Raw genomic sequence first — 123,498 nt, forward strand, 5'->3', positions numbered from 1 at the left:
GAGAAAGAGAGAGATGGAAAGCTAAAGAGTTATATAGAGATAGGGATACAGAGGAAAAAAGAAAAATACAGAGACGGAGAGAGAGATGTGAAATAAAAGGATAATAAGGTGAATTTGATTTGGCCCATTCAACTCTTCAATTAAAATATGTTTTTGCGAATTATTCTCAATTGCTGTAAAACACTAATTTCCCGTTCCTCCCCTCTCATCCGAACTTTCTTTTCTTTGTTGCACCATTCAATATACCTTATCTTTCATTAAGTAAACAATATACAAGTTAGACACGACAATTGGATTATGAAAATTACAAATATCATTATTGTTATTCCATACAACCCATACATTCAATTCAGCTTTGTGTTGAAGATACAGATATATTACAGCATGGATGAATACAAATCAGCAAAACTTATCTTTTAAAAATAAATAAATGAACTTCATTAACTGATATCAATATCTGTGATCTTAGCATGAGACAATGACACAAAATGTCATTGAAACTTTTCACATTACATACACCAATGAAATGTTTGAAACGTTTGAACCCGTGTCAAAAAATTCTTAGACATGTACTGCTTTCGGAAAGAAATTGCTAATCAGTGCTTCGTAATTATTGGACACATTTATAAATAAACAATTGGCTACTGAGAAGCTAATTGGTTAAGCTGTTTCAAGCAGTTGAGCCAGAGGCGGCCCTTCCGCGGGGGGGGGGGGGGGGGGGGGGGGCGTGCAAGGGGGCCGATATGATACCCAATGTGCTATGAGCGGTTCAATTAAAAAAAATCATAGCCTCTTGAATTGTTCGCTAAATCAAAAAGTAAATGGGCAAGAGACGATCCCCTGGCTAAATTTTGCCCTGCATGAAGCCAATTAAAAGGCACGATGATCTAATTCCCTTCGAGGTTCTGCGTGTGGTTAACTGTGCCCTATATAAAAGGAGAAAACCACTAATTTAAAAACTCGGTGCTTGAGTTGCGTAAGTTCTTATTCAATTGATATTTGCATTGGGGCTGTTATACTGTAAATATATACCCGGGTGGAGGATCTTATCATGGATAAACACTGATCCGAGACCGGCAGTTGGAGTTCCACAATTCTCATGCAGGGGGAGGGGGGGGGGGGGGGCACAAGTCCTAAATCTCTGTACCAAGCAAGCAAGAACAGAAAAGAAAGAACGAAACGGAAAGCAAGAAAAACAGGATACCAGCCTTGCTCTTTCCTCCTCTTTTTTTTTGGGGGGGGGGGGTCGTGTCCCCTGTGCACCATGAACCCGCCACTGGCATGGTAACACTCAATCAGAGACCAGTGTTCCTACCAACAGACACAATACACCTCGAATTTAATTTTAAACAATACTTATCACTGGATTGAATAATTATGATACATAATCCTACAAATGAGGAATAATGAAGGAGTTCAACCGTAACACAAAATGAAATATGATACAGCTTAAGATGAGAAGACTTTATACTCACTATAGCATCGGTTTCAATAACATTTGGCAGCATTGTTTGGTTGTCGGCCACGCCCATCAACGGCATCGAGCTCATTTTGTAATTGGAGTCAACAAAAAGCACTTAAAAAGTTCAACCCCTTGTATACGCGTCTTTTAACAAAGGTCTAACTTGTCCGAAAATGTTATCATTCATCCCCCTCAAGCATGTCCAGTCCAGAATGCAGGGGACAGGATCGGAAGAGATCATAATGTTTACATATTTTATTCTTTAAGTTTCTAATTCATCTTCAATTTACGACCCAAGAAACAATATGTTGAATGGTGTATTAGAATTTAGTGGAGGAAACCTTTTTATTGACAAAGGAAATGCTTTGTTTTCTTCAATTCAACATGGATGTAAATAGATAATGAAATGCATAATAAATTGCGTGTTTTCCACATCTTTCAGCCAGCAACGCAGCATGGACATTAGATTGGAGAGATGTGACCCCCCCCCCCCCCCCAAAAAGGAATTAGATTACTCATAGTGTTCAAAAGTTAGTTTTTCTTTCTCTTTCATGTAGAATGTATATTGCTCAGTTCCGTCGACCCCCCCCCCCTTTCTCTCTCTCTCTCTCTCTCTCTATCTTTCCTTTACTCTCTCTCTCTCTCTATCTTTCCTTTACTCTCTCTCTCCCACTTTCTCTCTCTCTCTCTTTGCCTCTCTGTCTTCTCGCCTATATCTCTCTCTTAATTTGCCTATCTAAATTTTCGACTTTTCTCTTTCTCCGTCACTCCCCTCGCCCTCACTATCCCCTCTCACTCACGCCCCTCCCCCATATGTATCTCTCCCTCTTTCTCAATTTCATTCTACCTAACCGCCGTTTTGAGGCATCCCTTTTGGGGCCATGCATCCAACTTGATATTGTTTCGATCGATATTCAAAAATATGTAAAACAAGGGATTAATGCACATTATTAAGCGACTTAAACTTGCTTGATCTTGAATTAGAGGTATACGTGTATTTCAATCTCAGTGTATATAAAACGTCAAGTAGTTAAATCATGCTTTTCAACTGGTTATAATTATGATACTGGATGGCAGTGTATGGGATATGGCTTGGGGGTTTAGTAGTGCTATGTAGGAATTAGGGTTCTACGACAATTCCCCCTGTGGACAATCACCCCCCGGAAAATTCCCCCCCCCCGAAAAAAATCTGCTTTTATCAAAACCAATTTATTATCAGGGTGGGGGGTGGGGAGTAATTTTCCGAGGGGTGGGGGTACTTGTCCTCGGGGGGGGGGGGGGGTAATTGTCCACGGCCTTCCGCAAATTATTATTATTTTTTTTTTTGTAAAATAACCATTTCAGGTCTTCTTTATTTTTTTCTTCATAATGATATAAACATATTCACATTTTTAGCATTTGCCTCCATTTCTGGAGGGATATACATGGTTTTCTAATATTTTCTTCTATTTGTAAACGATAAATTAATAGGTAAATAAAAATGTGAAGAAGTCTCTTTTTAGTTGTTTTCTTTTTAGATTCTTTTCCAACAAAACTTTTGTAAATAGTAAAAAGTGCATAATTCAAAATAATATCAACATCTTTTTCCTTCTTAGAATTAAAATCAATACCAAACAATAGATGACATGGTTAGAAATTAAAATTAGACATGAAATATTTCTTTATAGTCCTTTCAACTTCATTCCAAAACATACTGACTTCGTTACAAAAAAAGAACATGTGCATACAATCACCTGTCTGATTACAATAATAACATTTATCATTGGCATTAACTTTCCATTTAAACAAATTATTTGGTATTGCTAAAATATTATACATGAATTTGAAATTGAAATTAATTAGTAAGCTGTCTTTTATACTTTTTAACTTAAATAACCAAACATCCGACCATACAGGTATATATTCAACTTCCAAAGTATTACGCCAAAATTCTTCCGCTCTAGATTTTTCAATTTTTGTTTTAATTAACTCTTGATATATTCTTTTAACTGTCAACTGTCTAACTGAAATCATGTCTTCAATCAATTTTATATCGTTAAATTCAAACGCTGTGGGTCTAAATTTCATATATTCCATATGTTCTACATATCTGTAAGTACTAACATATTCCCGAGTGATTGAATCGCTCTTCTTATACGTGCATATTGACTATACCACCTATCCATCCTTAAATAATATTTTCGCACTTAACTCAACTGGTAGAAAACCTTTACCATCCATTAAATCCCCAACAAACAAAATGTCAGAATTTATCCAATTCCTATAAAAAAGCATTTTCTTTTTACATTTGTATTCAGCCAAATCATTTCCCTACGATAGCTGCCAAAAGTACATGATCGATACAAGAAAAATGTCATAATTAAATTATAGTAGAAATGAGGCAACTTGTTCTCCAGAAAATTTGCGTTTTTTGTACTATATTTACAATTCATTATAACCTTTATACCACCAATTAGCTCAAACCAATAGTCAAACATACATTTGCAACCTGCATTTAATTCATCGCTTAGATATTTACAAAACCAATTTATATTTAACGATGCAACCTAGTGTTTGCAAATTAATAATATCGTAAAAGAATCTAGATTAAGTCTGTAAAAGAAATTGAAGAAACATTTGAGAGAAAAAACATGCTTCTTTGTTTCAAGAATATAAAATCATACTAGTAGATGCGATTCCCCTTCATTACAATAGGTCTATACACAACACGAGATGTGAAGGCTGTCTACTGTGTACCCCGCGCGAACGTTATATATCTTGCTGAGCTGAATGTAGTATTGTGAAGAAAAAAGAAGAAAACGCGCAGCCGGGGATTCCCCCTTCATTCGCTCAGTTTCTATTTTTGTCCCTATTGATCCCCGCGACCCACCCAATCGCCATCTTTCTGCTGCCAGAGCAGCCCATCCACAAACTCTCCCTGGATAATCAAGGGAGATTTTACCTCAGTCTCCCTGGTTTTTCCTTCTCCAGTGCGTCTATTGGTCATTAGTTGCTGGAATTTCCCAGGATAATCAAGGGAGGCTGGCAATCGTATTCTTCGAATACACAAGGCTGCTCCCACGATATACCATTGAAGAGATGGTTCTGCGAACTGCTTTCAATTAAAGGACGCAAGAAGATGCGAGCGAAATGTGGATTATTTTGATCTTTTTAAAATAGTATTTTACATCTGGCAGGGAGCCTGATTGAAAATCAATCTGTTTGTAGTAATTTTGTTTAAACCTGCTCGAGTGCATTTTCCCCAATTTTGTATAGGCCTATTTTGATTTAATGCAGATATACTGTAGCTTAATTCAATAAATGTATTAAAACTGATGGATGCATATCATCTGCAATACCGTCGATGCTATATGGATCAGGGGCGGCTCCAGCCGGCGGCGAGGGGCCCAATTTGTGAGAAAATATTTGGCGGCGAATAAGAAGGGGGGGGGGGTAATGAGCTATAACTTTTTTTTTTACAGAACACCCCCCTTCTTTTTTTGCCAGGGGTGGGGGCCTGTGCCCCCAAGCCCCCACCATGAATCCGCCACTGCTATGGTTACAGATCTGTGTAGGGAATGGCTCGCTAGGGTTGCTGTTTCATAAAAGTTACCCATTGATAGTTGGTACTATAAGTTAATTCTTTCTTTCAGCATATCTATACGATATCGGTTATGATGATAGATGAATGCCATTTTATATTGCAACATATAACAGGTTGTATGTGAACCCCCCCCCCCCCCTCCCATGGCTCGTATTTAATGAATGTCGATAATGACCATAATGAAAGGAGTGGTAATTTAAGAATTGTTGGTGAATAAGAGGGGTGGGGGGTAATGAGCTATAACTTTTTTTTTTTACTGAACACCCCCCCCTTCTTTTTTTTTGCCAGGGGTGGGGGCCTGTGCCCCCAAGCCCCCACCACGAATCCGCCACTGCTATGGTTACAGATCGGTGTAGGGAATGGCTCGTTAGGGTTGCTGTTTCATAAAAGTTACCCATTGATAGTTGGTACTATAAGTTAATTCTTTCTTTCAGCATATCTATACGATATCGGTTATGATGATAGATGAATGCCATTTTATATTGCAACATATAACAGGTTGTATGTACACAAAATAAAGAAATAATTTGTGCTTTACCCGTGAATCCTAAATATAAAAAGAATGATTTACACCATAACTTTAACCAGCACGTACAGTCGTAAAGTAAAGATGACTATGGTTTATTTATTCTTAGTGAGTCATATTGTGTGTTTATGAATAAATTTATTACATTCAAGCATTTAAACTTTTGACATTTTCAAAAATGATTAATACAAAACCAGCGTGTATGGGAGCGTCCTTTAAATTTCTTCATGAATAGTCTGCTATAACAGACTCTAAAAAAAAAATATATAAAAAAACCTGTTTTAGAATAACAGCCCTGGGGTGCACTGTCTAAGGTAGTTGTCATCAAAATGTATTACGTGCATACATTCTAAATCTTCCAAGAGCCCGCCATCCCCCCCCCCCCCCTCCTACAAAAAAAAATCACATGGAAACATGGACATGATAGAACGTCCCTGATTGCAGCATGGTTCTAAAAAAGAAGACTAATAGTAGATAGTCTGTGATATATGCCTCACTATTAATCGTATTGGTACATAGATTCAGTTTTCTACAACAGAACTTTAGGCATGTAGCCGTTGCAACTCCAGAAGAAGATATGAAAAGATAAAACAACAACAGCGCCATAATATTTATATACCAAAGCATCAATGACAGTAAAAAAGGAAAAAAAGGGTTTGGGTTCCCCCCCCCCCTTTCCTCCTTTTGCTCTGCTCATAGGGGTTGTCAATATATAAGGAATGTGTAACGAATAGCTGTTTAATTTCCAGTACTTCTATACAAACAGACCCACCACCCCCCCACCCCCTCCCCATGCGACACGATCACGAGGAAAGCGTATAGATGATAGAACGGCCCTTGTGAACAAAGTGTACTCAAAGAAAAGACTAGCTGAAAATAGTCTTGTAACTTAGGCATCTTAAGCCTTCCGAAACGCTTTGTTAAGTTTCTGGCAGGAATTCACTTTCTTGCCCTGGCACTACCTGTCCAGGATATGTATAAACTGAATCAACCCAAGAACATGTGTATGTACTAAACGTAGCATTTGAAATATAAAGAAAATAGGGATATGGTCCCCCCCCCCCCCCCCCCCGCCTCTCTTTAGAACCGCTATGCCCACAGGTCTGATCACTCTATAAGGAAGGCGAAACAAATAACGATTTCATTTCTAGCTTGGTCGCTCCGCTCCCTCGCCGTTAAAGCCTCGTTCTGTTGCTTCATCGTTTTACATATATTTCACCCCATGCCATTTTGTGCCCCCCCCCCCCCCCGGTAAGAAATTCCTGGATCCGCCACTGATGCCCATACCCCATGAGCTTCGGGGGGCTTCGCCCCTTGAACCCCACCGGGGCTTTTCCCCTAAACCCCACTTTGAGAAACGTAATTCAGCGGCCTGCATGTTAGAGTGGGGTGATTCAGATTTTTTTTTTGTCAGCCCCCCCAAACGTTTTTGCTCATTACGCCACTGCCCCCACCCCCCACCATAGAAACGATCTGCCCACATGTTTCATCACTCCATAAGAAAGGTGGAAATAAACAACGATTTCATTTCTAGTAATTCAACTTTAACAGCCCCCACCACTCACAATCGGACGCCAAAACGGGGAAAATGTAGATTATCAAAAGTCCTTTATTGAGATTCTGTTCTCAAATCAAAGACTAACTGAAAATAGTCTATTAATTTAGGCATTTTAAGCCTTCTGAAACATGTTGTTTAGTTTTCTGGCAGGAATTTACTTTCTAGCACTTTCACTACCTGTCAAATATATGTTATAAATATATATGTATAATCTAATCAACACTGGAATATGCGTATAAAAGCGGCAGCTGAAATATATAGAAACAAATCATCTAGGGTCGCTCCCCCCCCCCCTTTCCCACCATAGAAACGATCTGTCCACATGTTTCATCACTCCATAAGAAGGGTGGACAAAATAACGATTTCATGTCTAGTAATTCAACTCTAACAGCCCCCACCTCCTCCCAATCCGACTCCAAAATGGGGAAAATGTAGATTATCAAAAGTCCTTTATTGAGATTCTGTTCTCAAATCAAAGACTAACTGAAATTAGTCTATTGATTTAGGCATCTTAAGCCTTCTGAAACATTTTGTTTAGTTTTCTGGCAGGAATCTACTTTCTTGCACTGTCACTATACCTGTCAAATTTATATTATATTATATATATAAATATATATATAACATAATCAACACCAGAGTATATGTATACTAAAAGCAGCAGCTGAAATATATAGAAACAAATCATCCATACTGCAGGGTTTGCCCCCCCCCCCCACCACCATATATAGAAACGATCTGCCCACATGTTTCATCACTCCATAAGAAGGGTGGAACAAAATACGATTTCATTTCTAGTAATTCAACTTTAACATCCCCTACCCCCTCCCGACCCCAAAACAGGGGAAATGTGAATATTAAAATGCCCCTATTGAAATTTTGTTCTCAAATCAAAGACTAACTGAAATTAGTCTTTTGATTTAGGCATCTTAAGCCTTCTGAAACATTTTGTTTAGTTTTCTGGCAGGAATTTACTTTCTTGCACTGTCACTATACCTGTCAAATAAATAAATAAATATATATATATATATATATATATAACCTAATCAACACCATCTACTAAAAGCAGCAGCTGAAATATATAGAAACAAATCATCCAGGGTTTGCCCCCCCCCCCCCCCACCACCATATATAGAAACGATCTGCCCACATGTTTCATCACTCCATAAGAAGGGTGGAACGAAATACGATTTCATTTCTATAATTCAACTCTAACATCCCCTACCCCCTCCCGACCCCAAAACAGGGGAAATGTGAATATTAAAATGCCCCTATTGAAATTTTGTTCTCAAATCAAAGACTAACTGAAATTAGTCTTTTGATTTAGGCATCTTAAGCCTTCTGAAACATTTTGTTTAGTTTTCTGGCAGGAATTTACTTTCTTGCACTGTCACTATACCTGTCAAATAAATAAATAAATATATATATATATATATATAACCTAATCAACACCATCTACTAAAAGCAGCAGCTGAAATATATAGAAACAAATCATCCAGGGTTTGCCCCCCCCCCCACCACCATATATAGAAACGATCTGCCCACATGTTTCATCACTCCATAAGAAGGGTGGAACAAAATACGATTTCATTTCTAGTAATTCAACTCTAACATCCCCTACCCCCTCCCGACCCCAAAACAGGGGAAATGTGAATATTAAAATGCCCCTATTGAAATTTTGTTCTCAAATCAAAGACTAACTGAAATTAGTCTTTTGATTTAGGCATCTTAAGCCTTCTGAAACATTTTGTTTAGTTTTCTGGCAGGAATTTACTTTCTTGCACTGTCACTATACCTGTCAAATAAATAAATAAATATATATATATATATATATATATAACCTAATCAACACCATCTACTAAAAGCAGCAGCTGAAATATATAGAAACAAATCATCCAGGGTTTGCCCCCCCCCCCCACCACCATATATAGAAACGATCTGCCCACATGTTTCATCACTCCATAAGAAGGGTGGAACGAAATACGATTTCATTTCTATAATTCAACTCTAACATCCCCTACCCCCTCCCGACCCCAAAACAGGGGAAATGTGAATATTAAAATGCCCCTATTGAAATTTTGTTCTCAAATCAAAGACTAACTGAAATTAGTCTTTTGATTTAGGCATCTTAAGCCTTCTGAAACATTTTGTTTAGTTTTCTGGCAGGAATTTACTTTCTTGCACTGTCACTATACCTGTCAAATAAATAAATAAATATATATATATATATATAAACCTAATCAACACCATCTACTAAAAGCAGCAGCTGAAATATATAGAAACAAATCATCCAGGGTTTGCCCCCCCCCCCCACCACCATATATAGAAACGATCTGCCCACATGTTTCATCACTCCATAAGAAGGGTGGAACAAAATACGATTTCATTTCTAGTAATTCAACTCTAACATCCCCTACCCCCTCCCGACCCCAAAACAGGGGAAATGTGAATATTAAAATGCCCCTATTGAAATTTTGTTCTCAAATCAAAGACTAACTGAAATTAGTCTTTTGATTTAGGCATCTTAAGCCTTCTGAAACATTTTGTTTAGTTTTCTGGCAGGAATTTACTTTCTTGCACTGTCACTATACCTGTCAAATAAATAAATAAATATATATATATATATATATATATAACCTAATCAACACCATCTACTAAAAGCAGCAGCTGAAATATATAGAAACAAATCATCCAGGGTTTGCCCCCCCCCCCCCACCACCATATATAGAAACGATCTGCCCACATGTTTCATCACTCCATAAGAAGGGTGGAACGAAATACGATTTCATTTCTATAATTCAACTCTAACATCCCCTACCCCCTCCCGACCCCAAAACAGGGGAAATGTGAATATTAAAATGCCCCTATTGAAATTTTGTTCTCAAATCAAAGACTAACTGAAATTAGTCTTTTGATTTAGGCATCTTAAGCCTTCTGAAACATTTTGTTTAGTTTTCTGGCAGGAATTTACTTTCTTGCACTGTCACTATACCTGTCAAATAAATAAATAAATATATATATATATATATATAACCTAATCAACACCATCTACTAAAAGCAGCAGCTTAAATATATAGAAACAAATCATCCAGGGTTTGCCCCCCCCCCCACCATAGAAACGATCTGCCCACATGTTTCATCACTCCATAAGAAGGGTGGAACAAATAACGATTTCATTTCTAGTAATTCAACTCTAACATCCCGTACCCCCTCCCGACCCCAGAACAGGGGATATGTGAATATTAAAATGCCCCTATTGAAATTTTGTTCTCAAATCAAAGACTAACTGAAATTAGTCTTTTGATTTAGGCATCTTAAGCCTTCTGAAACATTTTGTTTAGTTTTCTGGCAGGAATTTACTTTCTTGCACTGTCACTATACCTGTCAAATAAATAAATAAATATATATATATATATATATATATATAACCTAATCAACACCATCTACTAAAAGCAGCAGCTGAAATATATATTTAAAAAAAATTATCTAGGATTTACTCCCCCCCCCCCCCCCCCCCACCATAGAAACGATCTGCCCACATGTTTCATCACTTCATTAGAAGGGTGGAAGAAATAACGATTTCATTTCTAGTAATTCAACTCTAACAGCCCCCACCCTCTCCCAATCCGACTCCAAAACGGGGAAAATGTAGATTATTTAAAAGTCCTTTATTGAGATTCTGTTCTCAAATCAAAGACTAACTGAAATTAGTCTTTTGATTTAGGTTTTGATTTAGGCATATTATGCCTTCTGAAAAATTTTGTTTAGTTTTCTGGCAGGAATTTACTTTCTTGCACTGGCATTATACATGTCAAATATATTATATATATATATATATATATATATAACATAATCAGCACCAGAGTATATGTATAATATACTAAAAGCAGCAGCTTAAATATATAGAAACAAATCATCCAGGGTTTGCCCCCCCCCCCCCACCATAGAAACGATCTGCCCACATGTTTCATCACTCCATAAGAATGGTGGAACAAATAACGATTTCATTTCTAGTAATTCAACTCTAACATCCCGTACCCCCTCCCGACCCCAGAACAGGGGATATGTGAATATTAAAATGCCCCTATTGAGATTCTGTTCTCAAATCAAAGACTAACTAAAATTAGTCTTTTGATTTAGGCATCTTAAGCCTTCTGAAACATTTTGTTTAGTTTTCTGGCAGGAATCTACTTTCTTGCACTGTCACTATACCTATCAAATATATATTATATAACATAATCAACACCAGAGTAATATACTAAAAGCAGCAGCTGAAATATATAGAAACAAATCATCCAGGGTTTGCCCCCCCCCCCCCCCACCACCATAGAAACGATCTGCCCACATGTTTCATCACTCCATGAGAAGGGCGGAACAAATAACGATATCATTTCTAGTAATTCAACTCTAACATCCCCTACCCCCTCCCGATCCCAAAACAGGGGAAATGTGAATATTAAAATGCCCCTATTGAGATTCTGTTCTCAAATCAAAGACTAACTGAAAATAGTCTTTTGATCTATAGGTATGCTTTCTGAAAAGGTGTGTTAGTTTTCGGACAGAAATTCACTTTCTAGCACCGGCAATACCTATTATAATATATATTGTTTGAATATAAATACATGATTTTATCATCACTAAAATCTTTGTAGGCCTATATACTAAAAACAGCAGCTGAAGTATATAGAAAAATTGGGCTAGGGTTTGCTCCGCCCCCCCCCCCCACACCATAGAAACGATCTGCCAACCTTTTTCATCACTACATAAGAAAGGTGGAACAAATAACGATTTCATTTCTAATAATTTAACTCTTATAGCCTCAAATCAGCTTTCAATTAACATAAGAAAAAGGGGGTCATAGGGGACCAACGGGCTATAGAGGATGTGGATAGGGGTCCCTCCACCCTCCCTCTTTTGAATCGCTTAGGGGTGGTCACTCTATTAGGAAGGTATACGAAATACTGTTTAATATCCTGTCCTTAAATTCTTACAGCCCCCCCCCCCCCCCCCCCCATGCAAGACGACACGTAAACGAGAAATGTGTAGATGACAAAACGTCCCTTATCGAGAACAGAACTATAACAAATTATTAATTTTTGTTTTGTTTTCTAGCAGGAATTCACTTTCCAGCCCTGGCATATTACCTGACAAATATGAATAGATATATATATATATTTATGTATATATATAGTACTGAATACTGAAGATGGAGTTACTCTTTACTTTTTACACTTTTGGTACACCTGATCAGCTAAATGTCACAAATAGCGTCTGCGTATGTTTAGACTAGAGAATGTTGTTATCACCTGACTTGGTTACTCAGTACCGACCCGTGACGCACAACTTCATAAGCCGTGAAAAATCTCTAGTCTACGCTGTTTTAAGGTAAGATTTGTTTCTGTTTTTCCTTTGATTTACCAACAAGAAGCATAATTTTCGTTTTAATCATTAATTGGCCCTCGGAACTATGTGATTCTGCCCGCGGCCCGCAGTATGTAACTACATATATATACAGCCTCTACTCTAGCACTGGCTCTAGTACTAGTACTAGTAGTAGTAGTGAATACTAGCAGAGGCCAGATAGCCTGGTGCTCCGGCCGTGCCAGGGCGGCTAGGCCAGGCGTGGCGTAGCTTAGCTCACTAATCATGCTAATCTGCAAATACCAATCGAGTCGTTGTTTAGTTCGTACAGGATTCCCATCTTGACAACCTCTTTGTCTTGTAAAATAATGTTGTAGTACTAGTTTATGAATGGGAGTGCACCTAGCACTGCATGTAGCTCGAGCTCGACTGATTAATAGACCAAAAGCTTCACTAAGTCTAAGTCTAAGTTCAGAGTGTCCGAAGAGTGTGATATCGTTGTTGGTTGTTCTGCTATAAACAATATGGACTTTTGCATGTTGAAATAGTGGACTGCTACGTGTGACGTCCTTTTAAAAGTACCTTAAAAGGATGTTACACGGAGCAGTCCACTATGTCGACGTGCAAATCTAAAAGTCCCTAATAGTAATACTAATATGTCCACTGCACTGACTGCCTCTAATACTAGTAATAGTAGAGTCTATGAAGAGACTGACTGTAGTGACAGTGTGTTGTACGGGTAAGTGGATGTACTGTAGGCCTACATGTAGGTGCAATGCAGTTTGTGTATGATTGCCATTCACAAAGAAGACGAAAAATACATCGTCAACGAAACATAGTTAAATCTTTTGTCTACTCTGTTTGTTGCTACGGCAGGTCGCCATTGAAAACTAATTTGTTTTCAAAGTTTTTTAACAATATCATCAATATTTTTTTCCAAATTGTTTGTTTACAAAAGACCGATATAAAAATCAATATCTACTTTATAGACATGCTTTATCATTTCCATTAATTTTTCAAAGAAGGGCATGTTCATTTCACAGTTCAAAAAAGCATGGAATAAATCTTCTCTACAGTTACATGTTTCACATTAGATCTACATCAGAATTACTAAATTCCCATAAAATAACATTCTTTTTACAGGAATCAATTATAAATTGTCTTAAAATCAAATTGTTTCAATTTAGTTTCCTTTACATTCATCAAATTTCTTTGGAAGATCTTTTTCCACTTTAAATGATCAATTAAGTTTGTCCCTTGCTAGAATATGATAAAATACCCTACTTGACACAAATTCCATTCGTTTTTCCTTTTTACCAATTTGTATAGTGGGATTTTCTAACAAAATAGATTCTTTTAAGTTATCAGAATATCAGTGCAAACTTTTGGTATTGCATTTCTCAAATAAAAAAAAAACAAAAACAGTGCTGTCACTTTTGCTTTTTATTTTTAATTTTCAATGGTTGTTATCAATTTTGTCATCGATATAAATATCTTTTACAAAGATTATGTTACTCACATGTAGGTACCACTCTCTATAGAAGATTGGCTGTTTTTCATGCGTAATAGGCCTATATTTATTATACCATAAATCTGATTATCCAAATGAATATAATCCTGTTTCACAATATCATTTATATATGACCAGGCTTTCATAATTTCTAAATAAAACCTTGGCAGTTTGCCGACAAAATATTTTTTCTATCATGTTTCGACAGTACAATTCAAAAGTAAATCGTTGAGACCTCCTAATGGTTGGAAATATAACATTGCAAAGTCTTTCCAATAACTTTCTGTGTCATCAACTATTCTTCCAAGCCTATTTCAACCTGAAACTATGTATTAACTTGTTAAAATCAATCATTCTTATTCCATCATCAGTATAATCTCTAACTATCATTTTTCTTTTCACTTTGTCAACTTTTGAATTCCTTCCAAAATTGTATTTAATCTTTTCTATTTTTTTTTACAATATAAATTTGGTACTGAGCAAAACATAATCAGATGAACTATTTGACTAATAAGCAATGTCTTAATTATGAGAACTCTTTCTATAATTGTAAGTTTTCTCTTCCGCCAATTGTCTACTATTCTCTGTATCTTTTCTAATTTCATTTCCCAACTTAATTTCACCACTAAATCTAGGTCTGTGTCTATATAAACTCCTAAGTATTTGATACAGCCATCTTTCCAAAGAAGGCCAAACGCTTGAAAGTTTCATTTATGCTGAGTAGGGCCCACCCATTTCAAAATTGTTTTATCTTTATTGAGCACTGGGCCAGCAATGCTTCCAAATCTGCCTAATTCTTCCAAAATATATTTCACAGATGATTCTTCTCTGAAAAATATAGAAGTGACTGTCATCTGCATATTGCACCTCTTTTAGTTATTATACTTTTTTTTTTAAATAAATACTAATATGAACAAGGATAACATAAATTCTAGTACCTGCACATGCATTTCTCCAGTATTTTCATAATGTTTCTCAAATGTATTTCCCACTAAAAATATTATGTGACATTGGGCTTATCAAGGTAATGATCAATTTAATATTTCAAGAACATTAATCTTGTAATGAAGCTTGTAAATAGTAAGTCACAAATGTGAATATTATTCAGATGATTTACATGTAAATTCCAAATTAGGACATATGAAGTTTTATACACTAACTCAAGGAACCTCAGTAGACCATCTACCGGTAATGTGAATGATGGATATATTGATACTCTTGAATTTTCATTCTCTAGCTTCCTCTGAAACATGGAGTCACAAATTATTCAATAAACAAGGTTATACTTTTATCCAATCCAAATGTATGTTTTGAAGGGGTGGTGGTGTTGCTACATGTATGTTAAATTCAGATTCACCTAACATTACTGTATAGAGATGGCATTAAACTCATTCAGATGATTTTGAATATCTTTTTATTGAAATCATCAATTATTGACCGGCGCGATTTTCCAATTTTCGGGAGCCAAAAAGAAGAAAAACAATTATTGCTCCTCTTCCCCCCCCCCCCCCCCTCCACCGCTTATTCACTGGCTGGCTTTTTCGCCGCTAAATATTCTCTCATGAATTGGGCCCCCTCTTTGGCCCCCTCCCCTGCTGCTGGCTGGATCCGCCCCTGGATACATTTATATGTTGATTTGATTAGATTGTATCTTTATGAAAAATTAAATAAATAAATGCATGAACAAACTAACGAATGATACATGTATACCTGTTATCAGTCATGAATTTCAATTTTGCTTTATCGCTTTTTTGAATTTGAAAAAGTTTGTTACCAAGATCATAGAGCAACATAATTCAGGGTTATTATCACTGATGCATATATATACACACTGTTGCTCGTACAATGTATCGCATCTTTGAGATGCTTTTAGCAAAAGTTTATTGGAAGATGTTAATATCATAATTTGCATACGTGACATGAATTTCTTTAGCTTTGTCAAAGTAATTTTCGATAGTTGGTGTAGCATGTAGACATATTGATCAATAAATTACACATCTGTACTGAAATATTATACGAATATGTACTTCTTGTGATCCTGTATTGTGTATGATATGTTAAATATTTGATATATTTTGATTATTCTCAAAACACATATTCATTTCCAGAGGAGCAGGCAGATACTTGGTCACTATTAAGGCAGAGGCGGCACAAGGTGACTGTCAAGATGAAGAAAGAACTGCATACATGTGTACTCCACTGACTGGGACAAGAGGCTTTGATTATCCTTTGACAACGTGGTAGATCAAGATGATCCAGTATACCACTAGCAGCCAATCTATGAGGTATGTAGTATGTACATGTATATGTAGATAGATTTTAATTACTAGGAAACGTTGGACTTTAGAAAAGATGAGGGTATTTCAGACTCCTGCCCCATCATCTTAACCATTTTATTTTTTATTGATGGTCTATTACCTGCTGCATGTACTCTAGCTCTTCAATGAATACCTACTTAAAAATGTATGCCTCCGGAACATAATGTACTAGTATGCTCATGACCATTTTTAATTTGTTTTAAACTTATACATGTTTACTTTGCAATGAGCTATTACATTTACCTGTTTTGTATTATTGTTTCTCAATAGTCTGAATACAGTTAGTCATAACAGGGGAATGAAATGATTTTTTAAGGAGGCAGTTAACAAAGACATATGATTTTATATAATTAGAGTGATGGGAGATGGCCATTATTTTACCATGCATCCTCTTTTTTAAAAAGCCTTTTTGATAGCTACATTATATTTTCTCAATTGGCATGTAATTTTTGAAAGCAAAGCAGATTCCATAAAGAGATAGCTATGTGTACTATCTTTGTTACTAAATTTTGTTTTTTTGTTAGATGAATAATCAATACTTTAATTAAATCAGTGCCCAAGTCTATTTATTCAAAAAAAAACTACAATCAACGTATTACTGTATGTTCAAAATCTAAAGATTTCTGTGACCCAGTTCATTTGCAAACTTTTAAAAAATTGGTTACTTGTTGGTAGTAAAATAGTATGCTATCAGTATTGTAAGAGATCCATTGTACACCTACTGTAATATGATATCCAAGATAAGTTTGGAATAAATTGTGCACATACTTAGCATAAGTCTTGCGCATAATTGCGAATTTGCAATTGATCGCAACTGAACTTTCTAGCAATGCCCTAATAGTAAGAGAGAGAGAGAGATAGAGGGAAGAATAAAAGCTAGATCTAGTTAATTTTATTTATTTCTTAAAACTTTAATCCTAACAAAATCCTAGGAAATTTAGGAGACTAGTGGGCGTGGCAACAAAGTTGAGTTGCAATCAATTGCAAATATCAGTTGCAAATTTCGCAACTGTCTTGAATCGCCCTATTATTCTATTACATTTTGTAGTAATATGTATTTTTTTTAAATATGGTAATGTAACATACTGAATATAAAACATCGTTTAGTGTTGCGAATTATTTTGTTCCTTGTTCATATTGTTGTCTTTTGATGTTATGCATTAACAGGTAAAGGGTTACTTAAGAAATAACCATAAAATGTCACTCATGTAGTAACCAATTCTTGTGCTTTTTCAGTTTATTCAAACTGCAGTGTAAATTTTGGACAGCCTTACAAAAATGTTTAATATACCTTTCCAAACATCTCTTTGTAAAAACAATTACAAGGAATATATAACATTTAAAAGTGAATTGCATAACCATAGCATGGTTTAGATGTATTCTGCTAGTTTGAAACATGTGTTGGAAACACCCTTCCTAGATAAAGATAATTGAAACAAAGAATGATTTTCACATTTTATCTGTTAGATATTTTATAGACATTTTAATGAATCCTACACAAAGAAACATAACTGTTGTCATTGTTCATACTGATCTTGAGACCAGAAATCAAATGAAAACTCTGTTCTTTTTTCTCAAACCAACAGATTCCATATGGGATCCCATCAAGTACAAGGTGATGCTGCTTGACACATGCACTGAGAGGGACCTGGCAGAGGCTAACGGCATGGCTCTTGGTTTTTCTGAAATGATGATGACCAAGTACACCTGTAGGAGGGTCTAGAGAAAGACAACCATGTGTAAACAAACATGAAATGAGAAGGTCTGCAGAAATTTAATTCAGAAGTTACAAGGGGAATTGAACCAAACGATGGAGTATCTAGCAGAACAGACACTTTCCTTGTGAAGAAGCCCACATTACAACAAAGATGCCGATTTACAGAAAAACGTCAAGTACCCTGCAAAAGAAATATGAACTCTAATAAATATTTTTTTCTTTCCTATCATAATGACATAGTTATATCAGGAGTGACAATTACCAGCGGGACAATCACCCCCTCAGAAAATTACCCCCAAGGACAATACCCCCCCCCCCCCTGAGGACAATGACCCCCAAGGATACCCCAAAATAAAAGTTTTAAAATCTGTCTTTATAAAAACCAACTTCTTATCAGGGTGGATCCGGGTGGTTATTTTCCTGGGGGGTGGTTGTCTTGATACGGCTTGGCCAAAGCCAGTGGGTAATAATGAGGCACTTTGCTATATATTTAAGTGGATGTACTTAATATTGCATATCTTCTACTTCTCATTTTTTACTACAGTTTTGGGGGCAATTTTTGTAACTGCTACTGCAAACCAATTTCCCTCTTGTTGGAATCATGTGCTTGTTCTAATAAAGGGATCGTTTAACAATGTTAAATCTGAGATACACGGCCCTACGTGCTATCAGTGTCTGTGATATGGTGTTAAATTGAAGTCCTAAAAAAATTGCGCTTCAAAATGATCAAGAAGTGCCTCAAAGAATTAAAAATCTTTGAGTGATCGGTTTTACCATACTCTTTTCCCCCAATAGATTGTAGTGTTATGAAAACAGTTTAGCAAACGGTTTTCAAAATTTGTAATTCCAATCATAAATATCTTGATAATCAGACAGGCGATCGGCTTGTAAAAGTCCTGGGGTTCCTGACTGACCTAAAGGTCTATAATTATCATTGCAGCATGAGCTAAATCCAGAATTTTGTTTCAGAATCTGAGACAAAGTTACCGGATCCCTTTAAATATTGTATGGTATTGTAGCTACACAAAGTTTTAAGTATAACTTTAATGTTGTGTGTAAAACTAGTAAAAACTACAGATTTTACAAAAGCCAGTGCTATATAGAGTGCAGATGGATGCATAATATTCAGCTCATTTGAGTTAAAGCAATTATGTAGCTACATGTATGCATCCTTAAAATTAGCAATTGGCAATGAAAGTTGCTAGTTGGAGATGTTGGCTCATGCTCATATTCAATTAACATTGTCCTAACAGGTGTGTCTTTTAAGGGTAGTATATTCATGTACATGCATGTGTGTGCATAACCTGATACACTTTAACCAAGTTTTTTTCTTCAACCATAAATATCCTAAAATCATATAGAGTGATTTTGAGGTATTTTCCCATTACATGCAAATCCAAATTCTGGGGAATGTGTTCAACTTTTTTAGTATTATCAACAACTTGGTAACTAAGGGAATCCTATCATTGACTCCTTCTAATCAATACTCTATGTGTAATATCTTTTGGCAATGCTAGCAAACCTATATTTCATTGTTCATTGCTGTTTACTTTCTTTTCGTTGTTTTGTGTAGATTTTCCCATTACCGGTAATTGAATGAACAAAATAAGCCTTAATAAAGCAATACAATTTCCAAATTTAACATTTTTTAGAGGACAATCACCCTCTTTGATTTTGGAAGCAACCTTATTTAATTCTTGATTTAATATATTTTTCTGCCACCTCTTTGTGATGCTTGTGTGTATATCATTGAGGATAGTATAGCAGTATAATGCAGTATAGTTTCAACCATATACCTTAACTAGCTGTGGTTTGAACATGATAGAAGTATACATGGTGTCATCCTTATGTTCTTATGTAGTGTTTTACAGGTTATGGTGTGCTTAAAAGGTTCTCTTTCATCAGTCTGAATACAATATCACTAATCATAGATATACAAAGTGTTAACAAATAACCTTGGGCATTGCAACATGAAACCATCTCATCGTATGTACATATACATGTAAATACATATGATTATATGGTTAACTTTCATATAATTATGCTATATCCAGTACATGTATTTGCTCATTTAGTTTCTCTCAGTTGAAGGATTGAGCATTCAACCATACTATTTCTGTTACATTTGCATGTACACAATAACCAAATAAGATCCCTTATACAAACATGAAGTATCTTATAGCTCATGCACAATTTGGTAAACCCTTGCCCAACCAGTTTTTTCGCTTTCTCTAATATTGCGTTGAGAGATAGCAAGATGATCACCATTGTACAAGTTCCTCGAAGTTATCCCCTCCAAAAGTTTAGTACTGTACTAAACATATGAGAGGTGACAATTATAAGTCCTTGGTCATCATCTAAATTCCTTGATGGTTTCCTTTTTTTCGGTAACCCACTAGTTAAAATCTAGGTAAGTTGTTTGTATTCAAATGTGATCAAGCGCCCACTTCCTACTTATTATTTACTTTGCCTGGCCTTATTACCTGATGTGCTATGTTTCAGGTGATGCCCCATCCATACTTTGGGATAATACCTGACTGCAGTTATGCCTTTTAAAGTTTAAATGTGTAACAATGATTGCATGTAAAGTTTTAAAGATGTTTACAGTATAGCTTCTGTATTAGGCTATATATATATATATATATATATATATATATATATATATACATATATATATATATATATATATATATATGACCTGTGTATTATATTGTTAAATGTATTATTTTGATGAGAAATTCTATTTTTATTTTAGGATAATACTGCAATATATATATCATTCAAAGTATGCAATCAGTTTATTATATGTAGGTTATGCTGAAATATAATAGCCTAATGAAGAAAGATTGCCATGTAGTTAATATGATTTCAGGAGCACGATGGTCAGTTTGCAGTGATTTGACATTTGCTCTAGGCTTTTTTTTAATGAAAAATTTTGGGTTAGGGTTCAGGTTTGATTTTTATTTAGTTAAAATTTAGGGTTAGAAATGGTATGGGTCCAGGGTTGAAGTTAGGATTTCAGTTAGTGTAGAAAACTATTGTTGAGCAATTTTGGTATGAGCATGTGTCATACAACCCAATTTGTTCTCAGATTTTGTAGGATATAATCATGGATTGCCCAAACAAAGTCTGTTTAATTTGTGCTTTATTTTATTGTTTAGACGTGTTTAGTTTGCACGTTTGTTTCCCTTACTGTGTGTATAAGTGAGTTTGAGGCACTGTATGTTGTAATGAGGGCTTTCAGTGATGTAGCATAGCAAGAGCGTGAGTTTGAGTGCACTGGAGCGAATTGGAGCGGGCGGTAGGGTGTCGTAGCATCTTCTTTTCACATTCCCTTCCCCTTTTTCCTCTGTTTATTCTTGTCCTTTTCTTTTTCTTTTCAATATTTGATCAAGTCTCTCTTCTACGCCGGAGAGGGGAGGTGGGGGGGGGGGGATGATGATGTGTGTTGGATATGTGTTAAGGGGGCAATACATATATCTTTGTCCAGGAGCGGATGCAGCCGCCGGAGAGGATGGGGGTCCAATTCGTGAGAAATTAGTGTGGGGGGGGGGGGCGTTAAATTATGGTTAAGGTAAAATTGTGGTTACACATTGTGTTTTTTCCTTTTTTTTCAGGGGTGAGGGACGGTGCCGCCCCCCCCCCCCCCCCCTGGCTTCCACCCTGGATCCGCCACTGCATGTGTCAAATGTAAACTGAAAGCATATTTCATAAAAAGTTGCATTTAGTGTGAAATAGATTGGATAAAGAGGTCAATCTTCATCTATTATTGTTCGCCTATTGTTCCACTTTTGGAAAGCTGGATTTATTGGTCATCCAAAAAGAGCTGATTGGTTGAAAGTAAGCCTAGTTGTAACCCCGATTGTAACCACAACCCTTGTCCTTACCCTAACCCAAATCCTGGTCCTAACTCTAACTCTCACCCAACCCTAGTCCTAAATCTAACCCTAGTCCAAACCCTAACCCTAGCCCTAACCCTAGTCCTATAACCCCCTCCCTGGTCATAACCCTAATCATATTCCTAACCGTATTCCTACCCCTAACCCTATTCCTGACAACGACCCAATTCATAATTATGGATGGTTGATTATTCTGCAGTGATGTCCCAATAGTGGGTTTACGTGGTTTTCTAAATAAAACGCCCCTCCTCCTATACGTCCACTTCAAGCATATTAGTGGGTATGTCTGTTGTTCAAAGATTGGGGTTTGTTTGTTTGTTTATTTCATTTTAGTACGGTGACATACTTCATCCAATGGCTGTTCTTCGGCATGACCGTGCATATAAAAAGCAATCACAATTTTACAAAGAAACATACATTATATATTAACATGATTTACATACTGAGTTAAATAAAACATACACATAAATATACAAATAGGTTGGAAGGCGAGAAATCCAAACAAGCCCTAATTTAGAAAAAGAATACGAACAGATTATATTTTAAAAAATAGAAGAAAAACAAATCACTTGTTTTTGTTTGCTATTAAAAGTCATATAAAAATCATATTAATAAATATATATAAACTGTTATAGTGGTATGGTTACTTGTATAGGTGTTACTGTATAGTGGTTAGTTAAAGTTTGAACAGGGTTATGATTATTTTATTCATAATTTGGTTTATACCGTCTGGTTTAGGGTCGGGGCCTATGAATAAGCTATGGAATTGGTGGGGGTTAGAGCAAAATTGGCGATTCGTGGCTAAGTTTAGGGTGTTAGCGTATAAAAGTTATGTTATAAGAGTTATGGATAGGTTTGGGGTCAAAATTATAGATATAGGTTTATCTTTAGTTTCAATGAGATAGTTTTGGTAAAAGATTCATGAAAACATTTTGATATTGGCTAAAGAAAAGGTAACAAAGAAGACGACGACCAAATTCTAAAACAAGAATGAACAATGATGATTGAACAAATGGAAAATAATTACGTTGAATTATTTGCAGATTTGACACCATGCACCACATATAGGCATGAAACAATCTTTCAAATGAATTAATTTTCAAATGAATTAAATAGACAAGTTTTAATCCTCTCCTGTTCATGGCGACAAAAAGAAAAAATGGAAAAGTACAAATTACGGCAGCCATGCAGGTGTATGAATGAAATCATAAATACGCATGCAGTTTTAGATAAAGATAGATTGCTATTACTCATTATTAATAATGATGTGCGACAATTTCCTAAATATCTATCTGCAAAACTAAATTATCTCACCTACTGTCAATTAAAAAGGCAAATTTTAAGAAAAGTAAGGGGTCTTGCTCAGTTTCTTCGGATATTTTATTTTAAACTGTACAGCGACAGAATTACGAGACTCTGCACCGCTGCCCAAAGTGGAAAAAGCCCTCTACGACTCTTTTGCAACTAAAGCAAATAAAGAAATTAAACTATGATCAGTAGCTTATAGTCTTCTTTTTCAGGATTGTTTACCATGTAAGCATTATCTGAACTTTTCATTACGAAGCGTTACGAAAAGTCAGACTTTAGCAATATCGGCAGCAATGTACCATATCAAACGTTGACTACCAAGTCATCATAGATACATTGTACAATTTTATTGTGCATGTTTATTGTCTTAGCTTAATGAAGAAGAAGAAGACGACGAAGAAGGGGAAAAAAGAAAGAACCACAAGAAGAAAGAAAGACAGAAAGCAAGAAAAAAAATGCTATGTATATATATTTTAAATAGCTGCATTTCACAAATTTCTGGAACATTTCTTGGACGACTACGGTGATTATAATTTGTTCATCAATGCCAATCAAACTTGCGTTAATACGCGACTAATATGATATCTTTCTCATCCCAAAAATGAAAAAGTCGAGATTCTTTATGTTGACTACCGTCTCGGGAGACGGAGAGAGAGAGAGAGAGAGAGAGAGACAGACAGAAACGGGGAGGGGGCGATGATGATAACGATGGTGATGGTGTAATGGGGATTCTTAAATTTTCGTTGATATTGGTCCGGGGTAATTGGTAGTTCATAATTCATTTTTCTTATACTTATTCATCATATTTTTTTATATTTAGTTTTACTGCAGTAAATTAAGTCGTAACGAATACCCCCCCCCCCCCTCCGGGAACGGAGGTATCGCATGCGTGTTCCCAAATCTCCGGCTCGATCGTATAACAAAGAAAAAGATCTGCCCGTATTGACTTTACACACTGGACTTTTGCTGAAAGAGGGGGGGGGGGGGTGCTAAAAAGGCTTGTATAACAAAGAAAAAAGATCTACCCGGCCGTATTGAATTTACACACCGGACTTTTCTGAAAGGGGGGGGGGGGGGTGCTGGGAACACAAATATGCGTACCCTAAATAACACTGAGGGGAGGGGCCGGGCCAAAAATAATGAAATTGAATGCACTTGGGGGTAAGTTATACAACCACACCCCTACTTAGCAGCCGGGTCGCATTTTGTAACCATGAACTATTCAAGCCTATAGGGTTAGGATAAGTAATCTTACCGTATCCTGATTCATGAAACGTTTCTTGGCAGAAGATTGCATGCTCATTACACTCTACTCTGTCCGTTTTGATGGGATCAGGAGTGATACATCCGAGTTAGAGCAACTACATGTGATATACACTGCCGCTAAGCCAAATTAAGCTAGTGCCACACCCTTACGCATGAAACACAAATATGCCCTGTTGAATTACGTGGCCAGGTTTGTTTGCCTCTGTAAGTACAGTCATGTACTGTGGTCCTGTGCTGAAAATATGTTGTGGTTCATACTTTGAAGCAGATGATATTGTTTTATTGATATTGCATATTCACAACTATACAGGTCCAGTTTCGAGGTGTCATGTTCTTATAGCAATATTATTGGTCTACCAGGTGGAGCGATACTAGCCCGTATATATTTAAGATGTGAATATGAAAGGGGTTACAAAATATGATGTCACCTCCTATAGGGAGTTATGATGTCTTACATCCACAATGGAAATAACTAAACAAAGCAGGTGAAACTTGCGAGATGTATAGAGATAAATCATGATCTCATGTCATGTGTATTTCTCTGAAGAATGTTCTTCAAAACACAAAGAGAAGATGCATATAAGCCTACTTTTTTTAATTTATAATTTTATGTCCATGGCCCAGGTGATGGCAAATACTTTATAATAATTTGTTTAAACACCGTTTCTTTGTATCATATTCATACATGTTTATAAAGAAAAAGGCAATAAGAAAATTAATGAGTGAAATTAAAATGATTGGTGATTTTATTCAATCACATATTCTATCATAAATTTAGTCAACGTGAAATTCTGTTTTGAGTCACAAGAGCATAAAACTAATATATATATACAAAGTTAACGCCTTCATGGCTACAAACAGTAGAAATTGAAATGCCAAACGTATGTACGTGCCTGTGATGTTGGTTGTCTAGGCTGCACTAACCCGAATATAATAATTCTTCCAAAACTCTAGAAAAAACAGTTCTTACGTATATGCATTCAATTTCCAGGAAGCAGCATTAAATGTTTTACTTAAATGAACCCCAAGGTGCCTGCCTTTCTCTGAAAAAGTGGCGAAAAAATACTGGTGCCCCCCCCCCTCCCCGGCCTCTCTCTCTCTCCTCCCTAACACGAATGCACACTCAAATCAAACTTCCATTCCTTTGAAACATGTTACACTACATGTACATTGAACAAATTATTTATACCCTTACCAAGTTTTTAAATTAGTATGTAAAAAATTGATTTGTTCCGATTTACATTTCTTGAGAATGTAATATATTAAAGCCAACATATAATTTACCCTTAGTGGACCTTTTATTCTTGAATAACGAAAAACACAAGAAAAAAGAAAAAAAAATCAAATATACAAAGGGGTATGAATAATTCATGTGTTAACTGTATATCTAAAATCGTTAAGGAGGGCAAAAAGGGCATTTACATTTATGAGCTTATTTTCATGGCATAATGAAACCGACAAGGAATATTCAAACTTCACAACACATGTTCTGAGGAAAAGTAGAAATATTGAACAAATAAGTTGGTGAAAATTGAATGAAATGGACAATAATACAAAATAACAAACTTTATTCCAGAAAACACATATGAATGTTAATTTTAAATAAACGGTTGTATACTTGTGATGCGATTTGGACAACCCTTGCATACGCTATTTTATACAATATCAAAAATGAAAACAAAACTACATGTATAATTTCCAACTTTTGAGCATGGTAATTTGTAATCGAGGATATTTCAGAACTGGCTAGCTATGATATAAATTAAAATGTTCCCTGCAAAAGAACAATTGAAATTCATGATACTGCATGATAATTTGCTCATTTAGATTCATTCATGGAAAGTAATCGTATCCGGACACCGACCCCTGGACATCAACCCCGGATAACCATCCTCTAGGAAATCTACCCCCTAGGACAACTACCCCCTAGGGCAACCACCCTCTAGGACGACTACCCCCGGAAAACTACCCCTCCCCCCAGGCAACTACCCCCTAGGATAGTTGTCAGGAGGGTAGTTGTCCTAGAGGGTGGTTATCCGGGTGTGGGTGTCCAGGGGGTAGGGCACTGGGGGAATGGTTGTTCAGGGGGTAGGTGTCCTAGAACCGGAAGCAATACCAACTTCTGCACATTGCAACTGCAAAACATTGAAGAGAAAAATACATTACAGGATGATAAGAGAAATAAAATTGCCTTGGCAATACTTTTTTGTGTGTCTACTAATTGTCGCTGTTTTGCCAGTTAGAGTGAACGATGCAAAGAAGAGTAAATAATCAATCAAGAGTAATTAATCAACGTTTCTTATATCTCCTAGTCCTCCAAGTTATTTAAGCCATAACAACAACAAGATTGGATATATACATGTACATTTGAATTTCATCACATTTTGAAAAACCATTCATAGCATATGTAGACAAATATCTAATTTAACTCGATGTACATACATCTTAGTAGGTTCACATAGAAAATATATATTCAAATCGTAAATCCTTATCCATTCTCATCAATCTGAAAATTATCTAACACTATCATTTTGAATTATATATATATATATAGTTTTTAAATTTTATTTCATTTCAAATGAAATTAATTTTCTGTATTCTATATTTTTCTGTATGAAATATAAACAGTTGATGATATCACATTATAGAAATTAACATGCATTACAAAGACATCAATTAATGGGAATTAATATCCTTGTAGGGCCTATTTCAGTTGATTTACTTTTCGGAAACTGGCAACTTTTTAAAATTCAACACATTTTTATAGTGTATTGTTACATTTCCTCATCAATTTATGCAGAATCATGCTCAGTAAATCAATGTGGTTGGAGTGAAGAGAACAAAATTGCACTTACTTTTACACGCTTAATCTTGGAGCTAAGCATCAGATAGTTATAGACAGAGAAATGATAATGATTTCCATCTCGATTTTATGAATAGTACATTTGAACTGAAACAGTGTTTCTTGATCCCTCTCACTGTGTAATTTTTTATGAAAATAGACACATACTGTAATATTGGCAATTACAGAGCATGGTTTCAGACCTATCAAGCGACAATAATGGTGGGACTATTCGTTTTGAACACTTTTACATTGACATATTTGGTAACATTCACTAGGAAATATGTTACACAATGTGGTTACTTTGTACCTTCACGTACATGTTATTTCAACATCAGACATTCCTGCAACATGTGAATGAAATATTAATGATAATATATGTCAGTTAACAATTTCATTGATAGCTGAAAATCCCCATCCCATCCCTTCATATTAGTACCCCCTCCCCCATCTCTCTCTCTCTTTCTCTTTCTACTCCTTGTGATTCATTTAAATAGTTTTTTTTTGGGGGGGGCTGGAAGCATATGAAGCTGTGCTTAGGCTGTAGCCCTTCTGTATCATCACATCTTAAAGTAGACATGCAATGATAATTACAATTATGGCCAATAATTCATCACTAGAAACCAGGAAGTTCAAATGTGAATCAGACCAAATAAAGTAACACAAATAAAAGTAACTCTCAGGATATAGGATATACGAGCACTACGCAAGAAAATTAAGCATGTGTTGATGATGTTGCATCAGGAAACAACCATGCTTAAGCAGACAGAGTCATAAAGTGCTATGCGGTGGTCCTGTGTTGTGGTCGAGTGGATACGTCACCGGACTGTTGATCACAAGGTCTGCGGTTCGAGTCCCGCCGCGGCACTAATGTCCTTTGGCAAGACATTGATCTACATTTGCCACACTCAACCCAGGTGAGGTAAATGGGTACCTGGCAGGATTATTCCTGATAACGGCTGCCGGAGCTAAAGGGTAATCATTTCCAAAGCTCTTTGGAAGCGCATAGAGGTGTTATTTCATAACATATCATGCGCTATACAAGAACTGAATATTATTATTATTATTATTACGATTGAAATCAGCCCAAACTCCAATTGAAAAGCCTGCCGAACACTACAATGGAGGGTGTTGACTCTCGGTTGAAACGCTGCACATATGTTGAAGTCTGCACAGTGAAATAAGAAAACGATAGCATGGATGGTGAAATACAATCACGCAAACAAATCAAATGGATTCTATTGGGGTTCTGCAAAAGGTCTCGAATAAGAAAAAAAATTAAATGAATTCTATACACATAACAATTAAGTAGGAGGGATCTCTATTTCAAATTCATGTATGCTACAAAGCCTTTATTTAAGGAATGAATGCATCTAATCAAGTACAACAACTGATCATTATCGAACATGTCATTATATCAAATCCCTAGATATAACTCTTCAAATACATGTATGTAGAATATGACTGGATATTCTATTCTCAATATATATTTCATGGGTATACTCCTAAAAACGTCGGAAAGGTTTTCTTACGCTGTAACCCCATTTATGTATAGTCTAAGAAGAGATCATGACAAAAGCATATATAGTGAGGCTTTGACACTTATCAGTTTAAAAAAAAAATTACCTTAGAGTTTTCATTGACTCAGTCTTTCAGGAAAGTTCAGCTATGGCATGATTGGCATGAGCACTTTGGAGGAATACATGAATAGTGCCACTTGTTGTTGTCCTTTTTCTGTAAGTAAGATTTAATTGAAACAGTACATTACATGTGCATAGTTATAGTTTAATAGAATCATGATTATAGTGTAGCTAGTCATCTTCCTGACTATGACAACGTTTACGAGTGAACGTAAAGTAGGTACATAACAATTCCAGTACTGTTTTATCAGAGTCAGCATTACAATACATGTAAAAACAAATATTGAAATCATGAAAATACGAAAGTGTGTACTTGCAAAGAGGCTAGTTCAATGCATTAGAGAATCTATAAATGTTAATCATAATGAAAAGGTGTATTTAAAAGAGAGGGAAGATTCACTACAAACACTGATGAACTTGATAGCAGAGAAATGACAGACAAAACTCAGTGGAAGTTTGAGGAAAATCCTATACAAAATAAATGTATGAATGCTGTAAGTCTCAATTGACCAAACGATATCATAGCAACACAGGCAATTTCAATGGCCTTGAGCATCAACTTTTGAAATGTGCATTCATTACAAAGTTGTATTGTGAACATGATTTCTTTGAGATGTACAATAGGGTATTAAAAGCTTGTGAATGGAGTAAACAAATGACTTTATTTTAGTGACATTCCCTATGATATTTCCTGAATAAGACTACAACCACAGCTGTTAATATAAACGTAGCTCTATGAGATAAAAAGTGACAAGTTACATTTGATATTAGATATCTTAAAATGACTTAAATGTATTCACTTTCTGTTTCTGCTATGGCCCTCTCTTGCTCCCTATTAGTCTACAAGCACAGACCCTATATTTAACACTTCATTACAATAATTACATTATGACTTGAGTGAAGCCTAAATCTGTTCTTACTGCTGTAAGTACATAGCCTGGATTGCATTTCCTTTTTTAATTTTTTTTTTAGCTCAGTGCCTCTCGTCCACACTTTATTTCATTAACGTAATTTGCTCTTATATATTTTTGGGGTAACATATCCCCAATATGTGTATAATGCATATGTTGCATATTAATGACTGAAGAAAGCAATGTTTTCATTTCAATTAAAAAGACCTAAACATATATCGTAGGTCTATGGGCTAGCTGAAATATAAAGGAGCAAGAAGCAACAAAAACAGGGGTGGGGGGAGGGGGGAATTTGACTAAAACTCATGATATTTCACAAGAAAACTTTATGAAAAAAGGTATATACATTTAATGAACATACTTTTGCTTTGAATAATCTCCAGGGAAAGGACTTCGGCAAATGTAAAATTGTAAATAAAATAAAACATAGCATTATTACATGTACCTGCAACTGCTACGTTGGGCGAACACCGATTCCTGAAATATAAGCCCTGAAATATTGTACGGTTGAAGGGAAATTCCATTTCAGCTGTATACGTCTGTCATATGGCTCCAAAGAAGACTGTAGTTAGGGTTATACAAAAGAAAAATATTGAAATAGATACAATCAGTAAAAACATGTAAAATAATTAAAATTCAAAGGAATTTAATTAAGCATGCTTAGTCTACAATACATTTACAAGTTTCAAGATTCTGGTTTTATTTTCCATAATACATTTGTAATACAGAAATTTGTCTCCCATTGATGTTACATACAATTTAACATAGGCACAAACATGATTTTGTATGCTGAGAGCCAAAGGGGTTAACTTAATGTTGAACAAGAATGAGTGAACACCATTCCATCTTTCAGCAGACAGTACAAAAAAAAACTTCATTCTGAGTCACATCATAAATGCATTCATACATAAATAGGAAACTGATGTAAATGACAATACCGCAACCTCTTCCGATCATAAAGAGAAAGACATAATAGGAGCAAATTGAAAAAAAGAGGGATGAGTGGTAGACAGAGAGAGAGAGAGAGAAGGAAGGTAAAAATCTAATCAGGAGCTGCAAAGACGTGTAGATAATCATACTCTACTCTTAAGGACCGCTAGATGAACCTCCATAGTAATATACTATACAAAAAAAAACTGCAGATCACAGCTATCCAGTATACAGTGTAGGGTAGGCCCCGATGGTACATTTATAATTACTCTCAACATGAACTTCACCAGAATCTTGGACCTGATTTTTTTACATGTAAGTTTAAAAGAATAAATAAGAAGTAAGCACAAATTATTTGCATCAGAAATTCCTTGGAGCACTCTCTTTTGGTTCTAGTACTATGTATTTCAACTAATATATATTCATGACATTTCAGAGATTGCTAATGAAATAGCAATTTGAAATGTATCAGTGATGATTATCGGTGATGCCATGCATCATGCTTTCTTTGTAACATCTAAAATATGACACATATACATGTAGCAAAACAAATCCTAACTTGCAGATTAGATCCCCGTACGATTCATAAAGAGTACTCAGAAGATACTAAGACGGCACTACTGGCGAAATGGATGAATGAGTGCTGTTTAAGATGTTGCCAATCAACATCTTGTTGCACATTTTTTTGAGATGCCGTGTATAAACAAAAAGATTCATATCATGTTAGTGCCAGCTATGGATTCATTTAACATGGCAATTATATAATCATTTGATCGCAATGCCAGCTATGATTATCATTTGACATGGCAATTATATAATAATAAAGTTTTGCCAAACCTTGCTATGGACTGTCCACAAAATTGGTCTCAAAGTCACTATAAAGGTTGTTCTAATCCATCGCAGTCATTAACTTTGAACAGAAGAGGGGTGAGGAAAACAAATCATCCCCAACCCTCCTTAAAATACTAAAGCCAAGGGATGGCTCTACATATTAAATAATATATGAAACGCAAATGAAATCATGCTGGAGTTAAAGAATAACATTTTATATTGAGTGCTGTGCTTAAGCATAACAGTGACCACAAAAAAACGCGCACTCACCACACACACACAAATCCAATAACGTTTAAAAGAAAGGCCAATCATTATGTGTAGGAGATTGTATTTGCATAAGGAATATCCTTATCACATAGAGCAACAGAGTGGAAATGGGATCAAAATAGAGAAACATTTTATTTGAAGTAGAAAAATTATGCAAAGAATAACTTTGCACACAGAAATTATAAAAACAAGTTATGCTTTAGTTTGCTCTATTTGTATAAATATTGAAAGAAATTTCAAAGTATCATGGCCATGGGCAGATAACTGACCATAGTTAGTTACATCTTGGGTTATTAATGCTATTTGGTGGTTAGGATCCTCAGGGAGAAGGGATTTATAAATAAAATAATAATTATTATTTTAGCTTTTACCAAATCTATAGGACAGAATGGAAATTAAATGGACAAACTGCATCTTTCATTCAAGCGCATGACTGATCAGAAAATATGTGCATATGTACATGTAGGGCCATGCATGTCATTTTAAGAGCAAACATGGATGCTTGAAATTATACCATAGCTCATTCTGTCTTCAACATTAAGACACATACTAGGATATTTTCTTTACATTGTTTGTCACAAGATTAGTAAAAAAAAAAAGAAGCTGTCCAGTTTTTTGTTAGAGGAATATGTGACCGATATATAAAAAAAAGGGCGATAACAGAGTTGATAGAAAAGGGCCGATTAGGAAATACAAAAGGAATACACTTTTATAGTATAAACATATATGTACTTAAAAGGGAATTTTGGTACTTAAAAAAACAGCAAATTTGATTTCTAGACCATTCTAGATGCATTTGACTGAAATAAGTTGAGTTCCACAAATTACTTCATGAAATTAACTTCATGAAAGCAGAAATGGATCCATCACCACTTTCAAAACATCACAGCTCTCTGTACTACTGTTAAATTTTAAACAGGCTTTTCTTCCACATGTTCAGGGTGGTCCACAAACAAATATTCAAACAAGTAAAATTAGAATGTGGAATAAGTATGATTTGATGCAAATGACAAAGTCTCTTGTGGCTGGGCTCAAGGGCTTGTTTAAGGGTTCGCAGGTTCCTAGATGTATTGTAGTACAATATGTGCCATCTAATGAACCATTTCCATGACTACTATTTCGAAAATGATTTTTTGGTTGAGAAGTACTATTAACCTACGGTAGCGATGATTTTCAAACCTGTACAATCACATTTCGAAACTGTTGCTGTTACATAGTATAACCCTTATAAGTATGTGAGAGTTATTGGCAAAATGGTATTAAAGGAAGGTATTTTGGAGAGACTTTGTTCAGTTCTGCATTCCAACTAATTGAATAACAATTAAATCTCTCATATCTAGCTGCAGATTCTACAATGTTCATGTAGCTGCACAAATCTAGAGTCAATATGTAGTGACTGACAATCAAAATGAAGCTGAACACTTCCAAATGTAAAGTTATGCGCATTACCGAATAAAAAATCCCAGGTCAACCCCATTACCATATTAATGATTATATATTTTAAGTTGCTACGCGATATAAATACCTTGGCATTGTTTTGAATAATAAAATGACCTGGTGAAATCATGTTGATTATGTTGTATCAAAGGCTAATGGAATGTTAAGTTTCATCATCAGTGTAGCAAACAATCTGTCAAGTGACTCTCTGCTGTGTTTGTACAAATGCCTCGTTCTCCATAAGCATTATTGAATATGGCCAACGTGCCTGGTTCATACACAGTAGAGAAAATGTTGAAAAAATGAATAGATACAAAGATGAGCTAGACGAATTATTCTCAAACATAGAAAACAGGAAATGGAGTATTCTGTACACCTCCAAACTTTTAAAGTGGTACACGCTTTTTTCCAGGCGACATTATCTTATGACTAGCTTTGTTCTCAAAGTCTTTGTTGGCCTTATAAAATGTGAAGCTGTCCAAAATGCTATCTGCATAACCAAAGATATTCTGACACTGTTTGATTCAAACATTTGACAGCTTGCACTCAAAGACTCCATGGCTCTGCCATCCACACATTTCCCAGTGTCTAGTATACTCTCAATACTGATTTGAAGACTGTTGTTGTGTTATTATTTCTTACTTGACTTTAAAACTAAAAGAACAAATTCTCAGTATACAGATGAGTTAACATAAATTAGTTAATTATGATGAGCTGTCTCTGTCTCAATTTTGTTTGTTTGCTGTTTTTGTTATCATACCCAGCTGCACAGTGCCATCTTCAGGTAAAATTCCAGGTTAAGAGTCGGATTTGAGTGCATGTATTCACCCTCCCCCCCCCCCCCCCATTTTTCCATGGTGCTATATAATGTACATTTACATGTACACAAAGCGACATTTTCCCTCTTTTTTGTTCAGAGGGGGGGGGGGGGGGGGTAAGTTTATTTATGTTTTTAATAAATTTTTATCTTATCAATGATTATTGTTGATTAATAGTGATTTATAAATTGTTATGTATACCTCACAATTTTATTGTTACCATTTCTGTAAAGTCACATGGATTGGAAAAGAAGACCTCTGGGACATAGTTATTAAGTTAATCTTTTTCTTTTCCCAGCATCCATGTGGCTCTTTTCCAAATGTACTCTTTTGGTATTCAATGATTTTCTTTTTTTTTTCGAATAAAAAATATTAACAAATTTACAGAAACACTTGATTCTAATCTAAAAATCAATGTTTTGAAACAAACTTTTAAATTTGATGATTTCTTTCTTTCGTGCAAGCAGTTAAAATAACATGGCCCCTATTCTACTACAATTATAACATAATGCTGAATTTGATGTACATGTAGTCTGAAGTCTAAGATATCCTTTTGTTTTATATAAAGAGAAAATACAAACCCATTGATTTATTTAGACTATCTTTTGATTTGATGGTACAATTAGTTTGAATTTAGAAAAAAAAAGATGTCTAGAGTCAGTTTTACACGTTAAACAACGAGTGGTTGACGCCCCCCCCCTCCCCCAGGGTAAATAAATTTAAAAAGCAAAAAGAGAGGAGAATAGGAGGAACAAGAGGGCTGATGACCTTATTAACATTAATTTAAAAAAACAAAAAACAGAAGCCCTACCCTTCCTGAAAATTGATAAAAATAGTATTTAGGTACATATATGTACCTTACTTCTCTGGAGCAAATTCTGTAAACAAAATAATTAAATGCTACAGTGTCCTAAAGCTTTGGGTACAAGTATGCAGTTTAACTCCATACATATGCACATGTTCACACAACCATTAAGGTAGATTCTCACTGGAACTCTTAACAATGTAGCTTTTGAATAATATTATTCATGTTTTGACATTTCAAAGGGAAAGTAAATCAGATGCCCTGACTGGGCTGGGTTGCACCTCCCTAACTGCCTAGGTCTAAGTTTACATTGTCCAAAATATATGATGTTCTCATGGTTAATTTCGTAGAGCCATGTCTACATGTTTGTTTCTTTGGCTTGGTGTACAAATGTCAGAAGTAAAAATACAAGTAAAAATGTCAAATAAGGCAAAATGTTCAGTTTTATTTGCTGTGAAAGATCAAACTCTGAAATTGACAAATTCATGATCATGAGCAACATATCAGAAACATAGTTTTACTGTACAAATTCATAGAATCATGAGACTGCTTGTATACGATAATATTGTTTGAAGGATATTCCAATATTTGGTGCAGGATTGATAAAATGTGTGCTGGCATACACTGTATTCCAGCAAGTATATATTTGTACAAGTCTACACATTAAAAAAAATGCACCATAAATTTGGCAGAAAACAACGAGTGGAATTTGAAGGACTTGAACTGTATTTCTCTCACGTTTCTTAATCACAAACATGATGTTATTATATACAGTTACACTGTGTTATGTTTAAACCAACAAATAGAATAACTTCTGCCATAAAAGGCGAAAGCACATTACAAAATACCTGGCTAATAGCAACGTTTACTACATGTACATGTAGGCCTACTATCTTTCTTCAAGCAAAGCTCTGACATTGTTTGTTAAAATTTTGTAATAAAGTATTGATGAGGGGGGAAGCATATGTGTGTCTTTTTCTTGATGTTTTCTTATACAGTAGGCTTGTTGGTGCACCGTGTTCTTGTCATAATAAGAGGCTCTGCTCAGTCTGCTGGGATCAACATGAAGATGGGTCTGATGTCTGAATTTGTGGAATTTCTTTGCAATCTTTATAACTGATTCCCTGTTTTATCTCATTCAATCTTAATATTCTATGTAATTACTTCCTCAAAACCAAATAAACATTAAAACATCAACCTACTTTAATAGAAAATCGAAAAAAAGGTTAGAAATTCATATACAATGTACATATGCAAACCTGATCACAAAATATAAGTTTCGAATTTCCACATAGTATTATCCTTTGGACATACTTGTACAAAGTACAATACACCACAGTCATTTAGAAAATATACATTATGATATGGAAGAAGGAGATATAATGGACTGGCCCGGTAGCTTGAATCTTGACATTTTGTGTGATACAGTGCTTAGATATTATGACAGCACTAATTTCCCCTCCCCCTACATTTTGTTGCTGTACCTCTTACTTGTTTAGTTATTACCTCTGACTTTTTAAATCTGAAATTTTACCTCTGACATTTTTACCTGGCACCGTCTCTCCATACATGAAATTATAGTCATCCATTGTCTGAGATTTTTTCATGGGTGGGGAGGGGGGAGGGGGGGGGGGGGTAATTGTCCACTGGGGTCATTTTCCGGGGGGTGGGGGAGGGGGGTTGTCAAAGGGGTTAATTGTCCTGATATGGCTTGTAGGGTATCACAGCGGTGCAAATGTATGAGGTAATTCAGGGTTATCTTATGGATAACCTTGCACTTGTGTCAGAACCCATGTATGAAGTTACACATGTAGGACATGCACTGGAGCTGACAATAACCATAACCCAGAACCATACATTCACATGTAATTGAAATGAGCCATGACAACGAGACTAGATATGACTGAGGCTGCAAGTTCCATCTGACCAAGGGCCCATAATAAGTTTCTGGTATGGGTTCCAGGGGCGGATCTAGCTTTTTGCCAAGGGGGGGGGGGGTGACCCAATGGCGATGCAGAGCCATTGTCCACGAGCCATAGAGCAGCAAGGCGATTTTGTTTTTGCTATTTTTAAGTTTTCCTGGCATCTACTAACATCTACTAATACTGTGTGGGTCTGGACACATGATGGCGTTATTCTAGGCACATCACATTTTCACCTGGGAGCCCAAAGGGGGGGGGGGGGAGTAACCCCCTAACCTAACCCCCCCCCCCTCCCCCTGTAGATCCGCCCTTGGGTTCCCGTGTGGTCATAACTCCAGTGGTTTAAATCGGAGCGGTATCATTGTATTATACAAGTGTGGAAGAACATTAGATTACAAAATGTTTCCGGAAAAGCATGGCTCTTCAAATGCCTCAATTTTCTAAATATGGCATGTAACATCATAACAATCGGGACAGAATGTTATGCCACATGTTGGTGTAGTCCCATACACATCTTTTTGTGTACAGTAATTGTATATTCCACAACGTTTCTTTCACAATGCAAATCACATGACCAGAACTCAGCTTTATTTTTAACTGACAATTTATACTTTGTTCACACTTCTCTTTTATTTTCTACAATATTTACTTGAAAATTTTGAAGGATATTACAAGAGCGAAAAGATTTTGGCATTTGTATTGGTCTAAACGCTGCTCTCTTGGACCCTCCAGATCCTAAAGGTGTGTTGCAGTCTTTATATAGTAAGTGTTTGTTTTGGGGGGCACTTTTGGAAATTTTCCGGGGAGGACGACCCCCCTAAACGAATTGCCACGCCCCCCTCCCCCCCCCCCCCCCCGGCCCTGTGTAAAATCTAGATCAGGATTTTCAACCTCTTTCGGGTCACAACAACATTTTACGAAACAATGTTTTTGTGTAGGCCCTAACCCTAATCTCATCACGCAGGCACTGGAGCTGGAGGAGGGGAGTTGGCTCAGCTCAGTCGGTCAATTCTCTGCCTGTCAAACAAAAAATTATGTGTCGGATTGTGGCAAAAGTCAGCCATTATCCCCCTGTTGTGTGTTGCGACAAACAGTACCGTCTGTGTACGGAAATGTACCGGTAGACAGAATTCAGTTTTATCAGGGATATGAGATACCCTGGTTTTATTAAAGAATTCATCCCCATACCAGATGGCTTTGTTATTGTCTGGTCCTAGCGGATGCCACCACCTCCGGGGCCCCTTTCTCAGCTCAGCTCCCATTGCGAAAAATACAATTATAAAATAACAATAATAACAAACATGATTGATACACTAGATCTAGGCGAGTAGATCTATCATCAATTAACATTGAATTAGGTTGTAGTGTAGACAGTGATATTTTCTACATTACAGACATAGTCTTAGATAAACAGATTTGAAAGAAACTCACGTTATATCCTGTGTGATGGCTGAGATATTGCCGTCTACTGCACTGCTTCTCGCACGTATCGTGAGTGGATCTACCCAGTACCCCAGTTCGTTTACAGCAGCCACCCCGGGCTCAGGCGGGTCAGGCCTCATGATCTCCGTTGCTCTAGCTCACTGCACTGTGATACTAGCCCTGCAGGTATCGTGGGGCTCTCGCTAGCCAAATGTCCGGTATTTCGCAGGTCTCGATATGCATGCGCGCGTGTACCTACGCGGGAGCAGCCTTAATGTGCACAGAGAATATGATTGCTATTCTGCCTTGATTAACCTGGGAGAGTCCAGCAACTAATGACCAATAGACGCACTGGAGAAGGAAAAACCAGGGAGACTGAGGTAAAATCTCCCTTGATTATCTTAGGGAGAGTTTGTGGATCAGGTGGCCAGAGACTGCACGTACTGCCGCGTCATCTCGCTTCCGAGTTCGATTCAGCTCAGTGATTGATCTTACTAAATTTTTTCGACGACGACATGTTGCCTCTGCAAACCTGATCAGACTAAAACAAGGTTAGTCTATTTCAAATAATATCCTCGTAGACGTAGGCCTACTGCACTGGCGCGCTACTGCATTTACAAATGAAATGTTAGTTGTATGATGTGGGTTGGGTGTCCGCACACCAGCAACGCATAGTGCAAGGGGTCAATGCTAATGCGTATTGATGGCAATGATCTCATTTTCTACCCCCTTTATTACCTTATAAACCTTATTACCGGATGTACTGGATAAATTGCAGAGATCTGCAGTCGAGATTCCAGGTCTATCTTTCTTCCAAGGTCCATCTTCCTCCTCCAATAATTGTGATCTCATGAGGCCACGAGGTGTGACAGTGATGTGACTGTGAGTGTCAGTGCAGTGTACACATTGCCTCTTGTTCGATGTTATTTCAATTTTTGTCTTCTTTTTTTCTACTGTAAATAGTTTAATGTTTCAACAAATTCTTGCACTTAATGTAAAGATCAGTTATTCCCCCCCCCCTTGTATAAAAGGTGATTTCGATACTTAATAAGGAATACAAAATTCAATAAGGTATGGCAACACCTCAAGCATTACACTTACTCCAGGGAGCTCCGGCTTCGGAGCTCCAGAGCCCGTTTCTGAAAACGATTCAAACAGCGGGTTGGGTCACATTTTTTCGCAATGTAAAGAGGTAGTAATTACAATTTTGACTTACTATGTTCTTCGACTCCTCTGGGCATCTTTCCAACCACTTGAAATTATAATTCAAGAGGTTTTCGATGGGAAAAAGAGTAATTCTTCATCCTAACCCGACGATTCATTGCTGTTGTATCGTCGATTCAACACGGCGAAGAGACAGTAGGCATGCGCGGTAACGGCGCAGCAAATATGAATATGCATGGTATAGAGCGCCATTCGCTCTAAATTGCCGAATATGCAAGAGGTTGAGGAGGGTTTTGTCTCTTTGATACATGCATATGCAGCAATTTCCATACATCTGTGTCATGGTTATTCCATAATAATAATCCGTTCTTGTATAGTGCATAATTAACTTATTATGATATACAGGGCTGTCAATCCTCCTGCATTTGGAGGGAGTCACACCACCATGCTCATTCTCCCGCCGTCCCACCAGCTCGTAGCGGGATCGAGATTCCCTCCACCACGCCCTTCCTCCCGTTTAAAAAAAAAAAAAACTTTACCCCTCCTTGAGCCAAAAAGAAATTGCATACGCTACGGTACGTTGGTAGTTCGTCTGAAGAAAAATAATTCCTCCAAGAAGTTGCCCAAAGTCGACAGCCATGGATATTATAACTGGCTTATGCCGAAAGGGTGGGCAGCATCGCGTTGCGTCGCGTTGATTTGAACGCGATCATTCGTCCAAAGCCCCCCAGGTTTTACCAAAAGGCTGCGTTGACTAGTCTTCCAAATCAGTCATTTATAATAGAATTTAAGGAATAGAAATTTAAGTCGTTTAAATTCAAATAATAAACATAGAAACAGATTGAAAACTAAATAAAACTAATTTTTATGTAGTCTTGCAGATCAGGCGTTTATAAGAATTATAAGAAACACAATCAAATAATTTACTTTGATATTAAAAAATGACAAATAAAGGTGTTTACCTAGCCTTGCATATAACATCCATTTCTTTCTCTGTATGGAATTCAGAAAAGCCTTCCCCCCCACCTGCTTATCCTGAAATAGTGCATTAAGGAGGTAGGCCTACTCCCGCCCCCCCCCCCCCCCACTCCGGGAACGGAGGGACCGCATGCGTGCAAAATCTCTGGCTTGTAACAAAGAAAAAGATCTACCGGTACCCGTATTGACTTTACACACCGGACTTATGCTGAAAGGGGGGGGGGGGGGGGTGCTGAAAAGGCTTGTATAACGAAAGAAAAGATCTACCCATATTGACACACCGAACTTATGCTAAAAAGGGAGGGGGGGGGGGGGTTCTGAAAAGGCTTGTATAACGAAAGAAAAAGATCTACCCGTATTGACTTTACACACCGGACTTATGCTGAAATGGGGGGGGGGGGGGGGGGGGGGTGGGGTGCTGAAAAGGCTTGTATAACAAAAGAAAAAGATCTACCGGTATTGACTTTACACACCAGACTTATGCTGAAATGGGGGGGGGGGGGGTTCTGAAAAGGCTTGTATAACAAAAGCAAAAGATATACCCATAATTGACTTTACACACCAGACTTATGCTGATGGGGGGGGGGGGGGGGGGGTGCTGAAAAGGCTTGTTTAACAAAAGAAAAGATCTACCCATGTTGACTTTACACACCAGACTTATGCTGATAGGGGAGGGGGGGGGTGTGCTGAAAAGGCTTGTTTAACAAAAGAAAAAGATCTACCCGTATTGACTTTACACACCGGACTTATGCTGAAACTGAAAGAGGGGGGGGGGGGGGGGGTCGCTGATAAGGCCTGTATAACAAAAGAAAAAGATCTACCCGTATTGACACACCGGACTTATGCTGAAAAGGAGGGGGGGGGGGGGCTGGGAACATGAATATGCGTACCTTCCATAACACTGAGTGGGGGGGGGGGAAGGGGGCCATTATTTATTTATTTATTTGTTATTTCATTTGTAAAGACTGTTATGCATGACTAGTTTACATCATTTTTATTTGACAATTTTAAATAATTATGGAATTTATTAATTGATTTAATTCTTATAAACGCCTGATCTGTGTTTTATCCGTTATTTAAATTTCAATCTGTTTCTATTTTGATTACTTGAATTTAAACGACTTAAATTTCTATTCCTTAAATTCTATTATAAACGACTGATTTGGAAGACTAGTCAACGCACCCTTTCGGCAAAACCGGGTGGGGGGGGCTTTGGACGAACGGTCATGTTGACACTCCCAACGGACCCTTTTGGCACACCTGGGGGGGGGGCCTTGGACGAATGGTCGCGTTCAAATCAACGCGACGCGATGCTACCCACCCTTTCGGCATAAGCCGATATAACTTCCCTATGCGGCTATGCCCTAACTCTAGCTTTAGCTCTCGCAGCCGGCACCAGCAACATACCACTTTTAATAATATGGATATTTATATAGCCCCGGTATTCGCCAGGCTCTGACGCTCATGGCGCTGTACATACATGTATTACTATCACAAAAATATAACTTTCTTAACTAAAATAAAGTAAACTAAAACAACACAAATTATTATTATTCTTGGTCTCCCCTAGACTGAAAATTTCTGTCTCTCTCGTTCGTTAGCCTCTTATTTGGGTCGGGTCCGGTCCCCTCTTTAGAGACAGAGGCCGACCGTAGGGTCTCCTGTGCAAACTTTGTGGCCAGACCTGGCCACAAAACTTTGTCCAAAATGCTAAATTTTAGCAGATGCATATCTGATGCATATGAACTTCAATATTTATGCTTTAATAGGCTAAACTACATTGGTTTCACATTCCATTGTTGAAATTGAGCTCAGTATTGAAATTCTTGCAGCCATATCAAACTGTTACTGCGCATGAAGGAAGATGTCGTCATCCATTGACAGTAACAGTTTAATTTACGTCTCCAAAAATGTTGACACGTAGCTCAAATTTGACGAAGAAAATCCAGAAAAAAAACCTTAAACGCATCATACAGACAATGTGGTAAGTGGAACCAATGTAGTTTAATTAGCCTAGGCCTAATACTGAAGAATAAATGCATCGGATATGCATCCTCTAAAAGTTTTGTGGCCAGATCTGGCCACAAAGTTTGCACAGGAGACCCTATGGTCTGCTTCTGTCTCTAAAGAGAGGAGCCGATCCTACCCAAATAAGAGGCTAACTAACGAAAGAGACAGAAGTTTTCAGTCTAAGTCTCCCCCTGTCAACAGCTACATGTATAGTATTAATTAATATGTAATGAAGTCATTTTCTTTGTGTTGGGCCTTCTCCCCTAAAGCGAGGAGATTTACACGCTTACAACTGTTGGTGTTAGGCCAACTACTCATCCTCTCCCATCACAGGCTTGATCGAGTCAAGGATCTTTCGTCCTAAACTTATCCAGCACCCCAATTCTAAGACGATCTCTATGTCCGACTTCAAGATTAAGCTCCTCACCGAATACAATTTACCCCCCATTGAAGACCTGTACATGGTTGCTGACCCCCTGCCCTATGCCGTTTGGAAGAAACTGGTTAAGGCAACTGTTTAACATATTATGTATACAACAAATCTACAGATTCTGCTCTCAACAAGTCCTCGCTCTAATCGCTTACATCACCTTGCGCACTCTCTGTACCCATCTTTTACCATCAATCGCCTACTTGCCCTCCAACGACATGCCATCATTCTCAAATTGCAGCTTCGTTGTGGCATCTATCCAACAAAGAACCCCCTTTACCAATGTTGTTAAGAACCCAAGTGATTTGGATTCTCTCAAGAGACAATCATGCACATGATTTGGGAATGTCCTCTCTACATGTACTTCACCGCGAGGTCACCGTTTTTTACCAGACTACCCACTTCCCATTAATTTATGTGGATTCTCGCAAGAGTACATGCAGTCACACACATGATTAGGGAATGCCCTCTCTACCTGCTGCAAGGTCACCATTTATTAATAATAATAATAATAATATTTAATTTTTATATAGCGCTTAATACAAATGTCTCTAAGCGCTTTACAAATATACTATTACCCCGTCATTGGATTCAGTGCTTGCCCGCACCCACTACCCATCCAGGAGAGGCTTCTCCCTCTGGCACCTGATTTGATGTCTGCTGCCCTCACAGATCTCATCGTAATGGGAAGATGACTGTTACCCCTGATTCTGACATTGGCTGAGTCAATCTGCACTTAACATGTAGATCCAAGATCTATTTATGCTTTATTTCCATTTTTCATTCTTCTTGTGTTTCTTTTCTAAAGACTATCCCCGACAGGGCTAGTGTTACTGTTAGCCGATACCCTGTGCTCATGCATGTAGTTCTTCACCAACCGGAAAAATTCAATAGAAAGAAGAAGAAGATGATGATGCTCATTTTGCGTGGTGAAAAGAAACTCGGGCACTTTGATTGACGACTAAAATATAAATAAATCACAAAATCAAATATATTCTGTCCAAAACCTTATCCTAATATACATGTGAGCCTGTTATTAGATCTATTTCATGTACATAATGTAGATATTTTTTAATGTTTTCAGGTATTGTTGCCTCTGGCATCCCCATGCACTTTCCAGAGAACTAAACTTCTGTTGAATGAGAAAGACATCTTACACCATGGATGGATTCTGCCTTCTCTATCTGCTCCTGCTTCTCTTGATGAGATCTGGTGACGTTGAAACCAATCCAGGACCTAACACTGCAGAAAGGTATGCATATACTGGCTTACTTTGATTCATCAGGTCGTCGCGTCTGGTCAGGTGGTTGCGTTACACGACCTTTTGTGAAACAAAAGATTATGTAAAGGTGCACGTTCAGAATGCAATCTTTCGTAGATTTGCCGTAGGGTTTTCACAAAGTGTCTGGCAAATTAGACCAGACCATTTATACAATGAGAGGGGTTTATTTTACATTAGCCTCCGACATTTTGTAAATAAAAGGGGCATGATACAAATCATTTTGTTTTGTCATACATCGCATCAGTATACTGGTACTCACAAAGCACAATATCTGTCAATAAATAGGCTTAGCCAGCTATAATTAGCATGACAGCCATCTTGGAAAAAATAGCAAAAAAAGACAAAATTGTTATTAGTAATGCCCTGCCTCCTACTTTTTTTTGGAAAAACAAACACATTATTTTTGTTATTTGGCCCTATTATTAGTATTCTTAAAAGTAGTAGTATCCTTTTCTTCTTATATTATTCTTATTACTATCACCATCATTATTGTATTACACTGCCAGACTCTGCTTTTTTTGGAATGATTACCCTTACCTTGCCCAGAGCCATCTATACACAGAGTTTGGCCAACCCGATGGCGACTTGTGCTGTGTTGGGCAAGCAATGTTGTAACCCAGTGAAACCAAGTTTGCCAAACTGTTTCAAATGTTTATATCACCGTCAATGTATTTTGGCATCCGCAGGCTGTTTTATTGCACGCTCGAGCACATAATACAAATTGTTAAGTGTCACATGATGGCTTATCAGCCAATAGGATGCTCTCTAACTAATGTTCTATCGTTCCCAATTGATTTATTATTCATTTTACAGTACTGTCAGTGATATGGAGTTCCTGAAGCTGGCCCATGATATCCCTCCATCTTACTACGATGCTGTAGGGATATCTCTTGGGATCCCCTCAGCTCAGATACAGGCAATCCTGATTCAGATGTCGAATAACTATTCCAATGCATTTTTGCGAGTATTCATGAAATGGAAGGTCAAGCAGCAACCTCCACATTCAAACAGACGACAGCTTTTGGCAGACGCACTTCGAGAGATTGACTTGGGTGGCCTATCGGACAGATTACTCAATGAACCTCTAATTCCAAACAGCACAGGTAAACAGATATTAATTCTTGCTACACAAGAAGATATAGAAAACTGTGCATAAAACGGAACTATAGAGAGAGTGAGTGCTCCGTGTTCTATACATATGTCACAATTTACAGAAGTGTCAAATAATATGAGGCCCCATGCATGTTTTATAATTTACTAATTTAACTTTGTTAATCCCAGATATTTTCTGGACACCAATATAGTTCAAGTACTTTTAGTGACAGCAGAATTCAATGTTTGCCAGCTTTCTTTGTTCTACAAACAAATTCTATTCTTTTGCGTCATCCCATTATGATAACTGTAATTATGCATCCACCCACCAAAGGTGGTGCCGGATAAAATATGTTTTGGGGTGTCTGTCCATCCGTCCTACATTAATTTTTTCCATTACGATATCCGATCTTAAGAACCACTTGAGGTATGAACTTCAAACTTGTTGATAGTATTTATCACCATAGGAAGATAATGTTGATTAGATTTGGGTGGTAGTGGGTCATAGAGGAAATTACAGGTTTTAGTCTCATGATATGTCAAGAACCACTTGAGGTATGAACTTCAAATTGATGTTATCATGCATCACCAAAGTGAGATGGAGTGATTAGATTTTGGGATAGGTAGGTCAAAGGCCAAGGGCCATGAGGGTCAAATTTAATTACCTTTTAGGGTTTTAGCCCCTTTATTGCAATGTTTCTAGAACGGTTTGACCCATGAATTTCAAATTTGGTGTTGGTATGCACCACCACATTGAAACATATGTTGGGATAAGATTATAACCATATCAATAACTACTTTAAAGATAAACTCCAGTTCTGGTAAAAAAAAAAGGAAAATTAATTCTCACAGAATCAAACAAAACTTACACTGAATGTTCAAGATTACAAATAAATGACATGTGCCAAATAATTTTGGAAGAAAATGTATACTGGCTGAGTAATGAGCATAGAAAGACAAGGAAATCAAGGTAGTACTAGCCCCGACACCATGTGTGTTGTCCCATATATAGCTTTCTATGTACAGTGCTTGTTACTTTACCAAGACTCGGCCAAATTTATGATGATTTTGATGACTCCAGAACCTTGCAGTGCACACCAATACTTACATGCTACATGATCAACTGTTTCTGATCCATTCCACACCTTTTCTTTCACAATGCAATCGCATTACCAGAACTCACCTTTATCTTTAAGCTACTTTAGCTGGCGGAAAAAATTATTTAAAAACTGACTACATATGGTTTGCGTCACCAAAGGGAGACAAGTGATCAGATGTTGGATTGTAAGGTCAAAGGTCAAAGGTTGTAAAGATCAATCATCATGTATACCGGTATATAGGATTTTTGTTCTCATTATGATATTTAAAGATTCAAGCCCTGATTTTAACTGAACTTAGGCAGAGGCATACTGGAGATGCAGTCTATTTGTCTTGTTTTGTTTCTTCAAAATAAGATGTATGATTGTAAGGGAAACTGCATTGCTGAAATGTCCTAGGAATATTAATTCCAGTGATATTCATCTACAAGTACATGTATACACATATTACTCAGATTTTAAATGCCCTTAAATTTGAATGAAGTCATATAAATTCAGACAAACATGTAGGACTTTGTGTCTTTGACAACATGCACCTAGTCATATCTCACACTATTAGCCTCAGGCCTTTACAATCCTTTTAGATGTATCAAACTATGTTTACGTGTAATCATGTGAATATGGATTTTGTATTTTTAGGAGGGCCATCAAGACTGCTCCAATCACAGACCAAACCTCCTTTAGCTGAATCTCAGACGAACCTACTTTCTCCTGAACTGGTTGAGCGGTGTACAAATGACATCAAGTTCAAGTATAGGTCAACTCTCTGTAAGATCAGATCTGATCCTCTCAATCCTGCTTCCACTGTCCAGTTTGACGATATGTATACTAATCTTGTCTTACTAGAAGAACATGGGACAGACAAGCGAGTGCTAGATTACAATGATATCCTTGATCTCAAAGTCAATGGAGAGTTCCCCAAGAGGATCATGGTTCAGGGAGAGGCAGGGGCTGGAAAAACTACATTCTGTGCTAAGATTGCCTGGGACTGGGTTGAAGGGAGGCATTTCAGTCACTTTGTATGGGTCTTGATAGTTCCTCTACGTGAATTTAAGCAACACACTATTGGCAAGATTGTAAAGTCTTATCTGGCCAAAAACAATCCAGCAACAGTTTCTCAGATTACTGAGTATATCCGGTCGAATCCTGACAAGGTATTCATCGCATTCGATGGGCTAGATGAAGTCAGTGGCAAAATCATGAAGACAAAATCTTGTGACGAACAGCCTACTGATCAAATGCAACTTCAGCCATCACAACCATATGTTACCTCCTCAGAGGCATGTGGAAGTTCATCTGAGACTGGTGATATTGGACTTGTAGAGATTCTTTGTTCAGATCAGCTTGCCTCTTGCCCAGTCTTGGTGACCACTCGCCCATGGAGAGCAGTAGAAATTAGATCAGATGGTGATCTAATGAAGCTCTACACATTCATTCGTGTTGAGGGTTTCAACAGAGAGAATTTGTCAGTTTACATTCACAAATACTTTCCAAAGAAAGATGATAAAGCAAATCAGCTTATCCAGTTCACCAGTGAGAATGATGTCATATCTGAAAACATGGCCCACTATCCTATATATGTAGCCATGTTGTGCCTTATGTGGAAAGAACTTGACGAGCAAAAACTAAAGGAAATTAAATCACTGAAATCTTTTTCTCAGATATTTAAAGAAATGATTGCCTTTCTGAAAGAACATTATGCTCAGAAAAAGGTGAAGAAAGTAGGCAGCCCCTCATTTCTTTCCTATTTGAAAAAAATTGATGAGCTCCTTGGACCGATTGCCAAACAGGCCCTCAATGGTCTGCTAGAAAATACCTTGATTTTCGGTGAAGATGATTTCCAAATATGCCCAGAATCCAAGGAAACTGCCTGTAAGGTCGGGATTTTGTCTCAGGAGGACAGAATTACCACTAGCATCGACATACATAAGAGGGATGCTCATGTGCAATTGCCAGTCTTCTTCCCTCACAAACTGTTTCAGGAGTACATGGCTGGAGTCCATCTCGCTTCCCTGTATGAATCAGATCGTAATGAATTCAATAGGCTGATTGAGCTAGTAGTGCTGCCAAGGAAGCAGGAGTTTAGGTATCTCCTGTACTTCACTGTGTCACAAAACAAAAGTATTGCAACCCATGTACTGAACCCTATGCTTCAGGGACTAGAGGTAAATAATTTTTTGGACACAACGGTAGATGTAACTCTAAGTGGAGAGTTACCTTTCATTGTTGATGTAGCCTTCGAGAGTCAAGACCCAGATGTAGCAGCCTTGGTGAGGGACAAGGTTTCATCAAATGCAATTGCACTGACCGTATCCGCTGATATGACAGCGCACACTGTAGCTGGTTATGCTTTCATTGGACCACATGTGGTAAGTTAATCACAGTTTGATGAACAAAATTAGTTCATCCATTTTTGTACAAGTTCTTATATCTTTTGCAGTTTTCTTACAGTACAACAGTATAATTATGGAAGGGTGCATCTCGACTAGCACATGTGCTATTTTCTGGCCCCTAATACCAAACCAATTTTCTTTTCTCTTTTCTTTACAAACGTATAACGATTTCTTTGAGCAGATATAAATACCAGTAACACGTGATTACACACGTATGGTTTCCATATACTTTGGCCTATATGGCCTTACATGCTTAATGCTAATATGTGATGCATATATAGTGCGATACATTATAATGCAGAATATGAAATGGCAGCTAAAACGTCCCACTCTGCAGATTTTCAAAATCGGGGTATGAGATGCCCTGAGTTTGGCCACTCAGAATACACTTGCAAAATTTCAAGATAAAGAAAAATTGAAAAGGGGCAGAAATCACTCTGAAAATTGATGTCATGCATAGCCGATACGTGTTACAGTTGGGCAGAAACCCCGCATAATCGGAATTGTGACCTGCTTTCAATTTCGATTCACTCAAAATTTTCTGAGTGAACATATACCGTGTATGGTATCATTTGAAGGGGTACTTCATTGCAGTCATTTTGACCCCATTGTCATCCAAGCAAATGTCCTACAAGCATGTCACGCATTGTAATGATCTACGTCATGAAATTTTGTCGAGCTTGGCAGGTATTTGTCAAGCAGGTTGATACACATGTCTGCCAAATTTCATAGACCTAGGTATAACGTTCACTAAACGAATCTGATGTCGGTGGAAGAGGAATTTTGAAAAAATTCATAACGTGCAAATTTACAATAACATTGAAGCTATGTACTGGCACGTACATACAGAGTGAGTCAAAAAAAAGGTTACACCTAGACAATTGCTAATTATTTAAAAAATCATCTATGAACAGTAAATTATTATACATCTTATGAAAGAGTGTTTTATCCCAAATCATTTGGTACCATTTTTGTCAGGTATGTGTTCACGCTTGGATGAACACGAGGCATTGTTTGCGAGAGTGCAAAAATCGACTATGCTCTGTTCTGAAACTGAAATCAAGTCAAAATACTACTTTAACTCCTTGAAATGTGTAGTGTAACCTCATTATAACAAACTCACTAAGACTATAGGAAACTTCCACGTTAAATACGAAGACTAATCTAAACATCACCAGAACAACATCTCGTTAATCAAATGTAAGATTAAACCCCTAGTCCTTTGTTTACATCATAACTCACAAACTTCCATTTATAGAGCAAATATTTCCAGTTTATAAGCTTACTCTGTTTGGTTCATTCATGTATTAACTAACTCAACTTTCTCTCTTAAACTATCACTCTAAATGGCCAACAATAAGCCAGCTTAAATAATGTATTAAAGCACCTGAATACATTGTATTAAACATATCTACATAGATGAAGCGATATTTAACATCGCGTCTGTATGTTATGCATTGTCATTTCTAAAAGAAATAAGACTTCCAATGTAACTCATACAACGTAGACCCTATCACTATACAGTGCGTCCCAGAAAAAACGAAACCGAGAAGTATCGATGTTTTATCATAACTTAATCTCAACCATAATTAATGAATGATACATATTTGGAAAGCTTAGAGTCTCCTCTTTCCTGTGATGCTACTCAGATGATGCATATTTCACGCATAAGTGATTAAAAGCAATTTGAAGGAAGGAAACCAAAAAGACATTTGGCGGGCGGTATCTGAATTTCGAAGACAAATTCACATTTCTAGAAAGTTGAGTTTCTGACCTTTCATATGACACCTCAATCAGGAAAAATGAGCGAGGAATGACAAAGTTCTGTTTGTTTAAAGTAGTGCTTGCATTTCCATAATTTTATTAAACGAATTCGTTTTCACTGGCTGCCTGCCGTATCAATAAACGAAATTAACAAAAGACTTAACTCCGTTTCGTTGACAATCAGCCGTAGACGAGAGTCTTCATGCATGGCTGATTGTCAGCGAAACGGAGTTAAGTCTTTTGTCAAATCTGCTTTTTGCTACGACAGGCACCCAGTGAAAACGAATTCGTTTGTTAAAATTATGAAAATGTAAGGGCTACTTTAAACAAAGAGAACTTTGTTATTCCTCGCTCATTTTTCCTGATTGAGGTGTCATATGAAAGGGCAGAAACTCAACTTTCTAGAAATGTGAATTTTTCTTCGAAATTCAGATACCGCCCGCCAAATGTCTTTTTGGTTTCCTTCCTTCAAATTGCTTTTAATCACCCATGCGTAAAATATGCATCATCTGAATAGCATCACATGAAAGAGGAGACTTTAAGCTTTCCAAATATGTATCATTCATTAATTATGGTTGAGATTAAGTTATGATAAAACATCGATACTTCTCGGTTTCGTTTTTTCTGGGACGCACTGTACATACATACCGGTATACATATACTATACTATACAGTTTTGTGCATAGCAATTTATACACCGTACTCGGTACACATTGATTATGTAATATCATTTTTCTTCAACAACCTGACCAAAACACATTCTTAAATCACCACAAATGAAAAGCATGATATTTTAAAGATAAACTTACTTCTATGGTGACATTTCTTGGCTAACTAAAACAACCAGTGGCGGATCCAGGGGGGGGGGGGGCCCCCCCCCCCCCCCCCCTGGGAAAAAATGTGTATTTTTACATTTTTTAACGTTAATTTTACCTTTTTTTTTGAGATGGCCCCCCCCCCCCTCCTTGGCGCTCAAGGGGGGGGGGGGGGGGTGCAAGTTTTCGAGAGCCAAAACCCCCCCACCAAGTGAATTTTTGGACGGCGTGATTTTCAAATTTTTTGGAGCAAAAAAAAAAAAACGATTTTCATATTTCAGCACACTAAATTTCAAATTGATTTCAAATTTGGGCCCACACCCCTAAGAAATCCTGGATCGCACCTGAAAACAACATAGTAAGACTTTCGTCTCCTGAAGGTCCTTTCCTAACGACAGAAACATGGCATCTGCAAACACGTCGCTCTGAACTAGAATTAGCATAAATTCCATACGCGCTATGGTAGACGTAAAATAAGCTACGGTGTCTTCTGAATTAAAAGGAAAACAATTCAGCTATCTCCTGGTTTGTCAACAAACCATCTTATTTATTTCCTTATCCCTCTTAATCTGTGTATTTCTTGCAGCACATTTACGGCAACCGCTTATGTAGGTAATACACATGTATGCCTAACATCCAAGAGAACATCTCTATTTTGCATCCCATCAGTAACCACTTTGTCATTTTATCCAGGTTACCCTCTGTATTAAGAGAAATTGTGGACCTACTATGTCACTGGATGTGGCAGAGATAATATGCTCCATGCCATCTTTGAAGGAAGTTTCTCTACAAAGTGCATTCCATCATTGTTTTTTTGAAACACTTGCAAGGAAAGGAAAAGAATCAAAGGTGAGCGGTTCATCCACAATTGTGATGTACATGTATGTGTGAGTGTTTAATTTCATTTCTTTCCATTCCATTACCATCTCTTCCCTTTTCTAATATACATTTTACTTTTCTTTAATTCCTTTTAATGTCTCATATATATGTGCTGGTTCTTTTGACGGAAGTATATATATCAATGGTCTTTTCACTAAGGCAGCAGCAGTCTTGAAAAAACCATTTAAGTGTGAATACTATAACCGTGGAAACCGTGGAAGATCACAACGTACTTAACGGGGAAGTCCACCCTGATATTAACTTGGTCTGAATAACAGCAGATAAATAAGAGGGAAAAATTAGTGAAAGTTTGAGTAATATCAGATTAAAGATACTAAAGTTATGAATTTATTATGCTGTCATCAGTGAAACACATATTTGTAAATCTGTGATGTCTCTTGTAAGAAAATTGAGATATATTTTTATTTCCTCTAGTAAATTTTCAATCATACATGCACCCATGTATCATTGCAAATATATTTCAAATATGTATGGACAAAAATATATAATCCGTCATCAATACAAAGAGCATATTGGAGGGGGAGGGGGCGGGCTCACAAGATACGTCACATTGTTGACAATTTGTGTTTGATTGATCGCAATTTCAAAAAATTCATAATGTTCTTATTTGAACCGGAATTTGCTCAAACTTTCACTGACCTGTTCCCTTTATTTTCTAGATCTGCTTCTATTAAAACCAACGTAATATCATGATGGACTTCCCCTTTAAAGATACTATGTCAGCTTTTGCAGCCAACATCAAATTCTGTAGAACTGTGCAGGAATTATGAATTTGTCATGTATGTCCTATCTGTAAAATTTAAACATTAGCAGTGTCCTAGTATTCAAATTATGCAAGGAAACTCGTTTACTTTCTAGACTCGCTGTCAGACACTGTTGTGTGAGTGACTGACATCTTTTTTTCTTTGGTAATAATATACATAAAATGAGCTGTAACATGTACATGAGCGTTTGTCTATATCAATAACCCACTACTTGTAATGGCCAAAATTAAACTGATTGAATCTTTGTGCAGCACAAAACGTACGACCATTCGGGGCAAGGGTCTGAAAATCAGACTATTATTTAGGTTATTGCAATCACTTATGTCGATTCGACAACTAATGGTCGTTATTTTCCCACAAAAAGGCATTTCCTCAAGCCCTTTTGTTTCGAGGGAATTTCCAAATAAGTATTGACTTTCAAATGCTGTTGAAATTTAACCTTTTCATTTTGGGGCCTGTAAATGGGACATAGTACCTTTAACTTGAAGTACCACCAGTGACGTTTATTAATTGTGTTAAAGGTCTCCCTACTATCAGAAGCATATCTTCAATATCATTCTAGTTTGTTTATGAGAAGAACTGCTATAATCTAAATATATATTATAGGCCTGTCCACATCAGCTCCAGATTGCCAAATATCCCGTTATTTTAACTATCCCGATCGCAAATTATCCAGTTAATTTATGTCTTCATCAGCCCAAAGTTGCAATTAGCGGGATATTAGGTTGAGATAATCATCTCAAGATTTCTCAGGCTAGTTTGCAAAATAAGCTGCTATTTGGCAAAATATCCTGCTATTTGTCCGGTGCGTCATCACCAGCCCGAAGACTCGCACTATGCGCGATGGCTGAGCAAAATATCTCTTTTTTTTCTTTTTTTTCTTCTTTTTTTCTTCTTTTCTTTCATAGCTTGTAAATTAAATGACCATATGACTTTCCAGTCGATTTGTTCTGTACCATTTAACATTTCTCTTCGATTGGAGGTCTAACAATTGAATGAATAGACAACGTAAAGTAGAAAAACTTCGGCTTTTGTTTAGTGTTAACATTCATTAAAACATTTTTCATGACACCTTCGTTTTCTTCCTGTGTCGCATCATACACATGTACCTGTCTTAAAATATTCTTTTTCCAAACTTTGGGAATCGCATTTACTATGATGTAATATTCTTGAAACAAAGAAGCATGTTTTTTCTCAAATCTTTCTTCAATTTCTCTCAAAGACATAAATCTAGAGTTTTTTACGACATCATTAATTTTCAAAAGGCCTACATCAAACCATTTTTTAAATAAATAATACATTTTTGTTATGATCTCTTATATTTGAGTTATACCATATGTCTTCACTTCTAACATTAGTACATTGTAAATCAATTGGCTTCTTACTTTCTACTATCTCTTTAAAGTCAAACCAAGTATATACCATATTCTTGTTATATTGGAGCATTTTTATATTCTTTAAACAAAACTTCATATCATCTTTTGTACATATTATAAATTGCCCACTTTTTTAAAGAAACCATCAATTATCTTTTCCACTTTGAGTTTTCGTGGGAGAAGTAGTGCAATATCCACTTTAATATAAAACTTTGTAACAGAGCATTCAAATCAACCATTGTTGTCTCCCCTGCGTAGCAAAAAGCGAGACATAGGCGCCGCTTTTCCGGCGACGGCGGCGGCGTCAACATCAAAAACTTAACCGATTTTTTATATAATTTTTAAAGTATAAGTTCTTAGTCAATGAAACTTGAACTTTAGGATTATCAAGTATCCCCGATCATGTGAGTAGAATTTCAGGTCACAAAGTCAAGGTCAAAGGTCATTTCAGGTCAACAGACTTGGACTATGTTGCGGCATCATCATGAAAAACTTAACCTAAGGTTAAGTTTTTTAATTTTTGATATAATTTTGAAAGTATAAGTTCTTAGTCGATGAAACTTGGACTATAGGGTTATCAAGTATCCCAAATCATGTGAATAGAATTTCAGGTCACTAAGTTAAGGTCAACAAACTTGGACTTTGTTGTGGCATCATCAAGATTTTGAATTTTTAGCATATTTTTAAGATTGTTTGTTCAAATTCCATGAAACTTGTACCCAAGGGTTATCAAGTATCACAAATCATATGACAAAAATTCCAGGTCACAAGGTCAAAGGTCATTTTAGTTCAGTAGACTTGAATTATGTTTTCACAACTTAAATGAGCATTAATAAATCATTTTTTTTAATTAATTTGTTCATATTTCATTCAAGTTATCGATCCTGGTACAATTAATAGTAAATATTCTTCTGATGATTCTTGGTCAATATTCACTTCAAAATGCTGATTATATTTAGAGGATTTCATTTTTGGGGGCTTGCTAATGGGCCACCCTGCCTATAAATAATGTTCCAACCTCAATTTTTCATCATATCGAATTGCATAATGCAGGCGAGACCGCCGAGAGCGTTTACCTTGTCAATCCTCCATACTCATAACTCATACAAACCACTTTTCTTTTTATTTTGTGTTTTTATTTCATTCCACAAAAATGTATAAAGTAAAGAATCAATGTGTTTCATTACATTTCCGGCATGAAATCATGTGAGCATTGTATATAATTTGAGAAACAAGGAATGATTTGATTATGGTTATTTTACCAAAAAAAGTTAAGTGCCTTGCTTTCCATAGACGTACTATATTTTCAATCTTTGATATTTTGGGTTTCCAATTAAGATTTATTAGGTTTTGTTCATTTTTCCCAAAATGAACCCCTAATATTTTAACATCAGAATAGGTCCATGGAATGCCATAAATGCTTTCACCAATGGTGTCTCCATTAATGTTAACTATGGAACTCTTTGATTTATTCAGCTCTAAACCAGAAAATAAATTGAAATGTTTTATCTGCTTTATAGCTTTCTTTAAAGATTTTGTGTCTTTAACAAAAATTGTTGCGTCATCTGCAAATTGCAATATCTTTATTTCGACTAAATCAAAAAGGTTAATTCCTGTGATGTCTTGATCGTTTCTTATTTTAATAGCTAGTACCTCGGCAGCGAGTATGAATAAAAGGGCCGAGAGAGGGCACCCTTGGTGCACGCCTCTTGTTATGTTAATTTGTTCTGTTAACCAACCGTTTACATTAACACTGCTTTTAACATTTGTGTACAGGGTATTGACAACTTGACAAAATTCTAACTTAGACAATCAAAGGCTTTTCTAAAATCTGTTAAAAATACAAGTCCTTTGTCTTAGTGGTTTTGGACATAATGAAATATATCTTCAATTTATCTGATATTTTCAGCTAAAATTTTACCCTTGATGTACTGTACTTGATCATTGGAAATTAATGTGGGAATTACCTTCTGGAGACTTTTAGTTAGGACCGATGCCGCAATCTTGTAGTCATAATTAAGAAGTGAGATTTAGTGCGGTATGGTATGTAATCCCGTAGGATTTTTGTGCCAAAGTTAATACTTTGGCTGTTTTGGCTTCAAAAGGGTCCCAATTGGCCAAAAATGATGGGGTTCAAATTTTCAGACCCCTCCTTCATTTCCTGGGGGGTCCTAGACCGGGAGCCAGGGGGGTCAACCTAGCTGGGAAGAAAACCAATTTTCATGTGCACAGATGTAAAGATCGCATAGCTCCACATAACAAATTGACCATCTGGCATGTTCTAAGTGGTGGATGTGGCCAGGGGGACGCCCCCACCAAAAAAGTGTCCCTTTTGACGACAAAATAGTATTGTGTAAATAATATTTTAAGGAAACCTTGAACCACCATGAGTTTGGTGTCATATAAAAGAGAGTTAAACTAGAAATTTAATTCGTCATGGGGACGAATGAGGTGGTCTGTCTTCAATTTTCATGATCATTGACAAGTCAAAAAGTAAAAAAAATTGAAGAAAAAAAATTGTTGGGGACGCCCGGACTCGATCCAGGGACCTCGAGGTCCGAAGTCAAGTGCGTTACCGATATACCAAAACATTTCCCATAGCGATTACACGTAAACGAGAAATGGAATTCTCAAATCCCACTTTGTCAGTGAAATATGAGCATGATCCCGGCATCTGATCGAAAAATATAGGGCACACTTGTGATAGCTTATTGTCTCAGCTACAACATACTCAAAAGCTCAGCGTAAAGAAAGATAAAACGACGGAGATATTGCTCGCGAAAGACAAGAATGTAGAATCCAGTTTTGAGAAAAAGTCATGTCCCATAGAGAATACACGCAAAATGTGAAAAATTGACATGCCTCCTTTAATCGCAAAAATATGCCATGATACCATTGTCACAATGAATTATTGTGATGACTGCATTTGTAGAGAATATTCTAAGGTAGAACATATCAAAATTTGAAAGAAAATTGATTAATATTTACAAAGATACAATAAATTTTCCAAAAATCTGCTGACGTCATAATATGCAAATTAATATTTTGAGTTCGGAGGCCATTATGATGACGTCATGAGTTAATTGAGGGTCAAATGAGACATGAAATCATATGTCCAACTCATGCTTTTTTCAACCATGATATAAAAGTTGGGGTCAATGGACTATCTGAAGAGCTATTTTGATTTTTAAAATGGCATGTTTTTGATCAAATTTGCATTATATTGCCCATAGCAGCACGCGCGGATTTTGAACTTTGACGCGCGCTCACGGCCTAATGAAAGGTCAAGGGTGACTGAAATGAATGTAAATTGTCATTTACGGTAAGAGGAATCTAAATCATGTAAAAAATTTGAATTTGACCTTTTCCGCGCGCTGTGAGCGCGCGCAACGCACGCGGGGACACGTACGGACGGAAAATTTTGAAATGCTTAAAATGACCTGATTCGTACTCTCGTTTAATAGTTAGGTGATTTTGAGCATTTTAAAATGCGTATGCGCGCGTCATGACCTTTATGTGACCTTTGATGACATGACCTGTTGACCCTTGACCTGAAGTATATGTGATATGAATATGAATGACCTTTGCTTATGCATCATGAAGATATGATGGATAACGTGATTTCACAAAATGGCGCCTGGATGACGTCACGATGACCTGATGACCTTGAAAATGTTCCTGTCACGTCTCATGACAATGACCTATGACTGTGTCAAAATTGAAAGAAATTAAGACAACCGATCTTGAGTTAACCGATAAACAAAAAACGGGAAGAAATAAAAACTAGACATTTAATTCGTCATGGGGACGAATTAGGTGGTCTGTTTTCAATTTTATGATCATTGAAAAGTCAAAAAAGAAAAAAAAAACTAGAAATTTAATTCGTCACGAAGACGAATAAGGTGGTCTGTCTTCAAGTCTTATAATAGATTATAATATTTACTATATTGAAAAAGGGAGAAGTTATATAGACTTGTAAACAATGATGATTATGATTATGATCTTGATAGTAATGATTATGATGATGATGATGATGATGTTGATGAGGATGATGATCATGATCATGAGCGTGATTCTGACATCTTATCGGAAGAATGAGGGTGATTTAGATAACATATAGTCTCAGCGACAACATACTAAAATTTGGGAGAAAACTGTTGAATAATAACCGAGATACTGGTCAAAACACATTGTCATGCAGATGCATGTTTTGAAAAAAGTGACCTCCCATAGACATAACACGCAAATATGACAAATTATGCATTGTCGCCTTTAATCGAATATTTTACTATGGGGACGTCAGATAAATGAAAAATAAATGGAATATTTCTGATAGAGAGTTATCTCAGCTACAAAATATCAAAATCTGGGAGAAAATCGATCACCGATAAGTGAGATAATCTCAAATAAACAAAGACAAAAATGACGTCATCAACAAAATACATTTGTTTGAGTTTAGATGCCAATATGATGACTTTATTTCACTTTGTACGAGTCAGGGTGGTATGAAATCATATCTCCAACTCATGCTTTCTCCAACCATGATATAAAAATTGGGGGTCAATGGACTATCTGAAGAGCTATTTCGATTTTTAAAATGGCATGTTTTTGATCAAATTTGCACTATATTGCCCATAGCAGTACGCGCGGATTTTGAACTTTGACGCACGCTCACGGCCTTATGAAATATGAAGAGTGACTGAAATTAATGTAAATTGTCAATTACGTTAAGAGGAATCCAAATCATGTAAACATTTTGAATTTGACCTTTTCCGCGTGCGGGGACACTTACGGACGGAAAATTTTGAAATGCTTAAAATGACCTGATTCGTACTCTCGTTTAATAGTTAAGTGATTTTGAGCATTTTAAAATTTTGACGCGCGCGTACGTGCGCGTCATGACCTTTATGTGACCTTTGGTGACATGACTTGTTGACCCTTGACCTGAAGTATATGTGATATGAATATGAATGACCTTTGCTTATGCATCATGAAGATATGATGGATAACGTGATTTCACAAAATGGCGCCTGGATGACGTCACAATGACCTGATGACCTTGAAAAGGTTACTGTCACGTCTCATGACAATGACCTATGACTGTGTCGAAATTGAAAGAAATTAAGACAACCGATCTTGAGTTAACCGATAAACAAAAAACGGGAGGAAATAAAAACTAGACATTTAATTCGTCATGGGGACGAATTAGGTGGTCTGTTTTCAATTTTATGATCATTGAAAAGTCAAAAAAGAAAAAAAATGAAGAATTTTTTTTTTTGGAGACTCCCGGACTCGAACCAGGGATCTCGAGGTCCGAAGTCAAGTGCGTTACTGATATACCAAAACATTTCCCATAGCGATTACACGTAAACGAGAAATGGAATTCTCAAATCCCACGTTGCAAGTGAAATATGAGCATGATCTCGGCATCTGATCGAAAAATAAAGGGCACACTAGTGATAGCTTATTGTCTCAGCTACAACATACTCAAAGCTCAGCGTAAACAAAGATAAAACGACGGAGATATTGCTTGCGAAAGACGAAAATGTAGAATCCAGTTTTGAGAAAAAGTCATGTCCCATAGAGAATACACGCAAAATGTGAAAAATTGACATGCCTCCTTTAATCTTAAAAATACGCCATGATGCCTTTGTCAAAATGAAATATCGTGGTGACTGCATTTGTAGAGAATATTCTCAGGTAGAACATATCAAAATTTGAAAGAAAATTGATCAACATTTACAGAGATACAATCAATTTTCCAAAAATCTGCTGACGTCATAATATGAAAATTAAAATTTTGAGTTTGGAGGCCATTATGATGACGTCATGAGTTAATTGAGGGTCAAATGAGACATGAAATCATATCTCCAACTCATGCTTTTTCTAACCATGATATAAAAGTTGGGGTCAATTGACTATCTGAAGAACTATTTTGATTTTTAAATAGGATGTTTTTGATCAAATTTGCATTATATTGCCCATAGCAGTACGCGCGGATTTTGAACTTTCACGCGCGCTCACAGCCTTATGAAAGGTCAAGGGTGACTGAAATTAATGTTAATTGTCATTTACGGTAAGAGGAATCTAAATCATGTAAAAAAAAATGAATTTGACCTTTTCCGCGCGTTGTGAGCGCGCACAACGCGCGCGGGGACCTGTACGGACGGAGAATTTTGAAATGCTTAAAATGACCTGATTCGTACTCTCGTTTAATGGTTAAGTGACTTTGAGCATTTTAACATTTTGACGCGCGCGTACGTGCGCGTCATGACCTTTATGTGACCTTTGATGACATGACTTGTTGACCCTTGACCTGAAGTATATGTGATATGAATATGAATCACCTTTGCTTATGCATCATGAAGATATGATGGATAATGGGATTTCACAAAATGGCGCCTGGATGACGTCACGATGACCTGATGACCTTGAAAATGTTCCTGTCACGTCTCATGACAATGACCTATAACTGTGCCAAAATTGAATGAAATTGACGAAACCGAACTTGAGTTATCCTAGGCACAAAAAAGTGTAGGAAATAAATAAATAAATAAATAAAGAAAATTCTGACGAAAACAGACCACCTAATAAACAATATTAATAATAATAAATAAATAAAGAAAGAAAGAAAATTCTGACGAAAACAATAGGTGATCTGTCGAAAACGACAGACCACCTAATTATCTACATTTTGATACCAATTTCAAAGAATTTGGGATTAATTAACATCGCAAATTTAAGTAAAAAAACATGATTTTTGTGATTTTTTTTCGAAAAATTTAATTTTATCAAAAAACATTATTTTCCATATATCAAAATTGGAGAATTGCATTTTTTTTCATAACTTTCCAGGAATTTGCTCATGTTCAACGACAATATCCTGTGCGAGGGAGAGGTTGATATATCGTTTCAACTAAAAGTTATAGCAATCCAAAGTTATTGATTTGATTTCCACAAAAACAACATTTTTGCCCACATGTGTAATAACTCTATGCATAAACGTGCATTAGTGTATTAAGGACCTGTTTGGTGTGTTTACATCGAGTTTTAAAGATAACTTTGAACTAAAACCTCTAATCACCATGTATTTGGTGTCAAAAGATGGATAATTAAAATACCTTCATTCTGATATCAATTTCAATGAGTGATGTAGTGTGTGAAATATAAATTTTGAGCCAAAAAGGTGCTTTATTGTAGATATTCCTCTGATTTATGCCAGTATCGATATTGGTATATTAACTGGACAAAAGTGATAAGACATTTAGTAGTGCAGAAAGTTCAAAGGATTTAGAGCGCTGAGTGCAATTGATAAGTTCTTCTCCTGTACTATGGGATGTTTCAGGAAATGTGGACATTGGCAGTTGCCTCCCCCCCCCCCCCCCCCCCCACCCCCCCCCTTCCAGCCCCTTCCAGCCGCTTGTCATAATCTTGCCAATGCCCAAGAAAAGTTAGTGCATCGATCAACATGAATATAATAATATAATATCGCCATATTTGGTTTAATGGTTAATTTTGCCTGACTACTAAGAAAACACGTGTATATGCTTGTAAGCAACCAATACCCCGCATAATTCCTATTGTGATAAGATTAGAATGACATAAACTTTTCTTAAATAGTTTCGGCTAGGTATGCAAAGTTGTTTTTTCTCTCGATTACAAGTAATTAGGTACAAAAATCGAAGGAACATTATGAAACTACTTGATTCGATTGAATCTCAGTTTTAGTCTTTGTGTGTTTCAAATAGGAAGTTCCAGAACTACAATTGAGATAAATTTGAAATCTTTTCTGCTTAGCCATGAATAATTTAAAAGCGTTACTAACTCCTTGAACTTCTAAGGATCTCAATGTCATTAGGTACCAGCTTATAATTTTGACAAAACATCACCATCTACATTAGAGTTCTATCATGCCTGTTGCATAAATCATATGGTCTTTTTGAACATGTTGCTGAAATGACATGATTTTCTGTGATTTTTTTCTCTTTTTGGGAAGTAAATTATACTTTTGTATGCCTTTGTTGGAAAATAACAAGTCTCCCAAATTTACAATTAGGCAAAAAAATATGCTTATTTAGAAGTATTTATGTCGGGGCCTGCAGAACGGTAGGGCTCGAGCCCTCCTCACTTTTTTGAAAAAGTATGTTAAATAGTAAAAGAAAGAAAGAGAGAAAGAAAGAATGAGTGACCTGCCAGTGTCACAAATGAGGTATCAAAATATGCTCTTCTGACTGTAATTAAATACCTAAAACCCCTGAGCTTCCGGGGGCTCCACACCATGGACCTCACCAAGGGCACTAAGACGGGTCCCTGAATGCTCATCTGACCATAATTAAATGCCTTAAACGCTGAGCTTCATGGGACACAGCCCCCTGGACCCTACTTCAATTAGTGACATGCCAGTGTCACAAATAAGGTATCTAAATATGCTTATCTGACCGTATTTAATGCCTAAAACCTGTGCAGCTTCCGAGGGCTTCGCCTCTTTGACCCCGCCGGGGCAAAGACAATGGACCCCACGCCAATTTACGCTGCACTCGCTCCGCTCTACCTGATCGTTAATACTCCACTTTGAAAAACGTTCCACGGGGCCGGCATGTAACATGTAAGAGTGGTGGTGGTGCAGATTTTTCTTCTGCCCCCCAAAAACGTTTTTGCTCATTACGCCACTGCCCCTGAAAAGTGAGCCCCCTGGAATGTTTGCCCCCTCCCCCAATCCCAAACTGTTGAACTTTCTGCACTACTAAATGTCTAATCACGTTTTTCCAGTTAATATACCGATATACTGGCAAAAATCAGAGGAATATCTACAATAAAGCACCTTTTTGGCTCAAAATTTATATTTCACACACTACATCACTTATTGAAATTGATATCAGAATGAAGGTATTTTAATTATCCATCTTTTGACACCAAATACTGTACATGGTGATTAGAGGTTTTAGTTTAAAGTTGTCTTTAAAACTCGATGTAAACACACCAAACAGGTCCTTAATACACTAATGCACGTATATGCATACAGTTATTACACATGTGGGCAAAAATGTTGTTTTTGTGGAAATAAAAAAAAATATCAACCTCTCCCTCGCACAAGATTTTTTCGTTGTACATAAGCGAATTCCTGGAAAGTTATGAAAAAAATGCAATTCTCCAATTTTGATATATGAAAAATCATGTTTTTTACTTAAATTTGCGATGTTAATTAATCCCAAATTCTTTGAAATTGGTATCAAAATGTAGATAATTTAACTCTCTTTCATATGACACCAAACTCATGGTGGTTCAAGGTTCCCTTCAAATATTATTTACATAATACTATTTTGTCGTCAAAAGGGACACTTTTTTGGTGGGGGCGTCCCTCTGGCCACTCCCACCACTTAGAACATGCCAGACGGTCATTTTTTTATGTGGAGCTATGCGATCTTTACATCTGTGCACATTAAAATTGGTTTCCTTCCCAGCTAGGTTGACCCCCACTGGCTCCCGGTCTAGGACCCCCCAGGAAATGAAGGAGGGGTCTGAAAATTTGAACCCCATTATTTTTGGTCAATTGGGACCCTTTTGAAGCCAAAACAGCAAAAAAATCAACTTTCGCACAAAAATCCTACAGGAGCTGTTTCAGTGACATACCGTAATACACTAATTGGTCTAAAATTTTCTAAATTAGTTTGATCACCTTTTTTGTGTAATAACTTAATTCTGGCTTGTCTCTGCGTGTTAGAAAGTTCATTATTTTCAAATCCCTCGTTTAGTGAGTTTACAAGCAAACATTTAACTTCTGTCCCAAAAAAATTATAAAACTCAACATTCAGGCCATCACTTCCAGGCGCTTTGTTTTTGGCAAATTTAGAAATAACGAGCAAAATATCTCGACCTAATTTCTCGAACATGAGTTTAAAGTTTCAAGGTCAAGTCTCAAGCTATTGAAGACGCGATTTGTAACTTTGGGATTATTTCCCGAATCAGAAATAGCGGGCTATTTGACAATCTCGAGCTGATGAAGACAGACCTCATGAGTGAAATATTAAAGTCCTGTTCAGACTCCAAAAATAAGTCTGAATGAGACCAGCATGTGGGCACTGAAACTTTTGGGAAAGGAATGTTGGAGGAAAAAATTGTCCAATTTTATTGTTCATTTGTTATGTAATGGGATTTGTGGTGAGCCAGCTCTCGCCCCCTCTCTCTCTCTCTCAACTTTTGTCTTTCAAATTATGTCTTTTGATTCCCTGCATGGTCTTTCCAAGGAGTTCTGTAAAATCCTATACCGGTAACTCCTTGGTCTTTTCATCTAGCTCTGTTGTTTACATTATTCCTGCAAAACCTCCTTGCTGATAAAAGGTGGAATAGAAGTGTAAATTGTGTGATATTATATTTACACAATGATGGGTTCAGAATTGCTAACTAAACAACCGCTCTCTCGATCAAATAAATGTTTCATCAATGACATGTATAATTGTGTCAGATGTATAGATTGAAATGAAAGTAATATAATATCTGTATGCAATTGAAGACAGAGTCGATATGATATATTGGTATTGATATTGGTGCAGAGTTTAGGGTGACAAGAATAACGGTTGTTAGTCACAATAATCTCTTATGACTTTTCATGCAGATAACTGTGAATAATCATAACAATGAAAGATCATCATCAATAGTGATCTGTCAGTTCATGACAGGTTCAGTGACCCATTAAAAATTCCATATCAAGTGTCTCTCCAAGCCCCTCTCCAAGTTCCTCGGTCTTGAGCCAACCGTTTCATCGTCTCATACCCCGTCGCTCCACATTGTGTGATTACATCGTCTAGAAAGCCTTTACGAGGTCTTCCCCTCTTCTTCTTTCCATGAATACGACCTTCTATGACTCTGAGCATCAAGCCCTCATCATGCCGCATTATGTGTCCAAGCCATTTCTTCTGTCTCTCTCTAATCGTTTGAATCAGCACCCGCCTTTCTTGAGCTCGATGCAACACCTCTTCATTCGAAACTCTGTCCCTCCAAGACACACCTAGTAATTTGCGCCAGCACCACATTTCGACCGCCTCCAAACGCTGCATGTCCTTTTTAGTGAGTGTCCACGTCTCAGCCCCATACAGCAGTACACTCCATACTAGAGACTTCACAAGCCGCTTTCTCAAACTAAGGTCAATGTTGTGGCTCATCAAGATATCTTGTCTTTGAAAGAAGGCAGCTCTTGCCAGAGCTGAGCGCAAGTTGACCTCTTTGGCAGACTTGCCATCCTTAGTCAGCACACTGCCTAGATACTTGAAGTGGTTGACTTGCACTAGTCTGTTGCCATTTATCATGATAGTTATTTCTTTTGTCTTGCCTTTACTTATCATCAACACCTTCGTTTTCTTCTCGTTGATTCTCATGCCATATCTCCTGACCACTTGATCCATCTGTACCATCAGTCTTTGAAGACCATCGGCAGTGACAGCGAGTGTGGCCTGATCATCAGCATAAAGTACAGACCTAATCAACACTCCTCCAACGATCACTCCTTCTTCTAACATCGCCAGAGCTTCTCTTACCATTGCCTCTGCATAGATATTGAAGAGAAGAGGAGACAGAAGGCATCCCTGACGTGTTCCACGTCCAATGACGGCTGGTTCAGAGACCCCATCTCCAACGCGGACGCTAGCAGTCTGAGACATGTACAGGATGCAAGCAATCTACGGTCTTTCCAATCAACACCCATGGCTGACAGCACTTCCATCAGCCTAGTCCAATTGACACGGTCAAATGCCTTTTCGTAGTCCACAAAACAGATATATAGGTCCTGATCATGCTGTATACATCTCTCACTTAGTATTCTCATCACAGCGATTGCTTCTCGAGTACCGACCCCTTTTCGAAAGCCAAATTGGTCAATTCCAATATAAAAGATGAAAGATATGAAAGATCCACCTAAATAATGTCATATATTGATTGTTCTCGGACACTTTGTTAACACCAAAGAGATTTGTACATCATTGTCCTCCATGCTTTTGTATTTGGATTTACAGTACATGCAAAATATAGTTAACAATGACATCGTGTATTCTGTTCAAATTTTAAACGAAGGTGTATCTTGGTATAATCTACAAGCCTAAAGATTTTGGTGATGCTGCCTCCAGTGTTCCGTCTTTTATAGGGTCAAAGGTCATATTTTTATAGATGTCTTGTGTGCACTCTAGTGTGTGGTCTAACTGCATCAGATTTCTTTCAAATTGAGTATGGAGTGTATGTTGGTAAAATCTATGCACCTATAGTTTTGGGTGATGCTGCCACCAGTGTCCCATTTTTTATAGGGTCAAAGGTCATATTTTGGTGAGTGTTTAATGTGCTCTCTGCAGGACATATTTCTTGACGAATTTCTTTCAAATTTTGTATGGAGATGTATCGTACAATCTACACATCTACTACTTGCAATGCTGCCCTCATTGTTCCGTCTCTTATATGGTCAAAGGTCATATGTCTTTTATGCGCTCTAACGGCCACATTTCAAATTTTCTACAGACATGTATTATACTCTAATCTACACACATATTGTTTTGGTGATGTTGCTCCTAGTCTTGACAATAGTCCAAGCCACTTGTGGCGACCTCTCTATGCCATCCTTTTGTTTCAGGGAGGGGAGAGGTGATCTTTGTCCCTCCTTCGAACATAAGGATGACACAAAATTGCTGCCACTGCAAGGATACATTTACATTGCGATATTTCTAGTTATATTGTTGTATACCGTTTTGGCTGGAGGGGTAGGCCAGATGACAATATGTTGGCATTTATGATTCTTTACTTTTTTTTGGCAAAAAATGTATATATACACCAGGGTGTTAATAACATTACCACTGTATATTATCTATGATAGTATAAATGTGACACCTGATAGGTAATTGATCAACATCGATAAGGATTAAACCGATTCGATTCCATCACTTTCTTTAAATTCCATGTTGGTGTTTATTTAACACTCATTTTTATGCCTCCGCTATAAGGTAGCCGGAGGCATTATGTTTCTGGTTGTCCGTCTGTTCGTCCCATTCTCGTGATTGCGTTATCTCAAGAACCGATTGATGGATACCGCCAAACTTGGGACATGTATTTATCATGCAGATCCAATGAACTGATCAGATTTGGGGTCAAAGGTCATGGGGCTAATTATGTATGCAAAAAATAGCTTGTGAACGCAATTTCAATACTGACGGATTGATTACTAATTTACTATCAAACTTGGGACATGTATGTTTCTTGCAGAGACAATGAACTGATTAGATTTTAGGGACATGAGGTCAAAGTTCTAAGGGTCATACATGTATATGAAAAATAGCTTTTAATCACGATATGCTGAGAACCTGTTAATGGATTTATCATTACAATCAAACTTGAATTTTGAAAATTAATTTTGTTATTGATGTATGGCGGTGGTATCATTTTCGACTGTGTGCAGTCGAACATCCCTATAGTTTGGTTGTATTATTATTCCAAATAGTCTAAAGAAGATATGTAATGAAAACGAATGTTTAAGTATGACCAATATAAGATATAATGTTAAAAATGTGAATTTCATCATCTTATTTGCATAAATTACCATGAATATGGAAATGAGTGAATTTTCAAAAAATATAAATAACCATAGTATTCAATACACTTCACTTGAAATGCCCTACCCCCCCCCCCCCCCTGTCGTAGAAAGATGTATAGACATTTTTTAAATCGCTCTTACTAAATCATCCTCTCCATAGAAACTTTATTGTGTTCTCTTTCTCAATAGACAAGAATTGAATTTGAAAAGAAATTCTATTCGATCATTTTTGTTTAGAATGTTATTATGTTATATTATATTAGTAAATATAACATATGCATGTATAGATGTGCTACTCAAATATATTGACAAACAATGCAGGTCCAGACTGTCAAGCTTGATGGGCTCCATTGTCCCACAGTAGCCTCATTACATCTCCTAGCAGAAGCACTGTGTTATATGCCCAACCTGACTGACCTGACACTTGATAGTAATCTCACTGGGGAGTTCTATTCTGCATTGAAAGCAAAGGCATCATCCATACAGGTATGTGTCCTAGTGTAAATGTCATGGAGGTTCATTGATCGACAGAAACAGCAGTAATAGTTATATGGGGCACATGTACATACTGGTATGTGTTTTTTCCTTCTCCAATTACCCTTTAGAACAGTCATGAAACATGGAATAAAGCAAACAACACATGTACTGATTCAGTTGAAATTCAAGTGTGTCTAAGATTGACATTGGTTTGACTAATAATCAAAATTCAACCTTTTCCAAGTTTGATTGATAATAAAAATATGTCATATGGTTTTTAAGAGCCATTTTTTTTTTTTATAGAAGCTTGAATTTACCAAACTGAACCATAGCAACAAACCTCCTGACTTTAGGGGTCTTGTGCATATGAAATCCAGAGTTGTGAATACCTTTAATACATTAATAGCAATTGTATATTTATTGGTATTATGAATTTCAGTGTAAGTAGGAGAAGGACTTATTAATGCAAACAGGTTGAAAGCCCTATAAAGAATACATAAGGATATTCAAAAAAATTATCTTTACTAAATAATCCTCTTTTTCTCAATAGACAAGAATTGAATTTGAAAACAAAATCTATTCAATAATTTTTGTTGCGAATGTGATTATGAATAAAACTATGAAATTAATGGAATTTGGCTGAAATGTTGGAATACAGTCAGAAATTAGTGAGTAAAACATATGCATGTATAGACGTGATGCTTAAATATAATCACAAACAATGCAGGTCCAGACTCTCAAGATTGATGGTTTCCTGTGTTTCGAACCAGCCTCTTCACATCGCTTTGCAGAAGCACTGTGTTCTATGCCAAACCTGACTAAACTGACACTTAGTGGGCGTATCTATGAGGAGTTCTACTCTACATTGAAAGCAAAGGCATCATTCATACAGGTATGTGTGTCCTAATGTAAATGTCATGGAGGGTCATTGTATGACAGAAACAGCAGTAAAAGTTGTAAAGTGCACATGTATATATGTTTTTTTCTCCAAACACCCTTTTTTGAAGGCCATTCACTCTGTATATTGGAACAGTCATGAAACATTGAATTAAAGCAAACTACACATGTACTCATTCAATTGAAATTCAAATGTTTGAAAGATTGACATTGTTCTGATCAATAATCAATATCTAACCTTTCCCAAGTTTAATTGATAGTAAAAAAATAAGTCATTTTTTTTAAGAGCCAATTTTAATAAATGCTAGAATTTACCTCACTGAACCATAGCATCAAACCTTCTGACTTAAGAGTATTGTGCACATGAAATCCAGAGTTATGAACACCTTTAATACATTAATAGCAAATGCATATTTCTGGTTTTATAAATTTTAGTGTTAGTAGGATAAGGACTTATCAATGCAAACAGATTGGAAGCCTTATAGAGCGGTGAAGTGTGATGTCATCAAAAAACTGTTTTGAGAATTTTTCAATTTTAACTTCATTTTCCAAAAGAACATCAAAAATAATGTACAACTGTCGAAAATCAATTGAATAGGTTAAGTATTGGCTGAGATATGACCATCTGAATAAATAGATTTCCTATGGCACTCAGTGTTACAGGTAGTTTGCTCTGGCTCGTAACATTACGAGCCAGAGCAATAACACTGAGTTCCTACAGGAAATCTATTTATTTAGATGGTCATATCTCAGCCAATACTTAATATATTCAATTGGTTTTTGACATTTGAACATTTTTTTTGATGCTCTTTTGGAAAATGAAGTAAATATTTAGAAATTCTAAAAAATAGATTTGTACGATGTCACAGCTTCGGTACTCTATAAACAATACATGTAGTATTTAAAAAAAAATCACTATTACTAAATCATCCTCTCCATATAAATTTTAGTGTTCTTTTTCCCAATAGACTAGAATTGAATTTGAAAATAAAAACCTATTCAATCAATTTTGTTAAAAATATTATTATTAATACAACTATGTAATTAATGGAATTTGTGTGATATGTAAGAATACAGTCAGAAATTAGTTAATCTAACATATGCATATATAGATGTGCTGCTTAAATATATTGACAAACAATGCAGGTCCAGACTGTCATGCTTGAGGGTCTCCAGTGTCCCACACCAGCCTCATCACATCTCCTAGTAGAAGCACTGTGTTCTATGCCCAACCTGACTGACCTGACACTTGGAGGGGCTCTCTATGAGAATTTCTACTCTGCATTGAAAGCAAAGGCATCATCCATACAGGTATGTGTGTCCTAATGTAAATGTCATGGAGGTTAATTGAACGACAGAAGCAGCAGTAATAGTTATATGGGGCACAGGTATAAACTGCTATGTGTTTTTTTCTTCTTCAATCACCCTTTGGAACAGTCATGAAACATGGAATAAAGCAAACTACACATGTACAAATTCAGTTGAAATCAAGTGTGTCTAAGATTGACATTGATTTGACTAATAATCAAAATTCAACCTTTTCCAAGTTTGATTGATAGTAAAAAATATGTCATACAGTTTTTTAAGAGCCATTTTTTTTATAGAGGCTTAAATTTACCAAACTGAACCATAGCAACAAACCTCCTGACTTAGGGGTCTTGTGCATATGAAATCCAGAGTTATGAATACCTTTAACAAATTGATAGCAAATGTATATTTATTGGTATCATGAATTTCAGTGTAAGTAGGAGTCGGACTTATCAATGCGAACAGTTTGGAATCCCTATAACGAAAACATAAGGAATTATTTTAAAAAAATACCTTTACTAAATAATCCTCTCAATAGAAACTTTAGTGTGTTCTTTTTCTCAATAGACAAGAATTGAATTTGAAAATAAAATCTATTCAATCATTTTTATGCCTTCGTTACGAAGTATCCGGAGGCATTATGTTTTCGGGTTGTCCGTCCGTCTGTCCGTCCCGTTCTTGTGATCGCGTTATCTCAAGAACCGATTGATGGATTCCTGCCAAACTTAGGTCATGTATGTATCTTGCAGAGCTAATGAATTGATTAGATTTTGGGGTCACAAGGTCAAAGGTCAAAGGTCACAGTGCTCATTATGTATGCAAAATAGCTTGTGATCGCTTTATCTCAAGAACTAATGGATGGATTCCTGCCACACTTAGAACATGTATGTATCTTGCAGAGCCAATGAATTGATTCGATTTTGGGGGCACGAGCTCAAAGGTCAAAGGTCACAGTGCTCATTATTTATGCAAAAATAGCTTGTGATCGCGTTATCTCAAGAACCGATCGATAGATTTCTGCCAAACTTAGGTCATGTATGTATCTTGCAAAGCCAATGACTTGAATAGATTTTGGGGGCACGAGATCAAAGGTCAAAGGTCACAGGGCTCATTATGTATGCAAAAATAGCTTGTGATCGCGTTTTCTCAATAACCGATTGATGGATTTCTGCCAAACTTAGGTCATGTATGTATCTTGCTGAGCCAATGAACTGATTAGATTTGGGGTCATGAGGTCAAAGATAAAAGGGTCATACATGTATATGAAAAATAGCTTGTAATCACAATATTCTGAGAACCTGTTATAAATGGAATACAATTAAACTTGAATTTTAAAAATTGGTTCTGTTTTGGTTTGTGAAATCGCTCTATTGCGGAGGCATTATTTTCGACTGCGTGCAGTCGAAGTTCCATCTTGTTGTTTAGAATGTTATTATGAATACAACTATGTAATCATGGAATTTGGCTGAAATGTTAGAATACAGTCAGAAATTAGTGAGTAAAACATATGCATGTATAGACGTGATGCTTAAATATATTCACAAACAATGCAGGTCCAGACTCTCAAGCTTGATGGTTTCCTGTGTTTCGAACCAGCCTCTTCACATCTCTTTGCAGAAGCACTGTGTTCTATGTCAAATCTGACTAACCTTACACTTGGAGGGGTTCTCTATGAAGATTTCTACTCTACATTGAAAGCAGAGGCATCATCCATACAGGTATTTGTGTCCTAATATAAATGTCATGGAGGGTCATTGAATGACAGAAGCAGCAGTAAAAGTTGTGAAGTGCACATGTATATATATTTTTTTCTCCAAACACCCGTTTTGAAGGCCATTCACTCTGTATATTGGAACAGTCATGAAACATTGAATTCAAGCAAACTACACATGTACTGATTCAGTTGAAATTCAAATGTTTGAAAGATTGACATTGTTTGGATCAATAATCAATATTTAACCTTTCCAAGTTTGATTGATATTAATAAGATTATTCATATTTTTGTAAGAGCCAATTTTAATAAATGCTAGAATTTACCACACTGAACCATAGCAACAAACCTTCTGACTTAAAGGGATCGTTTAACAATGTTAAATCTGAGATGCACGGCCCTACGTGTTATCAATGTCTGTGATATGGTGTTATATTGAAGCCCTAAAAAATTTGCGCTTCAAAATGATCAAGAGGTGCCTCAAAAAATGGTTAGGAGCCAGAGCATATAACACTGAGTCCCCAAAGGAAATCTTTTCATTTAAAGGGTCATATCTCGGCCAATACTTAACATATTCAATTGGTTTTCGACATTTGGACATTGTTTTTTATGCTCTTTCGGAAAATGAATTAAAAATTGAGAGATCCAAAAAATAGATTTTTATGACGTCACAGCTTCGGTACTCTATAGACTGTAGTGTTATGAAAACAGTTTGGCAAACGCAAATTTGATTTCGATTTTCAATCATAAATATCTTGATAATCAGACAGGCGATTGGCTTGTAAAAGTCATGGGATTCCTGACTGACCGAAAGGTTTATAATTATCATGGCAGCATGAGCTAAATCAAGGATTTTTTTAAAGGATGTAAGACAAAGTTAATGGATCCCTTTAGGGGTATTGTACACATGAAATCCAGAGTTATGAATACCTGTAATTCATTAATAGCAAATGCTTATTCCTGGGTTTATAAATTCAGTGTTAGTAGGATAAGGACTTATCAATGCAAACGGGTTGGAAGCCATAAGAGTGGTGAAGTGTGATGTCATCAAAAAACTGTTTTGAGAAATTCTTAATTTTAACTTCATTTTCCAAAAGAACATCACAAATAATGTACAACTGTCGAAAATCGAATTGGTTTTCGACATTTAGACATTATTTTTGATGCTCTTTCGGATAATGAAATAAAAATTGAGAAATTCTAAAAATAGATTTGTATGATGTCACAGCTTTGGTACCAGTACTCCAGAATACATACAGATTTTTTTTTTAAATCACTTTTACTAAATCATCTTCTCCATAAAAACTTTAGTGTGTTCTTTTTCCCAATAGACTAGAATTGAATTTGAAAAAACAACCTATTCAATCAATTTTGTTGAAAATATTATTATGAATACAACTATGTAATTAATGGAATTTGTATAAAATGTAAGAATACAGTCGGAAATTAGTAAATAAAAGATATGCATGTATAGTCGTGCTGCTTATTGGTAAATATATTCACATACAATGCAGGTACAGACTCTCAAGCTTAATGATGTGGAATGCCCAACACCAGCCTCATCACATCACCTTGCAGAAGCAGTATGTTCTATGCCAAACCTGACTTACCTGACATTTGGAAGGTATCTCAATGAGGAGTTCTACTCTACATTGAATGCAAAGGCATCATCCATACAGGTATGTGTGTCCTAATGTAAAAGTCATGGAGGGTCATTGCAAGAAAAAAACAGCAGTAATAGTTATACGGTGCAAATGTTGTTTTTTCCAAACACGCATGTTAAAGGGCCATTTACTCGGTATATTGGAACAATCATTTGAAAAGTATTTCTTAAAAACCACATAGCAGCTCAACAGTTGAATTGAGTGGAATTACATCATTAAAAATTCAAATAAATGTAATACAAAGTAAATATGATACAATTTGACATTAAGACTTATACATAATTAAAGAGAAATACATCGTAGCTATAGCATGTAAATGAAAATAAAAAAGGGTGAAATTAAACTTCATACAGATCAAGCGATGAGCTGCTGTTTCAAGTAATTAAAAACAAAATTAGTCATGCAAACTACACATGTACTGATTCAGTTAAAATTTAAGTGGGTATAAGAATGACATTGTTTTTTTCAATGATCAATATCCAACCTTTTCCAAAATAGATATGAAAAATATGTCATATAATTTTTTAAGAGCCAATTTTGATAAAGGTTTGAATTTACCAAACTGAACCATAGCAACAAACCTAACTAAAACTATGGTCGCAACTCAGACTTGGTCGCCACTGGAATTGAGGCATCGCCCAACAATTTTTGGAGAAGGCGAGCAGGCTGTAGAGCCCCAGCGATGCCTGAGCGGTACCCTATCGATTTCCCCTTCGGTCGCCGGTCGATATTAGAACAAAACTGAGCAAAATCGGGAAGCCTCACCCACTGATTCTCGAGCGGTCTCCTACCGGCCACCGGCTGATTTTAAAGAAATTGCCCGGGCAGTCGCTGCCCGAGCACCGACCTAATCAAGCGTTTGCTGCCGAGCGATCTAGGTAAAAAATCGAAGCCCTAGCTGTCGACCAATTTTGTACTCGCTGCCAAGTGACCGACTGATCTCCCAGCGGCGACTGCTCAGCAGCCTTTGATATAGCAGCTTTGATTTTTGACCTAAGTCGCTCGACGGCAAACGATCGATTAGGTCTGTGCCCGTGTGGCGACCACCCGGGTACTGAGTATATTTTGGGCGGCGAGTGAAAAGAATACCTTAAATACTATAATAGCAAATGCATTTTTCTGGGTACTATTAATTCTGTGTAAGTAGGAGTAAAAATGCAAACAAGTTGGAATCCCTATAAATGATACATAATGGAATTAGAAAAAACACTCTTAATCATCCTTTCCATAGAAACTTAAGTGTGTTTAAAAATAAAATCTATTCAATCATTTTTGCTGAGAATGTTATTATGAATACAACTATGTAATTAATGGAATTTGGCTGAAATGTTAGAATACAGTCAGAAATTAGTGAGTAAAACATATGCATGTTTAGACGTGATGCTTAAATATATTCACATACAATGCAGGTCCAGACTCTCAAGCTTGATGATGTGGAATTTCCCACACCAGCCTCATCACATCACCTTGCAGAAGCACTGTGTTCTATGCCAAACTTGACTGACCTGACACTTGGAAGTAATCTCACTGAGGAATTCTACTCTACATTGAATGCAAAGGCATCATCCATACAGGTATGTGTGTCCTAATGTAAATGTCATGGAGGGCCATTGGTCGACAGAAACAGGAGTAATAGCTATTTGGTGCACACGTTTATATATTTTTTTCTTTTCTTCCAAACACCATTTTTTAAAGGCCATTCACTTGGTATTATTGGAACAGTCATATCCAATATCCAACCTGTTTCAAGTTTGATTGATAATAAAATGTAAGTCATATAATGTTTTAAGAGCCAATTTTGATAAAGACTTAAATTTACCATAGTGAACCATGCATAGCCCAAAACCTTCTGACTTATGGGTCTTGTGCACATGAAATCCAGAGTTATGAATACCTTTAAAATGATAGTTGAGTTCTTTTTTCAGACCGTAATTGCCTTCAAAGTGCATGGTTATTGCTCTTATTCTTATCTATAACATTTCTAGTGCCCTTTGGGGACCTAAAATTGCTATGAAGGTAATTTTAGACCCCAAAATGTGCGAAATTTAGCCAATACGATCATACCAATTCAGCTCCATTTTCCAAAAAATATGGCACCATCCATACAGGTATGTATGTCCTAATGTTAATGTCAAGGAGGGTCATTGATCGACAGAAACAGCAGTAATAATTATATTGTGCACATACGTTATTTTTATGCCTCCGCTACAAAGTAGCCGGAGGCATTATGTTTTCCGGTTGTCCGTCCGTCCGTATGTACGTACATGTACGTCTGTACGTCCGTACGTCCCTTTCTCGTGATTGCGTTATCTCAAGAACCAATTGATGGATTCCTGCCAAACTTAGGTCATGTATGTATCTTGTAGAGCCAATGAACTGACTAGATTTTAGGGTCATGAGATCCAAGGTCAAAGGTCACAGGGCTCATTATGTATGCAAAAATAGCTTGTGATCACGTTTTCTGAAGAACCCATTGTTCGATTCCCGCCAAACTTGGGTCATGTATGTATCTTGTAGAGCCAATGAACTGACTAGATTTTAGGTCATGAGATCCAAGGTCAAAGGTCACAGGGCTCATTATGTATGCAAAAATAGCTCGTGATCGCGTTTTCTGAAGAACCCATTGTTCGATTCCCGCCAAACTTGGGTCATGTATGTATCTTGTAGAGCCAATGAACTGACAAGATTTTAGGGTCACGAGGTCAAATGTCAAAGGTCACATGGCTCATTATGTATGCAAAAATATCTCGCTTCTGATTTGGTTTGTAAAATTGCTCCATGGCGGAGGCATCATTTTCTACTGCGCGCGGTCGAAGGTCCATCTAGTTTATAATTATGTTTTTGTGTTGTTCGTCCGTACCTCTGTATGTACAGGTTGTACGTCCTGTTCTCGGGATTGCGTTATCTCAAGAACGGATAGATTGATTCCCGCCAAACTCAAGTCATGTTTGAATCTTGCAGAGCCAATGAACTGAATAGATTTTGGGGCCACGAGGTTAAATGTCAAAGGTCACATGGCTTATTTTGTATGCAAAAATAGCTTGTGATCACATTATCTCAAGAACAGATTCAATTGTTGATGGATTCCCGTCAAACTTGGGTCATGTATGAATCTTGCACAGCCGATGAACTGATTTGATTTTCAGGTCAGGAGTTCAAAAGGTCACAGGGCTTATTATGTATGCAAAAATAGCTTGTGATCACATCATTAGAACTGATGGACAGATTACCATCAAGCTCAGGATATGTATGTATCTTGCTGAACCAATGACCTGAATAGATTTTGGGGTTATGAAGTCAAAGGTCGTAGGGCTCATGTATGAAAAAATAGCTTGTGATCACATTTATATCATTAGAACCAATGGACAGATTACCCTCAAACTCAGGACATGTTTGTATCTTACTGAGTCAATGACCTGAATAGATCTAGGGGTCATGACGTTAAAAGGTCAAAGTCCATGGGGCTCATTATGTTTGCGAAAATAGCTTGTGAATGCATTATAATTAGAAGTGACGGATGGATTACTATCAAACTCAGGACATGTTTGTATCTTGCAGAGCCAATGAACCGATAGATTTTAGGGTCATGAGGTCAAAGATCAAAGGGTCATACATGTATATGAAAAATAGGTTGTAATCACAATATTCTGAGAACCTGTTGAATTTTAGAAAGTGCTTCTGTTTTGGAATAAAAAATCGCTCTATGGTGTAGGCATCATTTTCAACTGCGTGCAGTCGAAGATCCTTCTACTTTTTCTTTAAACATTTGTTTTCGTCCAACAAAGTCACAAAAGCTGTGCAAATCTCCACTTGGCAATTTAGTTACAGGATTGTGACAGAACCACAGATAACTCTCCTGTTTGTCATGTACAAAAATATTAAATGACTGTTTTACAGAATTAATCCGAAGCACGTTCTTTGTTGGGGAACTACTCAAATTAATTGTGGATAGCATATTATTAAAGGCTCTTCAAAGAAAAGACAATCCCGATTCATAGAATGTGAAAACCTGACATTTTAGTCATTTTGTGTTTTGGAACAAGCGGGAAAGTTGTCAACACTATGTCACAGTGACATTACCCATTCGGCGCCAATTTGAAGTGCTCATATTTATAGTGATCACAGTTTTGGAAAATTCACAAGTTTCTTTGTTAGTTTTTGTCTGATTTTGTTCAAACTTTCACCAATCTGCTCCTCTGATTTTTTCTGCTTTCTGTTACAGTAGTTTGATATTAAGGTTGGATTTCCCTTTAAACTATGAATTGTCCCAAAGGCCAGAAATATTTCTAAAATTACATTGCATGTCACCGAGTTATACAAACGTACATACGTAAGTGTACAGGGATGATGTTTCCAGCCCAAATGCCAACTACCAAGTTTCTGAATTGTGCAGGGAAGTGAAGCAAGCACTCAAAATTGTTATATGTTATTTCAATGGATATGTAATTCGTCATGAAATATATTTGACTGTGACTGAATGAAAAATACTACAAATATACGAAAATCTTCATGCAAGGCTGATTGTCAACAAAATGGAGTTAAGTCTTTTGTCAATTATGTTTGTTGCTACGGCAGGCAGCCACTGAAAACGAATTCTTTAAATAAAATTATGGAAATGCAAGTATTACTTTTAACGAACAGAACTTTGTTATTCCTAGCTCATTTTTCCTGATTGAGGTGTCATATGAAAGGGCAGAAAATGAACTTTCTAGAAATGCGATTTTCTCTTTGAAATTTAGATACCGTCCGCCAAATGACTTTTTGGTTCCCTTTCTTCAAATTGATTTCAATCACTCATGCATGAAATATGCATCATATGAGTTGCAACAAATGAAAGAGGAGGATGTAAGCTTTACAAATATGTGTCATTTATTAATTATAATTGTGATTAAGTTATGATAAAACATCGATAATTCTCGGTTTCGTTTTTTTGGGGACGCACTGTATACGATCAAATGGCATAACCATACACACTCTTCATGTACTACACACAAATAAATATACCCGTTCTCATACATTGAATTTGTTAGCTCTTCGGTGTTCTCTTTCTAAAATATCACTAAAAACATCATCTGGGAAAGTTTCTTTCCCTTACTAACTCTAAAGAAACTTCCTTACTTCTGTGCTTTGTTTACAAGCGTAATATCATAAAAATAGTTTGGCTACTAAGGAAGACATTTAAGGAAGACAAAATAAAGATAGGTAGTCACTGGGATGCGTGGCAAAACAAAGTGGGAACCACTCCTGGTATCCCAGCTGGTGTAGTTAGATTTAGTTGTTGGGTGAGGCCACTCTCGCAAGAGAGGGTAAGTAATGAACTAACAGGAGGGACTGTGGGGACATGTAAGTCAAAGATACACACAAACATAGGGGGGTATTCTGTGGGGCTCCACATTCTTATTTTCATTTTGTTTAAGGGATGTAACTGTAGCTCTTGAGTGTATATTCCCAAGAAAATAGATTACATGCCAGAATGAAATAGATTCACTTACTTGAAATTGATACAAAGTTTACAAGTAGTATTGCTATTATATGTTACAGGGTTGTTTTCCTCAGATCAGGAAGGGAAATTTCAAGTTCAATGGAGTTGCTCAAGATGACTTGAACTCATTTCTTCACACCCTTGCATGTTCGCAAAGGTCAGTACAGTAAATGTGATTTTAAAAAATAAAATTCTGATAACAGCATGTATCTGAGGAGGCGAGTAGGCTCGGTCAGTAAAGCGTTTGCCCGTCGAACCAAATATCTCGGGTTTAAATCCCACCCAGGCAGATGCCTGCATTGTGTGTTAAATTGCCCCTCCCCTTGCTTCAGAGACGCAGGCTTTGTAAAGTGAAAAACACACCGTCCCTCGGATAGGACGTTAAATGGAGGACCCGTGTAGAGGAGAGTCGCCACCTTTGCACGTTAAGAACTCACTGCACTATTCATATAAGAGTAGGGGGAAACCCTGGTGTAGTGGGCCACCTGCACACCCCAGTATACCAGTATACCCAGATGGACCTTGTGGAAGATTAGCCCTGTGCTAAACAAGTTATCCAATAAAATTTACTGCTACTGTAGACTTTTCAAAGAGCCTCTAATGGAATGATAAGGAAAGCTACAATGCTGATACTCCTGTTGGGAGCATGCAATATTGTGATACTGTTTACCTCGGAAATATTGAAGATTTCTTGTCTGACAGAACTATATATTCATTAACAGCTTTATTGAACAAATTCTCTACTGTAAAGTGGAATCAATCAACTTAAACTTTGTTGAATTTTTGTGTTCTTTTTATATATATATTTTTTTTTTTTTTTTTTTTTTTTTTTTTTGGGGGGGGGTGCTGTAGTCTCTCATATTTCTTTTTTCTTCTTCTTCATTCACTGATCAAAATGTTTCTTGAGACTAGTACTTTCAATAAGACCAATAGGCCCGTATTCTGAAGTCAGGTTTAACTTTAAACCTAGGTTTAAGTCTAGTCTAAGCCTCGCCTAACTCTCAGATTTAAACCTAGGTTTAATTTTGCGTTTCTGAAGTCGGGTTTAACTTAAACCTAGGTTTAAGCCTGGTCTAACTCTGTAGAAATTGTACACATATTTAAACCTGGGGTACACCTAGTTTAAGTCTGGCTTAAGTCAGGTCTAACTATTTGTTGGATATTCAGAGGAGAAGAAGACAACATTAAAAGACATTACGACGAATTATTGCAAATAATGAGACCGGAGAGAGCTCTTGTGGAAAGAAAAAAACCTTTCACAATCATGGCGACGATGATTTGTTTGTCATCGCTGTCTTTTTTTAAATACCAAACAAACAGCGATTTGCATTGACTCCAACATTGGAGAGACACACACATCGCTTGCGGATAAAAGTGGGCCTTGCGATTTTATGCCTTCGGCAAGTTTGAACATTAATTTGGATACTTCATTTGCTTATTGAATCTTTATGCCTAATATTTTCTAAGTCTTAAGATTTTATATTTTATATAAGATTGTGTGATTTGTATAGTACGACAATCCTTGAAACTAAAAAGTTGCCAAAGTAAATCAACACGTATCACTTTGTTGCAGAGGAAAACAAATATAGTAGCCCCATACCTTTAGTTTGACGTTATGCTCACGTAGTTTTGAAACTGTGAGTGCAATACACATTTTCAAATTGCGTCCCAACGATGTAAACAAATGCGAGATAAAATAAAACTGTAGGCCTAAGGTTGGATTAGAATAATCTATATTTATAAGACAATCATGGATTAGTATAATTAAGAGCCGACGAGTGTATTAAGCCGGAACTCTAGACCTAGATCTAGTAGAGTTTTGGGTAGAATCTGCCCTAGATCTAGTCTAGACTCTAGACCTAGACCGATTAGGCGCGCCTAGTCTATTTATATTATGATGTCAAAACATCGAGAACATCCTTAAGATGCCCCGAACGATGCACTAGATCGAGGTCTAGATCTAGATCTAGACCTAGGCCTTAATAAGATTAAAATGACTGAAAGAGAAATGATCACAAATACCTTCTTGATGCAGAATAACTAGTCCAAAGTCAACATTGAAGCTCATATAATATGGTCGAATTTTAAGCGTTTTTTGTTAGGACAATGCAATATTTCTAAACCGTGGGTACTTGTACAAATGAATGCGCGCACGATCGATGATATGCGCGCACGGTGACCGAGAAGGGGATCATGATACCCGACATGTCGGTTCGAAAAAGGATTCCATTGTCCTAAAAAAAAACTAAAAATCAAACAAATGAGCTTCAGCAATGTTGACTTTGGACTAGTTATTTTGCATCAAGAAGGTATTTTTGATCATTTTTAGTTTCTCTTTTAGTCATCTAAATCTTATTTAGAGCATTTTTATGTTGTTCTGGAAGTTTTGACTAATCTGCATGGGCATGCAGAAATTGTAGAATCCCGATTTTTGTATTATTTATTATTCGTAAAGATCAATTCCACCTCGATTCAGACTTTTTCAGCAGTTTAACAATAAATCAAAGGGTAAAACAAAACAAAAAATCACGTCATAACGTTCAATGGTTGCTTCGAAAGAGATTTGTTTGTGTCGAATATTTTGAATTGAAATTATTAAATTTGCAGCACGAAATCCAGCTATAACAAAGCCTATAAAGGCCATATCAGCTACCCTTGAAGATGGATGAGCTGTACTGAGCATGTGCAGTAGAAGCAGACTACATCTCCATGGTAGTTAAACCTTGGCTTAAATTTAAACCTGGGTTTTAGACTTAAACCTGGGTTTAACTAAACCTGGCTTTCAGAAACTGAAATGATACTTAGACCTGAAGTCTGGCTTAGTTAATCCCGGGTTTAAAGTTAAACCTGGGTTTAACTAAACCTGACTTCAGAATACGGGCCATAGAGGTTAATTTCTTATTTCTCTGATCTTACAAACGGATAGTAAAAAAAATCTGTTTCCTTTATAGCTCAGCGGACTTGGGCAACTTAAACATTACTCAGTTTCCTATCATTCCTTACAGTCCTTATCATCCTTATTTCAGGGCATCTCGCCAACTATTAGAAGGTAGTTACCATGGCAACACATACGACACAGGAAATGTCTCTTCTGAGCAATCAAGAGCGATGTACCAAGGAACCATGGCAAGCACTAGTCACGTGAACCCAGTACATGCCAACATCACCCTATCAAGAGGGTTAGGTGCCAATATTCCAGTCTTGCAAGATCACTACACTCGATCCTACCATTCCTCTACATCCATCGGTGATGTACACTCTCCAAGAAGGACAATACCACCATCATACCACCTTCAACAGCAACCCATGGGTGATGTACACTCTCCAAGAAGGACAATACCACCATCATACCACCTTCAACAGCAACCCATGGGTGATGTACACTCTCCAAGAAGGACAATACCACCATCAGACCATCTTCAACAGCAACCCATTGGTGATGTACACTCTCCAAGAAGGACAATACCACCATCATACCACCTTCAACAGCAACCCATTGGTGATGTACACTCTCCAAGAAGGACAATACCACCATCATACCACCTTCAACAGCAACTCATGGGTGATGTACACTCTCCAAGAAGGACAATACCACCATCATACCACCTTCAACAGCAACCCATTGGTGATGTACACTATCCAAGAAGGACATTACCACCATCAGACCACCCTCAACAGCAACCCATGGATGATGTACACTATCCAAGAAGGACATTACCACCATCAGACCACCCTCAACAACCATCCATGGGTGATGTTCACTATCGAAGACGGACATTACAGCCATCAGACCACCCTCAACAGCAACCCATGGGTGATGTACACTCTCCAAGAAGGACATTACCACCATCAGACCACCCTCAACAGCAACCAATGGGTGATGTACACTCTCCAAGAAGGACATTACCACCATCAGACCACCCTCAACAGCCACCCATGGATGATGTACACTATCCAAGAAGGACATTACCACCATCAGACCACCCTCAACAGCAACCCATGGATGATGTACACTCTCCAAGAAGGACATTACAGCCATCAGACCACCCTCAACAGCAACCCATGTGTGATGTAAGAGTGCGTTTATCAACTCTTGTCTAGCCAATAATCAGCGTTTCAGGCAAATTTGCATGTTGATAAACGCAAGCACGTTTTCATACGTCTTTAGATACGTTTATATTGAAACGCCAAAAAAAATGCGTTTTGAATGTGAGAATGAGCCAGAATCACGTTTCTGAGAGATGATAAACGCAAAGCTGTTTTGAAACGCATATACATTTCAGACAAGAGGCAGGCTTCTTGTACTCAGTCAAGAGCTTCACAGGATGATCCTGAAATCCCAGAGAAGCAATCAAAGTATGAAGTCTAGTTGCTATGGTATCGATAGAGTAAGACAGTGTCCCACTGGTAACACTTCATCTTGAATTTGTGTATGCATGATACAGGGCTCCACACTAACTGTTATTTGGAAGAGAGGTTCAGATTTAACTTTTTCCACTCTGTATGCATTAGCCCTATGTAAAGACGTCCAAATTCTGGGGGTCCGAACCTAGATTTTGGGCGTCCATGTGTCTCGGATAGCCTGTTAGTTCCAAGTCCTGGGACCCATTTCAGCCTTCTTTTAATGACAAATGACTAAAATCAGTGACAAAATCTGCTGATAACCAATCAGAAGCAAGGATTTCACTAACTAGGTTTACTTACCTCTCTTTCTTCCGGTCTCTCCCCCTGAGCAATATTTGCTCTGTACAAATCATTGGTTCTCCCGATACTCGAGTATGGTGTGCCTGCGTGGAATCCTTACAATAGCTGTTATTCTGACAGATTAGAAAGCATCCAACGCCGCGCAACCCGTCTTATTCTAAAACAACAACAGCAACAAATGTCATACCAAAATCGACTGCAATTGTTAAACTGGCAAAGTTTGAAGTCTTGCCGTACCTTCCTCATCATTACCTTTGTAGCCAAGTCCCTTCTCCGTCTCACTTCTTGTGAAGATGTTCAAGCTAGCATACACGTGGTTGCAAGGCGTCTGGATGATCTTCGTTTTAAACATCTTCGTGCTCGCACTCAGCGACTAGCCAATACGGCACTATTTCTTTTCCCCATTCTATGGGACAGTTTGCCTATTAGTCTACGTAATGACCTTATCTTAGTAAACTTCGTCAATTGGAAACAAAGCCTCAAAATCCACCTCTCATCCCTCGACCTCAATGTATAAATCTGATAAAGGCATTCTCAATTCAATAATTTCAATTTCAGTTATATTTATAAATTATGTGTACAATCTAATACGCGATATAAGTCCGAAACATGATTCCATCTTATTTCAAATTTGTTTAATGCAATATTTTGATAACATTTAATCAGGTAAATGGAAACCCTGGTATTATTATATCATTAAACTTGTGAACCTTCTAATGTAATATATAATGTGTACTTAATTTCTCTATTGGCGTTACATTTGCTCTTTCCTCTCAATTTTTTTTTTTTTTTTTAACTTTATTGTTTATCCTTGATTTGTTACTCTCTTTATTTTTCAGTATGCTATATATATATATATATATTTTTATTTTTTTAAACGGTCTTCTGAATGCACTCAGTTGGACCTCAACGTATACATCTCTAAAGGGGCATTTCCAATTCAATAATCTCGATTCCTATTTTTTAGTTATTTATGTGAGCAATGAAATATGTGACATAAGTCTGGATAATAGTTTCATTTTATTTCAAAGTTATTTAATTTACATGTAATATTTTGATAGCAATTAGTCAGGTAAAGAAAACCCCGGTATAAAATATTGAACATGTTTTAATAGTTACATCATATGATCATAATGTTATGGAGAAACAATGCTATTATGTTATTGAAATTATAAATTTCCTAATATGCTATGTTGGCGTTACATTTGCTTGTGCCTCGCCTTTCTTTATATTTTTATTGTTTATCCTTGATTTGTTACTCTCTTATTTGTCCTTATGCTATTGTACCAGTCTTCTGAGTGCATCAGTTGGTTGGGCGGAGGGACCTTTACGGTTACAGTAATTAAGTTTGCTCTCTTCTTCCCTGGCCGCCATCTTTTGCACTCAGAATATTGCTACAAAAATGTGTATTTGCATAGTTTTTGTCATTCTAATTTTGTATTTACCATGATTATATTGTTTTATTGTTATATTTCTTGAAAGTGCCGAATAAATATTACAATACAATACAATAGCTTATAACAAAAACTGCCATTTGTCATTGATGACAAGTTTTGTGAAATGGGGCCTTGGTGTTAGAATAAACATTTCAAGAGAAAGGGATCATAATATTGTCACAATGTTTTGTGAATGTGTACTTTTTTCTTCTTCAATAAGCCCAAAACAGAGTTGCATCAAAAGCCCATTGTGTACCTGTTGTATTGATGTAGAAAGGGGTCATGTTGTGTCGAAATGTTTTCTGAAAATAGGGGGTCATTTTTTTCTCAGCTAAGATCATGCATTGTGCCTGTCAATAGAAGGTGACACTGCCAGCAACTAGTTTTTTATAATGATAATAACGGTGGCTTCTGATATAGTACACACGCCATCAAGCCATGACGCTCCTTGCGCTCAAACATTATTACCCTGTCCTAGGCGGCCTCCAAATATGTCGCACTTTGGCATATCGGGTGCCAATGTACACCTGGGTGGAGAGTGGCAAATGTTGATTAATGCCTTGGCAAGGATGTTAGTGCATTAGACAATTATGTAGTACATGTACCAAGTATATGAGTATTGTAGAGTTTTACCGATTTGTTTTAGTGATTTGCATGCAATGTATGAAATACCACTCAACTTTCACAAAGTGAGTTATGAGTTAGAGTATGTATTATTTCAAATTATCTTATAAAAATGTCACTGTATTTGTTGATGTTGTTGCTCATGTTCAATAACAAATATATTTAAGTAGAATCTAAATCAACTTGTGTATTTGTTACCAGAAATGACCCAGATGTTTAGAGCCATATTGCTCTAGTTATCTTGTCTATGAACTTGATAGAACTCAATATGATAGTCGAGAACTAGCTTTGTCTGGTAAGGGTGTATGAATATAGGCCTGAGTTATCAGTGTAACATTTTGTCAGATGTGGAATGTTGTTTGTAAATTTAGAACTACATCCAGTTATAGATTATAAAATCCATCTGAGGAAATATTTTCCTGGATTTTGTTGACATCATTCCAGTGTATATGTAAATATGCTGCTATAATTTTAAGATACATGTCTTTTTTTGTCAATGTAACATGCACAAGTTATTAGTGTGATATTTGATTTGAAATGGATCACTGTTTTTACATGTTTAACTACATCCACCAGTACTATATTAGATCCATTAGAGGAAATATTTTCCTGGATTTTTGTTGACATCATTCCAGTGTATATGTAAATATGCTGCTATAATTTTAAGATACATGTCTCTTTTGTCAATGTAACATGCCCGAGTCATCAGTGTGATATTTAATTCAAAATGGATTATTGTTTGTATACATGTTTAACTACATCCACCAGTACTATATTGAATCAATTTGAGGAAATATTTTTCTGGATTTTGTTGACATCATGCCAGTTTATATGTAAATATGCTGCTATCATTTTAAGATACATGTCTTTTTTTGTCAATGTAACATGCACAAGTTATTAGTGTGAAATTTAATTAAAAATGGATTATTGTTTGTGCATGTTTAACTACATCCACCAGTACTATATTAAATCCATTTGAGGAAATATTTTCCTGGATTCTTTTCCTGGATTCTTTTGGACATCATTCCAGTGTATATGTGAATATGCTGCTACAAGTTTAAGATACATGTCTATTTTGTCAATGTAGCATGACTGAGTTATCAGTGTGATATTTAATTTGAAATGAATTATTGTTTGTACATTTTTAACTACATTCACCAGTACTTAATCCATTTGAGGAAATATTTTCCAGGATTTTCTTTACATCATTCCAGTGTACGTATAAATATGCTGCTATAATTGTACGATACATGTTTATTCTATTTGGATTCAGTACTGGATTTCAATCATTTTGATGATACATATTCCAGATTATGATTATGCAATGCTATGATACATGTATATTTTGAACTTGTATATCTTTGCCATACTTGCCTTGTAAATAAGTTTTATATTTTAGTAAGTTTGCCTTCCTGATTGGCTTATAAGATACAAACATAGACACTATACTCTCATGAGCATTCCGTTACCTTGCCTTTTGATCACCATCCTCTTCTGATTATAAAGTGATGTGATTTTCATAATCCAGATTTTCGTAATAGACAATGCAAATCGCTCAGATCTGTGAGTATATTCTGAATTATGTCATGCAAAAGGATGTTCTAAACGGGTCTTTCACTATGTAAATTGGATGATCATGAATTTCAAAAATAAGTTTTGCGGTGCCTTAGATATTTAAACTTTTTTAAGTACAGAGGAGACAAAAGAATGTGCTAGTTGCATGTAGTTTGATGATGGTGTATTTGTGTCCTATGGCTGAAATGGTGTCATGCGACACTCGACATTCTGTTATATTTGCATGGCTGTGCAATATAACAACCTTATTTTGCATGTTATAACGTGTGCAAAAGCAAATTAGACTGTGCACATCTCTTCTAGTTCTCTACGCGAAATATTGCATGCATTTCATTGTTCAGTGTAACATGTATTCACCTCCAAATTTAGAATTCCCCTCGTGCCGTTATATTTCATCTTCAGCCTATGGCCTCAGTAAAATATAACATCACTCGGGAAATTCTGAATTTTTCAGTTCATATATGCAAGTGCCTATGCTAATTCTGAAGTGAGGGAAGCTGATGTAAAGCATATCCTCTTTATGTAAAATATGGCTGTATGCATGAACATACAAGCATATATTCATCTTATTGAAATGTTCATTACATCTGGTTCGGGATATTTTTTATATATTTAATTTATTCTATATATACTCAATTGATATATTTAAGCTTGATAAGACTCAAATTCGAGTGGGAAGTTTGAATAAATTTGAAAATCAAAAGAAATATGATTTATCTTACTTGTGATTATTTGGAAAATAGGAGCAGCGAAGTATGGATAAAAGAAGGAGAGATGAAAGAGAAAATGAGTTACAAAATGGGTGTGAACATAAAGGAGATATATTTTATTGAACTAACCCCTTATGAATTCCGGGAATTTTGTATATTTTACCACAGTGACTGCCATTATTTTTTGTATTTCTCTCTCTCTCTCATTACTTGTTTGTTTATGCTTGTTATTCTATTTTTGTTGTTGTCCATGTAGTATTTATGTCTTGTTATTTCATGTTATTTCCATTCCGGTCGTATCAGAAAATGATGATGGGAGATTTGAAAGAATAGTAGAGTAATCAATAACAAGATAGAAGAAGCAAAAGCAAGGGGTATCCCTGTTCATCAATAAAGAGAGAGAGAGGGGGAGAGGAGGGTAGAGCAAGGGAGGGAGAGAGAGGGATATATATATATATATAGAGAGAGAGAGAAAGAGATGAAAAGATACAGAGGAAAAAAGAGAAATACAGAAACGGAGATGTGAAATAAAAGGATAATGAGGTGAATTTGATTGAGCCCATTTAACTCGATTAACTCATTATTCTCAATTGCTGTAAAACACTCATTTCCGTTACTTCTCTTCTCATTCGAACTTTCCTTTTTTTCTTCACCGTTCAATATCTCTCATCTTTCATTTAGTACACAATATACAAGTTAGACACGACAACTACAGTATACAAATTACAAATATATTTTATTCCATACAACCCATACATTCAATTCAGCTTTGAGTTGAAGACACACAGATATATTGCAGCCTGGAGGAATAGAAATCAGCAAAACTTATCTTTTTAAGAATAAATATTAACAAAAATGAACTTCATTAACTGATTTCAATATCTCTCTATCTTAGCATGAGACAATGACACAAAGTGTCATTGAAACTTTCCACATTACATACACCAATGCTGAAATGTTTGAACTGTGTCAAAATATTTCTTGGACATCTACTGCTTTCGAAAGTAAATTGCTAATCAGTGCTTCTTAATTATTGCACACATTTATAAATAAACATTTGGCTTCTGAGAAGCTAATTGGTTCAGCTGTTTCAAACATTTGAGCAGTTTCTTTAGTTAAACAATGGCATTATGCTTTCTTAAAGACAAATTTATCAAACAATGGCCCGTCTAGTGCCCCTGCTCGGAGTCCAGATAGTCGTTTTTAGTGAATACAAAAACTCTATTAAACTTGCCCTTGAGATTTGCGCTGCCCTTAAGGTTTATTTCCTTCGAAATCTCTCTCTCTCTCTCTCTCTCTCTCTCTCTCTCTCTCTCTCCCTCCCTCCCCCTCTCTCTCTCTCTCTCTCTCTCACACACACATACATATGCGTAGTTCCGGGGGGGTGGGGGGCCGGGGGGGGGGGTATCTCCCCAAATATTTGACCAAGGGGGAGATGGCCTATGTAATCACCCCCCCCCCCCCCCCAGGGCTAGCCGGCGGCAAGAGAGGGGGGCCCAATTCGTGAAAATCAGCCAGCCGGTGAATAAGCGGGGGGGGGGGGGGGGGGGGGGGTTAGTGAGCACTTTTGCCTGGATCCACCACTGCGCCCCCCTTATGTTATTCATATGTTTATGATAAGATGCTCACTGTAAAGGCTTTCATATAGCATAAATCCCAAGTCTATACACAAACAAAACAATATATAAATCATACTCGTAGGCCTATTCCCAAATGTTATAATTATTATCAACAAACAGAAATTGATAAAAGACGACCACTCCCCCAAAACCGTACATTCCAAAAGTCGCCGGATCTTGGGTAACAGTCGGTCCAATTGAATTTCGATCGCTGACGCTGGTTGGGGCTAGTATAGTATATAGCAGTAGAATATACAAGCAGGCCTTACTTTCCAGGAATGTTCACCATCGGTCAGGTTTTGGTGTCATCGCGGGGTTTTCCCTACAAGACAGTGACCAAGATTCATGAGCTGTGTCGATCTGCAAGGGTAAGGGGTAATTAATTAAGACTGATTATGTGTTGTGGAAGAGTATGCATAACAATACACTTGGCAATGGGATTGCCCATGCCGTTAGTCTTAATAAAAAATATATAATCTAATTGATAGTCGACGAAAAGTCATATAGGCCTAATTATTTAGCCCATTATTCCAGATGTTAGTTTTGCCCATGTTTGAGATGACTTGGCAAACATAATGCTTGTTTCGGACTGGTGGAGACCGATTTTCGGCTTTGGTTACCTTTGTAGAGATATAGGATAACATAATATTAGTTAAGAAGGTTTGAAGTGATAAGGTATTACTGCAACTGCAAGGACGAAGGAAAAAGTCAGAATATTGGCTTCAAATTTTGATATGGTTTAATTTGTTGCCTTTACATTTATGTTTACATTAATGACAATACGATATGATACATTGCGTTCATTATATTTTAGTAATGAAGTGAGTACCTTATCGGATCGTGTGAATTCATAAGAGCACATTTTTATTTTGTTTTGGTCCCGAAATTTGAAAATTTGGCCGATCGATATTTCGTTCCGGGGGGGGGGGGGGGGGGGGGGGGGGGGTAAGATGGTTTATTGTTCGTTCGGCGTCCAAAAAACCTTCCACCCGGGCCATGGTCGCTGCCAATCATCGGATACCGATTCGACTCGGGTCTAATTCATGAGGCTTTCGTGGACTTGGCGAGGAAGTATGGGCCCGTTTCTAGCGTTCGGAGAGGCCCGTTTCTCTTTGTTGTCTTGAACGACAGGGCGAGTATGAAACAAGCTCTGGTGAAGTCAGGAGAATTCTTTTCAGACCGATTCGTACCGGGGCATATCAGATGGGGAATTCCAGATGCTGAAAAGAATGGTAAAGTACCGCATCCCGCTTGTGGTTTCTCAAAAAGGCGTATATGGGATTTGTATAATATAATAAAGTATAACCTTCACGATGTAAAAGGAAACCAACCTTGCAAACGTATACATTTTTCTTGCTTACAAAATTCCATGTGTATGAAGGCAAACAGAGTTGAGGCTGTTTGTATCTGTATTATTTTAAACCAAATCTGCTACATCTTTCTTACAGCTGCCATTGTTTGGAGTAATGGCAAGCCATGGGATGACCAGCGAAAATTCTTCGCTCTTTCGGCTTTGGTAAGAAGAGCCTTGTCCCTCAGATCAACCTTGAGGCTCGTTATCTGGCTGACTCGGAAATCAAGGCTCTACATGGTGAACCCATGGATCCATCGGCTTTGTTGAACAAAGCAACTGCTAACATCATAGTTCAGCTAGTCTTCGGTCGCCGATATGAGTACGACGATCCCGAATTTATTGGAGCTCTGCAGGCAATGGTGGATATCTTTAGCCTCGTCTCAGATACTGATCCAGTTAATGTCTTTGAATCACTTGTTCATACTCCGTGGTACAAACCCTACCGCGATTGCACGTTCAAGCTAAGGGACTTCATCATGTCTCATCTCTACAACCATCAAGAAACTTTCCAGAAAGATAATATCCGGGACTTCGTTGACGCGTTCCTAGCACACGACATCTCGAAAGATTACTCCATGGACACGTTCTGGAGGATTGTGTTGGATTTCTTTGCCGCAGGTACTGAAACCACAGCGGTGGTGACTTCATGGGCGATACTCTACCTAGCTGTTCACCCGGATGTTCAGAAGAAGGTAGAATGATTGATTGATTGATTAATTGAATTACCGATTGATTGATATTATTCATCAAGTATAAGTACAAGCACTAAAATCATGATATCACTAGATCATGGACTTTACAAGACATACGAGAAAGAAAGAGAGAAAGAGAAAGGAGAGAACAAAAGGGAAAGAATGACTGAGAGAGAATAGCTTGACAGGGTGACCTATGAATGCTAAGAACCTGCATAATTATTTACAATAAAGAATAACATTTTCCGACAAGTGAGCAGACATCTTGTTAAAATCCGCGTATCGGGGGTTAAATCTTAAAGTGTTTTTTTTCCACCAATAGGTACAAAATGAGTTGGATGCAGTTGTTGGGCGTGGCCGACAACCAAACACCAGTGACCGCCCAAACCTTCCCTACTGCGACGCCACCCTGATGGAGGTTATGCGCATCCGTCCAGTCCTCCCGGTCGCTCTGCCTCACATGACGTCTGCAGATGTCTCCATTGGACCTTATACCATACCCAAGGGGACCATCGTTATCCCTAACCTGTGGGCTGTTCATCATGACCCCAAGGAGTGGTGTGATCCTCAGCTATTCAACTCAGACAGATTTCTCAGTGCTGATGGTCAAACAGTCGTGAAGAACGAGGCTTGGATGCCATTCAGCATTGGTAAGATAGCCCGTGTTCTCCTTAGGGAATGAACTCGTTATTGTATATCATCAATCCTCATAAACCGTTCATATTTCGCCCATTTCCTCCCATATGCTATCATAGTAGAGTTCTCCCATGAGAGACAATTAGAGCTTGAAAACAGTTTAAAGTGGGACCAGTATATACTGTATGATCTACACCTGATACTCACAATATTATGCAAGCGTTGTATGGGCAAAAGTAAAAGCAACTCTTTGAAAAAAATGAAAAGTGAAGGGTTTGAGGTATTGATCGTTTTCAAGTCTGTGCCAAAGGTTCTCACATCGTGTTGATAGTTATTTCAATTACTTGTAAGCGAATCCACCATGCGAGGGGGCATTGGGCGGATTGCGTTATAGATTATTGCAGAAATGGTGTCTGCATTCTAGTAAATGACTAAATGACTAATGAGAAAAAGAATGGTTACAATAATTTTCCCATTCATCAATTTACTAGATATCGGCATTTTCCTCCTCTCCTGGCAGGCCGTCGTGATTGCCTGGGTGTGCAACTTGCCAAGATGGAATCATTTTTGCTCTTCACCAACCTCTTCCAGCAATTCGAATTCAAGCTTCCTCCCGACCAACCAACCCACAGCATGCGAGGTCACCCTGGGCTCTCTATGCCTCCAGAAAGCTACAAGATTTGTGCCATTGAACGCTGAGTTTGGCCGCCTTCACGAGTCTAAAACTGCCGTATTGCACAAAAGAGTACATTTTCTGAGAGTTGTCAAAAAGACAAATGGAATCATCCCTCTCATGTCATTGCAGTTAATTCGAAGAATTTTTTGTATAACAATGCAATATAATGATTAAGATTTATATCACCTCTATCAGTAACATGTTGGCTGATAGATTTAGGAATACTTGTTTCAAAGTATTTTGTAATTATAGGAAGAATTTTGCGGTATGGCGACATCAACTTTTTTCCTAGATGAAACTTATGTTCTTTCCTGCTATTATTACTCTTCTGCTTTTGTTTTCTTGTTTTAATGATGATCTGAAATTCGACTATTCACTTTAACTTGGTTTGATATTTCTTTTATAATTACTAGTGATTATCAAGAAAAGTTATTATCAAACTGTATTTGCTTCTCTTATTTTTATTGCATATTGATCAACAATTCACTTGTAACCCATTATGAAAATGTTTGATACTTCTGATACTTTTGCATGTACATTCTCCAAAATTGTGGATTTTATTCCAATAAATTTGATTTCATTTGATTTTATTTATTCGTCCAGCAATTGGTCTTTTTGTATATTTTAATTATAATGATGAGGAGAATACTACTACAACAACTACTACTACTACTACTACTACTACTACTACTACTACTACTTCTACTACTACTAATACTACTACTACTACTACTATACTACTACTACTACTACTACTACTACTACTACCACTACTACTACCACTGCTACTACTACTTTTACTACTACTGCTACTACTACTACTACTACTATACTATTACAACTACTACTATTACTACTACTCCTACTACTACTGCTACTGCTACTACTACTACTATTAATACTACTTCTATATACTACTACTTCTAATACTATACGATACTACTATACTACTACTACTGCTACTACTACTACCAGGGGCGGATCCAGTCGGCGGCAGGGGAGGGGGCCCAATTCGTGAGAAAATATTTAGCGGCGAAATAGCGGGCCGATAATTCGCTCAGTGGGGAGGGGGGGGGGGGGGAGGGTAGTGAGCACTAATTTATTTATTTTTGGCTCCCGAAAATTTTAAAATCGCGCCGGCCGATAATTTGCTCAGTGAATAAAATCAAATGAAAACAAAATGTATTGAAATGGAATCCACCATGGATCCGCCACTGACTACTACTACTACTACTACTACTACTACTACTACTACTACTACTATTAATACTACTACTACTTCTACTTCTAATAATAATAATATTATTGATAATAACAATGATAATAATTACTAATAATGATGATGACACGTATTCCATAGTCGATATCATACCGAGAATCCAGTACGGAACAAGAAATAATACACATTTTTACCACTTAATATTTATACTGCCTGTACGTCTCCTATACCTAGTATGCTATTCTTGATCTTATATGGTACAGAGAAGATTTAAGTTTGATATGAGGATGAAAAAGGTGGGTCTTTAATTTGCTTAAATGAATAAATATCGTGCCTAATATACTGTAGTGTGCATCTATAATTATGGTACCCAATGTGATACGAGCGGTTAAACCTAAAAATCGTAGCCCTCTCCAATCGCTCACTAAATTATAAAAAAAAGGGCAAGAGATAGTTCCCTGGTCAAATTTAGCCCTTTAGCCTAGGCACGACGATCTAATTCCCTTCGAGGTTTTGGGCATGGTTAACTGTGCTTCCCTACAAAAGGACAAAACATAGTACTAATAAGAACACTAAGTAAAAAAAAAAAATCTTGGAGTTGCCTAAGTTATTATTCAATTGATATTTGCATCGGGGCTGTTATACTGTAACTATACCCAGGGTATTTCTTATTCGATACCAGTGATTTACAAATGTTGCTGAAATGACACGATTTTCCGGTATTTTTTCCATTTTTTTTTGTAAGTCCTGCCTTTTTATGCGTTTGATGGAAAATTAGAAATTCCCAAATTTACAGTGGAGTGAAAAATATGCTTATTTAGAAGCTTTCATGTCAGGGCCTGCAAAACGGCTGGGCTCAGGCAGTGGCGGATCCAGGGGAAAAAATCATGTAAAATCACGTGATTTTTACCTTTTTGGGGGGTTGGGTCCCCCCCCCCCTGGCGCTCAAGGGGGGGGGGGGGTGCAAATTGAATTTTTTTTGAGGATCCAAAAAATAAAATATGTGCTCACTACCCCCCCCCCCCCCCCCCCCCCCCCCCCCACTGAGCGAATTTTTGGCCGGCGCGTTTTTCAAATTTTCGGGAGCAAAAAAAAAAAAAAAGTTGGGCCCCCTTCCCTAAGAAATCCTGGATCCGCGCCTGGGCTCAGGGGCTCGAGCCCCCCTCACTTTCTGAAAAAATATGTTACAGACAAAAAGAAAGATAGAGAGAGAGAAACAAAAAGTGAACTGCCAATGTCACAAAATAATGAGGTATCAAAATATGCCCATCTGGCCGTAAATTACATACCTAAAACCCCGAGCTTCCTGGGGGCTCTGCCTCCTAGACCCCACCAATGGCCCTAAGGCGGGCCCCTGGATGCTTATCTGACCGTAATTAAATACCTAAAACCCCTGAGCTTCCGGGAGCTCTGCCCCCTGGACCCCACCAACGGCCCTAAGGCAGGCCCCTGGATGCTTATCTGACCGTAGTTAAATATCTAAAAGCTCTGAGCTACAGGGGGCTCTACCCCCGGACCATAGTGGCCTTAAAGAGGGACCCTGGATGCTCATCTAACCGTAATTAAATACATAAAACATCTGATCTTTTGGGGCTCTGCCCCCTGGACTCCCCGCAATTAGTGACCTGCCAGTGTCACATATTAGGTATCTAAATATGCTTATCTGACCGTAATTTAATACCTAAAAGGCCTGAGCTTCCGGGGGCTCAGCCCCTTGATCCCTTGCCTGGGCTCAGGCCCATGACCCCGCGCCAATTTACGCTCTACCTGATCTTTAATACTCCACTTTGAAAAACGTTCCGCAGGGCCTGCATGTAAAGTGTAAGAGTGATGCAGATTTTTCTTCTGCCCCCCTCCTTCCAAACGTTTTTGCTCATTACGCCACTGTCCCTGGAAGGTGAGCTCCCTGGAATGTTCCCCCTCCCCCTCCTCCACTCCCCCTCCCCCTCCCCCTACTCCCCCCTCCCCCTCCCCCTACTCCCCCCTCCCCCCCCCCCCCCCAATCCCAAACTGCTTCCGGCGCGCCTGGGGCGGGGGTAAGGGGGATAAGGAGCAGTATTTTTATGTCACCAATTCGTGACAATTATTTAGAGGCGAATATCTGACAGCTGGTGAATAAGCGGGGAGATGGGGGGGGGGGGGGGGGGTAAGGAGCACTACTTTTTATTTCGTTTTGCCCAATTCGTGAGAAAATAGTTGGCGGGGAATATCAACCAGCTGGTGAATAAGCGGGGGGGGGGGGGTAAGCACTATTTTTTCCCCTAGACAATCGCCCCCGGCCCCCCACTCAGAGGTCGGAATGACCGCATGCGTGTTGCCAAAATGTCCGGTAAAGGGGTACTTTTCGTGCGACAAAGTCCGGCCCGAGAATTGTAAAAAAAGGGGTGTATTTGACTTTTCACCCGGAGATTTCTTTAAAAAGGGGGTGTTTTTCTTTTTTTTCTCTCATCTCGTTGGACTCCTGAGAAATTATTCCGAATTTAGGGGGGTACATTGAGCATTTTTCCTGATTTAGGGGGGTCTCCAAGGCAGGAAAAGCCCGCGAAAAGCCCGCGAAAGGGGGGTTCGGAAATGTTGGCAGGCCTCAGATAGGGGGTGCTTTCAAAAAGAGGGTACGAGCATATGCGTACCCTAAATAACACTGAGTGGGGGGGCCGGGCAATCGCCCCCTTGAAAATTACCCTCAAGGAGTACAACACCCCGGAAAATCAGCCCCCGGAAGACAACTCCCAAGGACCATACTCCGCGGAAAAATTAATAATAATAATAATAATAATAATAGCCTAATAGTCCACTCCAAATTTTATTAAACCGAAACGGAAATTCTTTTTGCCCAATTGATCGTGAGCCCGGCAGCCACTGAGCAGCGCCAGATCGACGTTGCTCTATCCCTTATTGTTGAACGCCAAACAAGGTAGCAACAACTCCCATCTTTTAACGTCTTTTGGTATGACGCGGCCGGGTTTCGAACCCACGACCTCCCGGTTGTGAGGCGGACGCTCTACTGACTGAGCCAACACTCCGGTATTACTCCCCAAGTACAACCACCCCCTCCCCCACACCCGAGGACAATTACCCCCGTGGACAATCACCCCCCCCCCCCATAAAAATTGTGCTTTTATTAAAACCAAATTAATATCAGGGTAGGGGGGGTTGTCCTAGGTATTTTCAGGGGTGTGCGGGTAATTATCCTCGGGGAGGGGGGGGGAGGGGTAATATTCCGCGCGGCCTTTTGCAAATTAATGATATCGTATATAAGACTCTCATATTTAAAAGAAGATTTTTTTTCAAGAATATATATCAGTCAATGTGATTCCCCTTGTAGCTTTCTTACAGTAAATGCACAGTACGTAGTTGCTCCAATATGGAAAAAGGTTCCAGATTATATTGATAATAATTTATGACGAAGGAGACAACGCTGTACTTTGAGTACGCTCATATATTTGGTAGTGGTGGCAGTCTTTGTATTATTTTTTTTATTCCTGCGCCTCAAATTTTATATTATTTGATCTAAATTTCAAGAGGTAAATTGAATTTCCAGGTCTTTCTTTCTTTTGTAAATATGAAACAGAAAATTGAATTTAAAAAAGCAGAGAACTTGAGAAAGGTAAACTGAGCTCCCACTTTAGGAAATGGACACTTTTTTCTTGTATAATTTTGGTCCCTTGGTATTTAATAAACTGTATACTTTCTTATTGTCAATTATGTTATTCTATTGTTAATATTACTGTATTTCAGTGGAGGATCTCCTTGACGAGACCAGTCTCGGTTTTCTTACATGATATTAAACGTTGATGCATGTCAAGGTGAGCTTACTGTACAAAATGTAACTGACTAGAATGAGGCATTTGTGTTGTGCTGTTTTGTGTTGTGTTGTCCTGTGTTGTACCCGACTACCGTGTTCTGTATACATCCATTTACTTTATTGATTATTGTAAATATGCGATGTCGTTGATTTTTATTTTAAATAGACCAGTTCACGGTTAGCACATTACTGCAATGACCCCGAATAACCACAGATCTTAAAAACATGAAGAGGTCCCACTTTTTACATTTTGAAATAATCACTCCTACAACGATGGAGGTGCTATATAAATAACCTTTGTTTCCCCTTTTCAAAGAATACTTCCACCTGTGTATCATGGATGGCACTGAATGTGCATGAATGAATAATGTTACATAACTTTCATGAACACGTATCCAGTATTTCGTCTCCGTGTATTTCAAAATTTGTTCTGCAATGACCTTTATCTGCTCATGCTCAGACTGCAACCGTGAACTGGCTTATTATTAAAAAAAAAAAAAAAAAAAAAAAAATTCTTACAAAAGGTCTGTAGTAGCTGTCTGTGACCGCCTTCATTTTCACTTAATACAGTGCTTTACTTTACTCTATGTTCTCCACATCTCGCTGGCCTGCAGCAGTTGTCTAAGTCTTGATTTCAATTTGCCTCCGCTTGATCGTGTCCTTGTAGCGAAGCCGTGGTCGACCAATCCCTCAAAAGGTCTACTGTCAACACCAACACTGTACCCCGCGCGAACGTAGTTCAGATAGAAGAAAACGCGCAGCCGGGGATTCCCCCCTTCATTCGCTCAGTTTCTATATTTGTCCCTATCCCGCGCGACTCACCCATTCGCCATTTTTCTGCCAGAAATGTGCACTTACCTGGTACTGCACTGCCGCTCCGCACCATCTCGCTTCCGGGTTCGATTCAGCATGTTTTTTTTTTAAAGATCCGATGTTTCTTCAGTAGCAGTAGATTAAGATTGAAGACGACGACATGATGTCTTTGCAAACCTGATGAGACTAGAATAAGGTTAGTCTATTTCAAATATAAAATGTTAGGCCTAGTTGTATCACTATCATGATCAGGCATTCATGATTCACTAATGATTCTTGCCTAGGGGAGATCTCCCTGGTGGTTGGATACGTACATGTACATGTACGTGTCGGACTGTCCGCACACCAACAACGCAGTAATTAGTGGTAATGTAATGGCAATGTGTAATATTGATGCATCATGATTTCGTTTTCTACCCCCTTTAACTTATAACCTGATTACCGGATGTACTGGAAAAATGCAGAGATCTACAGTCGAGATTTCAGGCCAGGTCTATCTGTCTTCCAAGGTCCATCTTTCTTTTCCAATAATTTTGATCTCGCAAGGTGTGACACTGACAGTGTCGGTGTGTCAAATGTTCACATTAATTGCTTTGATGTTAATTTATTTCTTAATTTCTTTGTCTTCCTTTTTCTAAGTCTGTAAATAGTGTAATGTTTTTCAAAAAATTCTTGCACTTGATGCAAAGATGCCAAGTTCAAAGATCAGCTATAGATCTACATGACATTTTCATGACTCGGCGCGCGAGGGCAAGGGTATAGGGTACGTTTCGAAATCGTACGCGCGCATGACGTGACGTGATAGCCGGCCTGCATTCATGCTACGTGCATGCGATATACGTACACGAACTCTGCTAGGAGCAAGCTGATGAGGCCTCAAGACGGTCTGCCAGTACGTACTCTAGCAATTACTACCTTTTTTTTCCCCCTTTTTTCCCAGTCGGGCCCTGATGCGTGACTAAAATGGTTGCCATGCCTGACAGCGTTTTCAGACCCTCGATGCGTGACTGTCTCGCATAATGCATGACACTTGATAGCTCTGTAGATGTAAAGATCAGTTATTCCCCCCCCCCCCCTTTGGCTTTGTATGAAAGGTGATTTAGATATTTACAACGCTCGAATTGCTTACATCACCTAGCGCACTCTGTGCCTATCTTTTACCATCAATTCCCTACTCACCCCTCCAACAACATGCCATCACTCTCAAATTGCAACTTCTTTGTGGCGTCTAACAACAAACAACCGCTTTTTTCCAACCACCAAAGGAAGAAACAAAGAATAACAAGGAGAAACTCAGTGATAGAATGATAAAAACAAAGAATTATATAAGAAAAGGTGATAGAAGGAAGAAACAAAGAATAATAAAAACAAAGAATAACATAAGAATAGAAGGAAGAAACAAACAATAACATTAGGAAAGACAGAAAGAGAAAATGATAAAGAATAGATAATGAAAATACAAAAGAGAAGATGAAAGATAGACAAACAAAGAATAACATAAGGAATGGTAGGAAGAAAATGATAGAACGATAAAAACAAAGAATAACATAAGTGAAGGTGATAGAATAATAAACAAAGAATAACATAAGGCCGAAAGACAGAAAGAGAATGGGATAGAAGAAAGAAACAAAGAATAACATAAGGAAAGACAGAAAGAGAAAGTGGTAGAATGATAAAAACAAAGAATAACATAAGAGAAGGAAAAAGCAAAGAATAATGAAAACAAAGAATAACATAAAAGAAGGTAAAAAAAAAGGAAACACAAGGAAAGACAGAAAGAAAAAATGATGAAGAATAGATAAAAACAAAGACTAACATAAGAGAAGGAAAAGCAAAGAATGATGAAAACAAAGAATAACATAAAAGAAGGTAAAAAAAAAGGAAGATACAAAGAATAACATAAGGAAATACAGAAAGAAAAAATGATGAAGAATAGATAATGGAAAGATAGAAGAGAAGATGACAGATTGAAAAACGGAGAATAACATAAGAAAAACAGAAAGAGAAAATGATAGAAGGAAAACAAAGAATAACAGGACGAAAGATTTTTAAAATGATAGAATAATAAAAACAAAGAATAACATGAAAAGTGAAAGAAGGAGAAATTGAAAATCATCGTATAGAGAACGGGCGTTGACTAAAAACGAAAAGAGTTATAAACTATAGTGAACAGGACGGGTTGACATAGTATTCTGTCCAAAACCTTACGCTATTAAGCCTGTTATATATGGTTTAGAGTGGCAGTGCGCCCTCTTGTGTTATGTACTGACTTGACAACCAGAATGAAGATTACTAGAATAAAGCACTAACCAGTTGAAGTTGTAAACTTTAAACAGACTTTATTGCCTATTATGTAGAGTCAAACAAAAGCATAAAACATGGTGTCAGAAGTGTAGTGACCATGGACTCATTCCTGAAATCGGCGTACAGCCAGGAAGAATAATTTACAGAGTCGAACTGTTCACGTTCCGAGCAAGTTTGCAGCAACCGAGTACACGCGAAGTCGTCGTACAGTGGACAGATTAGCGAATGGTTCGTAGCATAGCATCCATAAACGCGACGTCGTTGAGCAGCGGTGACTATGACTTATGAACATTGTCGCAATAGACTTGACTCGTCAGTCGATGTAATGTGAACTATCAATAATAATTACGATGTTTAGTTATTTTGGTTGTTTTACGTGTGCATTGTTTGGAATGAAATGGTGTGGATTTGTGGAAAGAGTGCATTAATATCAGAATTAATACTCGATAAGTCCAATCAGTCTGGTTCATTCAGTGGGTTTAGCAGTATAGTTTACTCCGTATTAGAATTTGCTGATTTGTTACTGTAAGTGTAATTGTATAGGCGGTAGAGATAACCATGTCTAACACTGAGGCAGTACAAGATCCTCCCCAGAGGGGAAGTGAAGAGTCAGAAGGAGTAAATGAAACTGGGACTAACCAGGGTCAGGTCTTGAGTGATAACAATACTGATAATGATAGTGTTAGGACCAGAAATAGGCCGGGCAGTACAAGTAGAACAAATGTGCCACTCCCAAGACCTCTTTCGGTAAAAGGGGATATGAAGAAAAACTGGGGTATTTTCACCCAGATGTGGGACAGTTATGAGGTCATAACTGGGTTAGAACACGAAAGTAATAAAATTCGTGTGGCACATTTCATAACGGCACTAGGAACTGATGCATTGGAGATTCAACAAGGCCTCCCTTTCAGAAATGAGGAGGAAAGAAAGAGTTATAAATGCATAAGAAAACTCTGGTCTGAATATTGTGTCGGGCAAACAAACATTACTTTTGAAAGATATCAGTTCAATAAGTGTGTTCAGAATACTGATGAGTCAGTTGAGAATTATTATGTGAGGTTAAGGTCTCTTGCAAGTACTTGTGAGTTTGGTACTCTAACTGATGACCTCATCAGAGATCGAATCGTTCTAGGGATTAGAGACGATAATACAAGAAAACGTCTTTTGCAAGAGCCAAATCTTACTCTGTCTAGTTGTTTGGATATCTGCAGAGCTATGGAGTCGTCCAAAGCTCAGAGTAAAGCCATGCAGGAACCAGTATCTGCCTATGCAGTGTCCCATAAACCAAAGGTTTGGAAGCATAGTGGGGGTAAGGGCAAGAAGCTAGCTCCTAAATTGATTAATTGTGGTTTCTGTGGTAAGCAGCATGAAAAAGACAAATCAAAATGCCCAGCTTATGGCCAAAAGTGTAAGCTGTGCAAAAGAGAAAATCATTTCGCTGTGAAATGTAGACAGAATAAGAACAAGGCTCACAGAGTAGAGACAATTGAAGAGGATGAAGATTCTGAACAAGAGTGTGTATATGTTTCTCTGATAGGCACAGATGAAGCATTTCAGGTATCTGCTGACAGTAAGAGTCCAAATTATCAGAAAAAGATCATTGCAAAGTTTAGAATCAATGACGAAGACGAGATTGGTATGCAGGTTGATTGTGGAGCGACATGTAATGTTATCCATCTAGAAGATGTTCCATCTGGGACAGAGTTAACTAGTACAAATCAGGTTCTGATTGTGTATGGTCAAGGAACAGACCCAGTTGCAGGGAAATGCAAGTTGCATCTTAGGAATGTAAAGAATAACAAGAGGTACTTAGTTCCATTTGTTGTTGTGAAGGGCGAAGTCACAAGACCACTGTTGGGAGCTAGTACAGGCCAGCAGATGAAGTTGATCAAAGTACAGTATGAAAACATTGAAGTTGTTCATGCAGTAGCTAATGATGATATTCTGATCCCATACAAGGATGTATTTACAGGGTTGGGTAACATGCCAGGAGTAGTTCATTTGACCTTAGAGGCTGAGGCAAAGCCAGTAGTGATGCCCCCTAGAAGGGTCCCTCTTTCAATTAAAGAAGATTTGAAAGAAGAGTTGTGTAGGCTTGAAAAGCTGCAGGTGATTGAGAAGGTAGAAGATCCTAGTGATTGGGTATCTAGTCTTGTAGTAGCTAGGAAACCAAGTGGTAAATTGAGAGTATGCATCGATCCGCAACATCTTAATAGGTCGTTGAAGCGTGAGCATTACCCATTGTCAACGATTGATGATGTCCTACCACAGTTAGCGAATGTGAAAGTTTTCAGCAAGGCCGACTTGAAGGAAGGTTTTCTACAGTGTAAGTTGGACGCAGAATCATCCAAGCTTACAACATTTCAGACACCTTGGGGTAGATATAGGTTTCTTCGCTTACCCTTTGGTCTATCACCTTCGCCTGAGCTCTTCCAGAAGCGCCTAGATCAGTGCCTTGAAGGCCTACCAGGAGTATTCGTCATAGCAGATGACATTCTCATAACTGGACAGGGTGAGACACATGCAGAGGCCTGCATAGACCATGATCGTAACATGACTAGTTTCCTTCGCCGATGTCGCGAGCGAGACATCAAGCTGAATTCTAGCAAGCTTGAGTACAAATGTAAGGAGGTGCAGTTCATTGGTCACCGACTGACCAAGGAAGGTGTTCGGCCCGATCCTAGCAAAGTCGCAGCTCTCGTTGACATGCCACAGCCAGTAGATATACCTGGAATCCAGCGATTTGTGGGAATGGTTCAATACTTAGCAAAGTTCTTGCCATCATTGTCGGGGCTCAGCGAACCGTTACGTAGGTTGACCCACAAGGACACTCCCTGGAACTGGGGAGAAGAACAGTCTAGAGCGTTCATCGCGATCAAAGGACTTGTTACAGAAGCACCGGTTCTCCGATACTTTGATCAGCAGTTGCCGGTAGAGGGTCAAGGTGATGCCTCACAAAAGGGCCTGGGTTTCGTGTTGACTCAGAATGACCAACCGGTGACATACTCAAGTAGAGCGTTGACTGAGGCCGAAACTAGATATTCTCAGATCGAGAAGGAACTTCTTGCGCAAGTTTTCGGACTTGAAAGAAACCATCAGTACGTGTACGGTAGAAAGGTGATCCTTTGGACAGACCACAAACCGCTAGTGACAATAACGCGTAAACCGTTGGCTTCTACACCAAAGAGACTGCAAAGATTACTATTGCGAATGCAACAGTACAATGTAGAGATCTTCTACAAGCCGGGTAGAGAGATGTACCTAGCAGACACCCTGTCGCGAGCATACTTACCGAACTCCGAGCAATCGCCGACAGAGAAAGAAGTTGAAAGCATTCACATGCTTGAGGACATAGCGGTGTCGCAGAAGACGTTAGCGCTCATCAGGATTGAAACGCAACAGGATGAAAGCCTACAAGCGGTAAAGGGACTGATCCTTGAGGGGTGGCCCGAAGACAAGTCTCGTCTGCCACCTGGGACTTCTCCATACTTTGACATCCGTGATGAACTAACGTATGATGAGGGTATAATCTTCCGCGGACAGCGTTGTGTAATTCCTGTCAAAGTGAGACCTCGTGTGAAACAGCGACTTCATAGCGCACACACAGGAATACAGGCCACACTCGCAAGGGCCAGAGAATGTGTATTTTGGCCAGGGATGACAAGCGATCTTACAGACTATCTCTCACACTGTGAAGTCTGTGCAACCTTTGCTCCGAAGCAAAGAAGTGAACCTCTGATCAATCATGACTTGCCGAAACGTCCGTGGCAGAAACTCGGTATAGACTTATTCGAGTTGAAAAACAAGAACTATGTTTGTGTTGTGGACTATTTCTCAGACTACTTCGAAGTTCTTCCTCTGCCACACAAGAAAGATACCAGAGCAGTCGTCAGGCGACTAAAGAGCATTTTCGCATGTCACGGTATCCCAGAAACCATTATGTCGGACAATGGTCCCCCATTTAACTCTCAAGATTTCGCGACCTTCATGCAGGAGTATGAGATTGAGCACATCACGAGTTCCCCATATTATCCCAAGAGCAATGGGAAAGCGGAGAGTGCCGTCAAGATTGCGAAGGGTCTCTTACGTAAGACAACTGAAGCTCAAGAAGATTTTCAGCTAGCTCTTCTAAATTGGCGTAACACACCCACAGCAGGACTTGATAGCTCGCCAGCTCAACGCCTGTATGGTCGTCGCACTCGCACTCTTGTACCAACCGCGTCCAAGCTTCTGATTCCACGCACACAAAATAGAGTTGTCGCAAAGAAAGCGGAAAAGCAGAAGAAGCAAAAGCAGTACTACGATAAGAGCACGAAAGAGCTACCACCATTGAAACGCGGAGATATTGTTCGTGTTCAGCCGCAGTCTAACGCACAGAGTAAGCGATGGCACAAAGCGAGAGTAGAGAAACAAGTTGATTCCAGATCATATCTAGTCAGGTCAGAGAATGGCAATATAGTTCGACGAAACAGGAAGCACTTGCGCACATGTAGTAGCACATTCAGTGACCAGTCAGATATATTCTCCACGCCTACTAGCGTAACTCGCGAACAACCAGAGCCATCAACATCCGAAGCGAAGCGTAGCGACACAAATTCACCAGATCACGTAGCGAAGTCTCCTCGTCGCGAAGCAAATAATGATATTCGCGAACCCCAGCTCGCTGAAGAGACTCAAGAACCACCAAGACCAGCTCGCCGTAGTACCAGAGCTCGCCATCCACCAGCTCACATGAAAGATTTTGTTGTTTATCATTAAATAAACATTATTAATAAGTTATTAGACAGGAAGAAGGATCCATTATATCCCAACACTGATAATGATCATAATCTTGCTAATCGTTTTTGTGATTATTTTGTAGATAAGATAAAAAGTATTCGAGAAGAGTTAACTGATTTAAGTTCTTACAGAAATACTGACACCCTTTTAGAAATTGTTCCTGTCCCTTCTACTGGCATGTCAGAATTCACTCTCGCCACATGTACTGAAATTAGAAAAATCATCATGAATTCCCCTGTGTCTTCTTGTGATTTAGATCCGATACCAACTTGTCTAATTAAAGAATTTGTCAATGACTTTGTTCCTTATATCACTCAGATAGTTAATAAATCTCTAAAGTGTGGATTCTTTCCCCATTGTTTACAACATGCCCTCATAAAACCCCTTCTGAAAAAACCCTCTCTTAACAGACAAGATTTGAAAAACTACAGACCAATTGCTAATCTAAAATACTTAGGCAAGCTAATAGAAAGAGTTGTTTCCGGTAGACTACAGTCTCACTTAAAGAATACGAGTTTGCAAAATCCTTTCCAGTCAGCATACAGGGAGATGCATAGCGTGGAAAGTGCATTGTTACGGGTAAACAATGATGTATTAATTGGTATGGATAATGGAAATGTCTCTGGTTTAGTACTGCTTGATCTCAGCAGTGCTTTTGATACCGTTGATCATTGCATTTTGCTAAAGAGATTAAAGGAAATAGGTCTCAATGGTATAGTATTAAAGTGGTTTATGTCATATCTTTCTAGTAGATCACAAGAAGTTTGTATCCGTAATGCTACCTCTGCTTCAGTTAGTTTAGATTTTTCAGTTCCCCAAGGATCTGTTCTCGGTCCGCAATTGTTCAATGTTTATACTCTGCCCATACAGCATATTGTTCAAAAACACAGTATCAATTATCATATGTATGCAGATGACTTACAGCTTTATTTTATTTGCAAACCTGTCCAGATAGAAATAGATGAAAATGTGAAGAAAATTGAAAACTGTATAGCTGATGTAAGGAACTGGATGATTGAGAGTCGCTTAAAACTAAATGATGCAAAAACAGAATTCATTTTGCTTGGCAACAGTAGACAGCTCAGTAAAATTAAGGTTTCTCATGTTCAAGTTGGTTCTGCCCCTGTATCTCCTGTACATCAAGCTAGGAATCTTGGTGTAATATTTGATTCTGCCATGTCACTCGAAACCCATATTTCAAATTGTGTTAAACTGGCCAATTGTAATCTACGTAATATCCGTGCAATTAGGCAATATCTCTCACCTCAATCCACCCAACAGTTAGTACATGCTTTTGTTACTTCGCACCTTGATAATTGCAATTCATTACTCTTTCGACTACCTGCCAACCAAATTAGCCGATTGCAAAAAGTTCAGAATGCTGCTGCTCGCCTTGTAACTAACACCAGAATATCATCACATATCACTCCTATCTTGAAATCTCTGCACTGGCTCCCTGTTCAACAGCGTGTGATATATAAAATTCTACTCTTAACCTATCGTGCACTAAATGATCTAGCTCCAGAATATATTTCATCCCTTCTATCACCCCACTCTGCAGGTCGTTCTGGTTTACGTTCATCACATAATATTAGACTTAAAGAAATACGTACCAAAAGAAATTGGGGGGATAGAGCATTTGCATCAGCAGCTCCTTCTTTGTGGAATAAGTTACCTTTCTCTATTCAGACGGCCAACACTCTCTCTACTTTCAAAACTGGGCTTAAAACTCACCTGATGCTCAATGCATATTGTTAAATTTCAATGTTCTTTTTATACAATGCATGCAAAACAAACAATCGCACTGTGCCACATTGTATGTACCTTGGCACCATGAAGTTGTATGATCTAATGCAAGTTAACATTTAATATTTCTTTAATCTTAAGTATGTTAAATATTAATTTAAATTATTTGTATGCGCCTTGAGCATCTCTAGAGATGGATATGTTGCGCTTTATAAATATTGTTATTATTATGTGTAACTACTTTATATAGATGTAGACAGACAACTATATATTTGTTTCATTAAGAGAAAGTTAATTGTTTATACAGGAAAGTCACCTGTTAATTAACAAGAAAGAAAGTTAGTATGTTGTTTATATTGAGTGGTTGATGTTGTTTAGACAAATCAAAACAAAAGTATTTGATTTTGGATCTATTTGAAATTTGATGAAGATGATACATAATCTAAGCCAGTGTTCCAAAGGACTAATCGAGAGAAAACAGAATTTAAGCTCATATGTATTGTCTCAAAAGAACAACAAAACCACTCAAGTGTAATTATGCATCCATGCTGAAGTTGATTTATTATGATACTATTTCTATAAACACAGATATTTCCAGAGGATTTATAATTAGATTTATGTGTACTGACATGGGTATTCATACATGCATTTCAGGCCGACAAACTAATATACAGGTATTAACTTCTTAAAGAAGGAAGGATGTTATATATGGTTTAGAGTGGCAGTGCGCCCTCTTGTGTTATGTACTGACTTGACAACCAGAATGAAGATTACTAGAATAAAGCACTAACCAGTTGAAGTTGTAAACTTTAAACAGACTTTATTGCCTATTATGTAGAGTCAAACAAAAGCATAAAACAAAGCCTTAAACCTTAAGCCTGTTATTAGATACATTGAAGTGAAACTCTCAAGGATCTGTTTTCATCTATTTTATGTACATAATGTAGATATTTCTGAATACTTTTTTTCAGGTGTTGTTGCCAAGTCATCACCATTTTCCAGAGAACTAAACTTCTGACGAATGAGAAGGACATCTCACACCATGGATGGATTCTGCCTTCTCTATCTGCTCCTGATCCTCTTGATGAGATCTGGTGATGTTGAAACCAATCCAGGTCCTGACACTGCAGAAAGGTATGCATATACTGGCTTACTTTGATTCATCGGGTCGTCGCGTCTGATTGGGTCATTGTGTTACACAAAATTTTGTGAAACAAAAGATCATGAAAAGATGCATACTCAGGATACAGTCTTTCGTAGATTTGCCTTCAGGTTTTCACAAAGTGTCGTGTAAATTATGCCAGACTATTTGTAGATGAGAGGGTTTTTTTTCACAGACATTCTAGTCTCCGAAATTTTGTGAATAAACAGGCATTTTTTCACAAAGGTCGGCTAACTCCACCACCCAACCCGACGCGATGACCGGATGATTAAAAGTAAGCTGATTACATAGACTTTGCTTGATACAGATAATGATGATGATAATGATAATTATAATAATTATCATTATCATCATCATCCATTCTAGTATCAGTTATAATGTAAACATTATTATTATTATTATTATTATTATTAAAAGTTGTAATAATCCTTCTCTCCTTATATTAATATTATTACTATCACCATCATTATTGTATTTACTGCCAGACTCTGCATTTTTTGAGAATGATTGCCCTAGCCAGATCAATACCGCCCTCCCCTGCAACTTGAGGCAATTTGTTTCAAATGTTAATATCACCGGCAATGCCTTCTGACATCCCCAGGCTGTTATATTGTACTCTCGAGCACATAATACAAATTGTTAAGTGTCACGTGATAGCTTCTCAGCCAATAGGATGCTCTCTAACTAATATCCTATTGTTCCCAATTGATTTATTATTCATTTTACAGTATTGTCAGTGAAAAGGAGTTCCTGAAGCTGGCCAAGGCTATCGCTCCATCTTACTACCAGGCTGTAGGGATATCTCTAGAGATCCCCTTAGCTGAGCTACATGCAATCCTGATTCAGCAGTTGAATAACTATACCAATGCATTCTTGCAAGTATTCATGAAATGGAATGTCAAGCAGCAACCTCTACACTCAAACAGACGACAGCTTTTGGCAGACGCACTCCGAGAGAATGACTTGGGTGGCTTATCGCACAGATTACTCAATGAACCTGTAATTCCAAACAGCACAGGTAAACAGATACCGGTACTACCGGTAATTCTAGCTACACCTGCGGGGTGTTTCACAAAGATCCTAAGTTGAACTTATCTATCAGTTGGACTTAACAATTATGGAAAGCCGTTAGCATCAATGAAAATAGTTTGTAAAAGTTCTTTTAAAAGGCATAAAATGTCTATTCAAATCAATCATATTTTCTATTATCAAGGAGATTTCATGTTCTTGATGTGGAATTTATGAAAAGTCTAAAATATTTGCATTTTTGCTTTTGAAAACATTTTATTTTAAGGCTACAAATGGCTAACTTAGAGTTAAGTTGGACTTAGGATCTTTGTGAAACACCCCGCAGAAGACATATAAGTTTTTACCATAGAGATTATCTCAGTGAGTGCTCTGTATTCTATACATTTGCCACAATATACAGATGTGTCAAATTTTATCAAGCCCCATGCATGTTTTTATAATTCCCTAATTTAACTTTGTTAATCCTAGATATTTTCTGGACACCAATATAGTTCAAGTACTTTTAGTGATAGCAGAAATCAATGTATGCCAGCTTTCTTTATGTGCACATGTTCTACAAACAAATTATAAATTTTTTGCACCATCCCATTATGATAACTAATTATACATCCACCCACTGAAGGTGGTGCCGGATAAAATATGTTCTGGGGTTGTCTGTCCATCCGTCCTACTTTTTGCTATTGCGATATCTCAAGAACCACTTGAGGTATGAACTTCAAACTTGGTGTTATCATGCATCACCAAAGTGAGATGGAGTGATTAAATTTTGGGATAAGTTTCAAAGGCCAAGGGCCATGAGGATCAAATTGAATTAATTTTTATTGAAATGACTCAAGAACGGTTTGAGCCATGAATTTCAAATTTGGTGTTGGTATGCATCACCATACTGAGACAAACTGTTTATATTTTGGGTTAAGAAGGTCAAAAGTCGGCAAAATTACTTTAAAGCTATTTTAGCTGGAAAATTTATTTTAAAAAAAACTACATGTGGTATGCGTCACCATAGGGAGACAAGTGATCCGATGTTGGATTGTCAGGTCAAAGGTCATAGGTTGTAAAGATCAATCAACATGTATATATACCGGTAGGCTTTTTATTTTCATTTTAATATTCAAAGATTGATTCAAGCCCTGATCTTTTAACTGAATTTACGCAGAGGCATACTGGAGATGCAATCATATTTGTTTGTTTTTTGTTCTCAAAATAAGATGTGTGATTGCGGAAATGTCCTAGCAAAAATAATTCCAGTGATATTCATCTACATGTATACTCAAATTAGTCAGATTCTAAATGCCCTTAAAATTGAATGAAGTCATATTAATTCAGACAAACATGTAGGACTTTGTGTCTTTGACTACATGCAAATAGTTATATGTCATACTATTAGCCTCAGGTCTTTACAATCCTTTCCGATGTATCAAAATATTTTATAAATGCAATGCTTCCTGGGAGAAATTTCAATTATTCAAACATATTTGTGGCTTATACACCCAGTAAATAAGATCGATTGATCGATCTGTATAGAAAAACAAGTCAGAACAAATCTTGGAACCAGCGGGACTTGAACCTGCCATCTACTGCTTGCCGGGCAGCGACTCTACCACCAGGCCATCACTGGTCCATGGCACAGTCACGATGAACTAGAAACAAATACCCAAGCTCTCCTGATTCATTCTGACTCATTAATATTCATTTTTCTATACAGATCGATCAATCGATCTTATTTACTGGGTGTATAAGCCACAAATATGTTTGAATAAAAGTATCAAAATATGTTTACGTGTAATCATATGAATATTGATTTTTTTTTATTCTTAGGAGGGCCATCAAGATTGCTCGAATCACAGACCAAACCTCCTTCAGCTGAATCTCAGACCAAACCACTTTCTCCTAAACTGGTTGAGCTGTGTGCAAATGATTTCAAGTTCAAGTATAGGTCAACTCTCTGTAAGATCAGAGCTGATCCTCTCAATCCTGCTTCCACTGTGCAGTTTGACGACATGTTTACTAATCTCGTCTTACTAGAAGAACATGGGACAGACAAGCAAATGCTAGATTACAATGATATCCTTGATCTCAAAGTCAATGGAAAGTTCCCCAAGCGGATCATGGTTCAGGGAGAGGCAGGGGCTGGAAAAACAACATTTTGTGCTAAGATTGCCTGGGACTGGGTTGAAGGGAAGCATTTCAGTCACTTTGTATGGGTCTTGATAGTTCCTCTACGTGAATTTAAGCAACACACTATTGGCGAGATTGCAAAGTCTTATTTGGCCAAAAACAATCCAGCAACGGTTTCTCAGATTACTGAGTATATCCGGTCGAATCCTGACAAGGTATTCATCGCATTTGATGGGCTAGACGAAGTCAGTGGCAAAATCATGAAGACAAAATCTTGCGAATCACAGCCTACTGATCAAATGCAACTTCAGCCATCACAGCCAAGTGTCACCTCTTCAGAGGCATGTGGAAGCTCATCTGAGACTGGTGGTATTGGACTTGGAGATATTCTTTGTTCTGATCAACTTGCCTCTTGCCCAGTCTTGGTGACCACTCGCCCATGGAGAGCAGTAGAGATTAGATCAGATAGTGATCTAATGAAGCTGTACACATTCATTTATGTTGAGGGTTTTAACAGAGAGAATTTGTCAGTGTACATTCACAAATACTTTCCAAAGAATGATGATAGAGCAAATCAGCTTATCCAGTTCACCAGTGAGAATGATGTCATATCTGAAAACATGGCCCACTATCCTATATATGTAGCCATGTTGTGTCTTATGTGGAAAGAACTTGACAAGCAAAAACTAAAGGAAATGAAATCACTGAAATCTTTTTCTCAGATATTCAAAGAGATGATTGCCTTTCTAAAAGAACATTATGCTCAGAAAATGGTGAAGAAAGTAGGCAGCCCCTCTTTACTTTCCTTTTTGAAAACAATTGATAAGCTCCTTGGACCAATTGCTAAGCAGGCCCTCAATGGTCTGCTAGAAAATACCTTAATTTTCGGTGAAGATGATTTCCAAATATGCCCAGAATCCAAGGACACTGCCTGTCGGGTTGGGATTTTGTCTCAGGAGGACAGAATTACCACTAGCATGGACATACACGAGAGGACTTCTCATGTGCAATTGCCAGTCTTCTTCCCTCACAAACTGTTTCAGGAGTACATGGCTGGAGTTCATCTTGCTTCCCTGTATAAATCAGATCGTAATGAATTTCACAGACTCATTGAGCAAGTAGTGCTGCCAAGGAAGGAGGAGTTTAGGTATCTCCTGTACTTCACTGTGTCACAAAACAAAAGTATTGCAACCCATGTTCTGAACTCTATGCTTCAGGGACTAGACATAGATGTAGATAGAGAGTTACATGTTGGTACAGCCTTTGGGAATCAACATTTCACAGGTTTAGAGTTATCTTTCATTGTTGATGTAGCCTTTGAGAGTCAGGACCCAGATGCAGCAGCCTTGGTGAAGGACAGGGTTTCATCAAAGGAAATTACACTGAATGTATCCAGAGACATGACAGCACACACTGTAGCTGGTTGTGCTTTCATTAGACCACATTTGGTAAGTTTAATCACAGTTTGAAAAACAAAAAAAGTCATCCATTTTTGTACAAGTCCTTACTTTTATATCTATTGCAGTTTTCTTACAGTACAACAGTCTAATTATGGAAGGGTACATCTCGAGTAGCACATGTACTATTCTCTGGTCCCTTATACCCAGGGGCGTCACAAAGGGGGGGTGTGGGGGTGCGACACCCCTCCACCTGTCAGGATATTGTCGGTAAAATTGCGCTGCCATTGGGAAAAAAGAGAAAAGGGGGAGGGAAAAAAAAAAAAAGAAAAGGAAAGGAAAGAAAGAAAGGAAAAGAAAGGAAAGAAAGGAAAAGAAAGGAAAGAAAGGAAAGAAAGGAAAGAAAATAGAAGAAAGAAGGTGAAAAAAGAAAAAGAGGGAGGAGAGGAAAGAAAGGGAAAGTAAGAAAAGGGGAGAAAAAAAGAGAAAAAAAGAGTAAAAGGGAAACAAAAGACACAGGGGTGAAAGAGAGGAGAGAGAGGAGAGGTAAGAGCCTGAGAGAGGAGGGGTGGGAGTAAAAGAAAGAAGGGGGTTGTTGGGTGGAGTCGTCTCGTCGAGGGAGCAAGAAAGACACGGGTAAATATGTTGCTATGTCGGGTTATCTGTGTCGGTATTCTTGTGTCTCGTGTGATCCTCGTGTACTATATCAATGCAGAAGTTTGAAGTCGGTGAGATGTATATTGTCGGTCGGCCGACAAGTTTTTTTTATCCGCTGTGACGACACAAGAGTGACTACAACTACAATACTTGTATTTTCTCAAAGTTTCACTTTCCTATGATATCAGCTAAAGAAATCAGAGGTTTATCATTTTCGGGGAAACTAAATTCAAACAAGGTATAAGAGTCAACAACGGTACGACGAATCGTCTTCCTTTCTCTATATTGTGATGAAATGCCCCCCAAAAATCCGCTTCGCACGGACGGGGAAAACTGAATTCAAACAATTAGGGCTTATTAAGAGTCAAAAACGGTACAACGAATCATCTTCTTTCTCTAATAGTTTAATGAAACGTCAAAATTTCCGAGATCGTGCGGGAGGGGGAAGCTTTATTCAGACAAGGATTAAGAGTCGAGCACGGTTCAACGAATCGTCTACTTTCTCTAATAATTTAATGAAACGCCAAACCCTCCGCGCTTCGCGCGGAAGGGGGACAACTGAATTCAGATAAGGATTAAAAGTCGTAAACAGTACACCAAATAGGGCTTATTAAGAGTCGAAAACGGTACAACGAATCGTCTTCTTTCTCTAATAATTTAATGAAACATCAAAGCTTCGCGCGAGAGGGGGAAACTGAATTCAGATGAATAGGGAGTAATAAGAGTCGAAAACGGTATGACGAAACGTCTTCCTTTCTCTATATTGTGATGAAACGCCAAAAATTCCGCGCTCACTGCATGACATGCAGTGATAAACATGCAGTGATCTACAATATTGTTGTTGGTAAATAAATCAAATCAAAGAGGTTTGAACAGCAATAATTTGAAAACTAGAACTATTATCGTGTAACAATATGCATGCATTGATATCCTCATTTCTATTTCTTTGAGCAGATAAATACCAGAAAAGCAATTAGATGACCCTATGTACACAACGTATTATTACACATGTAATGGTTTTCCATATACTGTGGCTTATATGGCCTTGCATGCTAACATGCTAGTACATGTATGTGACGTATATAGTGCAATACGTTGAAATGCAGGATATAAAATGGCATTTAAAACGTCCCACTTAGCAGGTTCCAAAATCAGGCTATGAGATGCCCTGAGTTTGGCCACCCAGAATAAAGTTGTGAAATTTCAAGATAAAAAAATATTGAAAAGGGGCGAAAATCACTCTGAAAATTGATGTCATGGGTATTAAACTGAAACAGTTGGGCAGAAAACCTGCGTAATCCGAATTGTGACCTACTTTCAATTTCGATTCACTCAAAAAAATTTGAGTGAAGGCCGGGCACTTCTTTGCAGTCATTTTGGTCATCTATGATAATGTAGTACAAGCATGTCACCCATTGTAATGTGATGCATAGCACATTCAGTATTTTTTACAATAACCTTGTGATGATCGACATCATGCAATTTTACCAAACTTTTCAGATACATGTAGTTGTCAAGTAGGTTGATACACATGTCTGCCAAATTTCATAGATCTATAGTATACAGTTTGCAAATTGAGCACATGTTGAAGTTGTTTAGGAATTTTCCTGAAAAGTCTTGTTTTCGAGAGCAATTTATCGTAATGTAGGTCAGTTGTAGTTGCATTTTGTAGGGGGTTGAAAAGGGTATATCTTGAAGTATTTAAATATAATGGAGGGTTTTGATTAAGCCATGCAGGCATGATGGAGCTATAGCAAGATAAACACATCCATTTTCAGAACTTTCATATCAAACATGACCATCGATATCGTGAAATTCACTGAGCAGATGCTGTAGAAATTTCATTTAGGACTTGATATGACTAGGTTATGGTATTTTTCTTTTCATCTGTCAATATTTAACGAATTTTTTAGCGATTCTTGAAAGGGTCAATGATTTTGGAATTAAATTTTAAGTATGAAGATGGCATTTTGGAGGGCCATTTGTATCAGTAGAAGATGAAGAGCAACTTGTACACTATCTAGAGTAATTGGTTAAAAGTCTGTAGCATCTAGGATAGTGGAGATAGGTAGGTTGAAAGAAATTAGGCATGGAAACGGAACTGTCGAAATGGAGCCTGGACGGTCAGTTCAGTGCATACAATGGAATGGTAAAGAATATGCATATGAAATCTGAAAGGAATTTGGAGAGAGAAAGGGACCTAATTAGGAATAACAAGAACTGCGTGCAAAATGAATCTGGTGCCAGTGGGAGAGGAATTTGAAAAAAAGGATTCAGAACATGCAATTTACAATTACAGTGAAGCTACATGTATGTACTTGCATGTGCATATAATATATACACAGTGCATCTATACTTTTGAGATGAGCTAAACATTTTGGAAAGGGAACTTCATCGACAGTTTGCACACTGTCATCCCTTCAAAAAAAGTATCTCATGCCCGAATGAAGTCCCAATTCTTGGTTTCTAAATGTTTAACGGGGCACAAAGAAATCTGTTTGATATTATTATTGGCCCTGTGTATAATTTGGGTTACCTCAGTGTATTGATATTGCAACTCTGGAGACTAGATTTTTGCTCCGTATTCACCCTTTTAATTTAGTGATCGTATTCCTACTTACATTTATAAATGATTAAGGTATGATCGAGGCACCAGATGGTGTGAACTTAAATAATCTCCTTTGAAACAATACTTTTTAGACTTATACTCTCCTTTTATTTAGTTTAAGGATTCTCTGTTTAGTACATGGTAAACTAAGATGATATTCCTATTCAGTACTGTCACAAAAATAGGATGAAATGTCATGGCAATAGTTCTTCAGCCTGTACCCTTATTTATTTCCTTTTCTTTCTTATGCTCTGTAGTTCTAGCAGCATATCTATGGAAAATGCTCATGTAAGTTATACACACATATGCCTAACATCCAAGTGAACATTTATACTCTGCATCCCATCAGTAATCACTTTGTCATTTTATCCAGGTTACACTCTGTATTGAGAGAGATTGTGGACCTACTATGTCACTTGATGTGGTAGAGATAATATGCTCCATGCCATCCTTGAAGGAAGTTTCTCTAGAAAGTGAATACCATCCTTGTTTTTATGAAACACTCGCAAGGAAAGGAAAAGAATCAAAGGTGAGCGGTTTATCCACAATCGTGATGTATGTGTGAGTGTTTAATTTAATTTAATTCCATTACCATCTCTTCCCTTTTATAATGTACATTTTACTTTTCTTTAATTCCTTTAAATGTTTATTGATATATTCTTCTGTCAAAAGAACCAGAATATATATGAAACATTTAAAGGAATTAAAGAAAAGTAAAATTTGCATTAGAAAAGGGAAGAGATGGTAATGGAATGAAATGAAATTAAACAGTGTTAAAAAATAACCGCAGAAACCAAGGAAGATCAGAACGTACTTAAAGGGGAAGTCCAACCTGATATTAAGTTGGTTTTTATAAAATCAGAAAACTATGAGAAATAAAATTAGTGAAAGTTTGAGCAATATCCGATGAAAGATACGAAAGTTTTGAAAATTGTTATGTTGTCATCAGTGGAAAACATATTTGCAACACTGATGTATTTTGGGAGCTCCTCTCCTATTTGCTCTGTACTAAAAATTGAGATATTTTTATTTTCCCTCAAGAAAAATTTCAATCATACATGCACCCATAATATAATTATTGCAAATTTATTTCAAATATGGATGGAAAAAATATATATTCCGTCATCAATAACAAAGAAAATGAATGTTTATTAAATTCTATGTAAAGAGCATATTAGATGGGGGCTCACAAGATTTGTCATATTGTTGCCAATTTATGTTTGATTGACCGCTATTTCAAACATTCATAACTTTCTTATTTTAACCAGAATTCGCTCAAATTTTCACTGACCTGTTCCTCTCATTTTCTGCTTTTACTAAAACCAACTTAATATCAGGATGGATCTACTTTAAGTGACGATTAGTTACAGTTAGGGGTTTTAACCCCCCCCCCCCTTTGGGCTGTCAAAAGAAAATGTGATGTGCATAGAAAAACGCCATCATGTGTCCAGACCCACACAGTATCTGCATCATCATTGGGTCAAACCCCATGGAAAACATCACTTACAGGGGTTCAAAATAGCAACAACAAAAATTGCCTCACTGCTATGTGGCTCGTGGACAATGCTCTGCATTTGTCATTGCGTCACCCCCCCTCCCCGCATTGTCATTGCGTCAACCCCCCCACCCCCTCCCCGCATTGTCATTGCGTCAACCCCCCCCCCCCCCCCCCTCCTTTAGCAAAAAGATTGATTTCCCCCCAGGAGAGGTCCGACCAAGAGTTAGACCACAAAGAAAGAACGCACACTGGAGAGAAAAGTGCATATATTGTGAGAAGATATTCAACTCGTCTGGTATCTCAACCAAACACATGATAACTCTGGATATAACTGTGTATTAAACTATTACTTGATTTAAAAAGACGTTATCGTGCACTAATTTTTATGGTCTCCATCGTGTTAGTATATGCCAGGAAAACATCACTTAAATACAGGGGTTCAAAAAAGATAGAAAAAAGAAAGAAAAAAAAAATTAAAAAATAAAAATCGCCTCCGCATCGTCATTGGGCCACCCCCCCCCCCCCCTCCCCCCCTCTTAGCAAAAAGCTAGATCTGCCCTTGGCTCTCTCGATCTAACAAATCTTTCATCAATGACATGTATACATGTAAGTTAATTGTATCCAATGTAAAGATTAAAAGGGAAGTAACATAATCTCTGTATGCAATTGAAGACAGATTTAATATGATATATTGGTATTGACATTGGTGCTGAGTTTGGGGTGACAAGAATAACGGTTGTTATAGTCACAATAATCTCTTTGACTTTTCACGCAGATAACTGAATAATCATAACATAATCATAAAAGATCCACCTAAATAGTGTATTATATATTATTGATTGTTACCAGGCACGTACTTTGTTAACACCAAAAAGATTTATACATCATTTGTTATCCATGCTTTGTAATTGGATATACAGTGCAAAATATAGTTAACACTGACATCATGAAACATTTTCCTAGAAACGATTCTGTCTTTTCTTGTAATCTTTGTTGTTTATACCGTTTCGACTGGTGCCAGCTAGGAGAAAACATTTTGTCATGTATGATTTTCTACTTTTTTTGCAAAAAATATATATATACACTAGGGTGTTAATAACATTACCTTGGTATACTATCTATAATAGTATAAATGTGACACCTGATAGGTGTTTGAACAACATCAATAAGGATTAACTTATATGTAATTTCAAATTCCATCACTAATTTCTTTTAATTTAATTCCATGTTAGTGTTCCTTTAGCACTCATTTTTTGTTTGGAAATGATGGAAAAACCATACAGTTGAATTCAAATTTTCATACCAGTGTTTTGTTAGCATTTTTGAGGTGCCCCCTTAATTGTGACTCTGACTTGATTATTGCCTTGCAATAGAGGCATGCATATCTACTTGCTCATGTACTATGTATGACACATGTCATGTCCATTGGGGTCAAGGGATTGACCCCTGTCACATTCCTAAAGTCTGAACATGGATTTTACCAGCTAGTAAAATCTATATAAAATACATACAGGTCTATAGTATAAGGGCATCACATGGATAAGTGACTCATTAATTATGTATAACTTCTTATTTGTTTCATCTTTGATTAACTGCACCATTTTTCATCAAAAGCCCATATTTTTTGCTTACCGGTATCATCATTTTGAATAACTATCTGCACGAAAGTGCAATCAATTTCTTCAGAAAGGGTCTACTTTCAGTTCACACCTAAGTTCTTTTCCTTGATTATCAGATAAAGGTATCTCATAGTAGGGAGTCACTCTGTTCCACACCGAGGGACATAGGTTTTTGTTTTCTTTCAAAAACTTCAGAGAAACCCTTGTATCGTACGAGTGGGTTTGTCAGGATGGTGCCAAAAAAAAAAGACAAGATTTGGTAACCTGGCATGATATCGTAATAATAATAAAATTAATAAAAACCCAGACAAATATAGAGGGACACAAACAAAACATTGATAAAAGAGAGAGGTGAATTAATTTTTAAAAATTTAAGTCATACCAAAATTAAAAAATAGTGGGTGATAACAATTGAATTTGACTGATCGCCATGTAACACTGAACTCAACAACAACAACAACAACAAGGTCTGAACAGCATGTTATGTGCACTACCCACATGCTTGGGAAGCCTCCTTGTATATGATTGTTAGCGTATTTGATGTGACTGTATACATTTGACTGGGGCCATATGACAAATGATTCTCCCTTTATTAGAAGTTGCAGGATTGTTTGCCCTGAATAAGATCAATACTGAAGTCATTGTTTCTCTGTTTTTATTGTGGTTTGTCATATAATCATAAAAAACCAAACAACCAAAACTTGACCTCATTCAGAGTATGGCCAAATTCAAGTTGTGTTTCAAGGTAAAACTAATAAGGACAGATTGGAGACACATTCTAAGCCTTTTATACTTAAAATTCTGCATGTATTTCAGCTAAAGTTTCATATCAAAATTAATTTATGATTTATGTATCTCAAGATTAATCAGGTGTTGAAGAGTTAATCAACATCACTATTTGTAATCGGTCAGGTTTAGTTCAAATCAAATCTGGTTAGGCTGATAGATAAGGTTTAAATCAATAGACTAAATGACATCTTTAATTTTATTAGGTGGTCTGTCGTAGACAGATCACCTATTGATTTTTCTTTCTTCTTTATTTATTTATTTATTTATTCTTTACTTTTATTTCTCCCCCTTTTTTGTTTTTAGGATAACTCACGATCGGTTGTGTTAATTTCTTTCAATTTTGGCACAGTTATAGGTCATCGTCATGAGACGTGACAGGAACATTTTCAAGGTCATCGAGTCTTCATGACGTCATCCAGGCGCCATTTTGTGAAATCACATTATCCATCATATCTTCATAACGCGTCATCAAAGGTCATTCATATTCATATCACATATACTTCAGGTCAAGGGTCAACAGGTCATGTCATCAAAGGTCAAATAAAGGTTATGACCTGCGGGTATGCACGCGTCAAAATTTTAAAATGCTCAAAATCACTTTACTATTAAACGAGAGTACGAATCAGGTCATTTTTCAAGTATTTTGAGAAAAAAGCGCACACGCGAATGCGCGCGTTTTTGTGCGTCATGACATTTTGCAACATAGAATCGCCGAATTTTCTTGGTCATCATATTTGGCACGTTTTGATACCTTGTTTACCTGTTTGTGAACATTAATAACGGAATGAGCGTCCGTTTAAGATGCATGTACTTGCGTGTGAACTCTTGTAATACATAGCATTCATGGGCAAAAACATGCCTATACAAAATCCATTGTAGCTCTTTAAGATGCCCGTTGACCTCTAATTTTATTTTCATATTTGGATAGAGTATGAATCGTAGATATGATTTCATGTCTCATTTGACCCTCAATGAACTCATGACGTCATCATAATGGCCTCTGAACTCAAAATTTATATTTGCTTATTATGACGTCAGCATATTTTTAGAACATTGATTGTATCTCTGTAAATATTGATCGATTTTCCTCCGAATTTGGATATCTTCTAGCGGAGACAATTCTCTACGAGTGCAGTGATTACGATTTTTCATTTTGACAAAGGCATCATGGCGTATTTTTGTGATTAAAGGAGGCATGTCAATTTTTCACATTTTGCGTGTATTCTCTATGGGACATGACTTTTTCTCACAACTGGATTCTACATTCCCGTTTTTCGCGAGCAATATCATCGTGATCATCATCATCATGATCATCATTGTTTATATGTCTAAATAATTTCTCTTATTCTCAAATCTATCATAAAAAGTGAAGACAGACCACCTAATTCGTCCCCATGACGAATTAAATTTCTAGTTATTTTTCAACTTTAGTAGTCAGGCATTTCCCTTTTGTTGGTGGAAACTACACCCCTTTCTCACTCACTTCCAGGACCGATCTAAGCTAGACTTTTGTACCCCAAAATAAATACATTTTTATTTTCTCAGCAGAAAAATAGTTACTTATTCCTGTGCCCTTGATTTTTCTCTTTCTTTCCTTATATATTTGTTATTGTTTTACTCTTGCTAATCTATCTCTCTTTCCTTATATATTTTTCATATAATTTTTTTTTCTTTCTTTCTTTTATTTTGTTCCCTTATGCATTTCTTTGTTTTTACTGCCTTCATCTTTTCTCTATTACTCCTTATGTATCTATTTTGTTTTTCTCTTTCTTTCCTTATATATTTAAAAATGTTTTTCTGTTGTTTCTCTATCTCTCTTGCCTTATGTATTTTTCCCTGTGCATTCTCTTTATGTCTTCTCTTTCCTAATATATTTCTTGGTTTAATTTCCCCCTTCTTTCTCCTTCTATTCTTCCTTTGTATTTCTTTATTTTTCTTTTTTTCATCTTTCCTTTTGTATTTAATTGAATTTCTTTTCTTTTGACCTTCTCTTGTATTATTTCTGTTTTTATAAATAATAATGAGCATGCGATGTAGAGTGTTGCTCATGAAGTCTGTGACAATGTCATTTATTCTTGACAGACAAAGTGCATATATTGTCAAAACTTTAATGATTAATTTCTACCGAGCGTATCACAGTGAAAATGAAACCACAATATATCTTAACAAACTGTATTTAGGCTTCAGTAAAATTAGGGTATTGAATCAGAAGGATGATATTTTTTCTTCAATTTTCTTCAACATTGGTCAGTTTAGCAAACTTATTCCAGCTTTATGGCAACAGTGTATGAAAATACACTATAAAAATTCAACTGAATGCATTTGTATTACTGTAAGGTTTATCGCTTGTTTAATTCTGTACAACACAAGTGAATGACATTGTTTGTAAAGGTTGGACTCAATTTTTTCAGGTCATATATAGTAACTG

At 37.2% G+C, this 123,498-nt stretch overlaps 3 protein-coding genes, 2 long non-coding RNA genes and 1 pseudogene across 5 annotated transcripts; 5 read left to right on the top strand and 1 right to left on the bottom strand.

Annotated features, from left to right (window-relative positions):
- The first annotated feature begins 12,397 nt into the window (after positions 1-12,397).
- LOC115924118 lies at positions 12,398-18,221 on the top strand. Its single transcript, XR_004064199.1, has 3 exons — positions 12,398-12,511; positions 16,106-16,282; positions 17,902-18,221. It is a non-coding gene; the product is annotated as an uncharacterized LOC115924118 (long non-coding RNA).
- A 10,105-nt stretch (positions 18,222-28,326) lies between these two features.
- LOC115924119 lies at positions 28,327-38,756 on the bottom strand. The gene is made up of 4 exons (XR_004064200.1): positions 38,343-38,756; positions 30,344-30,460; positions 28,974-29,081; positions 28,327-28,515 (listed from the first exon to the last, which is right to left on the bottom strand). It is a non-coding gene; the product is annotated as an uncharacterized LOC115924119 (long non-coding RNA).
- A 5,278-nt stretch (positions 38,757-44,034) lies between these two features.
- Positions 44,035-69,630, top strand: LOC105437627 (NACHT, LRR and PYD domains-containing protein 12-like). Its single transcript, XM_030985918.1, has 6 exons — positions 44,035-44,167; positions 45,011-45,300; positions 47,026-48,755; positions 52,052-52,207; positions 68,284-68,448; positions 69,167-69,630. Exons 1-6 carry the CDS (start codon positions 44,055-44,057, stop codon positions 69,344-69,346), a joined length of 2,634 nt encoding a protein of 877 aa, XP_030841778.1. The 5' UTR covers positions 44,035-44,054; the 3' UTR covers positions 69,347-69,630.
- Positions 69,631-90,447: 20,817 nt separating this feature from the next.
- On the top strand, positions 90,448-92,795 carry LOC115924163 (annotated as a pseudogene).
- Positions 92,796-102,226: 9,431 nt separating this feature from the next.
- On the top strand, positions 102,227-106,426 carry LOC115924164 (uncharacterized protein K02A2.6-like). The gene is made up of 2 exons (XM_030986016.1): positions 102,227-102,276; positions 102,880-106,426. The coding sequence occupies exons 1-2, from the start codon at positions 102,227-102,229 to the stop codon at positions 106,424-106,426; spliced, it is 3,597 nt and encodes a 1,198-aa protein (XP_030841876.1).
- A 3,613-nt stretch (positions 106,427-110,039) lies between these two features.
- On the top strand, positions 110,040-114,094 carry LOC115924120 (NACHT, LRR and PYD domains-containing protein 12-like). Its single transcript, XM_030985919.1, has 2 exons — positions 110,040-110,373; positions 112,203-114,094. The coding sequence occupies exons 1-2, from the start codon at positions 110,241-110,243 to the stop codon at positions 113,969-113,971; spliced, it is 1,902 nt and encodes a 633-aa protein (XP_030841779.1). The 5' UTR covers positions 110,040-110,240; the 3' UTR covers positions 113,972-114,094.
- The last annotated feature ends 9,404 nt before the right edge of the window (positions 114,095-123,498 follow it).

Source organism: Strongylocentrotus purpuratus, unplaced genomic scaffold (genome assembly GCF_000002235.5).
Source record: "Strongylocentrotus purpuratus isolate Spur 01 unplaced genomic scaffold, Spur_5.0 spur5_scaffold_15, whole genome shotgun sequence".
In the NCBI taxonomy this organism is placed as follows: domain Eukaryota; kingdom Metazoa; phylum Echinodermata; class Echinoidea; order Camarodonta; family Strongylocentrotidae; genus Strongylocentrotus; species Strongylocentrotus purpuratus.

Excerpts from the sequence above, each read along its gene's own strand:
- LOC115924164 (XM_030986016.1), top strand. The coding sequence starts at position 102,227 with ATGTCTAACACTGAGGCAGTACAAGATCCTCCCCAGAGGGGAAGTGAA. Across the intron at positions 102,277-102,879 it reads CCCCAGAGGGGAAGTGAAGA|AGCTATGGAGTCGTCCAAAG; the intron begins GTCAGAAGGAGT and ends GGATATCTGCAG.
- LOC115924120 (XM_030985919.1), top strand. The coding sequence starts at position 110,241 with ATGAAATGGAATGTCAAGCAGCAACCTCTACACTCAAACAGACGACAG. Across the intron at positions 110,374-112,202 it reads TGTAATTCCAAACAGCACAG|GAGGGCCATCAAGATTGCTC; the intron begins GTAAACAGATAC and ends TTTTATTCTTAG.
- LOC105437627 (XM_030985918.1), top strand. The coding sequence starts at position 44,055 with ATGAGAAAGACATCTTACACCATGGATGGATTCTGCCTTCTCTATCTG. Across the intron at positions 52,208-68,283 it reads GGAAAGGAAAAGAATCAAAG|GTCCAGACTGTCAAGCTTGA; the intron begins GTGAGCGGTTCA and ends CAAACAATGCAG. Across the intron at positions 68,449-69,166 it reads CAAAGGCATCATCCATACAG|GTCCAGACTCTCAAGATTGA; the intron begins GTATGTGTCCTA and ends CAAACAATGCAG.